Raw genomic sequence first — 144,179 nt, 5'->3', positions numbered from 1 at the left:
TATATGAATTATCTATTTTTTAAATATTATAATAATGACATAGAAAAATATGTTACATTCAATTAAATTTATATAATATTAAAATAAATAGTGATTTTGGCTCTCTACATTTGGAGAGACACACCAACTCTTTATATTAAAAAGTTAAAATAAAAAATTTATTGGAACTCTTTTTTAAATGTTATTTTTTTAAAATAAAAAAAATGACACATTTAAATAGTCCTTTAAGGATGCTCTAAGAAGATGAGACATGATTCTCATTAATTACAGGGATCACAATCATATTGCAGTGCCTAGTAATAGCAAAATAGAGAACATATATTTGGTTGCTCTTTTTTTTTATTAAAAAAAAAAAAGACGGGGAAGTAACAGGAAAAAAAAAAGAAAAAGAAAAAAAACAGCGTAGAAATTAAACCAAGGCAAGTTTAATAAAAAAAATTATAAAAAAAAATGAGGTCCGTCCAACATTACTTGAAAAAATAAGTTGTGAGTTGAGCTCCATAAAAGAAAAGTGAAAAAAATAATATTTAAAAAAAACGTTTATGGAATGTGACCATTGGGCACGTTTTGGGAGATTATTATGTTTCATTAGAGTAGACGGAATAATACTAATTGGATTACATTATAATAGTAACTGTCTGTACAATAAATATGTGGCTTTCGACTATAATATGTTAATAATTGTATGTATAATAAACGTGTATAAATTGTAATGTGCTTAATGCATGATTAGACCATGCTATCATATTATCTATCTCTGTTAATTTTTAAAATAAAAATAAATAAGTTAATGATGTTATTATTTATATAACCACCCTTATCCATGATTATATTAATAAAATATATTATTAAAAGTTAAATTAGAAAATTATTAATATTTAATCAACATGCTTCAATCTTTGCATGGTCATGTAATCCATGATCCATTGAAGTTTAAAATAATACACAAATATTATTTACATTCTATATATATATATATATATATATGAAAATCAAATAACAAGATTATTGTGGAAAAACATGATTATGCACATGTGAATGTCTCCAACATATACTAAGATAATTATGTAACTAATTTTTCATTTAATAGTTGAGGTTTCACTTCATTTAATTTTTCTTTTTAAGTCTATAATGTTATTGTCTTTTCATTCGTAATTTGTTGATATTTTTATATTATAAATTATTACTAATAAATTACATTTATATCTAATAAATTACATTTATATATATATATATATATACAAATTTAAGTTGTAGCATTAATTGATTCCAACTTTGCCAGATATGTTCTTTCTGTTTTCTAATGTGTGATTTTCTATATTTTATTAATTTTTCATGATTGTGATCAGACATCATTTCTTGATTTAATTTTTTCCAATGGGGTTTGAAGGATGTATATATACATATATATTGACGTTTTCTAAGGTTAGGACAGCCTAACCATATTGCATTCGAACAAAAAAATGTAGTTCTTTAGTGTGGATCTTTGTTGACCATTTGATTAAAATGGATGGTCCAGATTTGATGTCAGGACCCGTTCAGAATTCCTTTTCCGGAACCCTAGACAAGCCCTGATCCCAGGAAAATACCACTGAACCTTCCAATGGAAAATCCAGCAGCACCTCCCCTAAAGGTAGGACTTACCAAAAATTACCTGCACTGAAAACACACTTCTAAATCATCCCCTTATTCCTCCCGCAAAACTACAAATTGTTTCCACAAATTTACAGCACTTCACAACAACAACAGCCATCCAGTGCATAAATAAACATAAGTGTCCAAATAGTATACAGAGTTTCATGAAGTGCTAATCAACAGAAAATACAACAAAGATGGCAGAAATAATACAACTGAAATGAATGAGTACAAAAGTACTTCTCGAAACACGATAGCGACGGAGAACTGATTCGCCCCGGAAGAACGTCTACCACCCCTTGCACCTAAAGGAACGGAACTTAAAAATGTGAGATGCTAATCATCTCAATGAGTGACCCTAACTACTGAACACTTTTAATAATAATAATAATATAACCAATAAGGGAATTGAATTAATACCAACAATTAATAAATAAATAATAATAACAGTTGGAATAATAATTTTCCCTCAAAACTCTCACTAATCACTCCATTGGAAATGTTCCCTTTTTAAAACAATTTCACAAAACCCGATATTCGTACTTCCCGAAAACCAAGGGATCAAACTATTTGATAAACAATAAATAAATAAATACTCCAATATATAATTAAAATGTAATAAATATAATAAATAATTTTTTGAACACCTTTGGGGTTTGAAATTTTATTTGAAAACTTACACTTGACGCACCACACCAAATACCGGTGATGCCCTCCGATACCCAGCGTCCTGAGCATCGACTGACGGGGAGATTAAAGAGAGAAACTTGCAAACGGCACTTCGGCGTCCCGACAGTACCGCTGCTGAAACTGTCATCCCGGCCAAGGAGAGGGGCAGCTGTGGCCAATATCAAATTTGCCTGCCCACGGTCCAAATGGCAACTCACCGGAGACATAATACTTACGCGCTAAACCACATATACATATACCAGAACACCAATACTGTATGAATGCGTCTAAAATAATTATTTAATCAACCGTACCGTTCTTTCCAAAATTACCGTGGGAAATATTTTAAATTTTCACACTTACCATCCCACATATTTTCATTTAACAAACCCGTACGAAACATTGATAACAAATAAAACCATAATTTTTCTCGTAATACGAGGTTCAACAAATAAAATACCGTGAGCATAATTATAAAATTAAACCACCAATTTAAACGGATATTTTCATAAAATATTTAAACCAATTATGCCCAAAAATAATACTTAAAACCACGTACGATTATTACCAAAATATACTTTGCTCATGCATAATAAATAAATTAAATCACAATAAAACCATAATTAAATTGTACCACATGAGCATAATTTAAATACCAATTAAATACAATTAATTGCCCAAAATATTTTTAAAGGTGGGTCACTCACCTTAAGCGCATAAATCAGCTAAGATCCTCCGCAGGATCAACTCCACTATTCGTACGCGCACCTAAAACATCCACAGTATACCAACCAAATATATTAATATTTTAATCGGATAACTTCGAAATGGATACCCGGGGAGTGAACACAAACGCCATCTAAAAGTTACGAGTAATATAACGAATCGAAGCTTGAGTTATGAGGATCACGGATTCGGTCTTACTTTCCGATGATTGGACTCGAGGTGGCTAGAATCTCACCGGAAAGCTTTCGGGATTCGACTCCTCAATTCTCCCAAACCGTCGCGAATTGGCGGAAAAGGATGCCGGATTTGGATTCAGAAGGTCGGAAACAGTGGACAAGGACCGGCGGTGCAACTGGGTACTCGCCGGAACAATAACTTCCGGCGAGTCGCCGAGGTCACCGGCAACGGTCGCCGGCGGCGGCGCGTGCGATGGCCGTTGGCTGAGATTTTTGGCGGTTTTGTAGATTGAGGGGAGAGGATTCCAACAGGACCGACGGTGAGGCAAACGGAGGCCGGACGAAAAACGCTCCGATCCCTGCGCGTCGGAGGTCCCGTGGCCATGAAATTTGGTGGGTAGGCCGGACTTGAGGAGGTGGTGAGGGGTGGCTGGCGCGTGTGGCCTGAAAATGGCCAGAAACAAGGCAACCGGCGGTGGAGGGAAAAATCGCCCCCGAGCTTCGCCGCCTCGATCCAGGCGCGTCCGGCGACCAACGGCAGTGAGATTTTGGGGTTTGGCCTGAAATGGGAAGCCGCTTTCGTCTGGCTGGTGCGTGTAGCAAAAATCGGCTGAAAAATTGGACGATTCCGGTGGCCGGTCGGTTTCTCTCTCTCTCTCTCTCTTTCTCTCTCTTCCTCGGCGTTTTTGCCAAATAAAAGCCACCATGGTGATACTGTTCATCCATGTGGACCAATCAAATGATGACACATGGCGTTACTGTGCACTTAAGCCAGATATAATAAAATATTACGGTATCCAGCGAATTTCAAACGTCCATAACTTTTTAACCAAATGTCCGATTTAAGCGTGCCGCTAGTCTATTAACTCGTATCGACGAGTACTTTACAATCCTACAAGAGTCAAAACAAAATTACACAACAAGAAAAAGTCAACTCCCGGCACCTTTTGGACTGTTTGCACCTCGACTTGTTTTGCCCATAACTTTCAAACCGTAGCTCCGTTTTCGACGTGCTACTAGTCTACGAACTCATGGCATCATGCACTTTGCCACGGTACCCTGGTCAACTAGAAATTCCAACTAGAACAAAAAGTCAACTTTTGACCCCCCGGTCAACGGTCAACCTCGATCAACGTGCACGGATTCCGGTGTGATTTGGGACGGGATGTTACAACCTCCCCCCCTTATAAAAATTTTGTCTTCGAAATTCCGCACGTCACTGGAACAGATAAGGGTACTGATCACGCATCTGCGCTTCGGGCTCCCACGTTGCTTCTTCGACTAAATGGTTCCACCATAAAACTTTAACTGGAGGAATGGTCTTGTTACGTAGCACCCGCTCCTCACGATCCAAAATCTGCACTGGCTACTCCACATACGAAAGATCTTCCCTTAATTCTATGTCAGGACTCTCGAGTACGTGTGAGGGGTCTGCAATATACTTCCATAGCATCGAAACATGAAACACGTTGTGTACTCGAGCTAGCTCTTCCGGTAACGCCAACCTATAAGCCACAGGGTCAATCCTCTCCGTAATCTCGTAAAGCCCAATATAACGAGGACCCAACTTACCTCATCGACCAAAGCGTACGGCTCCTTTCCATGGAGATAGCTTTAGGAATACCCAATCTCCTACTTCGAATTCCAAATCCTTCCCACGCACATCGGCGTAACTCTTCTGTCGATCTTGAGCAACCTTTAATCGGTCCTTAATGATTTTCACCTTGTCCAAAGTCATCCTTAAATACTCAAATCCAACCGCATTATTCGTTGCAAGGAGTCTCTCTTCTCCTACCTCACTCCAACACAAAGGTGTTTGATACTGCCTCCCATATAAAGCTTCATACAGGGACATCCCAATACTCGCCTGATAACTGTTGTTGTAGACAAATTCTATCAATGGCAATTGTTCATCCCAGCTACCGTGAAATTGCATAACACACGACCTTAGCATGTCCTCTAATGTCTGAAGTGTGCGCTCAGCTTGTCCATCAGATTGGGGGTGAAAAGCGGTGCTGTAGTTAAGTCTTACTCCTAGTGCATCAGCCAACTTCCGCCATAGTCGTGAAGTAAAACGCGGATCTCGATCGGAGACGATGGCCAACGGTACCCCATGAAGACTTACAATACGTTGCACGAACAACTGGGCTAACTTCTCGAGTGAAAAACGTTCTCGTACCGGTAAGGAGTGTGCCGACTTGGTAAGACGATCGATGATTACCCAAATGCCATCGTACCTTCTAGGTGTGGGAGGAAGCTTGAATACGAAGTCCATGTTGAGTTCTCTCCACTTCCACACGGGAATCGGTAAGGATTGGAGTAGTCCTAAAGGCTTCTGTCTTTCTGCCTTTACTTGTTGACAGATCAAACACTTCGATACAAAATCTGCCACTTCTCTCTTCATGCCAATCCACCAATAATACTTAACAAGCATTCGGTACATTTTGGTATTTCCAGGATGCATCGCTACATCGAGCTATGTGCCTCTTCTAAAATCTCCCTCTTGAGTTCTGGGATATCAAGAACGCAAAGTCGTCTTTTATACAAGAGGGCTCCATCCCTCCTTATGGAAAACTCCGGATCAAGACCTTCTTGTACTTTGCCCTTAATCGTTCTCAATTTAGGATCTTCCAATTGCGTCTCCAATATACGATCCACCAACATCGGTCGCACCTGAAAACTAGCCATAAGAACTCCCGAAGGATGCATATGCATTAACATCCCCATCTTCTTCAACTCCACCATGAGTGGTAGTTGGATGGCTTGGATGTGAGCAAGAGATCCGATAGCCTTCCTACTCGAAGCATCTGCCACTACATTCGCCTTGCCTGGGTGATAATCAATCACACAGTCATAATCCTTCAACAACTCCATCCATTTCCTTTGCCTCATATTTAACTCCTTCTTAGTAAAAATGTACTTGAGGCTTTTGTGGTCGGTATACATTTGGCATGTGGCCCCATACAAGTAGTGTCTCCACTTCTTTAGAGCAAAGACTATCGCCGCCAATTCTAAGTCACGCGTAGGGTAATTCTGTTCGTGCTGCTTCAATTGCCGTGATGCGTACGCTACCACCCTTTGATTCTGCATTAGCACGCAACCCAACCCCTTGATGGGATGCATCACAATAGACTTAATGAATTTTAAGGTTTTGGGAAAGTATTTGTACTAAATTATTGTATTCAAAAATATAATTATACATTTAAGTATTTATGGATTTGGATTTTATTGTGGTAAAAATTCATGTACCTAGATTGGTGGATATATGATGATGGTTTAAAAAGAAAATGTGAATTTTATGGTGCTACAAAGATGAGGATTTATTGGTTTTAGATGCACTATACAGTACTGATGTTCTGTATTGTATATGTTAATTAGCACGTAAGTATGTATGGTCATTTTGTGGAAGCCATGAACCTGAGCGTTGGCAAATATAATACACAGTGAGCATTAATCACCCCCTTCCATGGTTAAGATGACTGTTGTTAGCATCAACGCCGTTGGACGCTAAGTTAATCATTTGCAGATTTCTTTTTTTAACCCCTCGTCGGAGTGGTACTTGACATGCTAGGTATCGTCTGGCATCACTGGAATATCATGTGGTGCATGAAGTGATTTTTTCGATACAATTTTCAAACTAAAATGTTTTAAAGTGTATTGAATCATTTTTTTATCATTTATTTCAATTGATATTTTAAATGTATTTTACCATATTTTTATTGTTTATTTTATTTATTTCAAATTGATGTTTTAAATTATGTTTGATCATATTTTTATCATTTATTTCAAAATGATGTTTTACATTGTATTGCATCATATTTTTAGTATTTATTTTAAATTGATGTTTTAAAATGTATTTTATCATATTTTTATCATTTATTTGAAATTGATGTTTTACATTGCATTTCATCATATTTTTATTATTTATTTTAAATTGGTATTTTAAAATACATTTTATTATTTTTTATTATTTATTTCAATTTGAGGCTTTAACATTAATTTTACTGTATTTTATTATCTATTGCAAATTTTATTATCTATTCCAAATTAAGGTTTTAAATTAATCAAAATATTTCTTTTATTATTTCATTAATTTAATTAATCGAAATTTTATATATTATATATTGAGTTAAATTTTGCTTTTATGCCAAATTTTTCTAGTATAAATTTTATTTATAATTTTACTTTACATTATGATATTCTACTTTAAATTTAGTAATTTGTTATTAAATTATTTACAATTTTAAATATAATTTTATATTATTTGTATTCTATTTGTATTTTATTTACTTAATTATTTTCTTGATTTTTGGTGTATAAAATGATGGATTTTGCAAAAATAGTTTTAAAAAGGGAGAACTTTTCCATCTAAGTGAAATTGTGAGGTTTTAAGAGAAACTTCTTATTTTCATTTAACCATTAATTTTAATTACTTATTTATTTATTTAATTATTTATTATTAATCACTTTTATTATTATTATTCAAGTAATAGTTGGGGTCACTTACTGTGATTATTAGCATTTCATGTTTTTAAATCCATTCCCCTAGGTCCAGCTTAGTAGGCTTTGACCGTCCGGAGCGAGCTCAATGCCTTTTGCTCGTGTAGAATTCTAAGAAGTACTTTTTTCTTTTTCTTGCTTCCTTGTAATGCTTCTTTTTTATTCCTTTGTGTTGTATTAAATTAGGGATATTGGTAGCTATGCACCCCGAACTTTATCGGGGTTGATACATTGCACCCTAAACTATTTTTTCTGGTATTATGCACTCCAAACTTGTATTTCCCTTGCACCATTGGTTCTTCTATCAAAAATGCTTAACAGAATGACCACGTGCTATGCACGTGATCATCAAGCGATGGTAGATCAGGTCATTTTCTCGTGTATGTGATTAGGGATCAGAGACTAGTGTCCTCAGATAGGGATTTTTGGGTGGGAAAATCCTCTTAGGGATTCATCGAATGATCTGATTGAGTTGCATTTGATTAGAGTTAAGAGTTTGGTGAAAGAAATTTAAGCAATGTGAACAGAATTTTGAGAGTAGTTTTACGCGAACAAAAATAGAAGGAGCTGAGCTTATCTCAAAAGCGAAGTTGGCAGATGGAGAATGTGCAGAATGAAATCCCCAAATATTGTAAATGGCTCTAAAATTTTAAATTTCATGCTTCTTTGTTTGGGTTGTAAGTTTTTTGGCATCTTTGTTTGGGATGAGGTCTTATGCTTTGAAATTTTCATTTTTATGGTTTGAAAAGTGAAAATGATAGAAGATTATGTTAGTTCTGGGTCCCATATCCCATCTTTAGTAAAAACCTTGTTCCCCACCACAGACACACGTTATGCATTAAATTGACTTGTTGTTAGGTTTGTGGGTGAGGTGTGGTCCCAAATAGGGATTTTCCTGGGTGCGATGTGGTCACAGGTTTGGGTTATTTTAGGAAGTTTATATTTATATTTGTGTAAATTGAATTAAAAAAAATAGTGTTAACTGCATTGTGGTTGGTGTATGTGTAATACGCCTGAATTAATTATTAATACTTTAACTTTAAGCAATATGCCAAATAATGTGACTAGTAGTAATGTAGTTGTTTACAACTATATTTTCTTATCTAGCATCTATGTTACTGCATGTCTTTTTATTTATTTGTTTGTGTTGTAAAATATGACTGCAGCTGCTGGTTCAGGGTACTTTACCCTAAAAGCTCACCATGGTGGTGACTTGTTTGATAGAATGGGTAAGATAATGTACTTAGGAAGGATTGTTGATTTTTTAGACTATTGTCATGCTGACAATATGTGTTACTTTAGCTTTGATAAGTTTGCAAAGCTAATTGGGATCAAAGGTCAATATTTTTACTTCTATCAGATTCCTAAGAAGAATCTAAATGATGGTTTGGTTAGGATACTAAGAGATCAGGATGTGGTAGACATGTGCAATATCGTGCCTAATAGCAAAGTTATGGAAGTATATTTCATTCAGCAAGTTGCTTTGGGGTTTTTGAGCAATGAACCTCACAATTGGGAGGAGGAACTAGGCACCCAACAACCTGAGCCCCAAAATGCATGTGAGTGGATGTGAAAAGAATGATCAAGGCAATGTTGGTGGCAATAAGGCCCAACCACAAAATGGTCACATTAGTGGAGGTGAAGAGAATGAGCATGTTAGTGAAGGTGATGATTATGATTTTCAGCAATCCGATTATGAGTTGTCAAATGACGAGGTTATGTTTATGGATAATGTAGACAGTAATGTTGAGTTTGCAAGTGTTCGATCTACTAGAAATCCACTACTTCCACTGATGAAGTCCACGTTGAGTCTCATCATGAGTATGATGATGATATATTAATGAGCAGGACATCTAGTGATGAAAAAGACATTAATAAGTATTTTCCTGAGTTTAATTTTCAGACAGATATGAGAGATCCTAAGTTTGAGGTTAGCATGTTGTTTAGTTGTGAAGATGACTTTAGAAAAGCAGTTAGGGAGAGTGTAATCATTGACCAGAAGCCAATAAAGTTTAAAAGGAATTGCAGTGATAAAGTTAGAGCTGTGTGTTCGAACCCCAGATGTGGGTGGTTTGTGTATGCTTCAATGTTGAAAGATAAAATGACCTTTCAGATTAAAACATTGAATAATGTATATATAGACAGATATGCTAAGTTGTTTAGGAATTCAAATATCACATCTACTTGGCTAGCTAAGAGGTTTATAAATAACTTCAGAGTTGACCCCAACTGGAAGTTAAACCCTTTCTTAACAACTGCGAAGGAACAGTGTAATATGGAGGTGAGTGAATGGTAGTATTAAAGGACAAGAAGAAAGGCTCTTGTTGCTATATAAAGGACTGTCGAAGAGCAATACCACAGACTATGGGACTACTGTGAGGAGTTGAGGAAAACTAACCCAAATAGTACTATTATGATAAAAACTAAGTTTGAAGATAATGTAAGCAAGTTTCAGAGGATTTATATATGCCTGGGAGCCTGCAAACAAGGGTATAAAGAAGAATGTAGGCTAGTAGTTGGCCTTGATAGTTTCCATATAAAAGGTCACAATCAAGGTCAATTACTGGCAACTATTGGCATTGATGATAACAATGCAATGTTTCCAATTGCATATGCATTGGTAGAATAAGAGAATAAGGACACCTGGAGTTGGTTTCTTAAAATTTTGATTAAAGATCTTGAGATAAGGAACTCTTATGGGATGACATTCATTTCTTATAAGCAGAAGGGCTTGGTTAATACGTTGGAGGAGTTACTACATGAATTTGAACACAAACACTGTGTTAGACACTTGTACAAGAATTTTTCCCTCACATTCAAAGGTTTAGCTTTGAAGCAAAGATTGCGGTTTGTTGCCAAGGCAAGAATAGTGGTACATTTTCAAATTGAGATGGAAAAGCTAAAGGAATTGTCACTTGATACATTTATGTAGCTGAATGAAAAACCTCCTCGATATTGGTCTAGGTCACATCTTGGCACTTGGCCAAAATGTGATATCCTTTTGAACAACTTGTATGAGGCATTCACTAGATCAATAGTGGGGGCAAGGGCTAAGCCTTTTCTAAGTTTGTTGGAGAAGATTAGGTGTAAGATCATGAGAAGAATGGCATTCAAACGTGAGGCAATTGCCAAGTGGAATGGAGAGGTTGACCAAAGATTTTTAAGAAGCTAGAGTCTTTGAAGGCTGATAGTAGGTAATGTATAGCAGTATGGGCTAATGAGATAAAATTTCAGGTTACAATTGCCTCTGGTGGTCAATATGTTATTAATTTAAGGGCATACACATCCTCCTGTATGTACTGGGATTTAATAGGCATACCTTGTTCCCATACAATTTCAGCCATTTTTAGTAGAAATATAGAACTTGAATCGTTTGTACGTCATTAGTACAAAAAAAATAGATATCTCAAAACTTACAGTCCCATTGTCAATTCAATGAGTGGTCCGGATTTGTGGCCTAATAATGGAATACCCCATTTGCACCCACCAATGTTTAGAAAACAACCAGGTATGCCAAGAACGGTAAGAAGAAGAGATCCAGACGAGCAACAACCTGGTACCATGAAGAATTTGGGGAGAAAAGAGATCGTCATGACATGTAGTAAATGTGGGCAGCAAGGGCATAATATGAGGTTATGCAGGGTATCTAGAAGCACATCCAAGTTGCAGGTAATTATGTTCAATTCCTTTAATTTTAATATTAGCAATGGCATTATCTTGTCAATTTATATGTTTATATTCATTTCAGGCATCAAGTAGCTCAGCGGCCCATCTAAGGTAATAAGGAACACAAGGAGCAGAAGGAGCACAACTTAATGAGTTATACTTTATGCATGCAGGTTAAAAGACCATCTAGGACAACAAATGGCTGTTTATTTGTGTTGTAAATACAACTTGGTTTTATCTATCTTGTAAAATGTAGCTATTATATGACTATTTAGGGTAGTATATGTTATTGAGTTGTGAAGTTGACCTTTTGTGACTACTATATGGCTAGGGTTGTTTATGTCCTGTTTAGGGTAGTTTATATGCATGCCACCATTAATTGGGCACAATGGTATTGTATAGATGTATTTTGGATTTGTAAAAAGGTTATCATGTATTTAAATACTTGGACATATATTTTACAATGTATTTATCACTAGATTCCTTGATAAAGTTTGTTGTATTGTTCAATACAAATTCTTTGGCCATATTACATTTACAAAATGGACAAACAAACTAAAAATATAAATAAGCTAGTAAACATATTCACAGGGTTGAATAAGTACAAGAAGACATTCATAGAAGCTGCTAATTATATATATATATATATACACTACATATAAATTTGATACAAGCATACTAACATTAGGGATATTGGCAGCTATCTCATTCTATCTACAAAGTTAATACAAGCATGCTATCATCTTCATCAACTTTATTACATATATCATTAGGGATATTGGCAGCTATTACATTCTCCATTTGTCATCATTCTATCCACCAACAATACACATACAACAAATCCAACACAAATTATTTTCTTCAGTCTGGCCTTATCTTCTTCCAACTTTGTAATATGTCTTAGTAGTTCAGGTATAACCCTTGTTGAACGCTAACACATTGGTGGATCATACCATTGGAAGAATCCACATCCTTTTCTCACATTTTTCTGCAAACATAAGCAAAAAAAATTAAGAAACAGTTAGTAGCAATGGAATTAAGAAACTAAATTTCGTATTGCATAATGATCTTAAATCAACATTTCATTCAATAATATCAAAGATGCAATATCTTTAGAATATAAAAATATGATCTTTGTTTTTTCTCTTTGTTTTCTTCTACATATATTTAAAAAAATGTTTGTAAATTATTTAAATATTTTTCATAAATGCGTAAAATATACCTTATATTTTGGACACCCATGAAATCTCCTTCCTGGGTTAATGTTAGTCCATGAAGTTCTTTCCATGGCTGGCATTCCACAGTGGCAGAAAATTTCCTCCATCAATTTATTTGTTTGTTAATATTCTTCAATGAAAATTCATTCATTTGCTGTAGCTTGAGTTGCAGTGTCTCCGCGAGGTGCTTTCTTCTACAGCTTGAGCTACTTCGTCAACCTTCTCGAGTCCTACAGTCCCTTTCTCACATTTCTGTAACTTTTTGCAACTTAACTCGTCCATTTCACAATTGGGATTAAAACTCCGTTTTTTATGCCCTAATTTGTAAGCTGAAAACAGTAAAATGACCTGATCTACCCTCGCTTGATGATCATGTGCGTAGCATGTGATCATTCTGTTAAGCATTTTTGACAGAAGAACTAACGGTGCAAGGGAAATACAAGTTTGGGGTGCATAATGCCAGGAAAAATAGTTTAGGGTGCAATGTATCAACCCCAATAAAGTTCAGTATGCATAGCTGCCAATATCCCATTAAATTATGTATTCATTTATAAACCCTATGATGCTTTGTATATTATGTTGGATATTTATTCAATTAATATTATGCATGTTCCCTGTGTTGTATTATTATGAAGTGTTGAAATTTATGGAATTATTTATAGTAAGGTGGGAGGAAGGCGGTGCTTTTAGAAGTGTGCTTTCTGTGCAGGAAATTTTGTGGCATGTCCAACCTTTAGAGGAGATGCTGTCAGATTTTTCATTGGAAAATCCGATTGAATTCCTCTGGAATCAAGGCTTTCTAGGATTCCGATAAAGGATCCTAGATGAGTCCTGACAATGACTTGTGTGGTTTTGATCAAAGAAACTCCGAAGCTTGAGTTTTCTTTCAAAGAGGTTATCTAGGGAAAGAGAGGTTGAAGAGAATTTTTCTATGGTTTTATGCATAGTAAAATAAATCATAACCCACAATTCATCAATTTTTATTCATTACTTTCATACTGAATTGGATCCATCAACCCCTCCCGGTAAGAAATATAATAATAAACAGCGTTGTTGAACTCAACAGCTAGAGCTAGCTAGGACACGACACGCTTTTTCCAATTATTTTCTTTTTTTAACCTTTTTATCAAGTTTCATCCCCAACCGGATAAAAACAATTCAAATAAAACGTATTTAATAATTAAAAAAAAAATTACACTATCAACTGAACCACCTGGCCTAAGCATAGACAACGGTGAATACCACAAATAGGACAGCGTCGTTGCAACTTTTATACATAATTTAATAGAAAAATAAATATAAAAAATTTAAAAACAGAAATTATGATTTGGTTGTAACCGAGAAGAGGCCAAATTTCTTGTATACAATAACTCCACGTAAGACATGCACTTTCGTTGTTTCCCAAGTAAAAGTAGTTGAATAGAATCCCAAATTGCAAATCTCTCTCCAAAATGTAGATTATATATATATATATATATATGGTCTATGTCATGCATAACTAAAGTCTCTTTCTTGCCTTTTGACAATCCTTGAGCCAGCGAGCTATGTTTTCCAAGAAAATTTTTCCAGGAAAATTATTCAAGCTGATCCTCAAGAAAATAACTCAAGGGAGCAATTTATCCAAGAATCAATATCAAGAGCTTGCCTGGGGTGAGGACAGTACAAAGAAGCAGAAAGTTCGGAAAGGTTTCATTGCCATGTACGTGGGCAAAGAGCAGAAAAGATACCAAGTTCCTCTCAAGTATCTATCGCTTCCAACCTTCCAAGAACTTATTGTTAAATCCCTATCACCTCACGAGCTTGAAACTAAGATTCAAGGGCCTATTATGCTATCCTGTACTCCACAGTTTTTCGACGGCCAATTATTAAATATGGCCAAAAAGTATGATCATTATCATGTGAGCTGTTCGTATGTTTAAGTTTGCGATTATTATAATGTTGTAATGGTTTATAATATATATGCATGAGTCGACTCTTAGGATCATTTCCGAGGGTTTTGGAAATAATGCTCAAACAAACTCTTCATATATAGCCTAAAATATCGACTATGGCTTTTAGAAATCCATATTACAAGCTGTAAGATTGAATGCCACCACGATTATATATCAAAAACCATAGTCACTTCTTCTATACCATTGGTGCTTATCGGATTAATTATGAAATTCTAGATTGCCAAAACTTGAAAAACTCCTTGTTGACCTTATAATTAACACTAAACTGGAAACTAAGTCCTCCTCAACCGGCCACTTGCAATTCTTCAACTCTATCTAGAGTATTGTAACTATAACTTTTAGTTGCAGGATCTAGGGCTGTGCATTTTGCAAACGGATTGAAATGGATGGTAAAGAAGCTTCTTAGTAAGCTAGGCATATGAAGAAGCGCAAGCATATTATAGAAGTCATTGGGAGATTAAGAATCGAGTACTGACCAAGTGTTCTTAATCTTACTTGGCATGGAAGTCATTCAATTGGAAAAGTGTTAGTAAGAACTTTATATTTGTATGTATAGCAAATCAGTTTTGATATGGTCCTGAGTTTTTCAGCAACTCATGGAGAAGGATTTGTCATATCAGCTGCCACATATAAAAGTTTTCAACCAACTTTATGAAAATTCAATCAATAGCTAACGATATTAATTATCGGGTCCCCCACAAAGCCTATAGGTTTTCTCTTCTTTATTTTAGATTTTATTTTTAAATGATATGCCGTTATTTGCATGAAATGAATTGCCATATAGGAGCCATATAAGATTTTGGGCTAAGACTCTTTAAAAAGGTCTTTATCATATCAAATCTTTGCAGCAAATATATCATTGTAACACACATATATAACAATTGAGAAGTAAAGAACAGTTTTTTTTTTGGGTATGATAAAGAACAACTTGCTAGCAAAGCAATTTTAATAGTTGAAATTGAAGAACAAAATCATTTTCATTAATTTACAATAGTTAAGATTTAACAAATATATAGATCCGTAGTGATTTTACCAAACCTAGGTGACACAACATTAGGACTTCTTACAATACGTTTTCCCTTTTCCCTCTCCGCATTCATTTTATCTTCATACATTATAGTTACATTATAAGACTTCCTGCATATTTCTTCCCAAATACCAATCTCTCTGAGGAAACAATAACTTCAGAACCCTTTGGTGTTGTCACGTTGACCTTATAACTTGTAGCACCTTGTCGAACATTGTTTACAATCCTCTGAAATTTTTCAACCCTTGATGTTAAATTACCACAACAAAAGCCAATGAACGATGGATAGTTGGCATCAAAAGTTGGATTAGAACAACTATAATTGTATGATTTAGCGATGGCATAAATTTCTGAGAAGGTAAGCATTGAGCAAAGAAATTGCATGTAATCATAAGGAGTAGCATCATAGATTTTTGAAAACAATTGCTTTAATTTCTTCCCAAAGAGGAACTGCAGTAAGGCTTTGATTCTCTGCTGAGTCACTGAACAAGGAATAATTTCTTCCAAAACACTAAAAATCCGGAGATAGACGATCATCCTCTGAAAAAAAAGATTATGAAAATAATCAAATTATATGATCTCGGATAAAAGAAAGCATCATTTACAACATTCCCTTGAATCTTGAGAGAAGATAAAGGTCTTTAAGACTTGCGAATTCGGAGAAGATTGTGAAAAATTTTAGAATTTTTGTCACAATCCTTCAACCACTTGACACGACATTGATCCTTTTAACATTTACTCTTTTTGATTCAAAGCATCATCAAGAGCAACCTGTGCAGCCGCTTCTTCAGAAAGTAAGGTATGAAAAAACCGTCTCTGCCTAGTCTCCTCTGAATTGAATGCAACTTGTCTTGTGCCCATTTGATTTTAAAATCAACAGTACCAAACACATCACGGTTCCAATTTTCAAGAGCATATTTAACTTTTTTTCAATTTGCTAATAACCCGAAACATAGGATTACCAGAAACTTCTTCACACCAAACACCAGCCAATGAACCAAGTGATAGAATCCCAAAAAAAAAAATTAATAATAATAATAATAATATGACGTATGCCTAGGAACCAAGCCTATGCAACATGTGTACTTTAAATTTTTTTTATAACTAAAAAATCGGATAATATATTAGTCAAGAACAAAAAAAATGCCTAAGCCATATGCAAGGGGAATGCAAAAAAACCAACCAAACTCATGAAACCAATCAATCCAATTCAATCCAATTTGTTTGGATTGATTCTTTCAATGTAAATGAATTGGATCAATTTTTAAAATTAAAAACTAATTATCAATTCAATTTGATTCGATTTTTAAAATAAAAACTAAACAAACCAATTTAAACCGAATCGATTAACTATAAATATAATAAAATTATATATTTAAATTTAATGTTATTATCTATACATTCTATCTTTGTTATTGAAGAAGCCTAAAAGTTGATGTATTATTATTATTAAGTTTTAACTTATGTTTTTTGTTTTAATATTTATATATTTTTATGTATTATCATTTTTCTTTCTTTCTTTTTTCTTTTAAACAACCTATCCATAAAATGAAAATATATATCTTATATAATAAGCATTCCAAAATTTAAAAACAAAAAGCCCAAATTTTTTTTAACAAATTTCATAAATTTGTAAAATGTTTAAGCCCAACACCGATCATCCAAACCAATTACTAATTGGATTTAATTGGATTAGCGTGGATTAGATTTTATTTATAGATTGGTTGGTTGGAATTTGAAAAAAAAAATTGACTAATAATTAGATTGATTCAATTTTTCTCAAATTAGAACGGTTTGGACGAATGAACACCCAATTGTATACTTCAGAAAGGATTTAACATTGTTCCATGATAAAAGAAAGCATCATTTACTACATTCCCTTGAATCTTGAGAGAAGTCTTTGGACCCATTTAATTTTAAAATCAACATTACCAAACACATCACGATTCCTATTTTTAAGAGCATGTTTAACTTTTTTTCCATTTGCTAATAACCCGAAACATAGGATTACCATAAACTTCTTCACGCCAAGTAGCAGCAACAAAAGGAATGAAATTTGAATGATCTGAAAGTCTACGAACCTGATCTGGTAGAATTATATAGACAGAGTAATAGATGATGATAACTGGAGTGATGCTTCGCCACGGTAGAACAAGTGATAGAATCCCAAATAATAATAATATTATGATATATCCCTATGAACCAAGCCTATGCAACATGTGTCCTTTAATATTTTTTTATAAAAAAAAATAGATAATATATTATTCAGGAAAAAAAAAAAAAAAAAAAAAAGGCCTAAGCTATATATACTTGGAGAAGGGTATAACATTGTTGCATGATAAATTAATTTAACCTACATGTGAAGATCATAAGAACATTAAAAATAATTTAACTAACGATATTAAAAGTAATTTTTCATAAAATTATTAGTTTATATTTTTGATGAAATTATTTTAAATAATATTTTATAATATCCAAATTCTTACAAAATTGAACTTAGCTGTCCGTTATTTCATAAAATAAACAAATAAACATCCCTTATGAAAAGCAAAATTTTGAAATTCAAAATGAGAACGAACATGAAAGTTAACTTGGGCTTTTTGATAATTTAACTTAACAGGATGTATCAAAGAATCTTTTTGTCTTGCAAAAGGAACCACCGGTTCCCCTTAAATTGAAAGAATTCTAGGCCCAAAATAGCAAAATTTATTCTTATTTTAATTGCACTTTAAAATGCTCTGGCTTGGAATTGTTGCATCATCTATCATTGAATTTAAATTTTCAATTTCAACCTCAACTATAAATTTGTTGCATTATTTGATTGAATTGGATTTTTTTGGCCAAAAATGATTAATAGTTCATCGTATTTAACTTATATTAAAATATAATTTGTTGCAATTTAGGTCCTTTAGTTTTAATTCTTTTAGTTTTCATTTGTTACAATTTAGCTTTCCGTTTTCAAATAATTACCTTTTAATATCCTTATACTTTTAACAATTGTTTTATAAAAATCTAATTGAACCAAAATGAAACAAATTAAAACTTTAAAACCTATATTAGAATGTTTTAAATTTAAGAGCCAAAAGTGCATCTTTTCCAAATTACAAGTACTAAATAACAATTGACCTTTTATTCTTTATAATTTTTTTTTTTTCTGAAGAATTATTCTTTATAGAGTTGGGAATACAATAATTGTTTGTTTTAAACCCAATTATTTTATGGGCTTGGCGAGATGACAAAAGTTGAGGTGAATGCTGGAATTTTGATTTATAGATATTTCGATTAAATTGAAAATATATCTTTAAAAATTAGAGATTGATATGAGGTATAATTAAAGTGGTCCCTAATTCACCTATCCTGTAAATTATCGTCCTTTCAAGTCTCACTTTGACAATCCTTTCAATTTCTCAACGACCATGAACATAAAAGAAAATTCCTTCAATAAAAATCTCAACGACCTAGATTGAACCCCAAAAAAATAAAAAATAAAAAAAGATAGATAAATAAATATACATGACCTAGTGGCAAGATTAAATTAAGTTTTAATCTTAGGCTTCGCATTTTTGGGCTGAAATCATGTCTCCTCCATCCAGGTGCATCTTAATTACTCTTGCTTGCTCAATCAGACAAGAAACAGTAGCAATTTGTATTGAATCCAATAATCCAAACATTACAATGGCAAATCCGCTATTATTTCAGACAATCAATATCAAAATTGGTAAAGGAGCAAACAGGTGGTCCAAGTTAAAATTCTCATACCTCCGTTATAAAAATAATAATAATAACAGTATACAGTATGTTTATTGATTTAATAAAATATCAAATTCTTTTAGTGATGTATTTATTTATTTACTTCTTTTTTTTATATCTTGGGTTGGAGGATTCGGACTTTGGAACATTTGTTAGAGGATCATTTTTTGTTTTTGTGCAATTAACTAGCTAAAATATAAATTGTCAAAACAAAAAAATGACCATAATCAGGGATACTAACCTATTTATTTTCCCTTATTAGATTTATATTTAAAAATAAAATAAAATAAAAATTAATTGTAACCAATTAACAATTTTTGTGTTTACAGTCAATCCCTTTTATGATAATCACAATGTGAAAAATAGGAAAACGCTAAGTTGTCACCACCACCGCCCAGAAATATGCATTAGATGTGATCCCTGGAAACTTCAGCATCGCTTAACCTTCATTCGTGTTGAAAACTTGACCAAAACCATTGACCCCTTGATACTATGATTATTATACCCTTTGATGACAAATAAATCATTATACAGCTTCCGATCTAGTCTACAGCTTTTACATGTTTTTTGGTAAACGCAGAGTGTGAGCTAGCTGTAATACTTCTTGGATACACTGCCAGATGTTTCCAACCACAATTTGCCACACCATACACCTTCAACAAACATAATTGCTATCTATCAATCAAATTGAAAACTCAACATGAGGTAATGATGTGGAGATTTCTAATTCGTCTTATAAGAAAGGAGTAATTTTATAATAATATTACCTCATCCAGTTTCAGTTATTGATTAGATTCAAAAGCCAATAATTGGGTTAATGGCAATGGGGTCTATAACCCTAAAAACCTTTACCAAACAGCTTTAAACTAAAACCCAACTTTTTATTTCCAAGGTCAGGGCCAATGTGGGAGAATAGTGGGGAAACCCTTTAAATGCCTGTTTTTCCATCTATGGCCCATTACCCGCAAAACCTTTTTTAGGAATTGCTCATGAAAGATTGAATGGAAGCTGGCCAACTTTTCTAAGTCTCTTTCAAAAAAGAAAAGGCCATGCACATAACAGTTTTTTTGGGGTCAGGAGGGCTCTTTAATAATTGAAGGAAGGGTTTGGTCTACCACCTATCTAGCTTTTTATTTTTTTATTTTTTTCCTCCTTCATTTTCACTTTTTTTTTTCTTGTTATGGGAGCTACAAACACATGGGGTATTCAAGTAGTAGTACCTCTCATTCCATTTTTCCATATCAATTTTAAACCTAAATCTAATTAAGAATGATGAGATTTTTTTTGGTATATATATATAAATATAATCTGGGAATACCTTCAAACCCAACCAAATTTTAGACATGGTAAACTGTCATTATGATTCGATGATCACTTAAAATCTACTCACCAAAGAAAGATTTATACCAAAGAATAAAGTCATATGACGTATAAGCTATTCGACTGGGAAAAGCATGAATGAGAGAAAGTCTACTGATTGGACAACTGCCCCAATAATGAAGAATGCAAAAAAGATGCATCCAAAGGCTGCCTCCTTTTCATTAATACCCTCAAAAGGGTATACCTATTTTAGACGCCGGTAGGCTCGCCTTTTAATAGAAAATCTAGATTATATATTCCCAGATTTTGAACTCAACTATACATTTATATATATATATATATATACACATGTGTGTGTATATATATATATATATATATCTCAAAATAACACATAACACATCACACATATCAACCATATCATTGACATCCATTTTAATAAGAATTTTTTTTTTTTTCTATAATTTTAGATTTTCATAGTAAGAAGTATCACATATATATATGATAGTTGCACTACTTTTACATGTTAAAACATGGAGCTAAATTTTGTTAAAATTAGTGAATTTTCTTCTTCTTCTTCTTCTTCTTCTTCTTCTTCTTCTTCTTCTTCTTCTTCTTCTTCTTCTTCTCTTGTCTTGTTGTTAAAATCTGCTAGTGCTTTGATTTGTTAATCAATAATCATGGATAAATTAATACAGCCAAAAAGGTTCATGCATGGAGTACCTTCTTCTTTCTTTTTCTTTAATTTGCTGTTAAAATCTGCTAGTGCTTTAACTTGTTAACAAATAATCATGGATAAATAAATACAAACAAAAAAGGTTCATGCGCGGAGTACATACTAAACTGACCGAATTAAACACCTAACAGCAAAAGAGACTAACATCTAATTGTTATAACCTTGAATAGATGATTGAGGTGCAAATGAAACTAAGAAAAAATTCAAAATTAAAAATAAATCATGAAGTTGCACTTGATCAAACCGGCCTACTTTTGGTCCACCTGATTTGTGTATAATATATACCTAATATATGTAATATGTATAGGCCATATGTTACTGACAAATCAACTTATATTTATCAATTGCAACAATTGGCAAGAGCCTGAGCCCAGAAGGAATATTGTAGCGTGACGTAGTACTGTTCATAAGCATGCTATACGAATGATTTTGTCTCATTACTTTCAGTGCTACTCACATCTATATAATTAGATTTTTTAAATTACAAGTGTATTATAAAATATTATTGTTAAGTATTATTACTTCAACTTTCAAACTACAATTATTTGTTGTGTACGTATATAGATCTAATAATTATTAAGACTTATGACATTACACCGACTTCATAATTAACAAGTATTTTTTTATAAATAAATATATTTTATATGTTTAGAACATATTTAAAACATAATAAACTAGGTAATATATAAAAAGTTGATGAAAAATTAATATAAATCAAATATGGACAAGTAAACTAAGTAAAGTAAATCTAATAGTATTATTGCTGTATTCAATAACTTTATGTGTATATTTAACTAATAATGCTATAGGTATTAAAATATTTATTAATTAAATATTATCATATTATTTATTATATTATTATTAAATAAATAAATTTAATATATATTTTAATAATTTTAATATTATTGATATTCAATATGTACCATTTGAATCAGCTTTTCAAAGATGCTGACAAATTAATGGTGTTTAAATAAAAAACATCTCAACAGTTTTTAGCAATGAAAGCAGTATTATAATTATGTTATACAGATGAATTTCATTTTCCGGATTTAGTTTTGGTTCGAGTTCGACTGTGACAAAAAAGGAAAAACACAAAAAGTACCAAGTGCTTACCTTCTATGAGACGACAAAGCTACAGTAGTGCGAGTCTGACAAAGAACTTTGATTCATGAGTTATTTTAAGGAATTTGGGAACTTTATAATTTATGGGATATTCATATGTACTATAAGTTAATTGTTAATCATTGCATTTCTAAGAATAAGTTAATTGTTAATCATTGCATTTCTAAGAATTGACTCCTAATAGGGTAAGAATAAGAAATTCGATTCACGAATTTAGCATCTTAAGATAATTCTATTCACTCACGAATTTAGTATTTTAAGATTTTTGGAGGTAATATATTTTATGAACCCTTTTCATATTGGACTTTCTATTTTCGAAAAATTATAATATATTGATTAAATATATTAACCCTTTTCTACTCTTGGACTTTGAGTTCGATGTTTTTTATTATGTCACTTCTTCAATAATTATTTGTCTTATTATGTTTTAACGGGGTTTTTAAATGATTGATTCTCAGATGTCATTGGATAAGATGATGGTATTTTGTATTTGGGTTTTTTTTATTATTAATTGTATATAATTTGCTTATCTAAAATATTTATTAGTGTTTATTGATATATAGTCGTTTAAGCTTATTAAGTATTTCAATTAAGTATAAATTTGAAGAAAAGAAAAAATAAAAAAATTAGCACAATTTGAAATTAATTGTGTTCAATTTGGTGGGGTAATGTAATACTGTGAAATTGCTCTTATATAAAACCAAAAGCTGGAAACATTTGATCAGGAACCCATCAGTAAATTGAAAACTGAGAATTCTTTTAAGTGATGGAAATAAGTGGCTTATGGTTGCATCTTATCTATCCTTTATTATTTTTCCTTGAGTTTGAAGAAAAAAAAGTGTAATTAATTAATTAATTAATCAAGCAGAATGTTTAAATCATTGGTCTAGTGTTTTTTCCAGTTTGATTAATCCTAAGGGACCCCAGTTCATATGGCAATGGAAGGGTAGGTGAAAATGCTGTAAGCCCTAAACTTAAAAACAGAAAAAAAAAAAATTCAATTAATGAAAAAATAAATAAATTCCCGTAATCCATGAACCTAAGTAGTGCAGTTGAGCCATTAACTTCACACATAAAATAAGTTGCAGGGCAGTGTCAATGCGGGCAATTTAACACCTAATATTGCATGCCCGATGTCACATAAATCATTGTCATCATCGTAGGCTTTTCAGCAAAATTTTTTTTATCAATTATTTTACCCCCAAAAAAATTATTATTGCCCATAAATAAATGGTTAAGTTGCAACATGGCTCCTACTCTTTTTATTTTAAGTGGTAATAATCACCTTTCCATCTCTAGGAGATTTTAATTAATTCTTTTTTATGGTTAAATTAATTTTGATTAAATTTTGTTATTTATTAACCATAAATAAACTCACATATATATTTTCCCATCGAATAGAGAATTAAAGAAAATCGGAAAAGTGGTATATTTTGATTTCAAATGAAAATTGTTATATAGTTTTTTTTTTTTTAATTGAAAAAAAAAGGCCAAAAAAAAAAAAGAAAAAGAGCCAAGAAAAAGACGTCAACAAGGAATATGAAGGCACATGTGATGTCATATATCCTAGGAGACCTGCTTTTGTGGGATTCTTTTTAATCTCATATTTGGCCACAAACATGTCAGCATTTTGATCACAGTAACCAAACAAACAGGCTTGATAAAGTGCCCAATACATGCTGTACTTCACCAAATGTCCACAAAAACCAGCTGGACTAACGAAAAACATGGCTCTTTTTTTTTTTTTTTTTTTTTGGGTTTTCTTTTAACAATCTAAATGGATAAGCCTGAAGTGTTTAGAGAGTTGTTTTTTTTTTTTTTCCCTTTTAATTTTGAAGATCTTGATATAAATATTTAACTTTGTTTATTTTTTTACTATCCAAAATGACTAAAACTTAAGTAATTGGCACTTTAAAAAAGTAGAAAACATATATTAGATTTAGATAGAATTGACATTTTTATTTTTATCTTTATCATAATTTAAATGGATTTTGACTTTTGAACTTTGAGTGGATTTGCAAATTACATCTTATAATTCATGTTTAGCATTTATATCTTTTAAATTTACATGTTTTTGGTAGAAATGCCTGCCTCTGAGTTTGATTCCATCCATACTTGGATGTTAAATGTCACATGAAACGTACATCTTCCATTAATTCATGGATAAAATTGAAAAGTCTATGGGGGCATGGGTGCAAAAAGGCTTAAAAATTCAAGAGCATAGATAGAAAAAATTCTTAAAAATAATTAATCATATCTCTTAATTTTTTAATAATATATCTTTATTAAATAAAATAAACTTATAAAAATAATTTTTAATTAAAAATGAAACTTATTGAAACCCCATTTAATTTTATTTAAAATCATTCTCTATGGCTAAAAATATTTTACATGAAAAAACAATTAACTGAATAGTTATTAATAATTATTGTTTTATTTTTACTAAAAAAGTAATTATTAATTGACAATTATTATCAATTATTAATTGATAATTTCTATCGATTATCAACTGATTATTATTATCAATTATCAATTGATAATTGATAATTATTAATAATTATCACTTAAATCTTTTACATAAAAAACCATTTTATACCCCAAAAAAATATTTTTACATGAGAAAACAATTAAATCAGTAATTATGAATTAAGTTATATGATAATATATTGATAATTATTTTTAAACAATTAATAATTATCAGTTATCAATTATAATTGTCATAAATGATCAATTAATAATTGATAATTGTTACTAATTAATAATTAAAATTCAAGTAAAAATTAAAAAAATATTTTTAATTATTAATAATTATAAATTTAGTTTTTTTAAAGAAAAAATTAATTGATAATTATTAATAATTATCAATTATCAATTAATGATTGACAAAAATTGTCAATTAATAATTGATAATACTTGTTAGTAAAATTAAAAAAATATATTAATAATAATAATTCATTTAATTGTTTTTTCATGTAAAATATTTTTGTGTATGAAATGGTTTTAAATAAAATTAAATGAGTTTCTATAATTTTCACTTACAGTAAAAATTATTTTTAAGAATTTATTTTATTTATTAAGATAAATTATTCAAAAAAAATTAGGAGATATGATTAATTATTTTTAAGAACTTTTTACACCTATGCATTCTAAACTTTCAGACAATTTAATATTTTTGCATCTATGCCCTTAAACATGTAGATATTTTCAATTTTACCTTTGAACTAACAGAAGATGTGTGTTTCGTATAACACTTAATGCTTAAATATGGACAGAATCAAATTTGAGGGCATTATAAAAAATCTAAATTTAGGGTGCATAGGTACTAAATATAAAATATATTGTGTAATTTGCAAATCCAAAGTTCTATAAAATTGACAGTTTTATTTTATCTTTGTAAATATTAACTAAATTAAAACAGTCGACTATTCTACCGGTTGATGAAGAAAAGCCTAATCTTTTAGGGTGTTTTAGAGAGAGAGGGAGGGAGATAAATGAAGGATGTGTGGTTCAGTGAAGAATGTCCATTTGTCAAAAAAGCTATTGTCATGTCCATTTGTCAAAAAAACTACTGTCGGACGATGAGATTGGAATTGTTATGAACAAATGTTTGGACCATAATGCAATTTGAAATTTTTATTAATTTAATAATTGATTATTCAAATATTATTTTAATTATTAATAAAAAAGGGTCAAATATTGGAGAAGGGTGTAATGTCGTACATGGTTTAGAAGTGAAAGGTTTTGAATAGTCACAAGTATAAATAGAATTTGTTAAAGCAATGCAAAGTGAAAAGTCCCACATCGAAATACAACAAATATATTGAGAAGCTCTTTGCCTGTATATTGAAGCTTTATTTGCTCATTGTGGACACTCACCTCTACAATCAACTACAAGATTCTAGACTATTTAGTTTATTCTTATTAGAATTTACTTTCATTAGTCTATTGTTCTTAGTTGAAATTTTATTTTTATAAGTTTTTTAGTCATTCAGGCAATTGAATGAATACAACCGCCTGACCAGTTTGATTCAATAAGCATACATATTTTTTTTTTCCTTTAAACAGTTACAGATTTGAAGTGGCACGCCTTGATGCACGCTTTTCTTTCTTTCTTTGAATTGTTGTAGATTTAAAATGGCATGCCCTGGTGCACATTTTTCTTTCTATAGACTATTGCAGAGTGGCACATCCGCATATTTAGGAGACGATAGATTGTTGGATATTTTTCCAACATATTCTAACTTATCATTTTGGCACACTCAGTGGGACCATAAAATTTCAACTCAGGATAATGGTACAAACTTGATCAATGTCTCAGAAATCCAACACCTGTGACAGCAACAAGGAGGAAGGAGCTAGTAAGACTCAGGACTCGACAGAGATATCCACCCAAGAGTAGATCCATGAGCTATCTCAAGATTTGAAAGACGGTTAAAAGAAGACGGAAGCATTCCTGGAAACCAGCAATGGATAATGGAAGGCATTATGAATTTGTTGTGTCAACAATTGCAAGTTACTCAAGTTTCATTGAGTGGTGCAAGGCCATTTACTGGTCAGGAAGAACAGGTGCAAGCTTTTTCAGCTGTACTTAAAGGCTACACTTCAATGATTGATGCACCAGTCATTCCGATGAGAATGAATGGAAATGAAGGAAGGACGGTCATGCCAAAACAACAAGTCCAACCTTATATTCCCCCACCAACTCAGAACCCAACTCATGGTGGATGACTAACTGAGAACCAAGACCAGAATATCAGAAATGGCTGAGAAGAGCATATTGTATAGGCCCCTCAAGTTGTACCTCACACAAATGGGCTTTTCAAACCATACTTTATGGCATGTAGGCCTCTTAGACCGCAAATACTGTTCATGGAGGAATGGCAAACTTTTAGCCCCATGTTTTCCTACCCGTCTGAAATCAAGGACATGGTGGGGCATATGGTGAACAGTATGGCCAAGGCTTTATGTATGGTTAGAATGAAGACCATCACTATCAGGCCAACTACCATGGCCCAGCATGGAAACACAAACATAATGTTTGGAACTGGATGAACAATGGTCATAGCATGGATAGGGAGGCCATCGAGACCACCATCCAAGAGATGATCAGCCCTACATTCGGAAGAATTGATCAACCATCTTACAGAAGGCCTTACCCTGAGGCTATTGATCGTATAGAATTACCAAGGGTATTCAGGTTTCTTGAATTCGCCTTATTTTCAGGTGAAGAGAATCAGTTCATTGTGAAGTATATAGGTCACTTCACTATCCACTGTGAAAAAGTTGCGACCAATGACTTTTTGAAGCTATGCCTGTTTGCAAATTCTTTGATAGATTTTGCTTTCTCTTGATAAAGCAACTTGCAACCAAATTCGATTCGTACTTGGTAGGAGTTAGAGTAGAGATTCCATGAGCAATTCTATAGGATTGATTCAGAGATCTCGATGGTTGACTTGTTGTTTTGCGTCAGATGGAAGGAGAATCAGTGGAGAACTTCATTGTTCGGTTCAAGAGAGCAAGGATTATATGTCATCTGGACATATCAGAAAGAGAGTTTGTCAAGTTAGCTCAAGGCAAACTAAGTTACAAGCTTCGAAAGAAGTTTGAAGGGACAGAATTCTATGATTTGTTCGAGTTAATCTCTCAGGCATCTAGGTACGAAAATATTCTAAGCAAACAATATCAAAGGAATAACTCATCTCATGGTTCATACTATAAAGACTCCAATATTGAGATTTATTCGATCGAAGCTGAGGACCAAGGCATCAAGGATGCTGCCACCGAAATCGATGCAGCTGAAGTAATGGCCACTAGGCCATATGTATGCAAAGCTTTAGCTACACTAAGAAGGAACCAGAGGATTCCTTAGTTGGTCATGGATATAAAAAAGAATCGGCTTGAGCTGAAGAATGTCTATAGTTTCAACATCTCTAAGGCTGATCGAATTTTTAACCAATTATTGACCAACAAGTTAATTAAATTACCCCGATGGCTATGTTTTGCCAACAATTGAAAAGATGAAAAAGAAACCATATTCCAAGTAGCATGGTATGTGGATGCATCAAACTGTTCATTGTCTGGTGTTCTGAAATTCAATCAAAGCACTAATTTACAACGGCACCTTAAAGTTCCTAGAAAAATGGAAGGATGTAATGGAGATTGACAGAAAACTTTCTCGTCGGCTGAAGTGAACATAGTTTTGGATAACATTTCAGACTTGACCAATCTAGAGTTAAGAACAAGCTAAAACAGCCCTCATCTGTCATAGTCTGGAAAAGGAAGAACAAACCTAGAATGAAGTATTCAGCCAAAAGGGTCGAGCCACCAGTTGAGGTGCTTTATACCCACTGTAAACATGAAGTTCAATGTGAGAAGAAGCAATCCGTAGATCTATGTGAGATGAATATGTTAAAGTCGCCAACAAAGAATTATGGACCTCATAATCGCAAGTCAGTGTTCTAGTGCTTAGGACCAAAAGTACGAGATGGGCATTGGAAGCTGAACTGTCAACACCAGGAGGAGCAATTTAGCTCCAAACTCCAAGTTACCTTTCCTAGGATAGTCAGACAAGACTGGTTTCTCGGAAATTAAGAAGCCAAAGACATTCCAGCCACCAGTTACAGAAATAGGCTGCTGGTATCGTGTAGGATATAAGTATTATCAGTCGCTTACTAGAACTCAAAAGAGACGGATGTAACAACAGCATATTGCAGCAAGGAATCTGGAAAAAGAAGAAAAGGCCCATGAGAAAGCGGCTGAACAAAAGGCCTGTGACAATACTAACCCGACTTGAAAATAAAAAAGATGACAATATACTAAAGGAATTGGAGTCTCACCTATGCGGTGCAAAGGGTAGACTAGAGAATTTCAAGAAGATGGCTGAAGCCACGGCTTAAAAGGTTGTTGTCTGATTAGGAGCTAGAATGAAGAAGCAATCTATGGTATGGGTTAGGAAATAAAGCGCTAAAGTTATCCCATGCAGAAAAAATTTGGATGATGACCTTATGAAGGAAGACATGATTGATTTTTCAACGAACAAGAAGTTGACAGTCAAATTTGGAACCATGGATGAAGTGACTTATAATATGGTCATTGTCTGACTACTAACATTTGAAGCTCACCCTAACCAAGCAAGTGCGATAGAAAGAAATGTTGTGAAAGATGGATATGTCAAGGTAAAGATTGTAGAGGATACTGAGCCTCTAAGGAAGGAATTAGACTGTTCCCGACCTTAAGAGATGATTTCGAGGAAGCCAGCTGAAAGAATGGCACAACATTTGAAACTACTCTATATTAATGCTCATTTTGATAACATGCCTATGAATAGAGTTTTGGTGGATAATAGAGCTGCGGTAAACATTTTGCTACCTTCCATGTTGGTCAAGTTGTCTAAAAGCAACCATGATCTTCTTCCAACCTAGTTGATAGTTTGAAACTTCCAATGAGGGTTCACAAAGGCAAAAAATGTTCTTTCAGTAGAGATTACTGTGGGGGCAAGTCTACCATGACTGCATTTGTGAGATCCCACATCGGTTGGAAATGGGAACGAAGCATCCCTTATAAGAAGGTGTGGATACCTTTCCCTTGAGAGGCCTTTTAAAACCGTGCAGGCTGGACTCAAAGCGGACAATATCTCGTGCGGATGGACTGGGCTGTTATAGATGGTATCAGAGATGGATCCGGATCGGTATGCCAGCGAGGACACTAGGCCCCAAGGGGGGTAGATTGTGAGATCCCACATTGGTTGGAAAGGGGAACGAAGCATGCCTTATAAGAGGTTGCGGATACCTTTCCCTTGAGAAGCCTTTTCAAACTGTGCGAGCTGGACCCAAAGCGGACAATATCTCATGCGGGTGGACTGCGCTATTACAGATAGTATCAAAGCGAGACCCGGATCGGTGTGCCAGTAAGGACGCTGGGTCCCAAGGGGGGTGGATTATGAGATCCCACATCGGTTGGAAATGGGAACGAAGCATGCCTTATAAGAAGGTGTGGATACCTTTCCCTTGATAGGCCTTTTAAAACCGTGCGGGCTGGACCCAAAATGGACAATATCTTATGCGGGTGGACTGGACTGTTACAGCATTTTTCATGGTGGAATCCAAATCTAGCTATAATGTTTTACTTGGTCATGATTGATCCATGTTGTGTGTGCTATCATCCCTACATTTGGCTTTATAGCTGTAGAATGGCTAGGAGGTTAAGGTGGTTCAGGCCAATAGTCAACATTTCTTATTTAGTGTCAAATGCAGTTAAAGCTTGATATTATAAGGATGAAGTCAGTCTTGTCCAATTTTTTGGCAGTGATAAACAAGGTCGCCCTGCATCAATGATGGCTTGAAAAGATATCAAGGGGCTACAAAAATGATAAAAGAGGTTGGGGATGAGCTAGCTCAACCGACAGTATCCCGGATGTCAGAGTTAGGCATAAATGGTTTCCAATGAATATACATCAAAATGAGGAAGAAAACATGGTGTCAGTTCAAACCATCATCAAGAAGTTAATGGCATAGATGGTAGAAAATAAGTTGGAAAATAATTCAGCCGTTGACTTGGCCTAATGTATGATGGAGGATGATTTCAATGTTGATGATAAGTCCATCTTAGATGAAATTCAGTTGGCATCAGTTAACATGGATGATTCCAAGACTGAGGTTCAGGATTTGTTTATAAAAGTAAACTTGGAAACTAATGAGGATCCTCGGCCAACATTCATAAATGGTTTATTGAAGATGATTTACAGGATGAAGTTATTGAATTTTTTAAGGAGTTCAAACACTTTTTTGCATGGGACTAACATGAGATGCCAGACCTGGATAGGAAATTAGTAGAACACTATTTGCCAATCAAGGAAAGTTTTTGGCCACATAAACAGCCTTTAAAGAATATGTCACTAGAGGTCACACTCAAGGTGAAAGAAGAGATCGAGAGGTTGATTAAGGTCAGCCTCATTAGGAAAGCTCGATATGTAGAGTTGTTATCTAATGTAGTCTCGATAATGAAAAAGAATGGAAAGCTCGGGATATGTATTGATTTTCAAATTTTGAATTTAGCTACACTAAAGGATGAGCATCCTATGCCCATGGTTGATTTATTTGTGGACGGAGCAGCCAAGCATGTAATTCTTTCCTTCATGGATGGATATTCTAGATATAATCAGATTTTCATCGCTGAAGAGGATGTGTCAAAGATTACCTTTAGGTGCGCAGGTGCGATAGGAACATTCGAATGGGTCGTCATGCCGTTTAGTCTGAAGAATGCAAGAGCTACATACCAAAGAGCAATAAATGCAATTTTTCATGACATGATTGGGCATCTTCTAGAGGTCTATATTGATGATATTATTGTAAAGTCTGATGCCAAGAAAAATCATGTAACCAACTTCAGAAAGGCTTTGAGCGGATAAGAAAACATAAGTTGAAGATGAATCCCCTGAAATGTGCATTTGGTGTCTCTGCAGGAAACTTTCTAGGTTTTTTAGTCCATCAAAGAGGCATCAAGGTTGACAAAAATAAGGCTCGAGCAAATTTGGAAACCAAACAGCCGTGGAATAAAATAAAGCTACAAAGCCTCATTGGAGAGATCAACTTCCTTAGAAGGTTCATCTTTAATACATCTTGGAAAATCCAACCTTTCTCAGCCTTCCTGAAGTTAAAGAATGAAGAGGAATTTAAATGGAAAAGTCATTATGAAGAGACATTTAATCGAATAAAAGAATATATGGCAAAGCCACTAGTCATTATGCCTCCACAAAAGAATCCACCACTTAAATTTTATATTTCAACCATAGAAAACTTTAGTCGATGTCAACTGACTTAGGACAATGAACTCAGAAAAGAGGAAGCTATATATTAGTTGAGTAGAATTCTTACGCCAAATGAGTTGAAGTACTCTCCTATAGAGAAGTTATGCTTGGCGTTGTATTTTACAGCAACAAAGTTATGATATTACATGTTACTAACTGTATTGTTTATTATTTTTCAAACTGACTTAATCAAGTATATGCTTTCGAAATCCATTATTAGAGGACAAATTGGAAAATGGACAATAGTATTGTTAGAATTTACATTTTAGTACGTGCCCCAAAAAGTAGTAAAAGAACAAGTTTTGGTAGACTTTCTAATCGATCATCCATATTTAGAAATAGCATGTGAGATGGATCCATTAGAGATAGCTTCAATTTTCCTTTCACCTTGGAAATTAAGCTTCCATAGATCAAGGACACAAATTTTGACTGGGATGGGAATTGTAATTGAATTCCGAAAAGGACGAAAAATATTATTTTCATTCCAACTCACCTTTGAATGTTCAAATAATCAGGCTGAATATGAAGCTTTGATCATCGGCTTGGAAATTTTAAAGGAACTGAGAGCGTTTACAGTTGAAATAATTGGCAACTCAATGTTGGCCGTAAAACATTTAATGGGTGAATACAATTGTTATAGTTTGATTTTATCTTAATATTATATGATGGAAAATCAACTTATACAAAGTTTTAATGATGTAATTCTTTAACATGTGGCAAGGGAACTGAATTTTAAGGCTAACGAGATGGCTTAGATAGCTTCAAAAATACACATCCCAGCTAAGTTAATAGAGAGGTTATAAGTATACTGAAGAGGAATCTCTCAATGTTGAAGGAAAGATTCATGATGGGAGATATCTTTTGTGTGGAGATGGATGAAGATGATTAGAGATTTTTATCGATTAAATATTTGGAGAATCCCAGCCGAAAGAATGATAGCAAAACTCGCCTAAGAGCAGTTCAATATGTCTTGTTCAACAAGCAGTTGTATAAGAAAGGCCAAGATGGCTTACTTTTGAAATGCTTGGGTAAAAATAAAGCAATGTTAGTAATGGCTAAGATGCATGAGGGTATAATGTGGTGCGCACCAAGTAGGAACAAAAATGAGATGGTTGATAAAGAAACACAGCTATTATTGGCCGACTATCCTATCTGGCTGGATTAGAATATACCAAAAGGTGTACGGCTTGCCAATGTCATGGTTCAATACAACACACCCAGGCCATACCATTCAATCCAATAGTTAAGCCTTGGTCATTTCGAGGTTAGGCTATGGATTTGATTGACAAAGTGTATCCTCCATCGAGTAAGCAGCATATGTTTATCATCGTAGTCACTAACTATTTTACTAAGTGGGTCGAGGCACGATCGATGAAAACTATAAACCAGACCGATGTGATCAAGTTCATCAAAGAATATATAATCTACAAGTTTGGTATACCGGAAACTATTACTGCCCATTGCAAAATAGTGTTCACTAGTAAAGCAGTTGAGACATTTGTCAAAAAATATGGGATCAAGCTTACTTATTCAACCCCATATTTTGCTCAAGCTAATGGTCAGGCCGATAAGACAAATAAAGTCTTGAAAAACATCCTAGAAAAAATAGTAGATGACAATCCAAGGGATTGGCACAACTTGTTATCTGAAACTTTGTGGGCCTATTGGACATTAAAGAGATCTGGCACTGGCACAACCAGTTTCGCACTAACATATAGACATGATGTTATTCTACCTATGGAGGTAACTTTGAGGTCTTTACGAATTGCCTAGCAACACAATTTTATTCTAGCCCAATATAGTCAAGCCATGAAGCAAAAGATAGAAGAATTAGACAAAGTGAGATTAGCAATGCTGGATCATCTCCAAATACAGAAGAAAGCTATGGCAAGAGTGTATAACAAAAGGGTGTGATTCAAAGACTTCGGCAAAGGAAACTTGGTGTGGAAAGTAATCCTGCCAATTGATTCTAATGATCCAAAATATGGCAAATGGTCTCCTATCTAGGAAGTATCGTTCACTATTACCAAGATATTAGGGAAGGGGATATATCAACTTCAAGACATTGACAGTACAAAGTATTCCAACCTAATCAACGATCATTTTTCAAAGAAATTTTACCCAACTACTTGGGAAGAAGCTCATGAAGCATCAAAGATAGAGGAGGCTAGTTAGGTCAATGGATATTCTCAATGCATGGTAATTTGGACTTATGGAATTTTACAAAGTTACAAGATCAAGACTAAGAAGATAATTAAATATTGCTTTACAATTTTTACATTCCACTTCAAAATTACAAAGCATGGGGGGCAATGTTTGGATCATAATGCAATTTGGAATTTTTATTAATTTAATATTTGATTATTCAAATATTATTTTAATTGTTGGTCAAATATTGGAGAAGAGTGTAATGTCCAATATGGTTTAGAAGCGAAAGGCTTTGAATAGTCACAAGTATAGATGGAATTTGTTAAATCAATGTAAAGTGAAAAGTCCCATATCGAAAATACAACAAGTATATTGAGAAGCTCTTTGCATATATATATATTGAAGCTTCATATGCCCATTAAGGACACACACCTCTCTACATGCAACTACAAGACTTTAGACTATTTAGGTTATTATTATTACAATTTACTTTCATTAATCCATTGTTCTTAGTTATTTTTAGTTGAAATTTTATTTTTAGAAGTCTTTTAATCATTAAGGCAATTGAACACTATGATTATTGTGTTCTCCAATAATCAATATAATTGCCTGAGTAGTTTGATTCAATTGGTGCATATTTTTTTCCTTTGAACCATTACAGATTTGAAGTGGCATGCCCTGGTGTACATCTTTCTTTCTTTCTTTGAATTGTTGCATGTTTGAAATGGCATGTCCTAGTGCACATTTTTCTTTCTTTGAACTGTTGCAAGTTTGAAATGGCACGCCCTAACGTATATTTTTCTCTCTTTAAACTGTTGCAGGTTTAAAATGACACACCCACATATTTAGGAGATAAAAAATTATTGGATATTTTTCCAACATATTCCAACAACATCTTTGAATGTGTAGGTTGTGGAAGTCCATTCATGGTGGCAGAGAGAGAGAGAGAGAGAGAGAGAGAGAAGCTTTTTGAAAATCAAATTTCGACAAGGGTAATATTATCTTAAAATATACAAAAATGACACTAAGATATAAGGGGAAAGTAAAAAATAAAAATAATAAAAAAAATCCAATTTATCTTTTCAATTAAGCCAATAATTTTTTATATTAAGCGCTAAGTAGAAAAAAAAAAGTATTACGACTTAATAAGTCAAATTAAGATATAATTGGAAAAAAAAAATAGAGAAAGAGAGAGAGAAAGGGAGAGAGAGAGAGTTCAATAGAAAAAAAATATAAAATGTATACAAAAAAAAAAGAGGTATTACTTACTAAGGATGTGTTTCCAACATAAAGTTGAACATGCTAGAGGTTTTACATCATAATAAACTAAAATTTTAGTTACATATGTGGCAACCAATAACATTTATTACATTAATAGATTTATAACATAAGATGGAATTTTCAACAAACATAGATCATATATACATGAGTCTCGCTATTTGTTACCATTGATGATGATCATCAGTTTATGTGACAAATATTAATTAGGACTTTTAATTCTATTTTTTATGTTAAAAATCTAAAAATGAACATTTTAATGATAACAATTTAAATTGTCATCTAACATATAGGTTCCACTAGTGATTGTTCACTATTGGTGATAAAATTTAAAAATACATTTATGGTTCATCAAGTCTCTACAATGTTTACTTTCTCCAAATAGAGTTTTGATATATTACTAAATCCATATATAATCATTAACCGATTTTTAAATTTCAATCTTTCAAGCAATTAAATAACTAATAAAGGAAAACCTAATACTAAAATTATCATGTCAACCTGATGTAAGTCTAACCCTATAGATACATACAACTAAGTTCTCATTAGATCGATTCAGTAATCTTATTATCAAGACTTTCTTTTTTAATTCTTGAATCATTTTAAAGTCTAAGATTAAAAAATTCATATATGGTCATTTGGGTCTTTAGAGGCTTCACTTTACTTAAATATGGTTTTAATATATCATTAATTCCATATTTAGTCAATAATTAAATTTTAAATCTTAGTAGTTGATATAATCTAAGTACTAATAATAGAAGATTTGATGCTAAAATCATCAGTTCAACCTAATTTCATTATGACTCTCTCTCTCTCTATATATATATATACAATTTTGTTATGATATGTTGGCATAGGCAATTTATTAGTGGAAATAGTTTGGATTTTCATAGACATTATATGTAATTAGGCTATAAATAAAATTTTGCTATAATAGGTTTGCAAGTTCACATTGTTATGTACATGGGCCCTTGATTATACGTAATTCATGTGAAATCACCAATCCTTCTCTAAAGAGAATTGACTTAATAGTATGCATACAAGTATATATATATATATATATATGAGTTTGATATAATAAAAAACTTATAGAAAGAAACTGTGAGCAATAGCAATCCACAGTCATCAGACCACCCATGTTTGTTGTTTAATAATCCCTTTTCATAAACTCTTCATTATATCAAAACTATACATATATACAATTCTACTATAAAAAGGCATATTCCCCTTCATTGTGTGCATGTCTAGCGTCAAACAAGATGTTACACGATGTTAGATGCTTACATTATAGAAGGAACTCGTTTCTTTATATACAGTTCTGATATAGTAAGGATGCGACAAGAACTTTATGATAAAGATAATTTATATGGCAAGTGACATCATCATTTAAATATGTTTTGGTTTTTTCAATAAAACCTTAAAAAGTAAATAATAACTCTATTAGATTTATATAAAATCCATAAAAAAAAATGTCAAAAAAGATTAATTGGATTTTTTAAATTTTGATTGATAATTTATTTTTCCTATATCACAATCAACACAAATGACATATCTTGCCACATAAGTTGTCATTATCATAATATCCTCACAATATCCTTACTATATCAAAATTCTATGTGTATATAAATATACATAGAGAGAGAGGGAGAGAATTTGTTATACTAAGCTTCTTATGGTGAGCTTTGAATGCTGCTTATGGTAAGCACCACTCATCATTAAAAAAGGGTTTGCTCTTTTATTTCTTTTTTGTATTTTTTTTATTTTTATTTTGCTTCAATATTATGGTTCATCTTTCATTCAACATAAAAATAAACATTTAGTATGAAAAATATGCCGATCAACCCATAAAAGCCAAAATATGACTTTGAATGTTGAAGATTAATTTTCAAATGGAATGAGATATCAACAATAATATTGGAGCGAAAATGGAGAAATCCAAATGCGAAACATTAGAAAAATCATTTTTTTTTTAAGATTAAATCACAAGTGATGCTCACTATAAACATTTAAAGTTTACGATAAGAAACAACTGTAGCAAAAATCTCTCCATATGTGTGTAATATTATGTATACTATAGTTTTTACATATAAATATAAATCTTCCAGGTGTAGGGACAATGCAAATGCATGGCGAGGTTGATTAGGGTTATTTTGCAAGAGTAGGACCCATTTTGTTTGTTCTAAGGTTTTTGATGAATTTGTTTGTTCTAAGGTCGGCATACAGAACAAAGGACCTTTTCATATGTCTAATCCATTAATAGTCTGATTACCATATTTTAAACATTTATGATTTATCATTAATATATTAATTTTCCAGTAAAAGTTTCATGAGTATAAGATTTTTCTACTTTTACAGTTCCAAATTAATTATCTTTTCTTGTTTTTTCCTCGAATTCGACATAATTATACGCACATATATAGTAAGCCTATTCCGATGGTAAAATTCATTATATTGTATGCCATCTGGGTTTTTTATTTTGTTAGCTTTTTTTTAGTTTTTTGTTTGATCCTAGAAATATACGGAGATTCAAATTCTAAACTTGTGCTAAAAAAAAAAATAATAAGTTTGCTACTGAGTTGTCTATTTCATAGTGTATAATTAACTTTTATTTTAAATAATAATTGGATATTTATTAGCACAAAAAATAAAGCATTAACTACTATCCTTTTACTTTCAAAGTGTTACAAATTAAACCCTTAATATATAAAACACACTACATCAAGTCATATTTTTTTTTATTATTTTTGTTTTTTTACTTTTTCCATGAAAAGGATAAAATTACAGCAAGATAGAATGGGACCAAAGCCAGGCCATTTTCTAATTTAGTGCACATCGATCCGATTAACATGATGTCAAAAATGGAATTGAAATAATGTTAGTGGTTTAATGTGTATATTAAATTGTGATATTCTAGAACATTTAAATTATGTTCATTGTCACTCAGCAAATATATATATATATATATATAAAAGTTAAACAGAAAAGGCCCATTTTATTAAAAAAGAAAATAAACAACAGTTCTAGAAGAACAAACGGAATCAAAAAAAACCCATAAAGGAAACCACACAAGACCGCCGGTATATTCATTGTTATTAATATGAAAAAACTGAAGTTTAATAGCCAAAAAGTTAGGTTAGGATTAGATCCAATTAATTGGCTCAATGTGTACCCAATAAAAAATAGAAAGCTTAGTGTGATGGACTTTGAGAACTTGAATTGCAAATTTCAAAACTATGAAGTTCCAAAATGTAATTAACCCAAAAATAAAGATAAAACTAAAATACCAAATTGTAAACCAGCTCAAACTATTTATAATAGATTACTATCATACTCACTTTTATTGAACTCTTTTTTTTTTTTTTTTTTTTGTAATAATGGATATTATGATGGTTATATGTCATTCTTCCATGATTAGTCTCTTAACTAAAGAATGCAAACATAATTACCAAAAAAAAAAAAAAAAGAAGCTAAAGAATGCAAACATAAGAAGATAAACAATACCAAACAAGCTATAATTTAATAATATATATAAAGCTATAATTGAATGTCAATTTTATATTTCTTTAATTTTAAGAAACGAATTTGTTAGTTTATAATGTTCTTAGTCTCTCTCTCTCTCTCTCCACAAATACAGTTTGGAGTTGTTCAAATGGAGTTTCTTGGATTTACTAAAAGAATAAAAATAGACTATCTTGAACTTTTTCTCCAATCTGATTGGAAGTAAAGATGTAGGGCAGGACCAAAATGAGCAACTCCTCATGATTATCGAAAGTCAAACGTCAGGATTAAGGAGTATATGAAAAGGATCATGGACATTTATAAGGTAATGATTATACTATATATCTAAATTATTACTGAGTACTTTTAATACACTATTATCCTTTAATAGAAAGATTGGCCGAAATCATAGGAAAAGTAAAACACTACATGAAAGGATTAAAAAAATATTATTTGTTGTCATTAAATGATGTGGTAGCTAAGAACATGTTTAATTGCCATATAGATTGCTAAATACATTTTTATTGACTCTATTTATTACTAAATCTTTTTTACCACATCAGAAAATAAATGGTTATTAAATATATATATATATATATATTCAATAGATATATTTAAATATCTTATTAAATTGATTTGGTAAGAAAAAATAAATAAATAAATAATGTCAGATGATTATCTACTTCCAAAAGATCTGTTAAATATTTTAAAATTTTTGTAAAAATTATTTTTTTCTTAAAAAGTTATTTTTTTTCCATAAAAGAAAAAAATTTGATAAAATATATGTAATTAATTAATAATCAAAAATAGCTTTATGTACATTATAATTAGAAAACAATTTTAAAATTAACAGTCATTTATGCTACCTAAATTCATACAATATTCATTTATATATCATATAGGCAAAAATCTACATTCAACATTGAAAATCCTCTAAGTTTTGTTTACCACTTTAGAAATATAGATATTCATTCAAAAATAAAAAAAAATCTCACCAGTAGTTCTGTTTAATTACTTTGTGGTAAATGTGGAGTGATGCTTGTGTTGCATAATAATTGACATGGTTTAAATCTACGTGGTATAAATTTATACTCCATTTTAAAATTATTTTTTAATGATAATGTGCAAAAGGCTATTTATGATAATTAGTTAATTACATATTTTATTAAGTTTTTTTTTTTTTTGAAAAAATTGACTTTTTAAGGAAAATTTTATTTTAAAAGAAACTTAAAATGTCTAACAAAGATTCTAAAAGTAAAGGGTCATCTTAGCAATGTCTACTTCTTTTTCTTGCCCATTAAATTAAAAAATGTTTAGACAAATCCAGTGAAGAGATTTTTTTGAATGGCTATCTATTTTTCTTATGTGGTAAAAAAAAATTCTTTAATAAATAGAACCAATAAAGATGCTCTAACGAGATTGTTAGACAGTTTGTTATCCAGTATAACTCAGCAAAGCAATATTTATCAAGATTGTAATATTTTTTTCTAAAAGCAAAAAGAATAAATAAATAGATATTATAAACTATTATTATCTTATTTAAGGAAAAAATATATATACACATTTTTTATTAATTGGGATTTAAATAGAGCCATTGGAGAGGATTTTAAAATTTAACATCTATCGAGTAGGTATTTATGCCATATAAACTGGAAATCCTTTCAACCTTTATGCCGAATAGATTGCAATCCGCAAAACCATTAGAGATGCTCTCTCCAATGAAAATGTAAACTATGAAAATAAACAATGTCACATAAACAATATTGATAGTATTTAAAAAAAAAATGTTCTTCAATAGTAATATTTAGAATGAGTCTCAAACCGATATGGTTTGAAATTTGTCAAAGTGATCTAGAGGCTCTATTAGACATTATAAGAACTTCTCCAATAAAAATATAGATTATGAAAATAAATATGTCATATAAGCAATTTGAACAATGTTTAAAAGAAAGTGTTTTCCAACGATAATGTTTAGAATGAATGTCAAGCTGATATGACATAAATATTATTAATGTGAATATTTACTTTTAAAGGTTCTGTTAGATATTGTAAAGTTTCTTAAGAAATAATTTTTTTTTTAAATCAATTTTTTCAAAAAGAAAAAAATAATAAAATATACAATAAATTAATAGCAATATATGGTTTTTTGCATATTAGCATTGGAAAATAATTTCAGAATTAATTGTTCACTTATGCCATCTAAATTTACATAACGTTAAATTCTATGTCACATAAAGAGTGATTCATAATCATCATTCAAGATGCTCATAAATCAATTTTCCTTGAAAAATCAATTTTTAAAAAAATTGATAAATTATATAATTAATTAATAGTCATAAATAGCTTTTATGCAAATTAGTATTGGAGATCAATTTTAATTGATTGTATATTTAGGGTGCCTAAATTTAATTAAGGTTAATTTCCATATTATATTGCATATTAATGCTATATAGATTTAAATAATATCAATTTCTATATCACATAGAGTGCCATTCATATTAACCATTAAAAATACTTTTATAGCATTTGCAATGAAAATTTGGATTGTAAAAACTAACATATCACATAAGTAATATAAGCATTATTTTTAAAAGTTGCTCCTCAGCATTAATATTTAGAATAAATGAGCTGATGTAATCTAGATATTGTCAAGGTAAATGTTTATTTTTGTAGATTCTGTCATATATTATGAATTTTCCTAAAAAGAAAAATTTTCTTTAAAAAGAGTTAATGTTTTTTTTTTTAAAGTTAAATTATAATAAAATATGTAATTAATTAATTATCATCAATAGCTTTTTTGTATAATACCATTGAAAAATAATTTTTTGAATTAGTTGTACATTTCTGCCACCTAGATATTAAAACCGTCAAATTCTATATCACATAAGCTACAATCTACTTGTGACGACCAATGTGAACGAATGCTGAACATTGGTAGGCTACCTAGTTTTTAATCCCATATCGTTCGAATGTGGATTGGAAAATTGTTCAAATGTAATGGTAGTCACGTTTATAATGCTGAGGCCTTTTTAAAGCAATTGGCTTTAAGGTTTGAAAGAACTTCGAAATTAAGCATGCTCAAGCGAGAGTAGTCCAAGGATGGATAATCTCTTAGAAAGTTTTGAACAAAAATCCTATATGGAAACTCTGAACAAAAATCTCATATCAAATGCATTGGCTAAATTAGAGATAATATCGGTAGAATAAAAATCTCATACCGAATACATTGGCTAAATTAGAGATAATATTGGAAGAAAATGACAAATTTGTATACTCTAATGTGACAGTGAACCTATATGTGCAAGTTTTATTATAAACTTATAAAATTGTTGTTACACCATATATACCATCAAAGATTCTCTAATGGGATAGTGAACCTCTAATAACGGTAGAAAATGACATATCTGTATGCTCTAATGTGACTGTGAACTTATATGTGCAAGTTTTATTATAAACTCATAAAATTACTGTTACACCACATATATTATTGAAGATGCTCTTATAAGACAGTGAACCTATATGAGCAAGTTCTATTATAAACTCATAAAATTGCTATTTTCTCGTGTAGAGTTTATTTTCAAGAAATAAAAAATAAATAAAATAAAAAATTATTTGAATACAAATCAATTAATAATAATTATGTAAGTTACCATGTTACCAAAGTTAAACACAAATGATAATGATATGAATGTTAATTCTTGCAATGTTAATTCTTGCATGAATAACTCAATGATAAAAATCATTGTTCTTTTTTTTTTTTTTTAAATAACAATTCAAGTTCCAGTTCCCATCCTCAATATTAAAAAAGAATAGATAGGAATGCTAAAAGCAAATAAATGTATAAATCAATATAAAATAAAATAATTGCAGAAATGAAGTTTGTTATAAATTTCATAAGATTAGTAATATTATATGGGAAGTGTACAATGTACCAATGTATTTGACAAATATCTTTTGATAAATCATTTTTGCCTTTGATTGGATAAATCAAAAGGTGGACAATCATGTGAAAATTATGAGTATTTGTCTTTATGATTTGTATTCCCTTATATCTATACACTCAATGAACAATATGATATTTGTCAAAAACTTTTTTATCGAATATCATGGTATATAGAATGTGCCTCATATGGATGTGTGCAATGTACCATATAATTTATATGGTATATGTTCTTTTTTATTCATGAAAACCATTAGTAAAGGTATCAATAAGTTTACCAACATATTTCCCAAGTGGTGATTTGTAGATAAATTTATCCATATTTAAGTTTTTTTATTTTTTCAACCAATAAAATAATAATATATTATTTTGCCATATCATTTGGATAATGTTAGTAGATCGCTTCCCAACACCCTTAACATTAATCTTAGTAAAAATTATAGCAAACAAAATAAAATATAAAATCAGTATAAAGCTGAAAATATTAAATAAAAGAAAATTTAAAATGAAGTAATGAAGAATATAAATCATATAATAAAAACAAAAATTAAAATTTCTACAAATAATACAAATTAAAAATTAAAGATAATATATAAAGAACAAATAATATAAAAAAATATAAAGTAAATTTTTTGTTGCCTTAGTAGGAAATAAACTTAGAAACAGAAAGAAAACATAATAAACAAAAATGTAAATATATTTAAACAATAATGAAATGAAAATGAAAAACATAATAAACTGTTATATATAAATAAGAAAAATATATAAAAAATAAAAATAAAAACGTACTAAAAGTTGACTTTAAATCCTACTACTTTTTATGTGGGCCATTTTTTTTTTATTGGGTAATAGATGGGGGGCCGTTCTATAAGATACTAATTAAGATTTTTTTTTTGTTTTTTTTTTTTTTTTTTGGCCTTTTAACGTGGTCTCCCCACTATGGGCGAAATCATTTTAATTGTTAAATGAGTTTAACCTTAACGATAAATAAATATTTTAATCTAACATATAAATAAATAAATATTGATTATTGTTATTTTAACAATAATAAATAACATACTAAAAATAAATATTTTAATATTGTTAAATATTTTGGTACATGAAACACTTCCTTTTTTTTATAAACTTAGTTGCATTTCAATCAGTCATACCTTTTGACAGCATAAAATAATTAAAGATAAAAAATAATAAACAAATAAACAAATAAATAAGAACTCTTAGACAAACATTTCTTTTTTTTTTCTTTTTTTTTTTTTTGGTATAAATACTCTTAGACAAATTTAATTTCAAAGTTAAAATGTTACAAGTATTTGATTTAATCCTCACAAGTCATAACAGAGACAAATTATTAAAAGTAATTATTCATTTCTAACGTCTTTTTATTCTGAAAATAACTATTCATAGTATCCAATAACAATAGTGCTTCTTTATTTATTTATTATTATTATTATTATTATTTGCTAAGACAATAATAGTACTTATTATGTGCACTAGATGTACCTTGTAGTTTACTTATACTTGATTGAATATTTAGGTTGGAAGGAGACTTTCCTCCCAAGCTAGTTTGTATTTTTAGGGGTGTTGTTTCGACATTACTAATAAAATAATAATAATGGTTAATTACAAACACCATGAAGTGCATCCTAATTACAAAAATATAACTATAATCACTTACACCTTTATAGGAAATTTAGATGATATTAATTCAATAGATATAAACGAAAAAGTGAGAGTAAAAGATAATGCATTTTTATTATTAGAAAGGAGATTAATGATACTTTTAAAACCAAATATATCAAATTGTATTTAAATTTAACCTCAATAATGAGGTGATTGTTATTAACCCTAATATCTATATATATATATATATATATTTATGTCTTATTAACCCTAATAATAATAATAATATTTTGAATATCTCCACTTATTAGCAATAAAATCTTTTATTTAAAAAATGCATTTTTTCTGTCAATTATGCATTGAAAAATATTTTTTCAGTAATTTTTTTTAATTTATAAAATAAGAAGGGAGATTTTATCACCAAATCCAGAACTCGGGAACTGTCATAACTAACTGGAACTTTTTGATAATAGCATTGATAAAGAAGTTGATAAACTAATTTAAAGTTTTCTAATAGGAATAAAATTCAAAACCTAGTCATATTTTTCTTTTTAATGAGGACTTTGGGAAGGGCATTTGCACACCAATGTTCATTATGAATCGGCTGTCCAAGAGAACAAAACATGGTAATAATCTAAGTACATGCACACACAGGTTTAATACATATAAAGAGAGAGTAAAGTAACTCTCATGATAACAAATGGAAAGATTTCCTAGAAGAAACCAAAAGAAAAAAAAAAATCAATATTTTATATATATTCGCTGTGTTTATTTGATGGGTCACTAATATCATTTAAAGAGCTCTAACAAGTTTTTAATGTAGTGATTAAATTAGGAGAACAACATTTGGGTGGACTATGTAATGTTCTTCTTTAAATATATGCCATGCCTAAATTTATTTGATAAACTATTTAAAGATTTTCATACTTTTTATTAAAAAAAATATATATTAATTATTTGAATCTAAATTATATTAAAAAAAAAGTATTGATTAAACGTGAGTGGATATATATATATATATATGTATATATTTGGTAAGAATCCTTAATGATTTTTTGTTAATAGCAATTGGCAAATATGACAAGGGACATGCTCAAATGGAATGCCACTTGTGATCCTCTCCCCTAGATATTATCATTAAAATTTAAAAACTAATTGATTTCAATATTCTATTTCTACCTATATAACTCAGTACATTCTATTAATTGGATAATTGTTTTTTGGTAATTTATTCATCAATTTGTCCGAGCAAAATTTGACATATCAATTTTCATAAAAAAGAATTGACTGATTCTAGTATTAATAATTAATTAAAATGTTTAATCAATAGAAAGTCTTTCATAAGAAGAGGTCCAGTCAAAATTGAGATGCAATTAAAGCTCCTTACCCAAAAAACTAATAATAAGAAAAAATAAAAATAAAAAAACCATCTGATTGGCTGGTGTATGATGAGTTAGAGTGGGCCCAATCTCATATAATTGTAAGGCAAGGCCGGTGAATTACGACATTTCAGAAGATATGGTATCCGTATTTACACCTTACGATAGCCCCTAAGGCCCATCTACCCAACATATTGCCGGCTTTTTGGACACGGCCAATTTTATGTTGGAGTGGCATAATCGGCTGCTCTCACTCTCACTTTACGTTTATCCTCTGCGAACCAATAACTGTCCGACAAGTATCAGATTTTGAAACTAGAACTAACCGCCAGCTTTGACTCCCTCCACCGTGTTCCTTCATAACCCTTTCATTTTTTTCTACCTCTACCAACCGAAAGGTTTTATAAGAAAGCAAAGTTAATGATTGATATAGGAATTTTGGAATTTCTCTCTCAATAAAAAAAAAAAAAAAGATTAATATAGGAAGTTTTGGATCAAAGCGTTTTGATGGGGATTAATATGGAAAATCATTTCCATATCATTTGGATATTCATTATTAGCCATTTGGGCATTCAAGTTTATATATTTTTTTAATCGAGTTACAATAATTTTTACTTTAAAATTGAGGGAGAGTATTTCGAATTTATGACCAAACCATGATGTAGTTGTAAAATATAAACCACTAAGCCAACTTTATTTGACATATGTATATATATATATATACTTCATTTTATTTTTACTAGAGTTGTTATATTTTCTAAAGTAGTTGTAAACCCATTATGGTAATCTAATAAAAAAGACAAAATTAGTAGTCTATGTATATAAATTTATTTAAATACAACCAATAAATTATTATTATTATTATTATTATCATGATGATCATCATCATCATAAAATAAGATTAGTTTAATTACTATAGCATTTACACTGACAAGTGATAAAAGTATTTCCAATGTCTCTATATATTGCTAAATTTTATTTGATACATCAGAAATATAAATATTCATTCAAAAAAACTTCTTTTGATTGGTTTTATCTAAATATCTTATCAAACTAATGTGATAACAAAATAAATAGATAAGGAAATTGTTTATTTTAGACCATATGTTAAATAATATGACTTGGCAAAATAATATTTATTAAGAATATAATATTTTTAAAGGAAAAAATAAATAGATAGATATTATCAATTATTATTATTTATTCAAAAAATAAATATACATCATTAATTAATTGAAATCTAAACAAAACTATTAGAGATTGATTTTACAATTGTTTGTCAAATAAGCATTCATACCACATAAATTGAAAATTTTTTCAACCTTTATGCAATATAAATTGCAATACATATACCCATTGGAGATGCTCTAAGCTACTCACACCAGGATGAATCCAATCTTTATAATCTGTGTGTGTGAAATAATAATAATAATAATAATATTATTATTATTGTTATTATGAAAAAGGAGGCTAACATCATGAAAACAACCTGAGCAGACACCCATCTAGGTAAATAAAAATCCAAGTAAAAAAACAATAAACTACAACCATATCAGTTGGTTTTCAAAAAGTTGATTAGAAAAAAAAAAAAAAAAGTTGATATTGGTGATACCATTGAAAGAAAAAAAGATATTATCATCTATATTTCTTCAAATTTTGCATACATATAGAAAATTACTATTGATTTTGAAATTACTATTTATATGTTTATAGTATTAAAATTTACTGACCTTAAATAAAAACTACACAAAAAGTTCTTAAACGTTATTTTATAGGAATTGACGAAATAAAATCAACATAAATCAAATGAAGCCTAAAATTGACAAGGCCATTCGCTTGGAGCGAAAGAGGTAATAGATAGGGATAAGTATAAAACCCAGCGAGCAGGTTTTATTAATACTAAACAAAATAATAATAGAGAAAAAATGTAACAATATGAATATATTTTTTTTATTACAAAATTATTGATAATTGATGCTGTGTGTTTGTGAATATTATACATAAATAACTTTACAATTATGAAGTGCAATGGCTACAAATAGTCAGGATTCATATAGTGGATAAGTCTAAGTAAATTTCCAACTTTCAAAACCATTTGATGAAATAAATTAATTATAATGCCGAGATTTATACAAAGGTTTTGACGAGTTATCTATAAATGACAATTTTTTTTTCAAAATTAATAAATCACAAGTAATATATAAAGAACAAATCAATATATATATATAGAATGCGTAAGCATTACTAAACTATTAACACATATAAAGTACGAGTTATAGCATAACTAAGCTGCTAACACGTATAAAGTACGAGTAGTTATAGCATGTAGGGCATATAATATAATCATAAACGGTATTATATTCACATAATCTTTACTACTTGGCGATAATCTCATCACCCAAGTAGGAGGCTTAGCGAGGTCGAGAAATCTTCAAACCTCATCATCATCGGTATCATATAACTAGTATAAGCATCATCTCCATTATTAGTGAACAACTCAATATCCAAGTAGAAGGAATACTCCAGTTGAATAATCTCCAGGCCATAATCAACATCAGTATATCATCACCATCATAAAACTAATGATAAAGTAAATTTGAAATAAAAAATGGTTTGTTTTACATATTCCAAAGATGAGACATTTTGACAAAATCACATTCAAAATAATTTAATCTTCATCTTAAAATTTCAAAAAAAGTGAATTCATACATGTACGTTACTTTTAAGTAGAAAATCCTCAATGTTCATAAATCAATGATATAAGATATTTAATTCGCTTCCACCAAAATCAAATGTCGAGCTATTCAAGCCTTAAGGTTATGGTAGATAGAAAAATCATGTGATTTAAAATAGTAAATATTCTTACTTGAAATCTCATTTTGTCCAAATATCTTGCATTTAAGTACACAAATGCTTGGGAAATTTGATTCATTAAATTACTAATCTATGTTATAAAATGCATTATCTCAAAACTTATCAAAAGGTTAAGTATGTTATAGTAACAAAAGTAGTATGCCAAAACCATATACTATTACTGAAACATGCTTTGAAATAGAATATGGCAAATGTATGTGTACATATAGGTAGGCGTGCTTTTAGAGGTCTCAACTCCAAAAAGTCATAGAACAAAGCCACTTCTTTGAAATATTAGAATTACTTTTATAGTTTCCTAAATAAGCTACTACATTAACATATAGAAAAAAAAAAAAAAATATATATATATATATATATATATATATAGTAAAACATGCTTTTAATGAAAATATAAAGTCCACTCACAACTGGTGTCTTCTTTCAGTTCCCTTGAGGTGCTTCCTTCCTTAAAGGTAATCAAAACTTGTACTAAACTACTAATTCAAGTAGAAAATAGGATATAGTAAACTAAAAAAGTCATAATCATCAACTCCACATCCTTTTCCATTCTAAAGTAAAGTGCTAATATAACCTCATACAAGAAACCGCAAAATATGGTAACTTGTTCATTGACCTTAGAAACCTCTCACAACCCGATGCCAACAACCAAGTCCACTGAGAGATACACTTAATTAGCAAGTTCACTACCATTTCTCATGCTTAGCAAATTTTCCTTAAATAACCAATTCAATACCAAGGCTAACAAAATCATTTCATAATCAACTCAAGAGTAACTCAACAAGCCTTTTTTTTTTTTATCATTTAATCTGTCTCTATATTTAATTTATTTGCATTATTCGTTTTAAAAATTAACTACCATTTAATAATATTCACATTTATTTGGATTTGGAAAAGTACTTAATAATATTATGTAATTTCTTTTTGAAAAATAACTTTTAAAAAAACATAAAAAAAAGGAAATTAATTTCATTTAGAGTTATTAGAATTAATTCTTTTGACGTAAAATGGCTTGGTTTAATTCTAACAATTAAATGTATACTTATATAATATGACATCATATAATTAAACCAAGTTGAGATCCTCTATTTTGTTTAAATGAAAAGGATCTTGATTCTATTAAACTAGCTATTTTGCATAAAAATCCTTTTCGGGAAAATTTTTATAATTTTCTTCAAATTTATGAAAATAAGTAAAATATGAACACAAAGCTAGCCGATTAATATTCAATTCAACTTGAAAATAAAATAACAAACCCATAAAAATAAAACTACATAAAAGGACCATATGTTGTTACACGTGAAAACATAAACCTATATATATAAATGGGAAACCTCGTGAAAAATGAACTTTAATGTGTACGATGGCTTCAATTTGTATTATAGGAGTATGTTCTAATCTTGAAGCTAGGTCTTCTTAGATGTAGACTTGGTAATTCGTGTTCATAGGTTGTATTCGTGTCAACTTGTTTAATAATCGTATCAAAATTGTCTAATCCGAACACGACCCATTTATTAATCGTGTCAGATACATAAAACACTAACTAGACCTGTTTATAAACAGGTAAACACGACACGATCAGTTTAATACGATTATTTTAATGGGTCGTGTTGACCTATTAACCTGTTAACCTGAAATTGATCCATTAATCCGAAAACTAATCTATTAACCTGAAAATTAATCTATTAACCTAAAAACTAACCTATTTTTTTATGTTTTTATTTTTGTTTTGTTAAAGAATTATTTTTTATCTTTAAAAAATTACTAATAGAAAATTGTTTTTATAAAGTTTTTAATTTATAATATTTTTTATTTATTAAATATTATATTATGGATAAAAGTATAATTTAAAATTAAATTTAAATGGGTTGTAATAGATATATAATCGTGTCGGATTGAAATTGACATGTTTAATAAATAGGCCATAACGGGTCAATTTCGAATTTAATGGGTCAATCCGAAAATGACACGATTAATAATCGTGTTAAACGGGTTGACCCGATTATGATTCGAATCCATTTATAATAAACTCAAACCCATTTATTCCGTATTGTTTTCGAGTCGTGTCGCTGTGTTATGACCCAAATTGCCACCTCTACTTAGATGGATTGAAGTTTCAGCCTCTTCTCAAGAAAATTTAAATTTTAAATCCAAGAGTTAAAAGTATAAAATTGTAAATATTAAATAAAAGAAAATTTAAAATGAAGGAATAAAGAATAAAAGCCATTAAAAAATAAATATAAAAATAAAATTTTAATAAAAAATAAAAATGAAAAACAAAAATAATATATCAAGAACAAATAATATAAAAATAAATAGTAAACAAACTCTTTTCTATTTGTTCTAGCAGAAAATAAAATTAGAAAGAAAACATAATAAACAAATATGTAAATATATTTAAACAATAATGAGATAAAAATTTTAAATTTTAAATAATAAACTTTTATAAATAAGTAGAATAAATACTAATAATGGGCAGTTTTTTATATACCACTTAAAGTGTTGTTGGATAACGTGATTAGGGATTTATTTTTGTTTTTATTTTTCTACCTAAATGTATATAATTTGCTTGCTTCAAATGTAAATATCAAAGAACAATTAAGATGTCGTTTGGTTACATTTATCATTTTAATAGTTAAATTATCTATATCAAATTATATTAATATGTTAATCAATCAAATAATGATACATATACAGTTAATAGATATTTTGGTAGATTAGATAGTGCTTCCAACAATAAATTGACCACTAGCTTCAAAAAATATTTTTTCTTTCAAATTTATAATTGTTTAAAATGTGTAACAATTTATAACTATCACTAATTAACACTTGAGATAAGCAAATTACACATAATTATATACAAAAATAAAAATTAAAAATTAAAAATCAATCATGCTATCGAACAACACCTAAGATTTTTATTTTTATTTTCTTTTATGTCAATTGATTACTCAAATCCTTCCCTTTTGAAGGAAAGGTGGTCATCCCACTATGTCATTCCTTCAAAAACATGTATCAGAAAAACCATTTCAATTGTTAAATGAGTCTTGTTTAAAGATAAGATAAATATTTTAATTTAAATGGGATGGAACTTTCTACAATTTGTTTAATTTGTTTAATTACTTATTTATAGATAAGGGTCTATTTGCCCATTGGATGAAAGAATTTAATGTCTAGGATGATGGTTTGTAAACATTTTGGAACATGGAATGTAACACCCCGTCCCGAATCGCACCGGAATCCGTGCACGTTGACCGAGGTTGACCGTTGACCGTTGACCGAAGGGGTCAAAAGTTGACTTTTTGACTCGGTGGGAATTTCGAGTTGACCAGGGTACCGTGGCGAAGTGCATGACGCCCTGAGTTCGTAGACTAGTAGCACGTCGAAAACGGAGCTACGGTTTGAAAGTTATGGGCAAAACAAGTTGAAGTGTAAACTGTCTAAAAGGTGCCGGGAGTTGACTTTTTCTTGTGATGTAATTGTGAGTTGACTCTTGTATGGTTGTAAAGTACTCGTCGATACGAGTTCACAGACTAGTGGCACGCTCAAAACGGACATCCGGTTAAAAAGTTATGGACGTTTGAAGTTTACCGGATACCGTATTATTTTAATATTTTTTTTGGGTCGGTGAACAGTGAAACGCCACGTGTCAGTTTCTGATTGGTCCACGTGGCATGAACAGTGTCATGCAGGGGTTTTATTTGTTAAAACACTCGGGGAAGAGAGAGAAAGAGAGAGAAGAGAGAGAAAGAGAGAGAGGAGAGAGAAAGAGCCACCGCCGGCCACCGGATTTTGTCACTGTTCTGGCCGAGTTACTGTACACGCACCGGACAGAAAGCTTGCCCACCTCATTTCCGGCAAAACCTCCAAATTTCACGGCGAACGGCCGCCGGACGCGCCCGGATCGGACGTCCGAAGTTTGGCGGCGATTTTTCCCCTCCACCGCCGGCCACCGCGAATCGGCACTATTCCGGCCGATATACAGTACACGCGCCATACACCCAGCATCCTCTCCTCAAGTCCGGCCTACCCACCAAAAATCACGGCCATCGGACCACCGACGCGCCGGGATCGGAGCGTTTTCCGGCGAGGGGTCGAAAATCTTCAAACGGTGATTTCTCCGCCGTCCGACCTCCGTTTTGCTCACCGTCGGTCCCGTTGGATTGCTCTCCTCACGATCTACAAATCTGCAAAATTTCACAGCAAACGGCCACCGTCGGAAATTACTGTTCCGGCGACGGTTGCCGGTGACGTGGCGGCCGCCGGAAATCACTGTTCCGGCGAGTACCCCGAAAATTCCGGCCAGCTCCAGTCCGCAGTGTTCGACCTCCTGAACCCAAATCCGACTTCCGTTTCCACCAATTCGCGACGGTTTGGGAGAATTGCGGAGCCGAAACCCGAAAAGCTTCCCGATAAAATTCCGACCCCGTCGGGTACGATCATCGGAAATTAAGACCGGATCTGTGATTAGCATCACTCGAGCTTCGATTCGGTATATAATTCGTAAATTTTAGTTATCGTTTGGTGTTCGCTCCTCGGGTACCCATTTGGGGATTACCCGAATAAAATATTAATATTTGTGGTTTTGGTACTGTGGGTGTTTTAGGTGCACGTGCAAGTAGCGGAGTCGATCCTGCGGAGGATCTTGATTGAGATACGTGCACAAGGTGAGTGACCCACCTTCAAATTAATTTTGGGAATTTAATTGGTGAATATATAATGTGTGATTTAAATATTTGGAATTTAATTTCTATGTGCCAAATATTTATTTGAATTATTGTGGAATTATTTGTGAATTTATCGGATTTAAGAAAATGTGTATTTCACCAATTTATGCCATGTGGAATTATTTTATGGTTTTGAGGATTTTGAAATTGGTGTGGTTTTAATGGTAAATTGGGCACGATTCGATTTTCAAATATTTCAAGGAAAATATTTGGTTATGTTGGTGATTTCAATTTTTATGAAATATGCCCATAAAATATTATGGGATTTGATTATGATATTTCGAGAAATTATTTATGCTTGGAAAAAATGTGGATATTTGAATTGATGGATTTGGGAGTTGGTGGATTTGAAAATCATGGGATTTATGGTATTAATTATAAGGAAATTGTGGAGAATTTCCCGGTTCAAGCGGATGGATTATGCCCGCTATGTTTATGAAAAATGTGAAATTTGTTTTATAATTTAAATTGTGGATTTTATGATTTTTAGATGCACCGTGCACGTACTGGTGTTCTGATTATGTGATATGGTATATGTGATATGGATATTGTGCACACGGATATGATTAGCGCGCAGGTGGGTGTGAGTAGCGCGCGGTTGATATTATGAGGGTGTCCTGTGGATGCCATCGGAGAGGGCGGCCACCCCCCCTTTGGCCGGGACACCAGGTTAGCAGCGGCGCTGTGGGACGCCACGCGACCGTATGCCGGTTTCTCTCTATAACCTCCTGCCTGGTGGTACCTTGGGACGCTGGGTACTGTTGGCGCCACTGGTATATAGTGGGTGCATCAAATGATTTTCAGAACTGTGTTTTAAAAATAAAATGTTTGGAAACTGTATTGGAATTAAAAATATAATATTACTGTTCTGGTATTTAATTGATGTCTTGGTTTTCGGGAAATATGAATAAAGGGTTTTGTGAAAATATTTTAAAAGGGGAACCTTTCCAACTGAGAGAATTGTAAGGGTTTTGAGAGACATTATTATTTCCAAATAATTATTATTTATATACCTATTACCGTGGTATGATAGTGTAGAGTAGTAGGGTCGCTCACTGAGATGATTAGCATCTCACACTCTTAAATTCCGTTCCTCTAGGTACCAGGTTGTCGGTGTTCACTCGGAGCGGACTTGATCTTCCTCGCTGTATTTGTTCGCGCAGTACCTTGTTCTTATTTTACTGCAGTTGTAATATTTCTTTCACTTTTGCTGTATTCTGTATTTTGTAGTACTTCATAAAGCTCTGTATACTGTATGGGACACTTATGTATTTGTATTGCACTGGATTACTGTATTTTTATTTTGGAGTGCTGAAATTTGTGGAACCAGTTCGTCGTACTGTGGGAGGAATAAGGGAACAATTATAGAAGTGTGTTTTCAGTGCAGGAAATTTTGTGGTAAGTCCATCCCTTAGGGGAGGTTCTGCCGGATCTTCCACAGAAGGGTCCGGTAGGGTTTCCCTGGGATCAGGGCTTGTCTAGGGTTCCGGTGGGGAACTTTGGACGGGTCCTGACATGGAAGGCTTGCTTTTTTCTAATAAACATAATTTCAAAGTTAAAATGTTACAAGTATTATTATATTTTGGATTTTTTTTGGTATTTTATTTATCAACTTTTTTTTTTTCTGACAATTGGGGAGGAAGGATTTCAATATGAAATTGTAAGTTCACATGGAGTTATTACTGATGATAATTGCTAATTGGATTATCCCAGTAAAATATTTTATTCATCAACTTTGTTCAAGCAAAATTTGACAAATATATAAATTTGTTTTGATCATTATTACAAATTTTAGTCTAATTGGCAAAGGGATATGATATCTCAAATTTATAACTTCATGGTATAAATGTGAAAAACATACTAACTGAGACAAATATATAAATTTTCATAAAAAAAAAGGTAATGATTCTAGATTTTAGTATGAATAATTAAATAAAATTTTCAATCAAATAGAAAATCTTCGTTCAAAGTAAATTTGGTTTAGTTACAAAATTCTTAACATCTACACGTAAAATTGTGAGTTTTGGATATCGGAAAAATGAAGAAATTATTATAAAATATTCAAAACAAAATTGAAATTCTTCATAAGAATATGTCCAGTCAAAAGAAATTGAGATACAATTAGAATTCCTCACAAAAACAAAAAACGCATATGATTGTCTGGTGTATGATGAGTTAAGAGTGGGCCCAATCTTATAAGATTGTAAGCCACTGAATTACGACATTGCGGAAGATACAGTGTCAATGCGTTACACCTTACGTTAACCCAACCTACCCAACACACTGCCGGCTTTTTTGACACGGCCAGTGTTATGTTGGCGTGGCGTAATCGTGTGCTCTCACTCCTACTTTACCTTTCATCTTCAGCCATCCAATCACTGTCCGACAAGTAATAAGAATTTAAACAAGAACTAAATGCCAGCTTTGACTCCCTCCACCTTGTTCTTTTATGACTCTCTTTATTTAATGACTACTTTACCCCCATTACTATCCACAATTACATACTTTTTTTTTTTTTTCTTTAGATTTCTTTCTATTAAAAAAAATTAAAAAGGTAAAGATTAATATACATTTGCAATTTCTAATGATGGACCCATCTACATCGCTTACACAATTAACCCAAACAATAGTGGAATTTAAATGTATGCCTCTAATTTTTTTATTTTTATTTATTTTTTTATCAGGATTGAGCAAATGAAGATAATGATTGACAAATTGATAGTCCACATATTTAGATAATTTATTTCAATACTACCAACACTTTTTTTTTTTTTCTCCATTCAAAAACAAAACACTTTCTTTTTGTATTTGTTTTGGGTGAAAAAGTAGGTTAATATCTCAAAAACAACCTAAAAAGGCACAATAGGGGTATAAAATCCAATGGAAAAACAATAAGTTACAACTATATTTATTAAGATTCAAAAAGTTGATAAAAATTTGTTCTTGGAAAAAAAAAAATTCATATCATGATTGATACTTCTTCATATTTTCAATAATTATAGAAAATTGCTATTGATTTTGAAATCCATCAGCATGTTCCCTTATAGGTTTAAAGTATTAATATTAAATAAAAAGTACATAAAAAGTTATTACATTTTTTTTTATTCCATGAGATGACAAAAGTTCTTACATGTTTATGTTATAGGAAATGACAAAATGAAATCAACCTAAGCCAAAATCGAAGCCTAATATTGACGAGGTCATTCTAAGCTGCTTTCATTTCCAAGCATTAATAAATGAATTATTATGAGCTTTATGATTTTTCTCCACTATAAAGAAATTATTAGCACTTGTAAAATGCTTAATGCTAAAGAAAGTTCTAATAATGCTCTCTTGTATTTAAAGTATAAATTTTAGCTTTAAATAAATTTAGAAAATAATGATGATAACTAATACCACTAAGAAAGTAACGATAACAATGCATGGATTATGATTTTTGAACTGATTTACATAAAAAAAAAGAGGTGAAATAACTAAAAATTTAAATAAATAATTTTCAATAAGGTGGTCTTTTCTTTTAAAATAAATAAATTTATAGTTTCTAAATTTTATGGATTCCTCCAATTTGTCCCTTTTTTATTTTCTCTTTAAATTGATGATTATTATAAACAATTAAGATATTATCATATTATTTATCATTAAAAATCTGATCAAATGAACTAATCTATTACAAATTAAAATTTTAAACAAAATGATGTTTAAAATTCAGAATAAAACAAAATGGAAACAAAAAAAAAAAAAATTAAGGAGGATGGGGGTAATATCGTCAATCAAGTTATTTCCAGAAACCGTTAAAAGATCTGCGGTTTAAAATTGGTTGGTGCCAAAACTACGAAATTTAAATGTCATAAAAATGAATAAATAAATAAAAAAATTCAAATTTAATAAAATAAAAATTCAAATTTAAAATCCAAAATGTTTTTTTTTAGGTGTTAAGCAGAGGAAAAAAGAGCCAAAAAAGCTGCTTCGTCTCCACACGCCTCGGATTTTTCTTTCATTTCTTTTTTGCTTCTCTGTTCACTTTTTCTCGGAATCCAAACACCCCATTGTCAGGCTCGCCACTGGACAGCTTGATTGTAACCTCACAAGCTTCACAAAATATTTCTAGGGTTTCACTTCAAGCATAGAATGCGGTCTTTACCTGCTCGCTTTCTCTGAATTTTCTTTCGTCAAAAGTCAGAGCTTTGAAAATTCTTCAACTTTTTTTCTGAGCTCCAAGCTGATATTCAGGAGCTTTGTGAGATCGATCGGAGAGTTCCGGCGAAATTTTGAAGTGGGTTTCAGTTTATTTTTCTAAGGTGAGTGGATCTGTTTTGAGCTTGTGGAAGTCTGGGTTTATGAAAATTTTGAAGTGTCTGTTTGGTTGTAAGAGAAAATGAAGGAAAATATAAAAGAAATGAGGATCTGGGTTTGTTTCTTTTTTTGGTTTTAAACTTCTAGAAATGGTTTTGGGATTCAGCTGAGGTAAGTATTAGCCCTTTTTTTTTTTAATTTTTTTTATTCCTTCATCTTTTCTTTTCCTGTTCTTTTTCTCAGCAACCAAACGACGCTTTAAGTGGAAGATCTATAATTGTCGAAGAGCATTGTTAGAGATAGATTTTTTGAGGATCGGTTCTAGATTCAAAAGAAGTTCTTTAATGTTATGTACCAGCTCAGAGTGTCAAAAAAAGGAACTTTATTTTTAAAATTAACTTCCACAGCTACTTGTTTGAGATATTTTGAAGATTTAGCAAAGCATCTTTTCGGTGTTAAGCTTGTCAATGGTGACTGGTTATGGAGGAGCACTAGAGTCTGCATCTAAAATTATGGTCCCCGCCATTAAGTTCATCGGATAAGTCGTTGAGTGGGTCCTTGATAACGTTTTCTAGGCCTCCTTTTTGTTGGAAAAAAGTAGCTTTTTGATCTCAATTTTTATCGTATATTGAATCTTCCTGGTTTCACAAACAATTCAGGGAAAATGTCCCAGAAAGTTTCGGTCCCGCCTTCCCTCCAGTTGATGAAATCATTGCCTGGTGATTTTAGGATGATGGGTGCACAGGCCTCCTCTGATCCCTTTGGAAAATCCGGTGAAGGAGATTTGGGAAGCAGTGAAATCTTCTCATCGAGTATTCCTGGAAATGGTGTTGTAGGAGCTGAGGCCGTTGAAAGAGTTGAAGATAGTGGTGGCAACATGAACGAGGTTAACGAGGATTCGCCTTATGGTGTAAATATGGTTTCTGTTGAAGATAGGCCATCAGTAAGTAATGAAGACTTGGATTCTGTGGCTCTGCCTTCACCTTCGGTATCTGCATCTAGCAGTGAACATAGGTGGGGAGACACCACTTCTTATGCTGTAAAGAAGGTATTTTAAGACGTCTGGTTCACTTTCACTTTTTTTCCTGTTAGGCAATGGAATTATCTAAATTTACATGCCTGATTATTCTTTACTTGCATCTCCAATCAAACTGAACAATTAGGTTTTCTTATAATAATGATCGAAATTTTCTTGCATTATGGATTGTTTCACTTTATTTTTTTCCCCCAATTTTTTTTTTTTTTCCCTGATGAAAAAAAAAGAGACTTTTGTTATCTTGTATATAATATCGTTATCTATATATGTAAGATACATCTCAGACTCAAAACATATATATGAGGTTTTGAAATCTGATTCTAAATTTATACTGTAATGCCTAGAGGCTTTCTGAGTTGCACTGGTGGCACCTTTTTATTTGTATTTGATACATGCTTATAAAAAATTTCTGAACTTTCAGTTGTGTATGTGGAATAGGAGTTTTACATGGCAACAACAATGTGAATGAGTGAACGCTGCATAAGGAAATGAGTTGCATTCTTATCTCAACAAAATCTACAAGAGGACATTGTTGATTTAGGAATCTTTTCATTGTGTCCTTGAGTGTTCGTTGGTTGAGAAAGTTTGCTAGCAACTTGCAACAATCTTCTATTACATGCCTAATGCATTCTTACTTGAGCCTTGAGTGTAGGAAGAAACATGTCCTATCTTTCCTGTTGATACAAGTGCAATGGTTTTGTATATTCTTCAATAGGTAAAGTATCTATAGAAATAAAATAAAAAAAGATATAAGTGCAATGGTTTCCAACAGTTATATTACCATTTATCTGAAAGCGTTTGAACACAAGGCCAAAAGGACAATGACTTTGGGTCCTTACTTCTTATAAGTTGCTATAAATCCCAAAAACTTGAGTTGTTAAAAAGTGAGCTGGAGGTAGAATGATTCTTGGTTTATATATATGGAGTTAAATTAAGAAGAAATTCCTGTGAGCTCATGGATGATGTTCGTTCAAGGATGAGTGCTTGTAGACGAGAAAGAGCTGCCTTCAGGATATGAAGCAATTGAATATATAGCTTTGTTTATAGCCACTGATGTTTCCATCATAGGTGTTTTAATTGGGGTTTAAAGCTTGACAAAGTGAACTGGGAATTTAATGAATTTCAGAATAATAGGTGCAAAGTAATGAGTTATACTATCTTGTTGATATCCTGAATGGATCTTTGCTGTTTTTTGGCTTAATTTTGTTCTGTACGTAGGTTCACTTTATGACATGTTTGCAGCAGAAAAGAAGTTTCATACAGCAAATTGGTTGTGATTTCATGCTCTTGACTTTGAGATGCATGAGGGTTAAGTTTTTGGCCTGTGCATCATAGAAAATCAATAATAGAAAAGAATGGTTGATATTTTTGGTCATTTACAGATTTAATCACACTTGTGTATCTCTAAGTGCCTCTTTGATAAATTGTGTGATTTTGTTGTTCTGGCTTCCTCTTTGACATGTAAATCTTGTGAGAGATTAAAAATGTTGCTATGGAAGAGAAAAGTCATAATAGTTAAACTATTTACGGGAGCTAACTTATGATAGTCGGAGTGAACTTTCTTAACATATCATTTAGTATTTATTAATTTCTTTTACCTATTTGTTAAAGTTTAATGTTTCAGAAGCTTCAGTTTTGGTTTCTTCTTCCAAACGGGAATTGGGAGTTGGGGAAGATATTATCAACCTCGGGGGCTGAATCTGTTATTGCACTGCCAAATGATAAAGTAAGAGAAATTTGGTAATTGTGAAGTATGGTCTTGTCTATCGCAGTTAGATGTTTGGTTCAATTTCATTTTTATTTTTGTTTTTAGGTTTTAAAGGTAAAAACAGAAACTTTGGTTCCGGCAAATCCTGATATCCTTGATGGAGTTGATGATCTCATGCAACTAAGTTACCTAAATGAGCCATCAGTTTTGTACAATCTTCAATATAGATACAATCAAGATATGATCTATGTAAGCGTTTAAGTTTCTTGATTTTACGTTCGCTTGAATACACTCTTAAAATGTTTGTTTCTTTTAATTCCTTTATTTGACAATTGTAATGCCTTTTAGACAAAAGCAGGGCCAGTATTGGTTGCAGTCAATCCTTTCAAGAAAGTTCCCTTATATGGAGATGAATATATAGAGGCCTATAAGCGCAAGACAATTGAAAGTCCACATGTGTATGCCATTACTGACACAGCCATCCGGGAAATGATAAGGGGTAGTTTGCTTTTCCATTACTTTCATGAGTTTGACGCTTGAACGGTTATTTTATCCTATCCTGTGAATTATCATTAGTTTGTGGAGTTCTTACCCACTCATTATTTTTTTTATTTTTTATTTTTTATTTTTCCTTTTCCCCCCAGATGAAGTAAATCAATCAATCATCATAAGGTTAGTGCACTTTGCCGTGTTATTCTTTAAATCATTCTGATAAAAAAATGTCGATCAATTTGCAGCTTAGTAAATGTGGAAATGGAATAAAGAATGGATGGACCTTCATTTTTTCACCAATCTGAATATTAAGTTTTATATGCTTGTATGTCCATTGACGAAGGTTCTTTTGTGATTGCTGAATTAATCATCCACTCACTAAAGAATTAAAGTGGTGTTGCTGTGTTGAGCATGTCTCCTCTAGTTTTGAATGTGCCTTGATAAATAGGCTACTTCATCTATACTTTTTTTGACATTATTTTCTGTGCGAAGTTCACCGATGGTGTTTCTTAAAATAAGCTGCTCTTTTATGCTGTGTGTATTCTGATACTGAAAATTCCAATTTCATTTGAGTAGCACCTTCTCTGCTCAGCACATACCCTGATGTTAGCTACATTGAACTCTAATGATATTTAAAATCATAGAGCTTCTTTATACTTGTAGCATCTGGTACTATATCATGATAGAAACTGAAGAATTGAACTTACTCTTGATGAGTTTGATGCAGTATTTGAATTCCATTTTTTTGTCTATATATACTAGTTGTTTACAATGATGTTTTATGCATTTCCAGTGGTGAAAGTGGAGCAGGAAAAACTGAAACAGCAAAGATAGCAATGCAATATTTGGCCTACCTTGGAGGTGGAAGTGGAATAGAGTATGAAATATTGAAAACTAATCCGATCTTAGAAGCCTTTGGTAATGCAAAAACATTGAGAAATGACAACTCAAGTCGTTTTGTAAGCTTCCTGTCTTTCACATGAATGTTCTTTGTGTTATCACATTTTTACTGAGGATTAGTGAAAGGCTGACACTTCGACTTTTCATACTGCATAGTTTGATTGTCTGTGTTAACATGTTACAGGGGAAATTGATTGAAATCCACTTCAGCGAAACTGGAAAAATATCTGGGGCCAAAATTCAAACTTGTATGTAACTTTTTTGCTCAGGTCCCTGTGTGAAATTGTATTTGTGTATTAATTATTGATAAACTATTGAAGCTGACCTCTCTTTTGTTTTTTTTTTTTGCATTAACCTCTTTGATGCAGTTTTGCTTGAAAAGGTAATTCAGTTCACTCGTTTATGAATGCTGCCTCTTTGATATTTGCTTCAGTACACTAATTTGAATTTTTTTAACAGTCGAGAGTGGTCCAATGCACAGAGGGAGAAAGGTCATATCATATATTTTATCAGCTGTGTGCTGGGGCTTCACCTGCACTTAGAAGTAATTATTGCCTATATTCTGTTATTTATTTTTAATCATTTTTCTTACTAAAAATTGTTATGAATAAACAAGGGTGACATGGTCAGTCTGGTAAATTGGTGTTCATAATTATTTTACCTTTATTACCCTTGTGTATGTTATATAATGAATCAACCAATATATTTATGGTTGTCCTCAATTTGGTTATGATGAGTAATTTCTGTGGTGTGGTTGAGTTTTTGAATGTTGAATGACTCAAAATAAACTGCTGTAATACTATTTCTTTTTTGGTATTGTTCAAAAGAGGGAGCAGCAGTGATGTTGCTAGTGGTCTTAGTTGCTATAATTAGTGAGTGGTGGTCATAGAGTTTTAGGTAAATTTTTGATGTTTCCCTGTATAATTGCCAGATCATCCAAATTAAATTAGAGAATCTGTAGACCTTTTTCTTTGTTGTAGAAAAATATCATTATTCATTTCATTTTACAGAGACGCTGAATTTGAAGAGTGCAAGCGAGTACAAGTATCTGAGTCAAAGCGATTGTTATTCGATTGCGGGGGTTAATGATGCTGAACAATTTTGTGTAGTAATGGTACATTCTTCCTGTTCCACCAATCCGTTCTAGAAAAAATAATTATTTCCTATTTATCACAAAAATTTGTGAATAGGTGCCTAATAACTTAATATTGGCTTTCATCATTTTCAGGAAGCTCTTGATGTTGTCCATATTGGCAAAGAAGATCAACATAGTGTATTTGCAATGTTAGCTGCAGTGTTGTGGCTGGGAAATGTCTCTTTTATTGTGATAGATAATGAAGACCATGTTGAACCTGTGGAAGATGAAGGTAAGTATTTTCTAGGAGCTGAACTCAAAAGTATCCATAGAATATGCAGATCACAGTTTTGAAATTTTATTTTCGCATTGTTTTTGCACCATTAAAGCATGTGCATGGCTGTGAGATTTATATGGATGTGCTGGTGTGGTAATTCTTCCTAATATGATATGGAGCAGGAGGAGTTATTGCTCTTAACTTTAAACCATAATAAAAATGTTTAATTTCATATGAAGTATAACACACAAGCGTAGTGTTGTTCGGGTTTTATAGAATATTGATTGTTGTATGACTGCACTAATGGAGGTAAAATCATTTCAGGTCTATTCAATGTTGCTAATTTGATTGGATGTGATGTTGAGGAGCTTAAGAAAGCATTATCAACTCGTAAAATGAAAGTTGGAAATGATAATATTGTCCAGAAGCTGAAACATTCACAGGTAACAATTTCTGCAAATCAAGAAACATGATTTTGTAAGCCGGTTGTAGAATAGGAAAATTATAACGTTTTCATCAATCTCAGATTTTAGTTGTTTCATATGGCTTTGTTTTTATTTTTCTTTAGTTTATATGATATTAGTGGACTTAAAAAACATAAAACATTTACCTTACCTAATTTGGTCCATTCCTCTAGCTATGGTTCTTTGTCTACGAGCTTATTGAAGACAGCCAAGACGTGCAAAACATCTTGGTCTCTATTTTTCCGGTACATCTTAGAATAAAGAAAAAAGTTAGGTGCATGCACAGAGTTGTCTTGTGATGTTTATATACTTTAATATCTATATTTATGGTTTAGGGTTTGTTTTGTGAATGCTTCTGTAGGAAATGCTTATCCTGTGAAAATGTTTCCGCAAGAAGCACCTATTAGGTGCTTCACCTTTAAGCACTAAATAACCACTTCTCCAAGTACAACCAGAAGAAATGCACTTTCGTATTTTTTTGGCTAAACGAATGTATGGAGTACCAAGAATGATGCTTAAGCTCAGCAGCTGAAGCATAATCCTTCACATGTTCATAGGCTTTAATGCCCACTGCCTCATTTGTTCATAGTTGTTCATATATAGTTCTGGATCAAATTTAACCAATTTAACCAGTATTTAGGATAAGGTCTTCAAGATGCTAAAAGGAAACATAGGGCTACTTTACTTGGGAAGTGTAATTATTTTAGAAGTTCAATGAATATTAGAGTTTTTTATTTTTATTTTTTAAGGAACATGCCTTAAGTTTACTGATGGCTTCTGTCATTGAAACTGAAGTTGACTCTGTTGCCATCTTTAAAAATTTTTATTTTCAGGCAATTGATACAAGAGATGCTCTGGCAAAGTCAATATATGCCTGTCTGTTTGAATGGCTGGTTGAACAAATTAATAAGTCACTTGCAGTAGGCAAACGGCGGACAGGAAGAGCCATTAGTATTCTTGATATCTATGGCTTTGAATCATTTGATGTATGTTTCTGTTATCCTTTTACTTTAACAACCTCCCTCTCTTTCTCTCTCTCTCTCTCTCTCTCTCTCTCTCTCCTCTTTTTAGGCAGTTGTGTACCTTATCTACTTACGTATTTTATGTAAACTGTTTCTGCAGAGGAATAGTTTTGAACAGTTCTGCATTAATTATGCAAATGAGAGATTGCAGCAACACTTCAATCGCCATCTATTCAAGTTAGAGCAAGAGGTAACCATGCTGTGCTTTCTTCATGTTAATATGTACATAATATATGGTATCTAGTTAAAGCACAGATGGTTTTATTATTTGGTAACTTGTGTTTTACAATAATTAAATAACCTGTTTGATATAAATTATTTAAGGATTAAGTGTGTAACGGCTGAGGGAAGTCACTAGCTGATCAGAACCCATATTGCAAAACTATAATTTGATATACAGTTTGATTTCAATTTCTTTGAGGATTAAGTGTGAATTTGCCATTCCCACTATCCTTCCATAAGAATTATCTCATCATTCTCTCTAACTTTCGCAAGCCAGACTTGGAACTTAAAAAGCAGACAAACAGTAAATGGGAATGCTTGATAATGCATATTACACTAGTGTAAGCTTCCTCTTGAAAGAAAGTCCTTCTCCATCCTTCAAGTCTCTTAGTCACCTTTGTTTCTACCACTGCTTCCCAAAAATTAACCTTTTGTGGGTTGCCCTTCAATCGGTTGCCAAGGTTTTTAATTGGCCATTTACTCACAGTACATCCAATCAGAGGTGTTGTAATTTCTTGGAGGTGTCACCATTAATTCTCAAAATGATACGCACTTTTAACTTTATTAATTTTTCTTGAATTTTTTATTGAAAAATTTCTACTACATTAAATAAGTCCTGCTTTATTGACTTTTATTCTACAAATTGAAAGAGAAGATTCACAGGACATAAGTCCATGCTTATATTTTCATTAACTGTTATTCTGTTCAGGAATATATCCAAGATGGGATTGACTGGGCAAAAGTTGAGTTTGAAGACAACCAAGACTGTCTCACACTTTTTGAAAAGGTATGGAAATTGAAGGTCATTGATGAGCAGCTTAAGTTAGTTAACAATCAACATGCCTCCTTTAAATAGTAATACTTTTTAACTGTCATGTCATGTCATATCATATCATAATGTTATATATGGTATGTAGAGATGTTTTTATCTCAGGGTTTGGTTATACTAGACCTGAGCATGTGAAGAATTACTTGAAGTGGATTTTATACTTTGGAAATTTTGAGGGAAAAGAAAGAAAAATCAAATCTAAGGATCTCCAGCATGATTACATCCTATATATCTAATGTATTTGTTTATTCCAAGTCCTTATAATACCACTTGAAGTTCAATTTAAATTGTATTTCCCTTAACCTTCTCGCATCATTGCAGAAACCGTTGGGATTATTGTCCCTATTAGATGAGGAGTCCACTTTCCCAAATGGCACGGATTTGACTTTTGCCAATAAGCTTAAGCAGCATCTTAATTCTAATTCTAGTTTCAAAGGAGAACGGGACAAAGCTTTTACTGTCTCTCATTATGCCGGGGAGGTATTTACCTTATACTAAGCAATAATTTTTTTTTTCCCAGTCATTTAACCATATGTACTATTTGAACTTCTTTTCATGTTGGCTATCATATAATATTTCTATTCCTGGCATAGGGTTAAAAGTCGGCAGGAAAACTATGATGGAGGTTTATATGTATATCAGCTGTGTGATCAAGGACTGATTAACAGAATAGTTTTTCTTTGTATATGAGACATTTCTGGGAATGCATTTTTCTTCCATTTCAATCCCATTCCTTGATCCTTTTTTTTTGGTCCCCCGCAAATGCATGTACATGTGTAAATACAATATGCATGAAGCATATAGAAAAACTCGGACATCTACCATATATCTCATAAATTTCTATGTCAACATTTTATAACATTTCATTGATATATTTTTGAAGCACCCAGTGTCTGTGCTCATAAAATGAAGAACAAATGTTTGAGGTTCAATTTATTTCTGTCATGGTTATTAAAATCTCAAATGTTAACTGATTCTAAATTTTGCAAATGACTCAAACTGTTTTTTAAATTGTCCAGCATGACTCTAAAAGAATTGAGGAATTGAAGGATTACTTTCCAAATTTGGTCGAATTTTAGAACTTCATGCTTGTTTTTTAATATGTTAATGTAGTGTTTGATTATACCGATAAAATTAATACCTTTCATTTGTATTTTGTGAACTACTACGGTTTTATGTCTGATCTTACCATTCATGTGTAATGTTTTGATTTTGACTGCCTCAGTCTCTGTTTGCTTACCATATGAAAATTGAACTTGGTTCTCTACTCAGGTTACATATGACACAACTGGATTTTTGGAGAAGAACAGGGACTTGTTGCATTTGGATTCAATTCAACTTCTTTCTTCATGCTCATGCCACCTTCCTCAAATATTTGCTTCCAATATGCTTGCACAATCGGAGAAGCCTGTTGTTGGGCCCTTGTATAAATCAGGTGGAGCAGATTCCCAGAAGCTAAGTGTTGCAACGAAATTTAAGGTACTTTAAATGTTGACAAACTTGTATATGAATTAGATGGTTTATTATGTTGATGACATAATTGACGTATATTATTGAGCCAGTACTAGGAATGGCTTTATTCATTGAATCTTTTCTTTTATTTATAGTGATATAGACAAAGAATGAATAGAACTTAGGGAATTGTTGAAGCTTATAATTTTTGAAACTGAATGAGAAACCTCATTCATTTTACCTATCAGATTCATCTTTCACTGATCTGTGTTGGTATTTAGGGCCAATTGTTCCAATTGATGCAACGTCTAGAGAGCACCACACCTCATTTCATACGTTGCGTCAAGCCAAACAATCTTCAATCTCCTAGATTATATGAGCAAGGACTTGTACTTCAGCAGCTTAGATGTTGTGGAGTTCTAGAAGTGGTTCGAATATCAAGATCTGGTTTTCCAACTAGAATGTCACACCAGAAGTTTGCAAGAAGGTAATGAAAGATATTTTCATTTTTTAAGCTGTTGCAAGAATTAAATGAAAGTTGTATATAAATTGTTCTTGGTTATTTTTATTGAGCATGGTATCTAATTTTTTTCCTCCCATCTTCTCTCTTGGTTGGGTTGTGTGTATTTTTTCATGAATCAGGTATGGTTTTCTTCTGTTGGAGAATGTTGCATCTCAGGATCCACTTAGTGTTTCTGTCGCAATTCTTCATCAGTTCAATATATTACCTGAGATGTATCAAGTTGGCTACACAAAACTGTTTTTCCGGACTGGGCAGGTAAATTGGATGTTTACCTTCATATCTTAGAGGAAGATAAAATTTTCTACATGTTTTCGGAGATTTTGTGACTTGGGAAAATTGGGGAAGTGGGAGCAATGAAGTACATAACCAACATTTTCCCTGTTATGTTTCTTGTATACAGATTGGGGTGCTTGAGGACACAAGAAATCGAACCCTTCATGGTATTTTGCGTGTCCAAAGTTGCTTTAGAGGACACCGAGCTCGCTGCTATCTGAAGGAGTGTAAGAAAGGAATAGCCACACTGCAGTCATGTATAGCTTCTCTATTTACTTTGGTTATAAGTTATTTGTTAAGGAGATAAAACTACTTACTGAATGTCTATTTATTTATGAAGTTGTTCGGGGAGACAAAGCCAGAAGGGAATATGAAGTTTTACTACAGAGGCACAGAGCTGCAATCGTCATACAAAAGAAGATTAAAAACACAATTGCTAGGAAGAATTTGAAGAAAATTACTGATGCATCAATTGTGATACAATCAGGTCTTTTTTTGTTTCTGAGCTGCATAATCTGCATGATCTCTGAGGAGTTGTAGTAATTTGGTCGCTTCTATTTTCCTAACTACCCAAACAATTGAAAAGTTTTTACTTGCATTGATAATAAAATGAGTCGAAACCAAACCTCCACGTAGAAGGGGATGAGCTGAGGTATTTTTCAGCCTTGAGTTCAACCTGAGTGTGGTATATTCAATAATTATACAAATGAAAAACTGAAATGGTTATGGGTTTAGTGTATCTAAAAGTTTAAGGTTGTAAATTGAAAATGAGTTTGTCTATAAAGATACTGATGAACTGGGAGGGCTCGTGGAAGCAATTCTTAAAATGAAACATGTCTTTCCTTGCGCTCTCTATTAAAAGCTTCATGTCACATCTGAAGCTGCTGCATGTGTGGTACTTTACTGTATATTTTTAATGATTTTCTATGTGGTATCTTGCAGTCATTCGAGGCTGGTTGGTCAGGAGGTGCTCTGGAGATATTGGACTATTGAAACTTTGTGATAAAAAGGTAGCTATTACTTCCATTTCTTAAACAATGTTTCTGCATGATTTCAGACTAAAATTGGTTATGACCAATAACCATGTAACCTCAATTAGTTTCTATGTTTGAATGGACAAGATGAAACAGTGTGTAAATTTATACTTAGGCATTTTATTTTGTTTTATTGTGATACGTCACCATATTTGCATCTACAATTATCACCCAATTATGTATGTCAAGTAGGTTATATTTAACACTTGCCCTCATGCAGAGGCTACCAACTAGACAATTTGGGTCAGATACCGTGTTAAAGTTTTCATCAACCTAAAAGCTTAAGATATTAAAATGTATGCCCAACTGTGAATATTGTGGACAGTTTTAGTTCTCCCTCATAATCGCTATTCAGTTTCGAGACAAATTGGGCCTTGCAAGTAAAGCATCATTTTCAACAAAAATGAGGATTAGTAGCATCTGAATAAACCATATAAGATGAAATGCTCAGATACCATATAAAGGTGTAATTTTCACCAAAAGCTTAAACTAAGAACACCTAGCTATTACCTTTCTTAGCTTGCATTTGATGCCCTGTTTTGCATAGCTGGACCACTCATATTTACTTAAGAATCTATGGTTATATTTTAGGGATCCTTATCTTTTTCTTCTTCTCTCTCTATGTTTGAAGTTCTGCATTGTTTTGAAGTTTAAAATTTTAGTTGGTTTGGGCCCATATTTTACTTGACATCCACCATCTGCTTTGCTCTTATAATAGGCTAATGAGTCAGATGAAGTGCTTGTGAAGGCATCTTTTCTTGCTGAACTACAGCGGCGTGTCCTCAAGGCTGAAGCTGCTTTGAGGGAGAAGGAAGAAGAGAATGACATCCTCCACCAACGTCTCCAACAATACGAGAGCCGTTGGTCTGAGTATGAGCTCAAAATGAAATCCATGGAAGAAGTTTGGCAAAAACAAATGAGATCCCTACAGTCGAGTCTCTCTATTGCTAAGAAGAGCCTAGCCATTGATGATTCAGAGAGAAATTCTGATGCATCAGTGAATGCTAGCGATGATCGAGACTACAGCTGGGATACAGCAAGCAATCATAAAGGCCAAGAGAGCAATGGACTGAGGCCAATGAGTGCAGGTTTAAGTGTAATAAGTCGGTTGACTGAAGAGTTTGAGCAGAGGAGTCAAGTATTTGGTGATGATGCCAAGTTCTTGGTGGAGGTTAAATCTGGTCAAGTTGAAGCGAGTCTAGATCCAGACAAAGAGCTTAGAAGGTTGAAGCAAATGTTTGAAGGATGGAAGAAGGATTACAGTGCAAGACTGCGGGAGACAAAGTTGATTTTGCACAAGCTTGGAAGTGAAGAAGGTGCTATCGACCGGGTAAAAAAGAAGTGGTGGGGAAGGAGGAACAGCACAAGGATAAATTGAATGACACACTTTATCAAATTATTATAAATGATCTTTCTGAAATTATATGCAAGTTTATATATTTTTCATATTCGGGAAATGAAATTTCTATTTAAGAAAAAAAAAAAAAGAAAAAATGAGGAAGAGGAAAAGCATTGTTCTGTATTTGGGCTAGTTGTTGCGTTGTTTTTGCTAAGCCCTTTTGTTGATGATGAAAGAAACACCGCATGGAGAAATTTGTGACAAGAATTTTTTATGTTGTTACAAAGTGATTTGGTGAACAACATTGCTAGTTGTGCCAATATGTATATCAATTTTTATTTATAAAGTGAGAGTTCTACCTCAATGGATGAGGTCATTTTTTATTTTTATGCATTTTCCCCTTAATGTTGCCTAAAAGTTAAAATTGTTTGCATTTCTTCTAAGCACATCATCCATTCTCATGGTTTTGACGCAAAACATGACGGTTAAAAATCTATTGACCACTGGGATGTAATTTAAATGTAATGCTACGCATATTAGGCTAGCTTAATATCGTATTTTTCATGTCCTAATTAAGAGGAAAATGTGCAACCAAATCATCTAAATTCAAAAGAGGAATAGAATAAGATGATCAACTTGAAGAGTAAACTAGTAATTATTTATAAGGTTGGAAAATTTTTGATATGAAAACAGTGCCACCCAATAAAACAATGCCATACACCAGTAAAGGCTTTTGAGGGCCCGATAGGTAACATTTTTTTTTTTTTCTCTTTTTTCTTTTCGAAAAATAGTTTGAGAGATTAAACATATATGAAATATAATAAATGATTACTATGATAGTCATTAACCCATGGTGACAAAAAGAAAAACTTTATCAAATGAGTCTTATTTTATAAATAATTTAAAATCATTTGCAATCTTATTTTATTTTGTTTTTGTTTTTGTTTTCTTTGTTTTGTATTGTTTTGTTTTGTGTTTTTGTTTTCTGTTTTTTGTTTTTAAGGCTGTAGCCAATTTTACCTATTTTTTATTGCAGGCTGCAGCCTCTGGGGTAAAGATAAGGCCCCAGAGTGAAATAAGACATGTAGCTCATTCTGTACTTAAAACAACTTGCACATTAGTCAGATTCTTTTTATGATTTTATAATGTAATAAGTTGGCCTTGGATAATTCAACTTTCTAGCCACTTGGACAAGCACCAAGTCCTACCTTTCAAGTGCTGTGTAAGGCAGAACTTCAACAGAAAAACTACAATATGTAAAATTCCTGAGAACAACAATGGCAGAAAGAAACCAAAATTTGGAACCACTTTGTTCATTGCTTTTCAGCAGCATGACCTTACTTTGTATAATATACAAAAATCAAAATCATATATATATATATATATATATATTTTTGATGATATAAGGATGTGATATTCAAATTTAAGATAATCATCCACGAAAATAATAGATTTGCCACTTAACTGTTATTATTTTGAAATTGAATACATAATTGGTTTTTCCTTACAAATTATGGGCAAGAATATTTTTTTTGGGGAAAAGATATTTAATTTGATTTGAATAATGTCGACATGGTTGACTTGCAAGACTACTTTGTTTTCTTTGGCTTTTCATGCTTGTATGTAAACCATATCTTTGAAAAAATAAAGCAAATCCATGGCTTCCAATCTTCCTTCAAGGACTAAATTGTCACACTTGACACAACTTACACACCCTATTTTCTCTCCCTCAAGAACTTCAAGTGGGATTTTGTATTCTTCAAAACAAGGTGAAGATGTAATTGTAGATGTAATTGACTCTGGAATTTGGCCTTACAACAAAAGCTTCAATGATCATGGCATCTCCGCAAATATTTCATCAAATAGATGGAGGGGAAAATGTGAGATTGCACAAGATTTCAATGCCTCTAATTGCAACAACTAATTCATTGGTTCAAAATATGCCAGTGAGGGATTGAGAAAGGAACGGCCAGATTACAAAATAAGAATGAACTCTTCTAGAGACACTACAGTGCACAGGAATTTTATGTCATCTGTAGTTGCTGGGAACTATGTAGACTATGCATCTTATTTCGGTTCTTCTACCGGGACAGCAAGAGGTTTTGTGCTGCTCGCTAGGTTAGCTGTTTACAAGGTCTCTTGGTTTGGAAAAGGGTTATGATCCCGATGTTCTTTCAGGAATAAATGAAGCCATTGCTGACGGCGTTGATGTGATTTTCATCTCCTTGGACAACAACCAAGGACCGTTGGATATTGATCCAGTTTTCATTAGGTTCATGAAAAGGTATAATAGTTTCCAATTCAGGAGGAAATAACGGACCAATGCTCGGAACACTCTGTAACAGTGTCTCTTGGGTGATGACAGTTGCATTGAGTTCAGTTGCATGTTGGTTCGCAGGGATTTTGTGTTTTGGAAGAGGAATATCCATTGTTGGATGGTCATTGTACTCAAGAGAAGCTTCACTAGAAAACATGCCATTAATCTATTGCAAGGAATTGTCAAAATGTAATAAAGCAATACTTGAAACTCTAAATGGAATTCTCATATGCATTCCAGAATTTATACATGTTTCTTTTCAATTAGTACTCATTCCCTGGTCAAAAGTTAAAGTTGCAATCTTTATTTCTGATTGTCCTTATATATTTGAGGTAGAAGATACACCATGTGCTTGTGTAGTGATGAAGCAAAAAGACGAAGGAATGCTGATGAAATACGTAACATCAACTGACTCACCCTTGGTTACCATGTCATTCAAACAAACCATCACGGGGAAAAACCAGCTCCTGCCGTGGCTAGTTACACTTCATGAGGTCCTTCAGCAATTGCTTCAGGTATTTTGAAACCGGACGTAATGGCACCAGGATCCGAAGTTGTGGCTGCTTGGCATCAAAACTTACCAATTTTTCAACATGACGTGCCTTACAGTGATTTCAATATAATGTCTGGAGCATCTATTGCTTGTGCTCTAGCAGCCGGTGTTGCTGTATTTTTGAAAGGCTTGCACTCGAATCGGAGTCAGGTGGCCATTAGGTCTTCCATAATAACTCCTGCAGATATTGTAAATGCTACTTTTGAACCAATTCAAGATAATGGAAACGATTATCAACCTGCTTCGTCTTTAGCAATCGGTGCAGGTTTTATCAATGCCAACCAAGCACTTGATCTAGGTTTGATTTATGATGCAACTCCAAAAGACTCTGAACTTCTTGTGCTCTATATATAAAAAACATAGGGTTTCCAGCATTACCAAATTAGAGACAACTACAATTGCTCGAACCCATCTTCCCATCTTAATTACCCGTCTTTTATCGTATTTTATTGTAATGACAAAATTTCAATGGATTGTAACAAATGTTGGAAAAGATACTACAAAGTTATAAAGCCAACACAACAAGATCAAATGACACTGAAATTACTGTCTCACCAGATAAATTGGTATTTGAAAAGAATGAGAGGAAAACTTATACATTGACAATAAGATATAGAGGCAACAACAAAGGACACGTTCCATTTGGTTGGTTTGTTTGGGTCGAAGAAAATGGAAATCAACTTGTAAGGAGTTCTATTGTTGTGTCACCTAGAGTTAATAACATGGAAAATTATTTTTGTTAAACTGTTATTATAAATTTATTATGTTCTAAAGTAAACAAGATATAAATATTTCTCTTCAATTATTCTTTTTCCATTTACAGACGGCTTAATTACCAAAAAAATAATAATATTTATCACCCCTAGTGATCATTTATAATGGAATCCATATACGGGCATATGCTAAATTTAATTGCCTACCTTCTTACAGGTTCACTTTCCCATAGGCTTTTAGTTTTAAAATATCAAAAAGACATTAAATACAACCAACAGACCATTGTCATGTTATTATGTATTCTACTAGTAATAATCGGGCATGGTGACAAGTAGCTAAACTTCAAATAACATCATTGCTAGTTAAAGGATTTTGAAACCTAAACATAGGCATAAGTAAAAAACTAGAAAAATAAAGAAAAAGCCAAAGATTTATATTGATTCACACTTTTCGGAAATGGGTTACCATGGAAAATGGATAACCATTATATCAATAAAAGATGTTAACACATTTGCTAATGGCATGCTATTAGCAGGAACCGAATTTGGCCTATGCTATTACCAGAAACTGATTTGGATAAATAATAAGCTTAAGCTAGGTATACTATTTAATTTGGATCATAAATAATTAGGCAGTCCTATTGACATTGCATATTAGTAAGTTTAATTCACCATCATATGATCAAAACCTCCGCCCGCTTGGAACGATGGAACACGGCTTACCCCGGTGTTGTGCAACAGCTGCTGCAGCCACCTTCTTGTAGTTGGATCTTCCTGCATTCATCAATGATAATAATGAGATGGGATCATTTTTTTGTTTTTAATCTATTGCAGATCATGCGCCAAAATCTGTATACTGAATCTTTTATTGCCAATAAAGTTTTGCCTCTTATCAAAGAAAAAATTCGGAAAAAAAAAAAAAAAAATTCATAGTCCCACTCTTCGTTGATCAACTTCCTTAAGTCCCCAAAAAGAACTCACTCAAACCACCAAATTTCATGTCAAAGATTAACAATTGGGCTCAAAATTACCACATGAAAGACTAGAAAAATAAAACAATAAAAAATAATAAAAAAAGAACCAAAAAAAAAAAAAAACAAAAAAACAAAAAAGGAAAAAAGAAAGAAAAAGAAAACACATACACGCAGGCATTCATTGAAAGTGGCATCTCTTAACATGTCTGGAAGACAGTTTCTTAATGCTTCACAGGCCCTGCGCAACAAAGACCAAAAGAAAAGTTTTATCAGACATAAAATGATTCACCCCAAAAACCCAAGCTTTTATGCATCGTCAAACCTCTTCAACAACTTCTTCTAAAGTTTCCATTTCTTTCCACATGTTAGGCACCTAGAATCATGTCATATTTTGCATCTTGGTACTTTTTAATACCAGGCCCTCTAATGATGTAGTGCCTACTTCCTAAAGGCTTATGCTCTGAGAGAGAACAGAAAAAGGAAGGGTTTCTTAACAGGGTAGGTCCAAGGGCCCTTGTCATTGGTTTGTTCTTTTGCTCAAAATTAGGAATTCCGTCGTATTTACACTCATAAGGCTCACGTTCGATCTCAAGCCATTGAGGAAAAACCAGCATTGAAGAAAAGTGTGCTATATTAGAATTGTTTGCTCCATTTACTAAAAGCTTAATATTTTACAAATCCCTTAATCTTAGTCATATCTCAATTATTACAACTTCACAGATGTTCATTCATTTCACAATTAGGAGCTTTCAAACCTATATCATATCTACACATTTGGCCTTCTAATATTTGACCCAACTAATGGTAGAGAACAGTCGAACTCCTGCATGATGGGGACCAATAAAACACAAATCGACAACATGTGCATATAATATATAATGGAAGAGGGAATAGAAAGAAAAGAGAGCCTCTAAGAAATGAAATGGTCTGCTATGTAACCGACCTTAGATTATCCGTCAGTCGAAGATAACATCTGATGATATGCTTTAACAGACGCGAAGATGGGTTATCAGCTAGTGCTGCAACCATGTTGCCTAAAACCCGACCAACTGCAAGAAACCGCTCTGCTGTAGTACAAATGTAATCCAAACCCACATCATCCAATAAAATCTTTTGAACTATAAATGTAGCTACCTGCCAGAAGAGAAACCACTTGTTAAACAAGCAACAACCTCAAATCCAAGTGAAACAGAATCAATTAAATCAAATTCTTGAAGGAAATTTATAAAAACAAACTGTTTTTGATAATTCGCTTCCCATCTCCATCGTGCGCAAGCACAAGGGTATTATTTCTGTAGAGAGAAGGAAACTAATAACTTCTGTATCATCAACCTGGCAAGGAAAAAAGAAAAAAAAATTCAAAATTAGAAATTATAAATTAGAAACTATATTAATTATAAAAGAATTTAAAATTGGGTAAAAGGTTTACTACCAAGCACAGAAAATGTGCAAAAGGAAAGTAGGAAGGGAAAGGAGGGGCAAGAGAATAATATTGTAGCAGATATCCCCATGTTCAAACTCACTGGAAACTCAATGCTTTATATAAGAAATAGTTTTAGGTTGGTTTGAACAGCTTCTTATTAAAAGTCGCAATCTTATATGGGGACCATTACCCATTCCTCAAAAATGTCGGAAAATGAGATCCCAAAGGTTCCCAGGACAGTAAAAGGTAACAAAATATAAATTCTAAGATAGAATACCACATTCTGCTAAACAAATTCTAAACCTCTACTTGAATAATGTTACGTCAGCCTTACTATGCTAAATATGTTTACAATGAAGAGAAAATGGAAAAGAAACATATGGTATACATGCAAGGTAATGTTAAAAACGGATTAATTACCTTCACCAAGGCACCGATGACACCTAAACTAGTGAGCCTCAGGTACTCAAAGGGTCTTGACTTGCTTGTTGTATTAAGGAAAGGATAGAGATACAAAGGTATATGGGCTGAAAAGGACAAAATTTTAGTATGATAAATATTTCTGTAAAATTAAAACATATGTATTCCAGAAAGCAGCTTGAATTACTTGAAATTAAGTTTGGAAATGAACTCAAGGCTTTGTGCCTGTTTCCATCACAATCACAACTTACAAACAAAACATAGCACCAAAACTGCCATCAAAGTAAATCAGTCTAAAAAGGACACAAATCCATACCAGATACTAAAACTTGTTAAATACTCCTTCCCATGTTGAATATTTAATTGATAAAAAAATTCGATATACACATGTCTCAAGAGGGGTATCCAGGGAAATACACCTTAAATGTAAGAAAATTTTTAGTATGAAAAAGATATTGTGGCAAGTTATAGCATAAGAATGGTCAAGTTTCTTGGCTAGCGCATAGATTAATAATGCTTGCATAGCTAAATAATTCCAAGTCATAATTCTATATGATTTATAAGTTGACAAAAATTTTTCCTGAATCCACATATTGCATTCTATAAGTTCAATTATATCTAAACTTCAATCAGAGAAGTTTTTATGGATGGATGCAAATTGCAACATAAACGAACATCAAGGGAAGTCTTTATAATTTTGATATATATAAAAGTAGATTAGTAAATTTGTAAAACAGAGAAGATAATGTAATTTATCTGTACCACAGAAATACTAGTGCAGAGAAGATCATTTAATTTATCTGTACCACAGAAATACTAGTCCTAAGTTTTATTTGACATTCTAGACCCACCAATTCATACTTTTTTCTCCTGACATCAATCCAAACCCAGATTCATTTCAGCCTATGAGGTTCACAGTTACTATTATTACTGGGAAAGCAGAATTGTTGCTAGTGTCACTTTATTTATTTTTCAATATTTCATCTTCTTGGACCCTGAGAATGCACAAAAGCCAATCAAATACACAAAAATTGTTTGTTTACTCACTGGGCCACTGGCAAAACTGTCTAACCATACATCCCCACAATTAATTGTCTCCTAAGAATAAAATTATCGGCACTTCACAGAAACCACTTCCTCGTTCATGCCACAATCAGAAAAAAAAAATCTTATTATAAATTACAAGCTCAAGCTGTGATAGCTTCCTAGGTTGAGTTATTTGACATTGAGTATATATTGGTTTGTTATCAAGAATACTGTAAATATTGAGGAGGAAAACCAAATAGGAGTGTACAAACATATAAAAACAAGAGGATTAAAACATATTAAATGATAGATTACAGCACATATACTTTTCATGCTTGAAGGCAGTTGAAACAAAAGAAACAATCACACCACCAACAAATGTGCAAAAGCTTCTTGTAAAGATCAACAATATTACCGTTGAGGAACAACATCCTTGTATCTGGGTGGGAAGCTACACACTGCAAGAAAACAAAGAAACAATGATAATAACACAAAGTGCTGCTAACAGCTTTGTTTAGTTACCACTAATAGCAAAAGCTTGAATTGTAGGAAGTGGACAATAATGGTATAGAAATTGGGCTTTAAATGTGCAACACAGTGAATTGGCAAAAAGTTGAGGGACCTCTATGCTAATAAAGTTTTGACAGTATTTCAAGTTATCATCAACCTAAAACCTTAAGTTGGTAGAACCTAAAAGCTTAAGTTGGTAGAAAATGGGCCTGACAATATTTATTATATTAGTTTATTTTACATTCACAGTTTTTTTCTTTTCTTCACTATAGTTTGATGTGTATCGACCGATAATGGAAACAACATAAGTTAATTTTCTTAAACATAGCAAAAGTGCTTTTGAATTGAAATTGATCATGTAATCATAATTTCAAAAAAAGGAACAAAAGCACAAGGTTGATACAAGTATAAGCATGGGACATAAAACTTAAGAGGGTAAAACATGTGACCTGAAGAAGAGCAAGCGCATTGCAAACCCGATTTGATTGTGCAGGAGTCAAATTTGGTGGCGATAAAACAGGATAAATTGATACTATCTCCTACAGGTAGAAACACAAACAACATATTGGATAGGCTATCATAAAAATCAATAAAGGAATTTAAGATTCGAAATTTACAGATTTTAAATCCCATTCTGCAGTACATATAAAGCAACTTATGACACACCAACAATACCTCTAATATTTGTGCAGAGATAAAACAATAAACACATGCAATTGATGCAGCATTCCATGATACAAAGAAGAATTTGAAAATATGAAAATACCAGTGAAAATATCAGCAAAATAAAATATCACTAAGAATTAAAAGAAATTGCAGAAGTTAAGAGGAAAACACAATAATTTCAAAATGAGAGTTCAAGAGGTTCTTATGAGGTCATTTAATTACAAAGTTATATACATAAAAACTAGTGGATAATAGGGTTGTATTTCTTAAGGTTATTATTGTGCACACAGACAGTTTAAGAAGTTGTTTATCATTTATATAATTTAATTATGTACTAAAAGAATCTTTATTTTCATATTATAGTAATATCTTATTACAATTATTTTTAATTATACATGATTTTTACCTGGTTAACCAATTTCCAGTAGAATTCCTAAGAGATAACTATTTCCCTTATCTTCATGTGTAGAGTACGTGATATAACGTGAGTCTACTTCATCAGATTTACACTTCCAAGAAAGTTTCGATTATAGTTATGAATATATCAACCTTACCGAGATAGCATTTCTAAGTTTGTTCATTATTCCTATCTTTTTCTTTTTCTCTTTTATTCTAAGTTGTAATTAATATTCCTTCATTCCCTTTTACTCATAATTTTTTAAGCTTTGTATTACTTGTTTATGAGAAAAACATATAGCATATCATTGTTTATTGAATTTCTTTTAGATGCTTATTTTTTAGGATTGGTATGTCTTACAAGAATGCATCTTCAAGCAAACTTTCAAAAGATATGAGCTTTATGAGAATTTTCAGTATGCCAAAAATTTATGAAATGATTTCAAAATCACCAAAGTTTCAATAGAATTATGGATCTTTTGCTGAAGATCCATGATAAAAATTTTCCTATATACACGACTTTTCAGCTTACTGTGTTGTCTCAAATCCCCCTCTTCCCCACAGAAAGCTAAGTGGAGTGCATCCAATCATATGGACAAATGCTACCGAAACCACAACATTGATTGGTTCTCTAAGCTGTTTCCCAGCTGAAAAATGAAACATCTTATGACCATATCACCACTATAGCCCCTTTTCCTATGCTGATATCAACTCCCACTTTTAAAATCATCAAGATATTAAAAAAGACTTGGGAAAGTACACATATAAAGACAATGTAGAAAACCAAGCTTGCAACAGGGAAATAATTTTTGACTGAAACAAACAATAGTACCAAAAGAACATGAAAAATGGTTGTGAGCAAAACAATATACCAATCATAAAGAATATACCTGTAACAGTGCAGCAATAGTACCAAAAGAATTCCACAACAATGGAGCCAAATCTTGAAATATTTCTCTCTTCTAAAATAAAAACAGAAACAAAAAGAAGTTTATTAGGCATACCTGTACCAGTGCAGCAATAGTACCAAAAGTATTCCACACGAAAGGAGCCAAATCTTGAAATAATTCCTTGTTCTAAAAATGAAACCAAAGAAAGTTTATATTGCAGCAAACCTAATCTGGACAGCAAAATTGCAAAACCACCTCAAGAAAAGAATATGCACATAAGTAGTAGAAACAACATCAACCAATGCATTCATTGCACATGTGAACAAACCTACAAAATTTACTATCAGAATTTCTCTTCTTTCTTTTTTACCCATTTATATTGAAGATGAAGACACCACCTTTCATCATTCATTTGAAGAACCAGTGAACCTATATGCTACAAAATGGGACACATCCATCTTCTATTACACAGACTGCCTATTCTGATGAAGCAAATTTCATTCCCATGTCCATAGAATAACACCAAAATTCTACCAATTAAGTTAACTCTCTGACATCCCCATGCACTGCCAAAATTATAGGAACCTTCCTTCTGTTTAACTGAATTATGCTAAGCCCCACAAAACAAACTCATAAAAGAACTCTCTTGAGACAATAAATCCTGGTACAATCTCCATGGTCATTCTAATGTCCGATACCAATGGCTTCACCCAAATGTTGTAACCTCATTAGAGCCCAACTTAAATGTCAAAGCATCCAACTGCATGTCTGTAGTGGTACTTAAGGCAACAAATTCCCTTGTGTCTAAACCCAGCATCTCTTCCAATTGGAAATTCACTACCCAGATTAATCCTTATAAAATGGGGCAGAACAGTTATTTGCCAATGTATCCACGTGCTGGTAATTATTTGGCTGAGGCACTGAACGTTACAAACAACTAAAGTTGGGATAGGAGCCAAATGGAATAGGGGCACCACCCTCTACTAGATACATGGTTAAGTTAATGGTTGCATCTAACACCAAAGTAAGACTTTTTTTCCTTCTTTTCTCATAGGGTTAGTATCAATTGCCTTCCCTAAAATTTGGCCCAAATACAATTTGATCCCTCTAATTTTAAAAATATCATTACCATTCTCTCTAATTTCAAAAAGCCATCTTCCTTCGCTATTCTTTCATTCATGCCCCTTAAATTAATATCATCCACAGCCCCTATAGGAGCCAAATGGAGTACGGGCACCACCCTCTACTAGATACATGGTTAAGTTAATGGTTGCATCTAACACCAAAGTAAGACTTTTTTTCCTTCTTTTCTCATAGGTTTAGTATCAATGGCCTTCCCTAAAATTTGGCCCAAATACAATTTGATCCCTCTCATTTTAAAAATATCATTACCATTCTCTCTAATTTCAAAAAGCCATCTTCCTTCGCTATTCTTTCATTCATGCCCCTTAAATTAATATCATCCACAGCCCCTATAGGGGTTGTAAGCAAGTATTAGGGACAGTTTTTGTAATTAAGTCATACCTCATAAGGTGTATATGAAATTAACCATTTTTCTTATGTAAAGGAAATCACCAAGTCTTAAGAGGAAGAGATATCTTGCATAAGAAATGAAAAGATTAGAACATATACTAAATTAGACAATATCCATTCATCCTAATAGAGGCATAAAAGGGATATTTCTTTAACTTGCCAAGAAGTTGAAGCCACAAATTAGCAAAAAATCTAATCCTATCTCACACAAACATTAAATCTTGGTACCTGTCTACAAATAATCTTCCAATTCTTTCCAACCAAGTTAACCAAAACAAAGAAACAGTAATCCATAATACTTTTCTACTTCCTCTAGAGCCGTTGAAAGAAGCAATCCTCGCTAACCAAACCAATTCTAGAAAAACCCATGAGAACCCAGCTTTCTTTTACAAACCAAAACCAAGTATTAACTGCCACCTTAAAAAGTAAGATTAAAAGATCAAACGTTTCTCCAATTCTTTTGACCATGACAAAACAAGAAAGGAACAACACAACCTCCATCCTTGAGTAATGACAAGGATACTAAAACCTTAACAATGGAAGATTATGACATCCTAAATCCAACATCGAGCATATGCAAGGATATCATGGGAACATAAGCAAGGTATAGGGGCCCAAAAGTCAATTGGAGCAATTTTAGGTGAAGGTCAAGGCCCTTAAACTTCTATATTGCAAAAAGATTAAGTTATAAAGATTATTATTACTATCAGTTTTAATAATAGTTATTATAGACCACGGTCCTTTTAGTTTAGCTAAGAATCGAAAGAAAGGCCAAATTAATGTTCTCTCATCTATAAACATGAAAAGTGTCAAAAACAAGAAACTAGAAGACCAAGCTAGAGCTGGATGGTTGTAGACAAGATGACCAGCCAACAATTGCAGTACTTGTCTATGAGGTCATGCTGTCCAGTATGAACCTTTCAATAAATTATTTAACCACTTATATAAATATGTTTTTAAAAAATTTGCATTGAAATCAATCAAGTGTCAAACATATTTTCATGTCCATATACGTTAGCAGTGCTAATTATTTTCATGGTAAGGAAAATACAACTATTAAAAAAAAAAAAAAAAAAATCATGGATGAAACAATAAGAAAGTACAACTATCTGGCACACACCCCTCACCTCACTTCACCTCCCCACCCCAAGTGTCAAACATATTTTGATGTCCATATACGTTAGCAGTGCTAATTATTTTCATGGTAAGGAAAATACAACTATTTAAAAAAAAAAAAAAAATCATAGATGAAACAATAAGAAAGTACAACTATCTGGCACACACCCCTCACCTCACTTCACCTCCGCACCCCAAACCCCACCCCCCATCCAAACGGGAAAAAGAAAATAGGAGAAGAAGGAATCTGGTATGAAGCTTGTTATGTGTATAATAGCCTGCTTGAGATGTGATAACAAATTTGAGTTTGAGATTCTAAAAGCCAATTGCATTGCATGCTAAAGACATGCTGTCTGAAGCTTCCATAGTAATTTGTTACATTACCAACTACTGATTAGACGCCATTATATCAGTATCTGTCAAAATTTATTTAACCACCTAGTTAGAAAGGAAAAAGAGTATATCTCATAGAAAACTATTAAAAAAAAAAAAAAATAGTCCATTTTTTCCTACTACTAATATCATTTTTTTCTTTTGTGTTTTATTTAGGAAATTAATTTTATTAAACTGAGAGTAGTTCACAGTTAAGAATCCACAGTCCTACCATATACACAAACAAACAGAACATCAGCAAATACAAGTAATAGAAAGATAAAATGACTTGCACCAATCTACGTTAATTCTAAAAGAAGAAACTCTGCCAAATTCCTAGGCTGTACAACACCAAAACTATGCCAAAATATGAACTTATTCATACAAAACTTACTAGCTCTCGTCCCTACCAACCCCATCAATCAATGCTAAAACTGCACACCTCCAGGCATCCTTTGCTTTCATTTATAAACCCCAACCATAAACTTTCTGCTAACAGAGGAGAGGAGCTAGAATGCCATGGAGCTACCAATTCTTAATTCTTAACCACAATAGTTTAGCTGAAACAATTATTTAGTGAGGCCAATCTTCCTCCTCTATTACACATTAGAGAAACCTCTAAAGGACCATAACTAATACCATATTCTTCTATCATATCAAATGACATATGACTCAAATGTTCTCATGCTTGTTATATTACTTCGATTCCCAGCAAGCATAACTACACTAGTTCAAATGGAAAAAAGACTAAACATATATCCAGCTATCAATTTTGTTTAACAAAGAAAAAATGTATAAAAACAAGCCTAAATTCATATTTCCATTAACGAATAAACAAAACTCTCAAAGATGCATCAAAAGATTAAACATGGAAGTGCCAAAATGGCTTGCTGAGAAACTTTATATAAATAGAATACATATAATTCTATACTCAACTCAAGGTGATGAAACTACTAAGACAAGGAGGCCAGATTATAGGCACAGGAAAACGAAATCAATTTCTAGCACATCAAACAGTTTTCTCTGCAAGAATGAGACCAATCATTACACCTTCAAACCAAAATTCTAAAGGTCAATAAAAACCAAACATTCAGCATTTCCAACCAGCAAAAAGAAGACCCTTGAAAGAATGTAGAAAGGTAGTTTACCTTGGAGAGTTCAAGCAAAGCATTTTCCCTAAGATCAGGGTTACTGAGCTCAAGAACCAAGTGTTCAGCCGATGCCATTTTCCTATCTTTGTTTCCTTGAGCACCTGATACGCTTGGTGTTGATGCACTTGGACCTCCAAATCCCACATTCATTGATAGCGACTGGGGAAGATTCGCCATTGATTTCTCTTAAGGAAAAAAAAAAAAAAACAAAAGAAAAAAAGAAAAAAAGAAAAAAAAGAAACCCTTGATTTCCTTTCCTTTACACTCCTCAAATTCTGCAGGAAAACAAGAAAAAAACCCTTTCTTTCAGTCGAAATCATCAAAATAGGCAAATTTTAAACAAAACCCATTAGCAGATTGATCATGAACATGCAAAAAGAAAAATACCCATCGATCCAAACATGAAAGATCATCACCATTTGTTTCTGAAATTCAAAAAAAAAAAAAAAAAAAAAAACCTGGTTTTTTGGTTACTCACTTGTCAGTTGAGGAAAGTGAAAACGAAATCCTCCGTCGCCGTTACACAAACATTAAAAGAAGACTGCAAAGCCAATCGGATTTTGGGTTGGTACGAGGGTTGAAGAAGTGTGTTTCAGCGGAAAGAAAAAAAAAAATTGACATCTGGATAACTATAGCCACATCAGCTGTTTAACCAAAACTGCTCGCCCTCAATAACGTTAATAAAAAATCAGAGAACGAGTGAAATTAGTATTTCCTTCCTCGCTCCTTTATTTTATTTTATTTTTTATTTTTTGGTTAAATGAATATAAAGTTTATTATTATTATTTTTTCAACTGAAACTTTTTTTTTTTACCAAAAAAATTTAGATTATCATTCATGCAGAAAAAAATAATGCTCCAAGTTTATCATAATTTAAATTTAATTTTTTATATTTTAAAAATTATTTCTAATACACTTTCAAATCGGTGATGAAGAAAATAGTTCTAATATATCTTTATTTATGTCTAAATGAATATGGGTTCAAATTACGAAAATAAATTTTTTTAAATAATTTATAAAATAGATGATTTATTTAAAATTAAAAAAAAAAAAAAACACATTCTAAATCGGTTGTAAACAAAAATTTGATCACACGATTTAAAATCTAAGTTTGGGCAAAAATAAATTTTAAAAAATTACATATAAATGCTTTTATTTTCACAATATAATTTTTGTTGCTGCCGTGTAAAAACATCGCTGGCATTTAGAGTGAGGAGTTGCAGGGAGGAGTCAGTTGTCATCCCAATACTCCATAGTACTCGTATTTTACTTAATAACAATTAATCTAAACTATCATTTACATGTCCATTGTTTTCTTTTTTTTTAATGCAAAATTGGCAAAATCTTAATTTTATATTTTCTTTGGTAATTTCTTTTAATCCATATATATTACATAACATATTTAGGAAAATTAAGGGTCTCAATTGAAAATGTAAATATCTAAATTAAAACTGAAATTCTCAATTGAAAACATTAAAAATTAAGGACCTAAATGGAAATTGGGCATACTAAATGGTCCAAAGGTATGGTTAACCTTAAAAACAAAAAATCATTTCTACAAGAACAGTTTGTGGTTCTGCTCATATGTCCAGATAGGCATCCATGTGTCCAATGAGTCCACATAGGCATATGGACAAATACTAAAAGAACATGCAATTGAAATTTAAATCCCAACTATTAATTAGTTGGTAAGAAATCCAACTATTCATTTAAAAATTTTCACTCTCAATTTTACTTGTATCATACTCGCCAAAAAAAAAATATATATATATATATATATACATACAAAAAGGATGACATTGTAATAAAAGTGAAATATGAATCGGTTTTCCATTAATTTTTAAAGATACAAAGCCATTTCTATAAAACTGGCAAAACGAGCGGTGATACTGTAATTTCCCCTTCTTTATATTTGATAACATTCGCCAAAATGCTTCCTGTGAATGAATTGGAACTCCTTTCCCACCAAAGGAGATGTGGATCAAAATCTGAAAAGCACTTCTATATAATGCAGAAGAAACAACTTCAGCTGACCTTCTGCTCCACCTCAATCCAACTATATCCTGTGCTTTTCGCTATGCCTCTCTCTATCATGCTTCTCTGCACTTCTCTGGCATCTTCCCAACCGCCAACTTCAGAATAAACCTTCGACAGTAGTACAAAAGGTACATCATCCTCTGGATCCAACTGAATTAACTTCTTTGCAGTCCATTCTCCGAGCTCTCTATTCCCGTAAATCCTACAGCCGCTAAGCAAGGATCTCAATATCGCAGGCCAAGGAGTATACGGCATCACTTCAACTATTTGTTGAGCATTGTCAAGGTATCCATTTCGAGAAAGCATATCAACCAAGCAACCATAAACATCTGGAGAAGGTTCCATCTTGTAATCTGAGACCATTGATTGAAACAAATCAAGGCCTTGACTGATTAGTCCCATGTGACTACATGCTGATATGGTGGACACAAATGTGGCTTGGCTGGGATGCAGATTAGACAACTTCATTGTTTCAAAGATTTCCATAGCTTCCATGACAAAACCATGATGAGCAAAAGCCATGATCATAGAATTGTGTATAATGACATCGTTCAATCTATCTGACTGACTATAAGCCATCCTTGCGCTGTCAATGTCCCCACATTTTGCATAAGCATCAATAACTCCGCTTGCAACAAAAACTTGATTGTTGAATCCCATTTTAATGACAAGGGAATGGATAGATTTAGTTAGAAGATAACCGGCAATACTGGCGCAACAATTCAAAATGCTGCCAAAAATGAACTCATCAGGCTTCTCACCAGCTTCTTTTAGAGATTTGAGAAATCCAAAAGCCTCGTAAGTATGTCCCTGCTGTGTTAATGCAGATATCAAAGTACTCCAACATACCAAATCTAATTTCTCGTGGCCATCAAAAAATTCAAAGCAATCATCTAATAGCCCAAATTTAACATAACCATTAATCAATAAACTAAATAAATATCCACTAGAAGAGAAACCAGACTTGATGATAGCACCATGAATTTGTCTAAATATTTGCTGGTTTTCATATTTAGAACAAGCTTCCAATACACTGGAGAAGGTATATTCGTTCAATTCAACTCCTAAACCCCATAAATTAACAAAAACCTTTAGGGCTTCCATGTAAGAATAATTTAAAGTGTATCCAGAAATCAACTCATTCCAAGCAGTTATGTTTTGTAAAAGTACTGCATTGTTGTCAAAGATTAGGGATGCCAATCCCATAGCATTACATCTAGAAAACATATTGATTAATGAGCTTGCAATATTAGTTTCATCATGAAACCCAAATTGTAATGCTAGACAGAAAAACTGAAGTCCAAGTTCAAGATCAACTAGCTCTGCACATAATCTGAACAAGATTGAAAAAGTGATATCGTTGGGTTTCACAGTATCTAACCTGAACTCATGGAACAAGTCTGCAAGTTTCCTTGCATTTGCATGTTGAGATAAGGATGCAAATGTAGTGTTCCAGGATATAACATCTTTATTTTGTATCCTATCAAACACTTTCAAAGCTGAGTCTTTCATGCCATTTTTAAAGTACATATCCATCAAACAATTCATCAATGAAGTACTATGCTCCATGTCACTTTGGATGACCAGTCCATGGAGCTGTTTCCCACAATCCAAATTTCCTGTAACGGAGCACCCTTTAAGAGCATTAATAAAGGTGAATTGGTCCATACTTATACACCTAGTCAGCATTAAGGAAACAATTTTCCATGCATGAATGCCATAGCCGCATTGCACATACCCTCCAATAATAGCATTCCAACAACCAACATCGACAATGGGCATGGACTCAAACACTGCTTTAGCAGACCCAATGTCCTCCAACTTAGCATACATGTTCAAAATAGAACTACCCACATATAAGTTCAGTTCAATCCCAATTTTCAATGCAAAACAATGAATACTTGAACCAAACTCATATGAACCTGCACTAGCACATATCTTTAAAATACTACCAAGAGTGAACTCATTTGGTCGTAACCCACTTCTTATCAAGTCTAAATAAACCTCCAAACCAACTTGAAATTCACCATTTTGGACCGAACCAGAGATCATCAAAGTCCACGAAACAAGGTTTCTCTCCACCATATCATGAAACAACTTAAATGCATCACCCAAATATCTGCATTTTGTATACATCTTTATCAAGTTATTCTGTGAGAAAACATCATTAGTATGTCCCAGCTTGATTACACAGGCATGCAGTTGGGTACCAAGCAAATATGATTTTGTACTTTCAGAGAAGCAAAGGGCAGTGGCAATTCTAGATGGATCTTTCCCTGCCAAGAAATTAGAGCATGTAGAGAAGGAACTGGAACAATAGAGTTGGAGTCGGTTTTTGATAATTGTTTCGAACTGACTAGTCTTATTTATACAAAGAACCCAACTTCTTAGCTTTGAAAGTAACATACACCTCTTAGTGTTGGACTTCTTTTTAGTCTCTATTATTAACACATACCGTGCGATTGTCTTAACTGCAAAACCACCATAAAAGGTCCTGCTGCAACTGCAACTTAGGAGATCCCACCTTTAGCTGGGATGTTCTTACAGCTAGTCCAAGATTGGTCATAAGAGGAGAAGCAACACACTGAAAGAAAACAAAGAAGCAGTTTTTATATTAAATAGAGTTCAATTTGAAAAAAAATAATAATAATAAAAAAAAAAATTGCACAATCTAACTTCCTCATCTTTAAGTTCAAGTCATTTCAACATCAAGGAAGTCAAGAAACTGACTACAGTCAAATCTAAATGACAGAGAAACCTGAAAATAAAAATCAAAGAAAATGCTCCCAAATCTATATCTAAATCAACAAGAAAGTATGTAGAGTCCTTAGCTTTACAAGACCAAAAGTGCAACAAATATGAATATCCCATAAACTCTTTTAATCTCAGCCTTATTCTTAATAATCCTCTAATTTTCCAATTCTAACCACGCATCCAAAGCACCAAAAACAAAAAACTGCAGACCTCCATAAGATTACTGTTTTAGTTTCATTAAAAGACTCTATAAACTTTCCATTAACAAGGGAGCTATTGTGAGACAGTGCTAGAGTCTTTTAGAATCAGAGCAGGTCACCTAAAATAAGTATTTACTTATGCTTCCATGCTCCACCATGCACATGTTAGACACCATAAAAGGTACTAAAAGGATTCTAGTCTTTTGCCTTCAGATTGAGTCATTGGTATTTTATATTATTATAGGTAACCGCCACGCAAAAATTTGAATCTTAAAAGGCACCTTTTCTAGGTATCATGCTAATTTAGTCGTTGTACTCAATGTTGTATTCTTCTTTTCATATGTTATCTTGCTCTTAGTGTCACTTCCACTCCAATCAGAACCACATTAATTGAAATGGCAAAGCTCAATACACAAGCAGCTAGGCTATGAACTTTCTCTAAGAAGATTAAAATAAAATTTAAAAAAAAAAAAAAAAGACTTTTCCATCAACTAAAAATTATGCTAAAATGAGATAATCCTCAAACATATGCATCAAAAATTTAAAATTGACACCACCACAATGAGTTGCTGAGAAACTCCATACAAATAATTAAAATAAAGGATTATCAGTTCTTAATCCAACTACATTCTAGTGAATTTATTAGCTGCTGTGATTTGTTTATTATAGGTACAGGAAACATAATTGCTTTGATTCATTGCAGCCAATTTTTTACTTATTTATTTTCTTTTTCCCCAATATATTGCAGCGAAACATAGAATGATCAAACAAAGGTAATGCTATAACTCAACCTCAATAAAACAATTTTACTTCCAGAACTTCTATTTTCCAATTATCAAAACTTGGTATTAAATTCATAGAGAGCAATCAAATCAACCACTCACCATTGCAACCCAAAAGAGTGACCTTCGAATCAAATATAACAAAGTAATACAAGGTGTGTAGAAAAGTAGTTACCTTGGAAAGTTCAAGAAAAGAAAAATCAGGACTAATAAGTTCAAGCACCAAGTGCTCACTAACGGCCATTGGGGCAGATTTTCGTTCAATGCTTTCTTCACCACCTTCCCACACTTAACTGGAAAATTAAAATATAATATAATAAAATAAAATAAAATCATGCTTTCAATCAAAATTTCTTCCAAGATTATAAAAACCATAATTTCTACACAGTTAATGCAGGAATCAGGAAGAAAATTAACAGCAACAACAAAAGAGAAGCAATTACTACCTACTGCTCCATGACACACACAAAAGGAAAACAAAAATAAAAATAAATCAAAAAAACAAGGCTTGATCATTTAGTTGGGGATATATTCCAACTGGGTTTGAACTCTTCATGGGTTGTGGGAATAACCTTATGTTAGATGTGGGGATGGAGGGCATTCCTTGCGGAATCCTGTGAGAGTTTAAAAGTGTTCTTTATTTCCAAAAATTGCCATTGAAAAAAGCAAGTAAAAGCTTAGAGGAATCAGACCCACCTCATTTTTTTCTAGCTTCCAATCAAAATTAACGGTCAGTGATTTCGCATTGGCTTCGGCAACATAATCACTGGCGGCATGGCAGCCGAAGACGTTAATCGGAGGACTGCAGAGACAATTAATAAATAGTTATTATTATTATTATTATTATTATTATTATTATTTCGTGCAACAACAAAATAAGCTCATAAACAATTTAATAATCATTTGAATAGAAATTAATCATATACAATTAGAAAAAAAGTATGTGTGTATATATATGTATATATATATATATATACATATATATATATATATATATATAGTTTGTTTAGTGTAAATATCATTTTGCTGCTGTTATTTCGAAAATTTATCATTGACTTAAAGTATTTAATAGTAAATATTAATTGCAAATTTTAGTATTGCTTTTCAATAATACATGTTAAAAATATAACATTATATCAAATTATAAATATTATTAAATAATTATATACCCATTTGTGGTTTACTTTTTACAAATTAAAAACAAATAATATTAGTTAATTCAACAAATGACATGAAATCCAAATTAAATTTACAATTGACAAAATTTATAATACTGCATTGAAGGACCCAAATGAAAAGCTAGTGTTATATTTTAGCAATGGCATTGCCCAAATGCCTGTTATTGGAGGTCTAACAGTTGTATTTGTGTTTATATATTCATTTTTAGAGAAAGATTAAGTGGGTCTGTTCATTTTTAATTTATAAAAAAGGTAGTTTTTTTTTTCTTTCTTTTATTCCTAAAAAAATATATATGAAAAATCAAGAGCTTATAATAATATTTAATAATAATATTATTTGATAATAATAATAATAATAAGAACAATATTTAATTATTTTATCAGCTTCAGGGCTTGCAAAAGTCCCACAGAAAATAATTAAACTAAAATGGTATGGTTGGCAGGCTGGGCAATGGAGCCATACAATTGTAGCATGAATGTCCATGACTTTCTATACAAGCTCCCTCAAACAAATGAACCTACATTTGACTGTGTTTTAAGATAATAATTAAAAAAAAAAAAAAAAAAAAAGAGAAAGAAAGAAAGTAAGGAAGAAAAAAAGTCTGCTACGTTGTAACATTTTCTCAGTAGATGTGAAAATTTTCCAACAAAAATATCGGCATTCAAATTTTCAGTTTCTACATCACCAAATGAAGGAGCAAACATATGTCACAGTAAATTTCTCAAAAATAAAAAACTGTTGGATTCGACTACGTAGTAAATTTCTCCCCAAAAAAAAAAAAAAATGTTGGATTAGAGTACGTCCCAAAAATCAAAACTTTGAACAATCTCAGGTGGCTCTTCTTCAGGCAAAGTTTGAAGGTTGTCGCATTCGCATATTTCTAGACTATCAAGAGAAGTGAGGTTTTTCAAACCCTTGGGAAGGGTTTTAAGATTAGGTAACTTCAGCAGTTGAAGAGAGGATAAACTGATAGGCAGCAACCAATCCTCTGGAAAACAAACCAGCCATTCACATCCACCAAACATAAGGTTTGTAAGACAAGTAAGTCTGTGCAAACCCCACTCAAATGAAGGCTTCAGTTTCTCACATCCCAATACCGAAAGTGACATCAGATTTGCAGGCAACCCTCCATTTGGAAATGACTCAAGACTCGAACAACCTTCGACATATAATTCTTGAAGACATGTGAGGCTGTATAAACGATTTGGTAGGGAATTCAAAGCCTTGCAGTTGCACAATCTAATAGACTTCAACATGCAGATTGATAGGCCACGTCCAGGAAATGATTGAAGAAGTGGACAATCACTTATTTCCAAGTGATTGAGACAACCCAGATTGTGAAGGCCTTCAGGGAGCAGCTCAAGGTTGGCGCAGTTGTTGATGATTAGTTTCTTAAGGTTCATGGCTATGCTAGATGTGAGTATAGGATGCCCGAAAGTACCTTCTGAAAATGACTTGATGGAATGACAGCCTGCAATTCTGAAAAGTTCAAGAGACTTGTTGTTGTTAATCATCTCCCTTGGAAGGGACATCAAATTTATGCAGTTTTGTATTTCAAGTCCTTTGACTGTGCTGGGCAGCTCATCTCTTGGTAAAGATTGGAGAGAAGAACAACCTTCAATTATTAAGTATTCAAGCGATGAAGACAACTTATCGTCATCATGCTTCTTCCAGTTCGGTAGGGACTGAAGTGACTCACAATCCTTAATCTCAAGGCCTCTTATCATGGGAGGCAGGCCTGTTGTTGGGAAGGATACAATTGAAGGACATCTCCAAATTCTTAGTTCTTTAAGCGATATAAGTTTTTGAAAACTTTGTGGCAACTCCTCTAATATTGGACATTCTGAAATTTCTAATCCCTCAAGGTTTGAGAGGTCTTGCAGTCCAGTCATATCGGACAAAGTTTCGAGCTCACTGAGATTGGTAATCCGTAACTCTTCAAGAGTAGCCATTTCTTGAAAAAAATTTTCAGGCAGACACTTGAGCTTGGGAATTTCAGACATTCGCAAAGAGGCAAGTGAAGTGAGTTTGAGTATATTTTGTAGTACCTCCAAGTTGCAATTCTTTAATTCTAGATCACGGAGTAAAGGGAGTTCGGGAAACTCTGTTAAGTTTTGACATCCATCTATTTCCAGTATCTCCAAGGATGGGAAGAGAATGGGTAATTCCCTCAAGTTGGGACACTCCCATAATGAAAGCTCAACAAGGCAAGGATATTCTCTGCCATTGCCAATGCTATCATAGCATGTTGAAAGCCTTGGAAGAGCTACTAATTCTTCACATCCCTTGATAATCATGCTTTTCAAGGCCGAGAAGCTATGCAATAGTTTTCCTAGCTTTGGGCAGTTTTGTATTTCAATCTTCTGAAGATAATGAAAACCTTCCCTGCCGTCAACCCCAGAAAATGACCAATTTTCCCAGTTTAACAAATTCTCAAACTTTAAAGTCTCCAATGACGGAAAAGGTGGAACAGAAAAAAGTCCATCCCCATAGAATTCAGAACCTATTGTCGTTATTCTTTCCATCCCTTCAACAATGAGATCTTTCAATGAGGGAAGTTGCCCAAGTGCTGGCAGGCATTCACACTTTAAACAATTACTAAGCTTTAAGAATTTGATATTGCAGAACAAAGACGATTGAATCCAACTTGGAAATCTTGTGCCTCCGTATTCTTTTATTGTAACTTCTTTAATGTTTTGGTGAGGTTGTAGCATCTCAAGCACGAGCATTTCAACTCTTTCATCTCTTGAATCATCCAGACTTCTATTTTGTTTCAACTCTAACTCCATCATGTCTTGTGTATATGCATTAATGGTTTCTCCAAAATTAGGGACTTCCATGCTTGTATAATCTGCCACGTTCAGATCTTGAAGCTGTGGCAAACCATCAAAACCATTACTCCATTGGAAGACCAGCTTATCAAGTTCCTGCTTGCCCTTTAAATTAGCCTCCATTGCATCTATGAAATTTACAATGTTCTGCAGCCCTGCAATTATAAGTGACCCTTGTATCTCTGTCATTTTCCTTAAATCTTGAATTCCTGACCCACTATCTTTACCCACCACAAAATAAGATAATGTTTGGAGATTCTGCAATTCACTTATTTGTGATGGCATTTCTCTTAATCTGCTTCCACTGATGTACAGATGTCGTAAACTTGTTAGGTTTCCCATCTTTGAAGGTAACTTTGTGAGACAGCGACATTCTAATAAGATCAATGTTTGTAAATTGTAAAGATTATGTGTTGATTCTGGTAGCTCTTTAATTGCAGTGTGAGAGAGGTCAAGATATCGTAAATGTTTCAAACTTCCTATTGAATCTGGCATTTCACTAATGCGACAGGCATTAAAAGATAATACTCGTAAATATCTTAACTTTGGCAACAGATCATAGGGGACATTATTTGCCAAAAAGCTAGATCCAATGCTTCCGGCTGGATTTAGTGGGAGGAAGGTGCGTAAGAACTCAACCTCATTAAAGGCCTCAAATCTTGCAAGTACATCACGCTTTCCACGAATGTACGATGAATGTCGAGCCTTTTCTGAAATTTTTTTTTGACTATCATCCTTGTTGTAATCCTCCAATCTGAAGCCAAACTCACCACAAACAAAATCAGCCAACTCCTTCATAAGCCTGTGCATTACATATTGTGACCTATTGTTAACAGATTGTTCAAAGAATGACCTCGCTACCAGCTCGCAGAAATACTCATCTCCCACTTCTTCCAATCTTTTCTTTCCTTTCGGTTGCAGTATAAAACCTTCGGCCATCCATAGCAAAACAAGTGAGCCCTTGTCGAATTCATGCTCTATAGGAAATACAGAACAGAACCGAAAACACTGCTTTAAATGGGCAGGAAGGTGAAGATAGCTTAATCTTAGAGATTGAAGGATGTCACTTTCGTCATCTGGTAAATCCCATATTTTCCTATTCAGTATATCTTTCCATTCATCTTCCTCTTTTCTTGAATGCAATAAAATTCCGAGTCTTTTCACAGCTAAGGGCAAGCCTCCACACTTTTTCACAATTTCCTTACCAATGGCCTCCAAATTAGAACTGACGTTAACATTTATATTCCCAAATGCTTGACTTATCAACAATAACCAGCAATCTTCATATGTCAAACCTCTTAAACAGTGTGATGGAACTGTTCCCACGCTTGATGCAACATTGCTATCCCGTGTTGTTACAATTATTTTACTTCCCTTACCCCCTACTTTCAATGGATTCCATAAGAGATCCCATGCATTATTTCTCTTGGTCCAAACATCATCTAAAATGAGAAGAAATCTCTTCCCATTCAAATTCTCTTTCAAAAAAACTTGAAGGAGATTCAAGTCATCAAGATCAAAATTCTTCATAGTGATTGAACGAACAATTGTTTTTGTTATTTTCACCACATCAAATTGATCGGATACACATGCCCAAACTTTATAGTCAAAATGACTTTCCACTCTTCTATCATTATATACCAGTTGAGCAAGGGTAGTTTTGCCAATGCCACCCATACCCACTATAGGAATCACACCTATATTACCATTATTCTCTTCAACCCCAAGCAAAAGTTGAATAATTTCCTCTTTATCATCATGCCTACCATAAACACAAGATTCATCTACCAAAGAAGTAGTAGCTAACAACCTCTGTTTGCAATGAAAGGACCTCTCCCCAATGTTTTCTTTTAAACCCAGCACATCTTTATATTTAGCAATCATTTCCAACCTCTCAATAATCTTTCTCAACTTGAAATCTAACCCTCTACTGGATGGACTTAGAGAGGAAGAAATTTGTTTCCATTTCCATACCTGATCTGGATTTGCCTGAGATTCAGCTTCCAATTTGGATTTCAAAGCTTGATAAGTCATTTCATCAAGCAAGTCCTCTGCATCAAAGATTGCATCTTTAGCCATGTGCAGCCACTTCTTCACTGTTGGGCTATAAAACTGCTTCTCCTCAGCATCATTAAGCAAAGCAGTGAGAGTGACCAGTGTAATCTTCAACTGTTCAAGGGATTCACCATATTTTTGCCCACAGAATAAGCCTATAAACTCATGGGAAGCCAACCTATCAAACAGAACTTGAAGAAAGGCAGAGAGAAAAGCCTCTCCAACAGGCATGGTTAAATTGTGCTTTCTTGTATCAAGAATGAAAAAGAGGTAAGAAGCAACAGATGCAAATGGGGAATTGTTTTGGGGGTCAAATAATTACAAATAATATGGTTGGTATGATAAAAAAAATACTTTTCAAAGACATATGCTTCTGTTTTCAAAAGAAAATAAATTTTCCTTTGAAATGCAAGTTCAAAGAACTTACTGATACCATTAGGAATTTGACCCCAATTTTGTCTGAAACACCTATTTCTTTTATTATTATTATTATTATTATACTTTTCATGTATCGATGTGGGGACAGATATTAAGTGGTGCAGATTCATATCTATAGACTAGAAGTGGCGGGTCAAGATAAAGTTCTTAATACATAGTTGACATTTTATAAGGTGTGAATTCTTTTTTCATTTCAAGTAAGAAAAGAAATATGAAATTTCTAGATGTAGTTGGATGTACCTTTACCTTGAAATTGGAAGCCTGGACTGGATTGCATTCTTTACCACCAGTAAATTTGTTCGTCCCCGTCAAGATGAAGTTGGTGTTATGGTTTTTGGACCCACAAAAAAAAAAAAAAAATTAAGGAAAAAAAAAAAAAAAAAAAGAAAGAGAAAACACTCTCTCTTCCCTCCGAACGTTGCTTTCACCAAGAATGTGTCATAAGTTTCAAAAGCCTTAGATTTAACCCTCTACTACATGGACTGACAGAGGAAGAAAATGTGGTTTCAATTCGATACCTGATCTGGGTTTGCCTGAGATTCAACTTCCAACTTAGATTTCAAAGCTTGAGATTGAGAAAGCCATTTCATCAAGCAAGTTGTCGGCATCAAGAATTGCACCTTTGGCCCGTAAAACTGCTTTAATTGTTGAAGAGATTCTCCACATTCTTTTTCCAAAGAATAAGTATATATATATATATATAAAAACTCTGAGGAAGGAAAAAATTTCTAATACTTCCGGAGTAGTTGACCACTCAGTACTACTATCCTTCTTTGACTGCCACATGTATTATTTTTTCCATGTCAGAAGCTGCTTTATTCCTCCTGCATAATTCCGTTCGTCTCTGTTTATGTTGCTGGTTTCTGAAACCAAACACACCACCGAAGAGGAGAAAAGGTTAAAATAAAAAAGATTAGACAGAAATTCCAAGTGAAGAGAGCGGGTTGGGATTGTTATCCGGTAGCTTTGGATGTGAATATGGAAGCTGAGAAGCAAATCGAGGCGGCGGTGGACTCGTATGCTAGCAACGAAGCAATTAATTGCAACAATGGTGAAATTTATTGACTGAGCAGTATCAGATTGAGAAGTATGAGTTTGAGGAAGCTCTATTGGATATAAAGTGAAATCACAAGGAACATGGCTTCATGGGTTTAAAACTTTCAAGACTGCGTTGAAAGTGATTTTAGAAAAAAAAAAAATATATATATATATATATAACAAATTATGGGTGTTTGATTTGATTTGATGATGTTGGTAGTGGAAAATTATTGTGGTTTGTTGTTTTTTTCCTCTTCATTTCTTATGTTTTCATAATTGGGTATTTGAGGATTTAACTTTTATATTTAGTTTACCATTTTTGTAATTCCTAAACATAATCAATTCCTAATTCTGTTTGGTTCAGATTCAAAAAAAATAAAAGAAAAATATTTGGTTGGGGAGGAAGCTGTTTGAAATACATTTATCACTTTTTTTATGGTCTTTTGCTGGAAAATATAGGATATATAATTAGGATTAAAAACTTCCCTTGGAAAACCATTCTATGGAAGCAAGGAAAAGGAGCAACAATACTTGCTAGGGCAAAATAATGAACCTCACACATTTTAATCTTTTCCTCTCTTCGGTGGTGGGTGGTTTTGTTTCAGAAACAAAGAACCGAGAGGAACGGCGTTTTGGAGAGACGGAGAGGAGAACGAAGAAGCTTTTTGACCTGGAAACATTGATACATGTGGCAGTCAGAGAACGGCAGTAGTACTGAGTGGCCAGTACTCGGGAGTATTAGAAATTTTCCCTTAGGAAGACAATCAATCAAATAGAACTTGAAGAAGAAATAACGCGCAGAGAAAAAGCCTCTCCAGCAGCCATGGCCAAATTGGGGGTTTTTGTGTTGTGGGAATGAAACTATAAAAAACGGAAACGAATGCAAATGGTTCGAGTGATTTTTATTTTTATTTCTATGGTTTTTTTTTTTTTTTTTGAAATAATATTTTTGTTGTTATTTTTGTTTTTATTATTATTATTATTATTATTATTATTTTTTTTCAGTTTTGCCATTTGTGGGTAATGATCACGAGTAACCATTGGTAACATCACACTTATTGATTAATTGCATTTAATTTATGTATTATTTTTCTATTTTAAAATTTTAATTTTAAAAAATAATTTATTTTAGTTGCTATTTAAATTATTTAAATTCATTTATAATCGTCAATAGTGGTAGAGTTTTTCCTTTTTTTTTTCTTTTTTTTTTTTTTTTTGTATGGTTAAATGCTTGAAAACTATGGTGGGTAACTTCTTTTGAATGAAAACTTGTAGAAAATAATTAAGTGAAAGATAGGCTCTTGATTCCTGCATGCGTCATTTAAAAAACAAACATAAGATTTGGAGATATTATCATATGTCAAATGAGCTTCAATAGGATGAGAAACACTATGATAAGTAAAGAAATCCTTCATCCGTTCACGAGGACAAGTCGCTTGACTTGTTCTACATCGAGGTAATGGTGCGGATATTGTTTTTATACATGTGGCATTTGTAGAAAAATATAATTGGAATAATATATATATGTATATACATGTGGATCTACAAAAGTAAATAACAATTTACAAAAATAATAAAATAAAATCGAAAACCTGTATATCCTTAGTTTTGATCTGCTTGTTGAAAAATGGTCCGATGCCTGTGTGATACCATAGTGTTCTTAAAACAATTTCCGTCCCGTCGGTACAGATGATTTCCCGACGGTTGTCTCCTAGGATACAACGGATTCGAAAACTCTTGAACACAGTACCTCCGAAGCTTTCCTTTCGAACTTTCAGTGTACCTGAATTTTACCACACTCACAATACAAAATATGCAGAAAAAACTATATTTTTCTTTTTCCTTTTTCCAATTAATGCTCATGGTAGGGAATTCTATTTTCAAATTCTTTTTTTCTAAAACATCCATCCAAATTTCAAAACCCACATTAGGAAAGTTACATGGCCACACATAATTCTCATAAAGGCCCATTAAAGACCATTATGGAAAATCATTCAACAAAAAAAAAAAAAAAAAGTTGCAAACATTACAATCCCCCACATGAATGATTTGACTACTTGGACTATGCAAGACTCTGGTGGTAAAGCTTTGCAGTTGGAACCTGCATAGGATATGTAGATGTTACTATTTAAACCTTCCATTGTGAGACTATATCTTCTTTACTAACTAATGGTAAATGCGACATCTTTGAACCATTTTGTTGTTTGTGTAAATGACAACATAGTTCACACATATTCCTTCCTGGTACACTTCAGTTCTCACTGTTGTGTTTATTTTGTCCTTGAACACCTGCCTGATTTTGCAAGAGTTTTTAAAGAATTGCACCCTCAACAATTCTCCTTTGAAGCGGACACTCTTCTCTCTCACATAAGTGATTCCTTTTTTCAAAGTAATCAGCATCATTATGCAAAGATTACTATACAAACACTTACAGGAATCATTAAAAGCATACTTTACGCTTAACTTTTTTCTATCACTGTTTCATCATAGGAATGGGCAGAGGATTAACCCCCCACAGTGAACCATACCAGTCTTTACAATTGCATTGTCCCATTGAACCTAGATCTTGGAATCTCCAGTTAACTAGGTTGGATTTCCATCGTATCGACTTTACTTACGGGCTTAAATCCCATTCCCTCGACGATTTCTCAACTAATTCTCTATTTAACCCTTTGGTTAGCAGATCCACAATGTTATCTTTAGACTTTACATAGTCTATTGAGATAACTCAATTTGAGATTAATTGTCTAATAGAATTGTGTCTATGACGAATATGTCTAGACTTTCCATTACACATCACATTTTGTGCCCTGCCAATCGCAAATTGACTATCGCAATGTATACTTATTGTTGGCACATGTTTAGGCCACTTCGGAATGTCCTCCAAAAATTGACGTAGCCATTCGGCCTCTTCACCACATTTATCTAATACGATGAATTTAGATTCCATCGTGAATTGAGCTATTACTGTTTGTTTTGAGGACTTCCACGTTACAACTGCATCCGCTAATGTAAATACATAGCCACTAGTGGATTTTGAATCCTTGATATCTAATATCCAGTTAGCATCACTGTATCCTTCTAATACAGCTAGATATCTAATATAGTGCAGTCCGTATTCACGAGTATATCGTAAGCATTTTAATACTCTTATGATTCCTTTCCAATGATTCTCATTCAAATTACTCGTGTATCTACTTAGTCTACTTATAGCATAGGTTAAGTTTGGTCTTGTACAATTCATTAAGTACATCAGACTTTCAATCACCCTTGCGTATTCCACTTGAGATACACTCTCTCCTTTATTTTTGGATAAGTGTAAACTCACATCTCTGGGTATTCTGGCTATATTAGTATCATTTTTAATAAACTTAGCCAATATTTTATCCACATAATGCATTTGACTAAGAATGATTCCATTCGAAGTCCTTGTGATTTTTATTCCTAAATTCAAATCAGCAAGTCCCATATCTTTCATATCAAATTTTGGATTTCAACATTGCTTTCGTAGTTCGAACCATCTTATCGTCACTACCTACTACGAGTATATCATCTACATACAGATGAAGAATGACATATCCATTCTTTGTATCTTTTACGTAGATACATTTATCACACTCATTTATTTTAAATCCATCACTTAGCATGGCATTATCAAATTTTTGATGCCATTGCTTCAGAGCTTGTTTAAGTCCATACAAGGACTTCACCAATGTACAAACTTTCTTTTCTTATCCTGGAGCGGAGAAACCCTCTGGTTGCTCCATGTAAATCTCTTCATCTAGATCTCCATTAAGAAAGACTGTTTTCACATCCATTTGATATACTTCTAGATCCCGCAATTCAGCTATCGCTAGTACCATCCTTATAGAATTTATTCTCGTCACTGGAGAATAAGTGTCAAAATAATCAAGGTTTTCTTGTTGCTTGTATCCTTTAATTACAAGCCTTGTCTTATATTTGTCTATAGTTCCATCTGCTTTCATCTTCCTTTTAAAAATCCATTTGTAGCCTAAAGGTTTACAATATGGAGAAAGATCTACCAACCCCTAAGTGTGATTCTGTAAGATAGAATCTATCTCACTTTTCATAGCTTCTTTATATAAATTCCCTTCAGGAGAATTTATAGCCTCTTGGAAGCTTTGAGATTCACTTTCTAGCATATACGTAAGAAAATCCGGACCATAGGATTTTTCCATTCTTACTCTATTACTACGTCTAAGCTCAACCTTAGTCTCAGCATCAGTTTCTTGTTCTTGATCACTATCATAATTATCTTCATCGATAATATCATAAGTTCGTTTCAATGAACTCGGTTCTTCTTCCACTTTATAAGGAAAAATATATTCGAAAAATGATGCATTTCTTGATTCCATTATCGTATTCTTGTGTATATCAGGAATTTCTGATCTATACATGTGAAACCGATATGCACTACTATTTTTTACATATCCTATGAAAATGTAATAAACTGTTTTAGGACCTATCTTCACTTTCTTCGGAGTGGGTACGATAACTTTAGCTAGACACCCCCACACTCGTAAGTAATTATAGGAAGGTTGTCTTCCTTTCCATAATTCATAGGGTGTCTTTACTTGATCTTTTCGGGGCACTTTATTTAAAAGGTCGTTTGCCGACAAAACGGCTTCCCCCCACAAGTTCTGAGGTACTCTAGAACTTACCAGCATTGCATTCATCATTTGTTTTAAAGTTCTATTTTTTTGTTCAGCCACACCATTTGATTGCAGCGAATATGGTGAAGTAACTTCATGTATTATGCCATGTTGAGCACAATACTCTCCAAATGGAGTCACATACTCTCCACCACAATCACTTCTGATTACTTTAATTTTTCGGGTGAGTTGATTTTCAACTTCCGTTTTATAGAGAATAACTTTCTCTATAGTCTCATCCTTGATCTTAAACAAGTACATATAGCAATATTTCGTGCTATCACCAATAAAGGTGATAAAATACTTATTACCACCTCTAGTCGATGCAAACTTTAAATCACATACATCACTATGTATTAAATCCAAAGGTTCATTATTTCTTTCAATTGTTCGATATGATAATTTCATTAATTTTGCCTCTACACAAGTTTTACACTTATGTTTGGTATCAATACCAAACGTGGGAATATGATTCAAGTTAATTAACCTCCGCAGAGAATTATAATTAACATGACCTAGTCTACCATGCCACAAAATGGAAGACTCAAGCAAGTAAACGGAAAAAGTACTGGCTTTATTATTAATATTCTTTGGCATTACAGTCATTACATTCAATTTGAACATACCATTGACTACATAGCCCTTTCCCACAAACATCCCATACTTGGACAAGATAACCTTATTTGACTCAAACACTAAGCGAAAACCATGTTTGCTTAGTAACGATTCAGACACCAAATTCTTACAAATATCTGGAACATACAGTACATTATTCAGAGTCAGATCCTTCCCAGAGGTTATCTTCAGGACAATCTTGTCCTCCCCTTGGATTTCTGAATATGCAAAGTTCCCTATGAACAACTTCTCCCCATTTGCCTTTGGTTCGAAGGAGGTGAATATGTTTCTATCTGCACACACGTGGCGGGTTGCACCTGTATCTATCCACCACTCTCTTGGGTTAGAACCGACTAGGTTCACCTCAGAGACAACAGTGCTTTGGTCAATCTCATCAAGCTCTCTTGTGATGTGCTCCATCATAGTTGTCTCTATGTTCCTCTTTCTCTTCGGCAGTTTACAATCTATCACTTTATGACCCATCTTATCACAACTGAAATATTTCCCTTGGAACTTGACTGTAACACCCCGTCCCAAATCGCATCGGAATCCGTGCACGTTGACCGAGGTTGACCGTTGACCGAAAGGGGTCAAAAGTTGACTTTTTGACGTGGTGGGAATTTCAAGTTGACCAGGGTACCGTGGCGAAGTGCACGATGCCTCGAGTTCGTAGACTAGTAGCACGTCGAAAACGGAGCTACGGTTTGAAAGTTATGGACGAAACAAGTTGCGGTCCAAACTGTCCAGGGGGTGCCGGAGTTGACTTTTTGTTTATGGGGAAATGAGCTTTGACTCATGCATGGTTGTGAAGTGCTCGTCGATACGAGTTCACAGACTAGCGGCACGCTCAAAACGGACATCCGGTTAAAATGTTATGGACGTTTGAAGTTTACCGGATACCGTATTTTTTTTAATATTTTTGGATCGGTGAACAGTGAAATGCCACGTGTCAGCTGCTGATTGGTCCACGTGGCATGAACAGTGTCACACAAGGGTTTTTATTTGTTAAAAGTCTTGCGGAAGAGAGAGAAAGAGAGAGAGGAGAGAGAAAGAGAGAGAGAGAGAGACCGCCGGCCACCGGTGATTTTCAAACTGTCCGGCCGAGTTACTGTACATGCGCCGGCCAGCAAGCTTGCCCTCCTCATTTCCGGCAAAACCTCCAAATTTCACGCCGAACGGCCGCCGGACGCGCCCGGATCGGACCTCCGAAGTTCAGCGGCGAGTTTTACCCCTCCACCGCGAATCGACCCTGTTCCGGCCTATCTACAGTACGCGCGCCAGCTAGCCTTGATCCTCTCCTCAAGTCCGGCCGACCCACCAAAAATCACGGCCATCGGACCACCGACGCGCCGGGATCGGAGCGTTTTCCGACGAGGGGTCGGAAATCTTCAAACGGTGATTTCTCCGCCGTCCGACCTCCGTTTTGCTCACCGCCGGTCCCGTTGGGTTGCTCTCCTCAAGATCTACAAGTCTGCAAAATTTCACCACCAACGGCCACCGCACGCGCCGCCGCCGGCGACGGTTGCCGGTGACCGCGGCGGCTCGCCGGAAATTACTGTTCCGACGAGTACCCGAAATTCCGGCCAGCTCCAGTCTGCAGTGTTCGATCTCCTGAATCCGAATCCGGCTTCCGTTTCTGCCAATTCACGACGGTTTGGGAGAATTGCGGAGCCGAAACTCGAAAAGCTTTCCGGCGAGATTCCGACCCCGTCGGGTTCGATCACCGGAAAGTAAGACCGAATCCGTGATCCTCATCACGCAAGCTTCGATTCGGTATATAACTCGTAACCCTTAGATGTCGCTTGGTGTTCGCTCCCCGGGTATCCATTTGGGAATTACCCGAATAAAATATTAATATTTTTGGTTTGTGCACTGTGGTTGTTTAAGTGCACGCGCGAGTAGTGGAGTGGATCCCGAGGAGGATCTTAGTTGATTTGTGCTCTCCAGGTGAGTGACCCACCTTCAAAAATTATTTTGGGCAATTAATTAAATTTAATTGGTATTTAATTTAGTATTTAAATTATGCTCATGTGGTGTGGTTTAATTATGATTTTAATGCGGTTTAATTTAATTTATTTGTTATGCATGAGCAAGGTATGTTTCGGTATTAATTTTACGTGGTTTCAAATGTGATTTCTCGGGCATAATTGGGTTAAATATTTTATGAAAATATTTGGTTTGAATTTTATAAATTATGCCCGTGGTATTTTTATGGTTGCATTTCGTATTTCGAGGAAATTGTGGTTTGTTGATTATCGCTGTTTCGTACCGGGTTGTTTAAATAAAAATATGTGGGATGGTGTTTTGTGAAAATATGGTATACTTCCCATGGTGGTTTTTGGAAAAAACGGTACGGTTGGTTATTTATGGTTATTTTTAGACGCACTCATACAGTATTGGTGTTCTGGTGTATGGTGTATGGACACGTGGTTTAGCACGCGGTTATTATGTGGTTTAGCGTGCGATTTTTACTTCACCCGTGAGTTGCCATTGGACCGTGGGCAGGCAAGGTTATTGTTGCGCACAGCCGCCCCCCTCCTTGGCCGGGTGATGGTTTTTAGCAGTCGGTACTGTCGGGACGCCGAAGTGACCACTGCAGGTTTCTCTCTTTAACCTCCCGCCAGTCGGTGCTCGGGACGCTGGGTATCGGAGGGCATCACCGGTATATGGTGTGGTGCGTCAGGTGTAATTGTCGGTGTAAATTGCAAATAATGGTTTAAACCCCAAAGGTGTTCAAAAATTATTTACTATAATTTATTATATTTTTATTATATATTTGGGGTATGTATTTATTTAATTATTATGTATCAAATGGTTTAATCCCTTGGTTTTTGGGAGGTATGAACATTGGGTTTTGCGAAAAGGTTTTAAAAAGGGAACATTTCAAACGTAGCGATTGGTGAGAGTTTTGAGGGAAATTATTATTTTCCAATAGTTATTATTATTTATTTATTAATTGTTGGTATTTGTTCTATTCCTTAATTGTTATTACTATTATTTTTATTATCACAAAAGGTGTTCAGTAGTTCGGGTTACTCACGGAGATGATTAGCATCTCACACTCTTAAATTCCGTTCCCTTAGGTGCAAGTGGTGGTAGACGTTCTTCCGGAGCGAACCAAGTTTTCCGCTGCTGTTGTGTTTCGAGAAGTACTCTGTACTCTTTCATTTCAGTGTATTATTTCTTTTCAGCCTTGTTGTATTTCTATTGTTTAGCACTTCTTAAAGCTCTGTATACTATTGGGATACTTCTGTTTTTATTTATGCACTGGGTTGCTGCTGTTGTTTTCTTTTGAAGTGCTGCAATTTGTAGAATCAGTTTGTAGTTACGGGAGGAATAAGGGGATATTTTTAGAAGTGTGTTTTCAGTGCAGGTAGTTTGTGGTAAGTAAATCCCTTAGGGGAGGCTCTGCCGGATTTTCCGTTGGAGAGTTCGGTAGGGTTTCCCTGGGATCAGGGCTGTCTAGGGTTCCGGGGAAGGAATTCTGGACGGGTCTTGACATTGACCTTCTTGGAGATGCCTCCTTTTGGCCCCACCTTGGAATTCTTTCTAGGTTTCTTCTTGTTCTTGGAACTACTGCCATGCTCCACAACATTTGCCTTCATTCTCGCCTTCATGGATATTCTATCAGACCTCCTATTGTCATCTTCAATTCAAAGATTTCCAATGAGAGCCTCCATGTCCATTTCCTTTCTCTTGTGCTTGAGATACTTTTTGAAGTCTCTCCAATTAGGAGGCAGCTTCTCAATCATTTTAGCAACCTGAAAGGCTTCATTAATGACCATCTCTTCAGCAAGAAGTTCTTGGATGAGCACTTACAGCTCATGTACTTGACTCATCAAGGGCTTGGTATCCACCATCATGTAGTCCAAGAAACAGCCTATAACAAACTTTTCGGACCCAGCATTCTCAGTCTTGTACTTTCTTTCCAAAGTTTCCCACAGTTCTTTTGCAGACTTCATGCCACCGTAAACTCTGTATAGAGCATCAGATAGGCCATTCAGAACATAATTTCGACATAAATAATCAAAACTCTTCCACGCATCCACCGCCATCAAAGTTTCTTTGTCACTCTCTTCATCACTTGGTGGTGCGTCCTCAGTTAGAAACCTCGCAAGGCCTAGTGTAGTTAGGTAGAACAGCATTTTCTGCTGCCACCTTTTGAAATTAGCCCCATCGAACTTCTACGGTCTTTTTGCATGACCTGCAGGTGAAGGCACTTGAAAAATAGGAGCCTGAGAAGGCACTTGTGCAGCAGGCACATCTCCACTAGCCATTTCTGTATAATCACAAAAAATAGAAATCAATTAGTTATTATTTTTGTCTCAACAAACTAATTTAAACCAAATTCCAAAAGGAAAAATATGCAAAAATGTAATTTTTACGGTTTTTGTGTACACAACAAAAATTACTGTATACACCCAGAATCACTGTTCACTGCCGCATGTCACCATGTGAGACTGTCACATGTCACACTGGGAGACTGACACATGTCACCCTCTCCAACGACCACATGTCATTTGCTATAGATTGACATGTGGAGCATCCTTAGCACGACACGTGACTCGCTTCAGACATGACACGTGTCACCTGTAACAGGTCGACACATGTCACTAGTAAAATCCCACACGTGGCTCCCTAAGAAGCCGACACATGGCTTCAACACTATGCGACACGTGGCCTTGGTGTGCCATGTGTCATCGCCCGTCATGCCACATGGTGCTCTCCCAATTCTACATATGGTTATCCCAATCGGGCCAAATTACTTTGGGCCTGGGTCTAGTCTGGGCTTGGGCTTGGTCTGAACAGTAACCTGTTCTAACCACGGGCTGGGCTTTGGAACTTGGCTAGGTCCATCAGAATTTAAAATTCAGGCCCACTGACCCAGAAACCTATCCATATCCGTTTTTTCGACCCGTTAACATGAATTTCACTGGTAAACAGATTTTTTGACCCAATTCATCATTTTTCGTCGGTTTTCACTATTCCAATGATAAAAAAATATCGAAAAATCACCAAAATGTTTAAAAATTCATGGGCAATTCAATTTTGGAAAAAATTTCGATTTTAAACAATAATAAAGAATTGCCCAAAAATTTTTAAACTCACAGGAAATTTTTTTTCCTTTTTTTTTAAAAAAATATTAAGGCCGAAACATACAATGTAAAGGAATAAAAAAAAAAATTATATATATATGTATATATAAATTCATGGGCATGAATCTGATTGGTTGAAAACAATATAAATTAAACAAAATAATACACATGCCCACCACACATTCTTTCGCATGGGTTTCAAGCCAAAACAAATATAATATATATAATTTTTTTTTTTTTTTTACTAATCACAGATCCAATAAATCCACACGTATATAAACGTGAAATTGTCTTAAGATTGTAGAAAAATATTATGGGAATAATATATATGTGTATATACATGTAGATCTACAAAAGTAAATGACAATTTACAAAAATAATGAAATAAAATTAAGAACTTGTATGTCCATAGTTTTAATCTGCTTGTTGAAAAATGGTCCGAGGCATGTGTAATATCACAGTGTCTTTAAAACAATTTCCATCCTACCGGTGCAGATGGTTCCCGATAGTTGTCTCCCAAGATACAACGGATTCGAAAACTCTTGGACGTAGCACATCCGAAGCTTTCCTTTCGAACTTTCAGTGCACCTAAACTTTATCACACTCACAATGCAAAATATGCAGAAAAAAACTATATTTTTCTTTTTCCTTTTTCCAATTAATGCTCATGGTAGGGAATTCTGTTTTCAAAACTCATTTTTTCAAAAAAATCCATCCAAATTTCAAAACTCACGTTAGGAAAGTTAAAAGGCCACACATAATGCTGATAAAGGCCCATTAAAGACCATTATGGAAAATCATTCAAAATTAAAAAAAAAACGTTGCAAACGTTACAGCATTTCTGTTTGCACCTTGAACTTATTCTACTTCTGGCTCTCCAACACCATTCTGAACTGTAGCGAACCATCTTCTTTTGTCTTTGTTTCTATATTTGGAGCAATTGGAAGAGATACCAAATATGACAAGTTCTCCCCCTGAGACTGATTCTCTGAATCATTTTTTGCCTTAAAAAATGGTTTTGATTCAACAAAAACAATATCACGTGAGATAATAATTTCTTGGTTACTCACATTGTAAACTATGTATCCTTTTTTGTAGAAGAATAACTAAAAAATACATATTTAATTGCTCAATCATCCAATTTATCATGATGAGTAGCCTATTGATGCACATAACAATTACAACCAAACACACGTAAGTGTAATGTATCAGGTTTATTATTATTCAAAATTTCTAATGGAGACTTGAATTTAAGTATTCGGGCTAGGTAGCCTATTAATAAAAAATTGTTGCAGTAAGAACACGTTGCGACCAATATCTCTTTGGAACATGCATTTGAAACATAATCACATGTGATTTTAAGAATATGTCGATTTTTTCTCTCAGTTATCTCATTTTGTTATAGTATTCCAACACAACTAGTTAGATATATGATACAAAGGCTGCGTAAATTGATTTTATTCAGGTAAAAAATCTTTGGTATATTCTGGGCCATTATCAGATCTAAACAATTTAGTTTTGTCATCAAAATCAAAATGAGTAGTCACCATATTATGAAATTCTTGAAAAATCGAAGCCACCTCTATTTTAGATTTTAATAAAAAAATCCAGGTGGCTCTAGATCAACTAATAATAAATAAAATAAAATATTTGTATCCATTATAAGAGTGAATAAGTGCAGGACCCCATAAATCAGAATGAATTAGTTCAAAGCATTAATTTGAAATAGAAGAAGAATTAGGAAAGGTAAACTAGTATGTTTAGAGAACTGACAAACATCTCAATATCTAACTTAACAACAATGGATGAAAATAGACTTGATAAAATATGAGTTGATGGATAACCAAGCTTTTTATGTAAAACTTGACTCTTCTCAACAGTCTTTGTATGACAAGCTCTTTCAAAAAGATTAGAATTCTACATATGTAATCTATTAGAGTAAGATCCTTCACCAATCTTCCTCTTTGTTTTTCGATATTGAAAAATTTTAGAAGTAGGAGAAAAAATAACATTATAGTTCAAAGAGTTAGTTATCTTTCCAATAGATAAAAGCTAAACATGGAAAGATGGGACAACTAGAGCATCTAAATTGGGACAATGAGGAAGGAAACTAATTTTCCACTTCCTATGACAGGAGTAGTAGACCCATTGGTTACAGAATCTTCATGGTTATTAACTTTTGAAATAAAATCATATACAGAAGAAAAATTATTGGTCATATGATTAGTTGCTCCAAAATTCAATAATCCATGAAGTGATATTAGAAGATGAAGTGAGGTAGGCTTGTAAATTACTTAAAAGATAAGTAGATGATGTAGAAGAAGGATTTAACTCAAAAAATATGGACTTATAAAATTGTTGAAGGAGTTGACTAAACTGATTCATTTGATTTGTAAAGATAGAGGTATCAACCATTGCAACATAACCCTTTTTACTTTTCTCAAAATTTAATTTAAGATGTGGATACAACTCCCAACATCGATCTTTTGTATGCCAAGATTTACCACAATGTTCATAATAGAAGGGTTCCATCTTTCCTTTGTATTTGGAATTATTTTTCCCTTCTGAGCTTGAAAATTTTTTCAGACAATTTTTCTAGTCACCAGTGCATGAGATTCAGATTTTTCTGCATCCTAAATTGACTCGACCACCTTCATGGTTTGTCTATAAATTTCTTCTACTTGAATACTGGCATACACAATAGATAAGGGAGGAAGTGTAGCATCCATAAGAATGTTCCTTCTCAAAGTTTCATATTCTGGTTTCAAACTGCTAAGAAGAGCAAAGATTTTATCTTCCCCATCTTTTTGCAACAATATTTTGGCATCTATCATATGTGGACAATAAAATTTCAATTTGTCCCATAATTTTTTAAGATGACCAAAATGCTTACTGAATGTTTTGTCGCCTAGTTTTGCTCTTGCAATCTCAAGCTTTAATTCATAAAATACAAAAAATATTATTTTTTATTACCATACAAGTCTGTGACAGCTTCCCATAATTCTATTTCAAAATAGATAAATATTTCACTAATTTGTGGATCCATAGAATGTAAGATCCACGGTCTAACAAGTTGATCAGTAGTTATCCAATCCTCAAATTTTGCATCATCAATTTCTGGACAAACAAGGATGTCAGCTATATAACCCGATTTTCGTTTGCCAATAAGCGATAAAGAAACAGCTTTAGACCAAGATACAAAATTAAATCCATTAAAAGAACATATAAAAACTTTAGACTTGCATCTGAATCAACCATAGACCATCAGCAAAACACACAAGAAGAGAAAAAAAAAATTGTAGAAGAAACAAAGAGAAAAATATCGAACTTGGTCTGGTACCATGGAGAAAATAATCAAAAGAAAAATAGAAGAAAGACAAAATATTGACGTGCTTTAAAAACTATAGTAGCTACCAACTAGCACACCAGAGAATATATATATATGTCTCATTATTTAGTATATCAAAGAAGAGAAAATAACACAATATATAGGCACAATTGAAGAGCCCGATAAGGCAACTGTTGCTGTACAAATAATTATACAGCTATATAAAATACTATCTATTAAATATACAGCTCCTATAGTCAACCAATATATAGCTTCTATAGCTAAATTCTTCTCTTCCCTGTAAGTAAGTTTTAGAAATCATTTTCTTTTGAAAAATATAATTTCAAAAAGTTACCTTAACTGTAGTCCGAGTCATCAGACAATGACTTGACACAAATTTTTTCCTAAACACCAATTTCTTCTTCTTCTTCTTCTTCTTTTTTTCATATTATTATTTTATTTTTTGGGCATGAAATTGAATGGATCAAATTCATTTATTTGATTCTTTGACTGGCCAAGATGATGAAGCTGTTAAGACATTAATAATTGGATTTTTCTAAGGTTGAATTCTTTCTTCCTCGGCAAAAAGGTTGAATTCTTTTATTCATAAATAAAAGGTTGGAGTTTTTTTTTATTCTAAATATGAAAAAGTTTGAAACTTGCCAGAAATTTGAATTTACCTTGAAATTTGATTTTGCCTTGAAATTTACAATCTGGCAAATTACAATATGGATTGTGGAACACATAAGCAATATACTAGCTAGGCAACATGCTTCACACATTTCCTAATTTTTAATGAAGTGGTATTTATTACATAACAATAATTTAATGTTTGATTCAATGTTAGGCATAACAATTTTTTATACTTGTTGGAAGAATAATGATCATCCAGTGTTTGTGTTATTTACTTTGGTTAAGAAATTTGGTTTTATGATATCAAATATTATGGAAGCTTTTTTATTAGTAAAATAAGTTAGTAAAGTAAATTATTTATGTTGTGGGTTGCTTATTTCAAAATTTGTTTTATTTTTTCCTTCTTAATTATTTTCCATTTATATAGTGTATAAGTAATTGAGAGTGACAGAACTTTCCATAGTTTACTATCTAAGGTTTGTTACCTTTTGTATGAATGATAATTTTGTCCCAATTGAATTGCCTTGTTGTTGTAGGATTCAGTACCATTTTGTGAACAGTATGATAATTCTTTTATATATACATATATATATATATATATATAGACTAACATCCATCCCCATACGATATACGACATATCTAATTATAATAGATGATTTTAAAAATAATTAATTATATTTAAAAACTTATTTAAAAATTTTATTGTTAATAAGTATATTTGAATTTTTTTTTTCAATCTATAGTATAAAAGTTTGTTAAAAGCTATAAATTTGATCTCTACATATAATATTATACAATTATAGAATTCAAATTCTTTACCGATATAATTTTTTCTATATATGAAAATTTCATATCTAATTTTTTCCATTTATGAAAATTAAAATTCAAATTCAAACTTATTTATATAATTCAAATTTATTTAAATAATAACTTCCATTTATAGAATTTAAATTCAAATTCAAATATATTTTTTTGATTTCTTGCAAATAATTAATTTCTATAAATTAAATACTAATAATATAATTTAATTATTTAATTAATTAATTATTATTATTATTATTATTTATCCCATAAATACATTTTTACCTTATAAGGTAAATTATTTATGGAATTTAAATTAAAAAAATATTTACCTATTTAATTTTTTTTCATTTATAAAATTCAAATTCAATGCATTTATATAATTTATTTCAAATTCAAATTCAAATGTATTTTTTGATTCTTTGTAAATAATTAATTTTCTTATGTTAAATACTTATAATATAATTTAATTATATTTACTATTATTATTATTATTATTATTATTATTATTATTATTATCATCATTGTAACCTAATTCACTATAATGTTTGGATTTAAAAAGAGGTATATATACATACAATATATATACAGTTTTACTATCATATGTGTCGATTTGTACATTATATCAAATTATATATAATTTATGATGTGTTGTATATATTTTATTTTAATATTACATATAATTTAATTATGATATATATTTAATATACATGATAATATTCATTATGGTAAAATTTTATTTATATAATATTATAAATATATATTTATTTCTCATTTAAAATTTATTTCAAAACAAAAATTAATTTTATATATATTTGGATACAAACATAAAAAGTAAAAAATTTATACTTTTTAATCAATTATTTAATAGTCGAATTTGAATTTAACCAATAAAGATAAAAAATTTCATGCTTTTAAATAACTGCTCTATTTTTTATATTGATTAATATTTTGATATAATCATAAATGATTAAAAAAAAATAGATGATTTTTTATTGATGATTTTGGAAGGAATTTTGAATTATAATATGCTAACGTGTGCCACAAAACTCTTCTACTTTTATATGTTATATAGATGTTTATATATCTAATTTTTTTCATCTATAGAATTTTCCTATCTAATTTTTTTTCTATCTATGGAATTTATGTGCAAATTCAAATGTATTTATATAATTTAATTCTAATTCAATTGTATTTAAATAATATTTTTCATCTATAGAATTTAAAATTCAAATGTATTTTTTAATTCCTTACAAATATTTAATTTTCATATATTAAATATTCATAATGTAATTTAATTAATTAATTATTATTATTATTATTTATCCTATAAACACATTTTTACCTTATACAGTATATCATTTATGGAACTCAAATTAAAAAAAAATGTTAACAATTTAATTTTTTACATCTATAAAATTCAAATTCAAATTTAAATTCAAATGTATTTTTTAATTTTTTACAAATAATTAATTTTTCTATGTTAAATCCTTATAATATAATTTAATAATATTTATTATTATTGTTGTTATTATTATTATTATTATAACCTAACTACCAATAATTTGGATTTAAAAAGATATATATATATATATATATACACACCATATCTATACAGTTCTACTATCATATGTATCAGTTTGCACATTATAATACAGATTAGTATTAACTTATATATAACTTATGGTGTGTTGTATATATTTTATTTTAATATTAAATATAATTTGATTATGACCTACATTTAATATGTATGGCAATATTCATTATGGTAAAATTATATATATATATATATATAATATTATAAATATATATTTATTGTTTATTTAAATTTTATTTCAAAACAAAAATTGATTTTATATATATTTGGCTACAACCATAAAAAATAAAAAAATTTATACTTTTTCAATCAATTATCTAATAGTATAATAATAATAATATATATTTTGTAATACAAATAGTAAAGGTAAAAAAAATTCCATATTTTTTAAATTGCTGTTCTATTTGGTATTGATTAATATTTTGATAGAATCATAAATAATAAAAAAAGAGATAATTTTTTTATTGATGATTTTGGAGGGAATTCAAATTGATAATATGTTGATATGTGACACAAGACTCTTCTACTTTTATATATTTTATAGATTTAAATGTTTACCTATCTAATTTTTTTCATCTATGGAAATTTATGTTCAAATTTAAATGCATTTATATAATTTAATTCTAATTCAATTCTATTTAAATAATATTTTTTATCTATAAAATTCAAATTCAAATGTATTTTTTGATTCCTTGCAAATATTTAATTTTCATATATTAAATATTCATACTGTAATTTATTTATTTACTTATTTATTATTATTATTATTATTTATCCTATAAACATATTTTAACCTTATACGGTATATCATTTATGGACTCAAATTAAAAAATTTCAACAATTTAATTTTTTACATCTATAAAATCAAAATTCTAATTTAAATTCAAACGTATTTATATAATATTTTCTATCTATGGAATTCAAATTCAAATTCAAATGTATTTTTTAATTTTTTGTAAATAATTAATTTTCCTATCTTAAATCCTTATAATATAATATAATTATATTATTATTATTATTATTATTATAACCTAACTAACAATAATTTGGATTTAAAAGGATATATATATATATATATATTTATACATCATATATATACAGTTCCACTATCATATGTATCGGTTTATACATTATAATACAGATTAGTATCAACTTAGATATAACTTATGGTGTGTTGTATATATTTTATTTAATATTACATATAATTTGATTATGACCTACATTTAGTATGTATGGCAATATTAATTACGTAAAATTATATACATATATATATATATATATATAATATTATAAAGATACATATTTATTGTTTATTTAAAATTTATTTCAAAACAAAAATTGATTTTATCTATATTTGGATACAACCATAAAAGGTAACATTTTTTATACTTTTTAATCAATTATTTAATATTATAATATATATATATATATATATATATATTCTAAGATAACCAATAAAGGTAAAAAATTCCATGCTTTTTAAATAGTTATTCTATTTGGTACTGATTAATATTTTGATAAAATCATAAATAATAAAAAAAAGAGATGATTTTTTTATTTATGATTTTGGAGGAAATTCGGAATGATAATATATTGACATGTGGCACAAGACTCTTCTACTTTTATATATTTTATAGATAGATAATTATTCATGATATTATGTTTTTTATGTTTAAATAAAAAAGATATCTTTATTAATTTCTATATAACCATATTTATATATGTAAAAATATTTAAAATATGTTTAATTAAGCAAACAATATATATATATATATATAAATACATTTTATGTCATAAAAATATTATAATAACAAAAATATATATTTTTATTCCTTCATTTCCTAAACCGAAATCTATTATATGTAAAAATAAAAAAATAAAAAACATATATAATACTATAAACATATTATAATATTATAATAGAATGAGTGTGCAATTTCATGAGTATAATAATGTATCACTATTTTGTTGTGTTCAATATATGGTTATCAATATTTTTAAAAAATATATTTTTTAAAATTTATTTCAAAACAAAATTTAATTTTATATATATTTGGGTACACCTATAAAAGGTAAGATCATAAATATAAATAAATATAATTAAAATAAAAAAGATGATTTTGGAGGGAAATTAAAGTTATAATATACTGACACATGACACTCACCCTATATATAGATAATTTTTATAGAAATCAATTAGATATAAAATTAGTTAATTCAAAATCATGCAAAAATGGCAGTAATTCCCTTTTTTTTTTTGTTTTTTTTTGTTTTTGTTTTTTTAACTCTCTCATATTACTACTTAATAAAACTTCAGCATCATTTAATCAAAAATTCTCATATCTTTCTTAAGGAAGTTATTAGTGTTTTTTTCCCTTTTTTTTTTTTTTTTGGGTCATTGAAGTTATTAGTAATTTGAATAGTGATAATTTAGCAAGCATATTAAGTAAAATACAACAAAAAAAGTATTCTAAACTACAAAATGAAAATGGAGTAAGAGAAAAGGAGAAATACCACAAAAATGAAAAGGATTGAGAGCACTAACAAGTTCTTTTTTGATAAATACCAACATTAAATAAAAAGACTTGAAAACTATATTACATTCATTTTATAACAATAAATATGAATGATAAATATGTAAAAGCAACATTGAAAGCAAGTAAAAAAAAATTACCTAAAAACCATATTTATCTATTCAGAACCATAAGCAAATTTGTAAAATTAATATCAATTAATTGGATAGCAAGCAAGAAATAGTAACACCACATGCTTAAAAAAAGTCATAAAAATTGGAAAAATTCCATGAGTGCCATCTTAACCTTTTGTTGAGACTCATAATATTGCTATGGAAACAACATTTTAAAAAAGTTAAAATAGATGTTAAGTTGATCCGACCTAAACATTGTTAAGAGCATATTCAATAGTTTTATCTATATATATATATATATATTGTCATATTATAAAAATATATAGCCATTAAAAAAGCATTTCCAATTAATTTGTCTAAACACCTTGTCAGGTAGATGTAGCAAGAAAAAGAAAATCACTTTTGAAGTGATCTTCTACTTCTTGATGATCTATTATTATACATGCTCAAATTTTTTTAAAAAATAAAATTTTTCTTAAAAAATCCTTTTTTTTTTTTAAAAAAAAAGGAAAAATTTCTTTGTGTAAATGTCCAATTAACAGAGGTTTTAATGAAAAATGGCCAAATATTTTTAAAAATTAAAACTTTGACCAAATATTTGGATAGATTGACCAAAATATGATTTTAATACAAACTTTATTATCATTCTTTATTTTTTAATTCCCAATAAATAATTATAAATCATTTTTCTTTTTATTTTTACCTTTATGGCTTTCCTTTTTTCTTTTTCTTTTTTTAAATTAAATTAATTATATACTTATATATGTGTATATATATATATATATAAAGTTATAAAAATTTGATATCACTCTTTAAAAGATAAACCTAGCTAGTTTATCTTTTAAAGATCTTTTGGAGATGCTTTTAGCTTTCCAATTATGGTCATTTACCTAAAAAACTTAAAAGGAAATAAACTAATAAAATATTTAATTAATTAATAGTTTATGCACACAACAATTGAAAAATAATTTTACAATTAATTGTGTATTTATCACTTAAATTTAGATTGTATCAAATTCTATATCATATATTGAACGATTCACATTTATCATTATTGAAGATGCTCTAAGGTGAATGTGTATTTCAGAGAAAAGCCAAATTTTTCTTTAAAAAAATCCTTTTTTTTTTTTTTCAAAATGACAAAAGTTAATAGAATATATAATTAATAGTTATTAATGTTTATCAATAGCCTTTTCCAAAAAGTAGATTTGATAGATTTTTTAGTATAATATTAATATGTAATATAAAACTTATTTATACATAGGGATAACTACATTTTTAGTAATACTATTTTAATGCTGACCAGTGTTGACTGATGTTGACCAATCAAAACTTAACGAGAAAAGGGCGTTGAAGTTGGCCAAGTTCGAGATTTTTTTTTTTTTCCCCAATATTTTTTATTAATGTTGTTAGATTTTTGGCACCAATACCCTAGAAGTTTCATCATTTTCGTACTTGACCCCCTAGAATATCAAATTAGTGTAAATGCCTCATAAAGTTTGTAAATGTTGCAGCGTTAGTCTCAAACTTTGACATTTTAACTGTTAAAATGCATATGCACTTACATATCACTTTAAGAACTCATAATTATTTATTTTTATTTATAATTGGTCTATATTAGGGTCACAATTTTTATTTTTTTTATGATTAGATAGGGTCATTCCATCGTTATAAGGATTTATAATAAAAATGTTTTACCGTAAATGGTAAAATACCCATTAGATCTTAAATTATTCATCGCCATTGTAATCCTATGTAAACTTAAATTTGATAGAAAGCCTTGATTAAGACATTGACCAAGTTACATCGGCACGTTCGTCGTCTGTATCCAGCCCCAGAGTCCTCCAAACACCATCCGAGCCGTTAACCACATTATGACCACATGGTCCTTGATATCCATGCTCTGCATCACACCCACGCATGGAGTCACATTGATCCACCACCTTTGCCATAACACTCCTCCCGTTGCTCGCCGTTATACGTACCATCTTCCCGCATCTCGATCCTCTGTCGTACCATCCGGTCGAAAGCGCCACCACTAGCTCCTTGTTATCGTGGTAATTCGAATCGCACGCCGACGGGCCGCCGCCAATGCCGCCTTCGCTAAAGTCGTTGTTCCGTAGTACAGCTCGGGTGGAGACGGTGATGGGAGGAGAGCAGTTGTACTTCGGGTAAGACTTGCCACTGCAAATGAGAGTGCCAAATGGCTTACAACTGCCACCGCCGGTGCAGGTGTGGGTTCCAATATTGTCTGGGTTATCTTTGCACTTGCCTTTAATGCATATCAGCTGGCCGTCGCAGTCGTCGGCGGTTTGACAAGGACCGCCACAGGTGGAAGCGGCTAATGAAGGAAAGGGAGAGGTGATGATCATGATGATGTTGAACATGAGGGAAATTGAAATGAACAAAGGCAGGTTTTCCATATTTTGTGGCAGAGATCAAAGGAATGGTATATTTGCAAAAGCTAAGATAATGGAGAAGGGCCACGAGAGAAATATGAGAGGCTGCATGAGCATAAGTAATGCACGAAAAAAAAAAGGAAAAAAAAAAAAGTCCTAGGAAAAAGTTAGGTAATTTTGTTTCCCACAAATGATCTTAAACTTCCAAATCAATGGTTAAAAGGAATTCAAGATCATCTGTGGGGTGGGTGGTGAAAATTTGAAGTCTTTTTCAAATTGGCTTGGGGGACGGGGTATAAGAAGACTGTTATTGAAATTGATGGCAACAAAGCTAGGTTTTCCACTGCTACATGGATTGAAAGAGGAAGAAAATGTGGTTCCAATTCCATACCTGATCTGGGTTTGCCTGAGATTCAACTCCCAACTTAGATTTCAGAACTTGAGATTGAGAAAGCCATTTCATCGAGCAAGTTGTCTGCACCAAAAATTGCACCTTTGGGCCGTAAAGTTGCTTTAATTATCGAAGAAGAAAAAATGCTCAGAGAAAAGCCTCTCTAACAGCATGGCCAAATTGGGGGGTTTTTGTGTTCTGGAAATGAAACTGTAAAAAGCGGAAACAAATGCAAATGGTTCAAGTGATTTTTATTTATTTCTTTCTTCTTTCAATTTTGCCATTTGTTGTTGATCATCATGAGGAACCATTGGTAACATCACAATTATTGATTAGTTGAATTTAATTTATGTATTTTTTTATTCTAAAAAATTTAACTTGAAAAAATAAATTCCTTTAGTAGCTATTTAAAACTATTAAATCCATTAATAATGGGAATAGGGGTAGAATTTTTCTTTTTCTTTTATTTATTTTGTTAAATGCTTGAAAACTACGGTGGGTAATTTTTCTTTTTTTGAATGAGTCACCAGACAAGGAGTTGGCACAAATTTTGTCATAAACACCAATTTCTTCTCTTTATTATTATTACTATTTTATTTTTTGGGCATGAAATTGAATGGATCAAACCCATTTATTTGATTCTTTGTAGTGGCTGGCCAAGATGATGAAGCTGTTAATACATATTAATTGGATTTTTGTAAGGTTGAATTCTTTCTTCCTCAGCCAAAAGTTGAATTCTTTTATTCATTAAAAAAGGTTGGATTTTTTTTTTAATTCTAAATATAAAAAATTTTAACTTGCCAGAACTTTGAATTTACTTTGAAAATTAAATTTACCTTGAAATTTTCAATCTAGCAAATTAGAACATGGATTGTGAAAAATAACATTAGTAATATATATTGCATTTTAAAAAAATTAAATTGATTGTTAAGTTGATATAACCTAGATATTGTTAAGAGCATCTTTAACATTTCTACCTATTATTAGATTATTTTTTTTTTGTTACATAAAAGAAATAGAAAATATTTTTAATAGGTTTATCTAAACACCGTATCAAATTGATATGACAAAAAACAAGAAAAAAAACAGACACTTTCAAAAAAGTACTCTACTTTTAGATGATCTATTAGAAATTATAAAATTTTCTAATAAAACAAAAATTTTCTTAAAAAATCAATTATTAATTAAAAAAAGTAAATTTTTTTTTTCTTTTTTCATGTAACTATCCAATTAATAGAGGTTTCATTGAAAAATGGCCATATTTTTAAAAATTAAAACTTTGACCGACTATATGGGTAAGTGGACCTAAATATGACTTTCTTGAACTGTTCAAGAAAAAATAAAAACTAGCAGGGAAAATGTTTTCATTGAGAAAACTATACTTTGAAATTTAATACAACCTTCTTAAATTTTTCTTTATTTTAATTTTCGCATAGCAAAATTACAATTTCATTCACAGTCCACTTTCTATTGTACATCATTAAAATTCAATGTAGTTTAATAATCTTGAAAATAATTCAAAAAACTGTAATTAATAAATTGAAAATAGCAAAAATACGTAATAATAAAAATGAAAGCTATTATTACACTTGATGGGTCTCTTAGATTTTATCGGGTGTAGTTCTTTAATGTCACTGCCCATCAATTTCAAAATAAAACAGCAACCAAATAATACTCATTACAATTTGGCTTTCTGAGTATTATTTTTATTTTTTCATAACAAATATTATTTTTACTTTTATTTTCCTTTTTTCATATCCATATATGGTGTATCTGACTTAGTGACAGTAAAGAGAGATTGGAAACAGGAAACAAATGTGAAAAAATTATAACTCATTTTAATTTTCAAGTTTATATACAATAACCCAAATATTAATTAACAAAAATGTTTGTAAATATTTAAAAAAAAAATTGTAGATACATTTGCTGAAATAAATGAGACAACTAAAGCATTTGTTAGGTTCTCTATGCGGATGACAAAACTGAAGGGATTCAAAACTTGTTTGAGCTTTGAAATTTGGCTTTTTTTAATTATTATTTTGGAGAAAATTTTGAAAATTACTTTGGAAGGAAGAAAGAGAAAGAAATTGTAGGAAGAGTACAGAACGATTTAGGGTTGGTCTTTCTCTACAATAAATGAAATGACTAAAACATCCATTGATAAACACTCATTTTAATTTCAAGTTTATATACAATAACGCAAATATTAACTAACAAAAACTTTGTAAATGCTCCCAGAAAAGAAAAACTTTTGTAAAACCTTTGCTGAAATAATTGAGATAACAAATAATTCACCTGTTACATTCTCTAAGCGGATGAAAAAAAAAAAAAAAAAAAAACAAGGGATTGGAAACTTGTTTGAGTTCTGAAATTTTCTTTTTTTTTTTCTTAATTATTATTTTGGTGAAAAGTTTTGAAAATTACTTGGTATGGAAGGAAGAAAGAGAAAGAAACTGTTGGAAGAATGGAGAACGATTTCAGATTGGTCTCTCTCTCTCTCTCTACAATATTGTAACATTAAGGGTAATCTAGTCCATTTAAATCATTTTTTGAATACTCTTCATATCTATAAAAAAGTATAGATAAATGTAGTCTTAGAACATCTTTAATGATATTTTTTATTTCGAAGAGTATAATCTTTAAAACAAAAAGTATTTTAGAAAATCTTATATGATAAAGAATGAAATTATTTAGCCAACTCCAATACTACTTTTTATTATCATTCTTTATTTTTTAATTTCCAATAAATAATTATGATTTATTTGTCTCTGTCTTTTTACCTTTTTGGCTTTCCTCTTTTCTTTTCCTTTTTCCTTTTTGAAATTAAATTAAATATACATATATATATATATATATATATATAAAGTCAATTATAATTATAATTATGCATTGGAAATTGTAAAGTAATAAATCAATGTGTGGAAAATATTTGGCTCTCCAAATAAGAGTCAAGTTCCATTCTTTATTTTAACTTACTACTTTTAAAGATTTTGTTGGAGATGCTCTTCGCTTTCTAATTATGGTCATTTACCTAAAAAACTTAAAAGAAAATTAAATAATAACATATTTAATTAATTAATAGCTTATGTATACTACAATTGAAAAATAATTTTACAATTAATTATGCATTTATATCACTTGGATTTAGATTGTGTCAAATTCTATGTCATATATCGAACAATTCAGATTTATCATTATTGAAGATGCTTTAAAATAAATGTCCATTTTAGAGGGAAAGCCAAATTTTTTCTTAAAAAAATCGTTTTTTTTTTTTCAAAATGACAAAAGTTAATAAAATGTATCATTAATAGTTATTAGTGTGTATCAATAGCCTTTTCCAAAAAGTAGATTTGATAGATTTTTTAATATAATATTAATATTTAGTATAATTTTTTTTTTTGGCTGAAAATATTTAGTATAAAACTTAATTACACATTGGAATAATTACATGTTTAATAATACTATTTTAGTGTTGACCATGTGTTGACCGATGTTGACCAGTCCAAAATTAACGAGAAAAGTGCGTTGAAGTTGGCTTAGTTCGAGATTATTATTATTATTATTATTTTCATATTTTTGATTAATTTTGTTAGATTTTTGGCACTAATACCCTTGAAGTTTCATCATTTTTGTGCTTTACCCCTTAGAATATCAAATTAGTACAAATGCCTCATAAAGTTTGTAAATGTTACAGCGTTAGTCTCGAACTTTGACATTTTAACTGTTAAATTGCATATGCACTTACGTATAACTTTAAAAACTTATAACTATTTATATTTATTTATAATTGATCTAAATTAGGATCACAATTTTTATTTATATTTGTTTTATAAGGATTTATAATAAAAATGTTTTACCGTAAATGGTAAAATACCCATTAGATCTTAAATTATTCATAGCCATCGTAATCCTATGTAAACTTAAATTTGATAGAAAGCCTTGATTAAGCCATGGACCAAGTCACATCGGCACGATCGTCGTCTGTATTCAGCCCCAGGGCCCTCCAAACACCATCCGAGCCGTTAACCACATTATGACCACATGTTCATAGATATGCATGTGCTGCATCACACCCACGCCTGGAGTCACATTCATCCACCACCTTTGCCAGCACAGTCCTCCCGTTGCTCGCAGTTATACGTATCATCTTTCCGCATCTCGATCCTCTGTCGAACCATCCAGTCGAAAGCGCCACCACTAGCTCCTTGTTATCGTGGTAATTCTTGTCGCACGACGGCGGGCCGCCGCCAATGCCGCCTTCGCTAAAATCATTGTTCCGTAGTACGGCTCGGGTGGAGATGGTGACCGGGGGAGAGCAGTTGTACTTTGGGTAAGACTTGCCATTGCAAATGAGAGTGCCGAAGGGCTTACAACTGCCACCGCCGGTGCAGTTGTGGGTTCCATCATTGTCGGGGTTATCATTGCACTTGCCTTTAATGCATATGAGCTGGCCGTTGCAGTCGTCGGTGGTTTGACAAGGACCGCCGCAGGTGGAAGCGGCGAATGAAGGAAAGGGAGAGGTGATGATCATCATGATGTTGAACATGAAAGAAATTGAAATGAACAAAGCTAGGTTTTCCATATTTTGTGGTAGAGATAATGGAGAAGGGCTACGAGAGAAATGTAAGAGACTACGTGAGCTTATGTAATGCACGGAAAAATAAAAAAAGTCTTAGGGAATATTTAGGTAATTTTGATTCCCACACTGGTCTTAAACTTCCAAATTAATGGTTAAAAGTAATTCATGATCATCTGTCATATGGTGAAAATTTGAAGTCATTTTCAAATTGGCTTGGAGGACGGGGTATAAGAAGATTGTTATTGAAACTGATGGTAACAAAGCTCAAATTTTTCCATATTTTGTGTGGAAAACCTAACCCTCTTCGATAGGGATTGAGAGAGGAAGAAAATATGGTTCCAATTCCGTACCTGATTTGACTTTGCCTGAGATTCAACTTCCAACTTGGATTTCAAAGCTTGAGATTGAGAAAGCCATTTCGTCAAACAAGTTTTTTGCACCAAAAATTGCACCTTTGGGCTGTAAAATTGCTTCAATTGTTGAAGAAGAAAAAATGCGCAGAGAAGAGCGTCTCCAACAGTCATGGCCAAATTGGGAAACTGTGAAAAAGGGAAACAAATGCAAATGGTTCGAGTGGTTTTTATTTATTTGTCATTTAGTTTTGCCATTTGTTGGTGATGATCACGTTTGACTTTAATTTATGTATTATTTTTTTATTTTAAAAAATTAACTTGAAAAAAATAAGTTCTTTTTGTAGCTATTTAAATTATTAAGTAATCTATTTTATATAGTTGATAAAAGTAAAATTTTATCTGAACTTTGTATAGTAATATTTTTGAAAAAGAAATATTTTGTTGTAAATAAAAAAAAATTTCATGTAAGCTTAAAAAAAAAAGTTTAAAAAAGTTGTTTTTGAAAAAATTTAAAATTTGAATTTTTCTAAAATAATTTAAAAAATTTATTTTTTGGTAAATAAGTACTTGTTGACTATTGGCAAATATTTTATTTTTGGACAAAAAAAATTTTGACTATCAAATAGAACTTTTGAACCAAAAAAAAAAAAAAAAACTCTGACAATGTTTATTTGATATAGCTGATAAAAATATTTTTATCTATAAAACTTTTTATATTATATTTTTTTGAAAAATAATTTTCATTATAAAGCTAATAAGTATTTGATTGTATATAAAAAAAAGCTACACATTAAATAATCAATGGATTTCTCATATATGGCCACTAACATTAAGAAATTGTAATAATCAATTTCTCCTAATAATCAAATGTTTAGGGTAAAATTATAATAATCAATTTCTCCTAACATTAAGAAAAACTGTAATTAAGAAATTGAAAATAGCAAAAACATGTAATAATAAAAATTAAAAATATTACTACACTTGTTGGGTCTCTTAGATTTTATCAGGTGTAACTCTTTAATGTCACCCCCATCAATTTCAAAATAAAATAGCAATCAAATAATACTCATTACCACTTGGCTTTTCTAAGTATTATTTTTATTTTTTCATAAAAAAATATTTTTTTTATTTTTATTTTCCTTTTTTGCATATCCATGTATGGGGTACCTGACCTAGTGACAGTAAAGGGAAAGATTGGAAACAGGAAACAAATATGAAAAAATTAATACTCATTTTAATTTTCAAGTCTTTATACAATAACCCAAATACGAATTAGCAAAAATATGTATAAATATCCACCAAATAAAAAAAAAAATTGTGAATACCCTTTGCTGAAATAAATGAGATAACTAAAGCATCCGTTAATAAGTTCTCAATTTAAATTTTCAAGTTTATATACAATAACCCAGATATTAATTTACAAAAAACTTTGTTAATATTCCCCCCAAAAAAAAAAAAATTGTAAATGCCTATGCTGAAATAAATGAGATAAGCATTTTTTAAGTTCTCTAAGCGGATGGCAAAACAAAGGGATTCAAAACTTGATGGAGTTTTGAAATTTGCTTTTTTTTTTTTTTTACTATTATTATTATTTTGGTGAAAAGTTTTGAAAGTTACTTGGTATGGAAGGAAGAAAGAGAAAGAAATTGTAGGAAGAGTAGAGACAATTTAATGTTGGTCTTTCTCTACAATACTTTAACGTTAAGGGTAATTTGCAAAGCTAAATAAGGGAATAATATCGCAAAGCTAAATAACGGATAAGAGCTATATGAGAATAATATAAAACAATATATGTGCCGCAGATTACTGCCAAATCTTAGTCAATGGTGAAAGAAATTAAAGATCATGTCTATTATTGTTGAAAATAATCAATCATCATGTGTTACCTTAACTACGTGTACAAATGTGAATGGCTTGTAGCACATGTATAACGGTGTTGTATACATAGGATAATCTTTTACTTTTACTGTATATTAGTATCGATCTCATAGGATAAACCATATGTGTAATTATAATAGATGAATTTGAAAAAGGATATTATTACTGATAGTCCCTGAACTTTATAATCAGTATTAGTTTAGTTCTTAAATTTATTTTTTTAACAATTTTATCCTGAAATTAACTTCAACAATTTATTTTAGTTCTTAAACTATATAATTAGCATCACTTCAGTCCTTAAACTTATTTTTTTTAACAATTTTATCCTCAAACTAACTTTAACAATGCACCTTAATCCCTAAACCATTTTCCATCTATTTAGAACGACGAAACTCACCTGTTTTAAACGTGAGCCAATTAGGAAGGATACTTAAGGTTTTTTTCGTTATCCTTTTCTCCCCCTCTTTTCTCTGCAAATATGAAAAATAAATTGAAAATAATTATAATATTATTGAAATTAAAACTTTTCCTTTCATTGAAGAGCAGTGGCCTGTATTTGTTTTTCAAACTTTCAATTTACTAGTTATAAAAGAGATTTAAAATAATATGAAAAAGGAAAAAAAATTATTCAAGCATAAATGCCAACCATAATAATGTATCAGGATCAACCAATTAGATTCTAATTAAATTGGCATTTAAATAGTTTTTGCATTTTTTAAATTATATTATTGAATTAGTGATTTTTCATTAGTGATAGTTGGTTTGGTAAATTGAATCATCACCTTGATATGTACACGGAAACAAAACATTTTGTTTCTTGTTTAAAGATTTTTCCATTATCCCTTCCTCCTCTTTTTAAAGCATGTGAGTTTCGCGGTCCCAAATGGATGGAAAATGAGATGGAAAAGGGCCTAGGGATTAAGATGAATTGTTGAAGTTAATTTGAGGATTAAATTGTCAAAAAAATAAGTTTAAGGACTGAAGTGGTACTGATTATATAGTTTAGGGACTAATGGTGATAATATCCCATTTGACAATTAATTATATTTAAATCAAATCAAATCAATTAATTTTATTATTTTTTATGATAATAATTTGTTATCAATTTACATGTTTCATTGAGACCGTTTGGTAGTTTTGCAAAAATTAAACAATTTGAACATCTCTTTTAATGAAAGCAAGAGTACCACTTTAAATTCAAAAAGAGAAATAAAAAAATATGATAATAAAATAATAAAAATTACATAAAATGAATGTGATAAAAATCCGACAATTGTATTAATTTGTAGTAAATAAACAAATTAAATATTCTTAAAATGCCTTGTAGTAAAAAGTACTTTAAATATAAATTTAATCAACTAAGTGAGACAATAAAAAATAACAATAAATTTTTCTGATAATGAAAAATTATTATAACAAAAATTAAAATTAAAGAGGCAGTATTGATTTATTTGGAATTGAAAAATCACTTGTGTAACACTCCGTCCCGAAGTACATCGGAATTTTTTTCAAGTTGACCAAAGTTGACTGGGTTTGTGGTAGTTTTGCAAAAATTAAACAATTTAAACGTCTCTTTTAATTAAAGCAAGAGTACCACTTTAAATTCAAAAAGAGAAATAAAAAAATAAAAATAAAATAATAAAAATTACATAAAATGAATGTGATAAAAATTAGACAATTGTATTAATTTGTAGTAAATAAACAAATTTAATATTCTTAAAATGCCTTGTAATAAAAAGTACTTTAAATATAAATTTAATCAACTAAGTGAGACAACAAAAAATAACAATAAATTTTTTAGGTAATGAAAAATTATTATAACAAAAATTAAAATTAAAGAGGCAATATTGATTGATTTGGAATTGAAAAATCACTTGTGTAACACCCCGTCCTGAAGTACATCGGAATTTTTTTCAGGTTGACTGGGTTTAACCGTCATTGACCGAGAGGGGTCAAATTTTGACTTTTTGATTTGGATAGAATTCTAGGTTGATCGAGGCACCATTGCAAATTACACATCGACCCGAGTTCATAGACTACTAGCACGTTGAAAACGGAGCTACGGTTTGAAAGTTATGAGCAAAACAAGTTGAGGTCCGAACTGTCCGAGGGTGCCAGAGTTGTCTTTTTATTCTCGTAAAATTTGAATTTGACTTCTATATGGTTGTAAAGTACTCGTCGATACGAGTTCATAAATTTGCAGCACACTTGATTTGGACATGTGGTTTGAAAGTTATGGACTCGTGAAGTTTTTCCGAGACAATATTTACTGTTCATCAATCTTTGTGAGTGTGTGCACAGTGTCGCCATGTGTCAAAATGTGGTTAACCATGAATGCACAGTGGCCCCATGGAAGGCATTTTGATTGGATGAGAAGGAGGGAGAGAGAAAGAGGAAGGAGGAGAGAGAAACAAGACCAGCACCGTTCATTGTTTTTTGGCCATCGTTAAGCTACATGAGTGGGACCACAGTGATGCCCATCTGAAAACCAGCCGACCACCCAAGTTTCATAGCTAAATGACCGCCGACGGGCCCTAATCGAGGCATTTTGCTATGGCAATACCACTACATTCTTTGATCGATTTCTCCCAATCTAGACCTCCTTTTTCGACACTGCCGATCTTGTTGAGACACCCATGCTTCAATCTACCTCCCCATCAAATTTCATGGCCATTGGCCATCGAACGCGTCATCGCTAGTGAACTTTTCTAGTGGGCATGGCAGCTCACTGGAAAACACAGTTTTGGCAAGTTACCGGTGATCCCACCTATCGTTTCCCACTAATTTGACCTTCTTGAATCCAAATCCGAGGTCGATTTCCTTCAATTCTTAACGGATTGTGAGATTTGAGGATATTAAACCTGAGACATTTTCAGTGGGATTTCGGCCAACACAGGTTCAATCTCTGGGAGATAAGACTCAGTCGGTGATCCTCATTTCATAAGCTTCATTTCGGTATATTGTTTGTGAATTTTGGTTAATGTTTGTGTTAAATCCCCCGGTACACTTGTACAAATTTTCTGATTAAAATATTAATTTAATCGGTTTTGTGTAACCTTGATGTTTTAAGAGCACGTGTGAATTGTGAAATCGATCCCATGGAGGATCTTGATTGAATTATGTGCTTGATATGAGTGACCCACCTTCAAAATTAGTTTGGATTGATAACTGTATATATTTGTGTTAAATAATTATTGGAAAAATATGTTTTAAGTATTGGATATTTAGTAAAATTGTTACATAAATTTATATTGCCAAAGTTGTGATAATTTGAATATATTTATTGCTGCCAAATTATATTTTGGGGTTGTGAAAAAAAAAATATATATATATATATATATATATAGAGTGGTGCTATAATCAGTTCCATCCTTACCGTTACTCATCCGGACCAAAAATATGCTTATATTGCTGGCCGTTGGATTGAAATTGATGGTCCAGATTAGATTGCCATTTCCCTCCCATTCCCTTCTTTTCCCACCCATCTCCGTTTGTGTTCGAGCAAGCAGCCATCCCATTCCCTTCCTTTCCCTCCCATCTTCCATCTTTCCAGCCAAAAGCAAGGACCGTTTGACAGCTAGAGCCATTGCCTTCAACCCATATTGACATCTTAGACCTTCCAAAACCCATGGCCAGAAAGAGCCACCGTTCTGGCCAATGTCTGTCCAAAACTCACTGCCCAGGCCACCGCTGAGAGAGACCATCTTTCTTCTCAACAAATGGCGGCAATTATGTTATGGATAGGGTTTTTAAATACATTATTCTAGTTTTTTTCATTCAATTTTTTTATTTTTTATTTTCTTTTTGGTTTTGATTGATCTTATTCTTTGTCTACGTATATTGATTTATTTATTTTTGAGATTCTATACCATGAAGATAGGTTTATGAATTTGTATGTAAGATGCACCATTAGAGACAACATCGATAAGGTTCTTGTCCTCTGATTTGGCCGTGCTTCTAATTCTGTTTGTCTCTTTCTCGATGACGTCGTATGCCCCCACCTCCTCCCTTCTTTTTCTTAGGGTTTCCTTTTTGTTATTACATTTACAAAATTGATAGCTTTGCTTGATTCTATGTAATTTGTGAATTCTTGGTACCATACATCTCTCTGAATCAGCACACCAGCTTCCTACATTCAGCACCTCGTTCAAAGAGAGCAACTGAATGTAGGAAGGTGGTATTTTATGCTAGATTCCCCGGTAACTTTTCTTTATTTTTCCTTTTAAATTTATGTCCTATCAAATTAATATGCAGTTACTCACTACATTTTTATGAACTTGATAAATTCTACTTCATGGTATAAGAATACACAACTTATATTTTATTACCTGTATTTGGAACCCATATTGTAAACTAGGATTAGATCAATAATGAGTAATCGAATGGTACAATTTACTCTACAAGTTTTCAATGTTATAATCTTTGTAGGACATTTGGTGCCCTGACGTAAGATTTTATCCGTGCTTATAAGAACCATCAACAGAAAATGTTCATCGGGCCTTCAGGCTGTTGCTGATGTTGCTGCTTTTATTAAGGTTGGATTTTATGACGTTGGTAAGGAACATCCTCGAATATGTTTTACACAACCTCAACATTTGGCTCTAACCATTTTTGTATTCAGTGTAGGAATTGGAGCAGAATTGGAATCCATGACAATAAATAAAATGAACAGGGTTACTAAAGTTAACCCAAAAGTATATTTCAAAGGCTACATTTTTGTTCTTCATTTCTTTTTCTTCTTCGAAAAATGATTGAAGTTGAATAATTTGATTGGTGTATGATATGGTGTTAAGAGGTAGAGATCTTTACACAGGCCTGTGATCGTCTTCTTCCTAATGGTATTGCATTTGAAAATGTCACACAGCGTTATGTGTGACACGTGAAGAGCAGGATATGGCTGCTGTGAAGTAAAACTTAGTAGACCATTATAAGGATAAAATATATAATAAAAATTATTTATTTATATTTTAAAGTAAGTAAAATAGAAGGAATATTGTTGGGAACTCTGATTCTGATTACTCACATTACTTGCGAATTATAATATGCCAATTTATTGTGGATTACATTGTTCTAAAAAATGTAATAGAAGTGAAAGGGAAAAAAATAACAGTACTAAATGTTACAGCGGGTTATATTATGTTTGAATTTTGGAATAGAGTTCATCCAAAATAGATTTGGAACATCAAACATTAACATAAGAATTCTCATTCATGTATAATTCTTACACAAATTGTCAGCTAAAGCTAATATCCAGGTCAATTTCGTCATTTAATAGGTACATCCTCTAATTGATGCCCCATCGGTTTGTTGGGCGCTTAAATTGTTCCATTTTTATACACTGGATTTATAAGCTGGAGAGTCCCCTTCCAACTTCACCTTCACCTTTACCAAGGCCTGAAGCAAAAATCAAAGTTAAACATGAATTATATTAAATTGCATTATCCATGATAAACCTTAATCAATCACACAAAATTGACCTATAAGTGCCTATTATATATACATATATATATACATATAAAAGGAAAAAAAGAGTGCAAAACCAATTAAAAGAATTCACTTGACTTGCATCCTATAACCCAAAATGAAACCATATTCTGAGATGAGTCACTTGCAAAGTTATAACACATTACCAAGTTCTCTTTCTTTTTTTTTTCTTTTTTTTGATTACACATTCCTGAGTTTTAACCCTAAAGTACCATATATTCCAGGTTTATCATATGCGAGAGACCACTTCTTAACAATGGCAAGCAAAAATTCACATAGTAATTGAGAATTAAAGCCCCTCTTAAAGTCTTCATACCTACACCCAAAACCAAGGGATTTATGCAATGCTTGCATATAAATCAAATGACTGCAGAAAATTTAATACTTTGGAAGGCTATGGCTCTTACATAGAACTACTTGCTCAAGCAACAAGTGCCTGATGCTCACGCCCAAAGGGCTATCCACAAAAGAAGAAAAATATATTAACAAAAGACTCTGTTGTAAAAATATCTTAGTGGGAATAATGAAGAATAAAAAGTATGTACTAGTAAGAATTTTATCTATCTTAGAGGGAATTACTTCTCAGACATCCTTATGTAATAACTAATATTTAAGTATTCTTTCTAAGGGCACAGTCCAATGTGAACCACTATTCTCTCAAGATCTCAATTACGGGATGCTACTTGATATATCTAAAAATTTAAAAAGATTCTCCTTTCCCCCAAAGCCCGTCCAAAAAAAGAGATAGATTCTATTTCTTTAAAATGCAAAGTCACAACTTTTATCAACTCAATTCATCTATAATGTGCAAAAACATCAATAAAGGAGTGCAAAATGCATAGGGTCCCATTTGCAGCCACACATGAAATTACATAAAAATCAGCTCAATTCATATCCAATGATGTTCATTTGCATCAAAAAGTAATTTGCGAAGTGGAAACATGGGCCTTAATGGAGGGTTTTTAAGATCTGATGGTTTACAGTGAAACAAATTACAGGGATAAAAGATTAAACCTTAGAATGGCAAAAAAAAAATAAAGAAGAAAAAAAATAAAGAAATAATACCCAGAATCCATCATAGAGAAGGAGACAAATAGAATCAGAAGCACAGTCAAATCGGAGAACGAGAACCTTGTCGATGGTGTCTCTGATGGTGCATCTTAAATATAAATTCAAAAACCTATATTCATGATACAGAATCCTAGAAATAAATAAATCAATATACATACATAGATAAAGAATAAGATCGATCAAAACCCAAAAAAAAAAAAAAACATTGAATGAAAAAATTCTAATAAGGTATTTAAAAACCCTAGCCCTAATGCCATCGCCACTGTTCGCCAAGGAGAAAGATAAAAAAGACAGAGAGTCTCTGTGAGTGGTGGCCTGGGCAGTGGGTTTCGGAAGGTCTGGGATGTCGACATGGACTGAACGGCGATGGCTATTGAATGGCCTCTACTGTTGTTTGGAACGATAAGGTGGCATTTGGTATGCAGGACATGTTCAGATCGGACATGATTGGACAGGACAGGTTTAGATCGGACATGATAGAATAGTATAGTACTGTGTTTGGCATAGTTCTAGACTGAATGGTGGACTAGTTGTCCCATGTTTGGTGCATGATTGGACTATTTTGTAATTATAGTTTTTATTTTGTTTAATATGAAAAGTTTTAAAATTATATTTATATTTACAAAAAAATTAAATATTATATTTAATTAAAGTTTTATTATTAATTATATTTACTATTATTTTTATAGATATTTATATGTTCAATTAATTAATAATAAAAATAATTTAATGATATTTATAAGACATTTGTAATTTTTTTTTAACACCTATAAACTACTTAAAATATTGTTTTCAAAACCAATTAATATAAAATTACCAATCATGGTAAATCATAAATAACAATTAACTACAAATAAAAAAGTTAACATAATATTTAATTAAGAACTTGTTGATAGCATAAAAAATATCCATCTCCAATTCATACATATAGATATATAGATATATAAATAAATTTCACATTTAGTTTAACTTTTAACAAGTACGGCATCCGTATATATATATTGGATTTTACAGAGATAATTTACTTATATAACAAATAAGTAAATAAACTCATTGATAGTAAGCCAACTAAACAACTTAATACAAAACTATTGCGTCACTCTTGTGAAATTGAGCACGTGTATGTGCGGTGGTGGTATTTTGTGTTGGATTTGCTCCATTACGATTCCTCATCATTTGTTCTACAAACTCAACATATGCAATTTCAGCTTTTTCAATTGTATTATACGCTTGATATAAATTATCTGTAAATCCTTGCACTTGTTGATGACATTCAGGCTACCTTTAAACACAACATAAACTCTTCTTTTTGCCATTCAATATTCCTGCATATAATAATAAATGACAATATAATATAATAATATTATTAAACAAAATAACAACTAACCAAATCAATAAAGTGCATGTTAATATTCTAAAACATAACACATAATAATAAAATGATCTATACATGCATAATTAGAAACCAACATCCAATACGTTACAATATATGTCCATAAGTTTCAATTCCAACTGTTCATAGTTGTCATCCTTTCATATATATCCATAAATATATAATCCACAACAATACTAATTTAGTTATCTAAAAATCCACTAGCAAATTCAATCTTCTGCACATCCGTTTTAATAATCTTGAAAACCTCTACGTTTGATGGATCTGATCTCATTACCTTAGAGATTTTGAGATTGTCAGTAATAGGAAATCCTAACCTATCAAGCTTCATAGCTAAGTATGGTGGATAGTTGATATTAGATTTCTCCAACTTGTCTAACTGTGTAGCCAATTTATTAATAAACTTATCTGTTACATTATTTAACCCGCTAACGATGTCAATATCCTTCGATTTAGCTTTCCTCTTACCTTTTAATTGGGATTGTGCGGGCAGTTGACTATGTGTTTGATTCCCAGACATTGGAGAACACACATCATCAAATTGGTCATTGTCAGGCTCCATGTTTATATCATTAACTAAATCGATTGGATTTTGTGCTTCATGTCTTGTTGCTCGATCTTTTCCAAAAATATTAGCAAGCCTCTCAGACATTGGAAAATGTTTACCTCTCCAACTTTTTGCACTTGGATTACTCTAAAATAAAGAAAAATATTGTTTAGTAAAAACATTATAGATTTAGATAAGAAACAAAAAATTCAATAAAGGTATATTTCCTAAAAAATTCAAAACCTGCACATATGCTTTCCAAGCGTCATCACTGTCAATCTCCACACATTTAAGAATGTCATTCCATCCAAATCCACTTTTGTTTAGCATGTCGTCTATTATACCATATTTGTCAGGACCCGTCCAGAATTCCTTCCCCGGAACCCTAGACAGCCCTGATCCCAGGGAAACCCTACCGGACCCTCCAAAGGAAAATCCGACAGAGCCTCCCCTAAGGGATTTACTTACCACAAATTACCTGCACTGAAAACACACTTCTAAAAACATCCCATTATTCCTCCCACAAACTACAAACTGATTCCACAAATTCCAACACTTCTCAAAGCAACAACAGTCCAGTGCATAAATAAAACAGAAGTATTCCAAGAGTATACAGAGCTTTAAGAAGTGCTAAACAACAGAAATACAACAAGGCTGAAAAGAAATAATACACTGAAATGAAAGAGTACAAAGAAACTTCTCGAAACACAACAGCAGCGGAAAACTTGGTTCGCTCCGGAAGAACGTCTACCACCACTTGCACCTAAGGAAACGGAATTTAAGAGTGTGAGATGCTAATCATCTCCGTGAGTAACCCGAACTACTAAACACCTTTTGATAATAATAATAAAATAATAACAATTAAGGAGTGGAACAAATACCAACAATTAATAATAAATAATAATGACCTTTGGAAAATAATGATTTCCCTCAAAACTCTCACCAATCGCTCCGTTTGAAATGTTCCCTTTTTAAAACCTTTTCGCAAAACCCAATGTGCATACCTCCCAAAAACCAAGGGATTAAATAATTTAACAACAACAATTAAATAATTACATACCCCAAATATATAATAAAAATATAATAAATTATAATAAATAAATTTTGAACACCTTTGGGGTTTAAACCATTATTTGCAATTACACCGACAATTACACCTGACGCACCACACCATATACCGGTGATGCCCTCCGATACCCAGCGTCCCGAGCACCGACTGGCGGGAGGTTAAAGAGAGAAACCTGCAGTGGTCACTTCGGCGTCCCGACAGTACCGACTGCTAAAAACCATCACCCGGCCAAGGAGGGGGGCGGCTGTGCGCAACAATAACCTTGCCTGCCCACGGTCCAATGGCAACTCACGGGTGAAGTAATAACCGCATGCTAAACCATATAATAACCGCGTGCTAAACCACGTGTCCATACACCATACACCAGAACACCAATACTGTATGAGTGCGTCTAAAAATAAATATAAACAACCAACCGTACCGTTTTTCCAAAAACCACCGTGGGAAGTATACCAAAATTTCACAAAAACACCATCCCACATATTTTATCCAATCACCCGGTACGAAACAGCGATAACAACAAACCACAATTTTCTCGAAATACAAAATGCAACCATAAAAATACCGTGGGCATAATTTATAAAATTTAACCAAATATTTTCATAAAATATTTAACCTAATTATGCCCGAGAAATCACATTTGAAACCACGTAAAATTAATACCGAAACGTACCTTGCTCATGCATAACAAATAATTTAAATTAAACCGCATTAAAATCATAATTAAACCACACCACATGAGCATAATTAAATACTAAATTAAATACCAATTAAATTTAATTAATTGCCCAAAATAATTTTTGAAGGTGGGTCACTCACCTGGAGAGCGCAAATCAACTAAGATCCTCCTCGGGATCCACTCCACTACTCGCGCGTGCACCTAAACAACCACAGTGCACAAACCAAAAATATTAATATTTTATTCGGGTAATTCCCAAATGGATACCCGGGGAGCGAACACCAAGCGACATCTAAGGGTTACGAGTTATATACCGAATCGAAGCTCGCGTGATGAGGATCACGGATTCGGTCTTACTTTCCGGTGATCGAACCCGACGGGGTCGGAATCTCCCAAACCGTCGCGAATTGGCGGAAACGGAAGTCGGATTTGGGTTCAGGAGGTCGAACACTGCGGACTGGAGCTGGCCGGAATTTTCGGGTACTCGCCGGAACAGTAATTTCCGGCGGGCCGCCATGTCACCGGCAACCGTCACCGGAACAGTATTTTCCGACGGTGGCCGTTTGCTGTGAAATTTTGTAGATTTGTAGATCGTGAGGAGAGCAATCCAACGGGACCGACGGTGAGCAAAACGGAGGTCGGACGGCGGAGAAATCACCGTTTGAAGATTTTCGACCCCTCGCCGGAAAACACTCCGATCCCGGCGCGTCGGTGGTCCGATGGCCGTGATTTTTGGTGGGTAGGCCGGACTTGAGGAGAGGATCAAGGCTGTCAGGCGCGTGTGGCCGGAAAATGGCCGGAACAGTGCCGATTCGCGGTGGCCGGCGGTGGAGGGGAAAAATCGCCGCCAAACTTCGGACGTCCGATCCGGGCGCGTCCGGCGGCCGTTCACCGTGAAACTTGGAGGTTTTGCCGGAAATGAGGTGGGCAAGCTTTCTGTCCGGCGCGTGTACAGTAACTCGGCCGGAACAGTGGAAAACTCCGGTGGCCGGCGGTGGCTCTCTCTCTCTCTTTCTCTCTCCTCTCTCTCTTTCTCTCTCTTCTCTCTCTTTCTCTCTCTTCCCCGAGAGTTTTTCAAAATTAAAACCCTGCGTGACACTGTTCATGCCACGTGGACCACTCAGAAGCTGACACGTGGCATTTCACTGTTCACCGACCAAAAAAACATTAAAATAATACGGTATCCGGTAAACTTCAAACGTCCATAACTTTTTAACCGGATGTCCGTTTTGAGCGTGCCGCTAGTCTGTGAACTCGTATCGACGAGCACTTCACAACCATGCATGAGTCAAAGCTCAATTCCCCATAAACAAAAAGTCAACTTCGGCACCCCTTGGACAGTTTGGACTGCAACTTGTTTTGCTCATAACTTTCAAACCGTAGCTCCGTTTTCGACGTGCTACCAGTCTACGAACTCGTGGCATCGTGCACTTCGCCACGGTACCCTAGTCAACTCAAAATTCTCACCGAGTCAAAAAGTCAACTTTTGACCCTTTTGGTCAACGGTCAACAGTCAACCTCGGTCAACGTGCACGGATTCCGGTGCGATTTGGGACGGGGTGTTACAATATTGCTTTTTCCACTTTTTCATCTTCGATTCAATATGTGGATTTGCTTGCAATCTCGAGTTAGGACACATCTCAGCCAGTTGCTGCTCAATCAAATTAAGTGTACCAGGCTTAAATAATCCCGTGTCACAACGTTGCCCACTAGCTACAACTTCATCTAAAATAACCAGCAAAGTTTCTTCCTCACCTTTACTCCATGTACGCCTAGATTCACCCCCTTGTTATCGTTACTGCTACCTCCAGCTTCCATTGCTATTCAGGCAAACATTTTATGATTCCAACATTACCAAAAAAAGATGCAAACAAAATAACAAGAAATCTCAAATGTGGCACTTAATATAATATAAGTTTGTCTTCATACATATTATCCAAAAGATTTAACAAACAATATTAAATAAGCAGTTAGAACATAATTTTTTACATAACCATAAGCTACTAATCATGACGACCTCTCCACTCATAAAACATTTGCTTAGCTAACTCATCTCTCCAGTTCGTCCATTGATTGGAGAAAGTAATTGATCCTATAATGTCCTCCTTTTCATTAATGTCCACATTTTCCATCCTATCATACTCAACTTCTCTAGGATTGAGTGTCATTTCTCTTCTAATCAGATTATGTATCAGACAACATGCAGTAATGGTCTTGATTTGTGTTGCAATTGGGTAAAACAATGGACTTCTTAAAATTTTCCATCGCATTTTAAGAACCTAAAAGCATCTTTCTATGATATTCCTGGCTGATGCATGCTTCATGTTGAAATACTCTTGATGATTTATGGGTGCACAACCATCTTTCCATTCGAAAATGTGATATCTTGTTCCCCTATATGGTGCAAAAAATCTTTCACCATTAGTGTAACCAGCATTCACTAAGTAATAACAACCTAACATAGAAAAATGTCTCCTATTAGTTTATGCAATGTTAATCCAATCTTGAAATATTTAAGGATTGGTCTTACCGATTGGTACTTTTAATCCATTTGGCCTACTTATTGCATCTCGAAGTATTCTAGAATCTGAAGCAGAGCCATCCCAACCAGGTAATACAAATATGAATTCCATATTCGGGGTTACATACACTTAAGACATTTGCTGCTATCTCATCCTTTCTTGTTGATTTTAGGTATTTTTACTTTAATATAAGTTCCATCTAATGTTCCCAAACAATTCTACGACACAAACAATTTTACTAACATCAGATAATGCTACAAATAATCTAACTATAAAATTATTAACCAAACTAGTTCACAAACGTACCTTAAACATTTTCCATCTATCATCCGACATAGGTTCAGGATGCCTCAACAAAATGGAATGTAAGCGTAACACCCCATTCAATATTGAATTGAAAGATCTAATAATTGTCTCCCCTGATCTATAGAATCGACCGCTAATTGTATGGTTTTTTATATGATGAGCAATTATGTGCAAAAATATGCACATTTGCTCTTCCAATGTAACAGTACCATCTCTTTCACATATCCACCATGGCGTAATAACCAACATAAAATACCAAATGTTCTCCTATCCATTCTCATTTGACTAATACAAGTCACATCATTGTCCAACAAACTATTTATAAAAGATGTACACAATTCTGTACTCCTAGTTATTCTATTCCTAGCACCTCTATCATTTCTCCTTCACCACACTACATACATGTACATAATGAAGACAAACATAAAGCCCTAACAAAAAGATTGTATAATAGCTAATTTTCTTGCATCCATCTCTATAAAAAAAAAAAAGGAAAAAAAAATAAGAAACACATTAAATTGAGCTGCTATTGCTAATACAATTATATATATACAATAAACAAAAATCTTCCATAAATAATATATTTATATATTAGCATTCACTATAAACATTATATATATATGGAAGGTCAAAATAAAAGATGGATTTAAGTTTTTTTTAAACTCTTCAAACTCAATATATATATATATATATCATGAATTTTTTATTATTATTAATGATGGAGCCGAATGAATAATTGCATAATTATATACCAGTTATGGTTCTTTTTAATTTTTATATACAACTATGGAGAAATGGAGTGGCTTATTTTTGTTGGTTTAAGGATGGTAATGGATTTGATTATGAAATGTATACTTTGATTCAGTTTTTCATGAAATTTCTATGTTTTCTTTGCCAAAAAAGCCCAAAAATATGGGGAAAAAAAACCCCAAAAAAACGAGTGCATTTCAATAATTCCAGGTTGTTATATACATAATTAATTACAAAAATATATCTTAAATTTGTTAATTTTATTTCACATTCACCAATCTATTTTGGATATGAATTTGAATATATACAAAAAAATGTACAAAAAATCTATTTAAAATAAACACGCAATAGGTGCAAGTTTTAACTTATAAAAGCTATTAACAGATGCAAGTCTTTACATTATTTGACCATATACAACTATTCACATCCCTCCACTCCCACCTGGTGGCTCAAAAATCATTGATGTACATGGTTTAACAACCAAGCCAATCTCACATGACAAAACAATGTATAGGATGAAGTACATGTTGTAGCAGAAATTCAAGACCAGCATGGCAAATAGAAATTAAGACTAGCATAGCTTTTTGGACTTGGGCAATTTATTTGATCAACAATTATGCTATTGTACAGATTACATGAACACAAACTGGTCATATTTAATGTTCAGCTATGCTAATTTTAGGATATAAGACTAAATACCAAACAAAATAAACAAACAGAGAGAGCACGAGAGATGCATATTTTTACTACTTTACAACAACCAACGCAGCCTTTCTGGATGCTACTGCCAAATAAAAGTTTGATATGGCTTAATTATTAAAACCAAACACAGCTTAGAATCATCTTTTTTTTCCCTACGAAGTAAACCACAATGACATCATAACAACAACCCAAATGAAGACATTTATACATTACAAAGGTCTTAAGTAACATGCGGTACATGAAGGAAAGCATGATGCTTAAGCAAGGAGTAGAAGATTCTTTACCAAACAACAACAAAAAAAAAAAAAATAAAAAAAAAAGAAAAAAAACAGTGAGGAGTAGAAGATCAAATTTACACTCATGAAAGTTTACTACAATAAGCTTATATGCAAGGCATACTTGCTCAACAACTATTTTGAGTTTCAAACAAACATGTACAAATTTGATGTCCCAGGCATAAAAGTTTTCATTTCTATATGACTCATAACATTAATTAATGATTATACATTCTCATCAAATTCAAATCAGATGGCATTTGTAGTTTGCAGTTGATCTAAAAAATTTCGGTCCTTGTCATAACATGAGCTTGCTAGTGATTTCAACTTTAATATACACAGCATCATTCAAATTTGGGGACGTCCATATCCGAATTTCATTATATATATATATATATATATAGGAGCAAGAATAAAAGCAAAAAATTGTGGAACTTAAAATATATATAAATATATGTATTGCCGGTGCATAACAAAGTAGAAGTCAGAAAAAATGAAGCAATTGATTACCCCACACATTCAATTGCTAAACCCAATCAACCAAAAACCATTCTCAACCATTCTCATTTGAAAAATATATATATATATATATATATAAGTATCAGCTTGAAAGCTTGCAATACAAATCTTTTACTATAAAATATTCATAATAAATATAATATTTTTAAGTATAATATAAATTGTAGTTGAGATTGTAATGGTAAAGTCGCACTAAACTGCTATTTGTTTAAAATGTAAAACATAAGGAGCTATCTTATACTTCTATGTATATGACAATAATAAAAAAAAAGGAATAAGAGAAGCGATGCAATATATAGATTACAGAATAGGCCAAGATATAATTCTAAGACATGAAAAGTATATCTATTTTAACTAAGGCTGTGGTTATATATATATATATATATATATGGTCAACAGTAGTGTCAAGATAATTTGATTATTTTTTATACATATACCCACAGAAAGACCAAACAAAATCTTCCCAAATCAAGCAACCGGTGAAGATGTCCTTGGGCCCTAGGTTCAAATGTGGACATTCATTACCCAAAAAAAGAAAAAGAAAAAAAACATATTACAACACATAGAAGAAGAGGCAACATATTACAACACAAGATCCGAGAATATACATAATATAATTAACAACCACGAACATAAATTCATATATTCTATGTAGTTCAAAGTAATAGCATATAAGTTTTTTTTTTTCTTTGAAAAAAAGCTAAACAAGTCTCATATGTCCATTTTCCAGACTCCACAATATACAACAACACGCCTAAAACAACAACTACTAGAATGCCTAACGGCAAAAATTGACAATCTTGCCTTCAAAATTCATAGAAGTTGTGCTGTAGATCATAAATTTAAGCCCTTATCCTCACAAATCCAAGCCCTGATTTTGCAAATCGAAGCCCTAATCGGTGCGGAATGGAAGCCCAAATGTTGTGAACCAACTCCTTAAGCAAATCAAATGAAGAAGAAGAAGCAGAGGAAGAAGAAGAAGAAGAAGAAGAAGAAGGAGAAGAAGAAGAGATTAGATCGACGAAGAAGAAGAAGAAGAAGGAAATTGAACAGATCAAAGACAAAGAACAGGAAAACGAACAGAGTAAAGAAGAAGACTCACTAGGGGTTTCAAACCGAAGAGAAGCGGTGAACGATCCGGCGACAACTCGAAGAGAGGCTGCGAACAATTCGGCATAAACAACTTCGGGTGGTAGGATGAGAGCTTCTTCACGAAAGCTTCAAGAGAGAGCAAGACAAAAGTGACCCAAGTGTTTTAGTGGGTCAGGTTTGTCCCCTTCAAAGCGGATAAATTGATTAACAGGCTAAGTCTGTCCCGTTCTCCATTTTGCTTCCCAAACACCAGATTGGGACTATAACCTGCCTTGACCTGGCCAATCTCGTGTAACAAACATGCCCTAAAAGATAGGTGGGAAAGGAAGGGAATGGGATGGCTGCTTGCTCGAACACGGTGGGAGATGGGCGTCGAACATGGTCGGAGATGGGTGGGAAAGGAAGGGAATAGGAGGGAAATAGAAATCTAATCTGGACCATCAATTTCAATCCAACGACAAGCAATATAAGCATGTTTTTAGTTCTGATAAGTAACGGTCAGGATGATCCTGATTGTAGCACTACTCTATATAGATATATGTTGTTAATTGAATTTCTAAAAAATGTGTTATACATGTTTAATATTTCATAAATTGTTATTTAAATTTATGATGATGATTTATGTTTATTTAGAGCATGTGTTGCATCAAAATATGTAATTTAGGTTTTTAAAGAAATTATTGTTTTAATTTATGTTAAATTATTTAT

General features: G+C 32.2%; 6 protein-coding genes across 9 annotated transcripts; 1 reads left to right on the top strand and 5 right to left on the bottom strand.

Annotated features, from left to right (window-relative positions):
• The first annotated feature begins 57,682 nt into the window (after positions 1-57,682).
• LOC107421963 (myosin-1) lies at positions 57,683-71,081 on the top strand. Its single transcript, XM_016031329.4, has 24 exons — positions 57,683-58,057; positions 58,296-59,100; positions 60,713-60,814; positions 60,902-61,045; positions 61,145-61,295; positions 61,441-61,468; positions 62,082-62,247; positions 62,373-62,436; positions 62,557-62,570; positions 62,648-62,732; positions 63,199-63,302; positions 63,417-63,555; positions 63,865-63,983; positions 64,838-64,990; positions 65,127-65,216; positions 65,958-66,035; positions 66,399-66,557; positions 67,350-67,556; positions 67,811-68,016; positions 68,172-68,307; positions 68,453-68,582; positions 68,666-68,812; positions 69,268-69,335; positions 70,078-71,081. Exons 2-24 carry the CDS (start codon positions 58,717-58,719, stop codon positions 70,735-70,737), a joined length of 3,534 nt encoding a protein of 1,177 aa, XP_015886815.3. The 5' UTR covers positions 57,683-58,057; positions 58,296-58,716; the 3' UTR covers positions 70,738-71,081.
• Positions 71,082-74,694: 3,613 nt separating this feature from the next.
• Positions 74,695-85,424, bottom strand: LOC107421967 (uncharacterized). Of its 3 annotated transcripts, none has more exons than XM_016031340.4 (10): positions 85,237-85,424; positions 84,756-85,033; positions 80,587-80,655; positions 79,084-79,173; positions 78,540-78,582; positions 77,099-77,205; positions 76,492-76,587; positions 76,199-76,389; positions 75,424-75,493; positions 74,695-75,055 (listed from the first exon to the last, which is right to left on the bottom strand). In XM_016031340.4, the coding sequence occupies exons 2-10, from the start codon at positions 84,933-84,935 to the stop codon at positions 74,945-74,947; spliced, it is 957 nt and encodes a 318-aa protein (XP_015886826.1). In that variant the 5' UTR covers positions 84,936-85,033; positions 85,237-85,424; the 3' UTR covers positions 74,695-74,944. The 3 variants fall into 3 exon arrangements, with proteins under 3 accessions (XP_015886826.1, XP_015886825.1, XP_015886824.1); XM_016031339.4 differs by lacking the exon at positions 80,587-80,655 and adding an exon at positions 80,701-80,772 and having other exon boundaries at positions 85,237-85,423; XM_016031338.4 differs by having other exon boundaries at positions 80,587-80,658; positions 85,237-85,423.
• A 1,087-nt stretch (positions 85,425-86,511) lies between these two features.
• LOC107421955 (pentatricopeptide repeat-containing protein At3g09040, mitochondrial) lies at positions 86,512-91,398 on the bottom strand. Of its 2 annotated transcripts, XM_025075751.3 has the most exons (4): positions 91,228-91,398; positions 91,104-91,145; positions 90,707-90,824; positions 86,512-89,379 (listed from the first exon to the last, which is right to left on the bottom strand). In XM_025075751.3, exon 4 carries the CDS (start codon positions 89,199-89,201, stop codon positions 86,784-86,786), a length of 2,418 nt encoding a protein of 805 aa, XP_024931519.3. In that variant the 5' UTR covers positions 89,202-89,379; positions 90,707-90,824; positions 91,104-91,145; positions 91,228-91,398; the 3' UTR covers positions 86,512-86,783. The 2 variants fall into 2 exon arrangements, with proteins under 2 accessions (XP_024931519.3, XP_024931518.3); XM_025075750.3 differs by lacking the exon at positions 91,104-91,145.
• A 914-nt stretch (positions 91,399-92,312) lies between these two features.
• LOC107421969 (putative disease resistance RPP13-like protein 1) lies at positions 92,313-98,975 on the bottom strand. The gene is made up of 2 exons (XM_060815947.1): positions 97,553-98,975; positions 92,313-97,312 (listed from the first exon to the last, which is right to left on the bottom strand). Exon 2 carries the CDS (start codon positions 96,825-96,827, stop codon positions 92,502-92,504), a length of 4,326 nt encoding a protein of 1,441 aa, XP_060671930.1. The 5' UTR covers positions 96,828-97,312; positions 97,553-98,975; the 3' UTR covers positions 92,313-92,501.
• A 20,271-nt stretch (positions 98,976-119,246) lies between these two features.
• On the bottom strand, positions 119,247-119,885 carry LOC107433819 (kiwellin-like). The gene has a single exon (XM_060815847.1). The coding sequence runs from the start codon at positions 119,883-119,885 to the stop codon at positions 119,247-119,249; it is 639 nt and encodes a 212-aa protein (XP_060671830.1).
• Positions 119,886-124,195: 4,310 nt separating this feature from the next.
• On the bottom strand, positions 124,196-125,012 carry LOC107433813 (kiwellin). The gene is given in 1 exon segment (XM_016045174.3): positions 124,196-125,012. A coding segment is annotated over 1 exon segment (639 nt). The 5' UTR covers positions 124,835-125,012.
• Between the last annotated feature and the right edge of the window lie 19,167 nt (positions 125,013-144,179).

Source organism: Ziziphus jujuba, chromosome 3, assembly GCF_031755915.1.
Source record: "Ziziphus jujuba cultivar Dongzao chromosome 3, ASM3175591v1".
Classification (NCBI taxonomy): Eukaryota; Viridiplantae; Streptophyta; class Magnoliopsida; order Rosales; family Rhamnaceae; genus Ziziphus; species Ziziphus jujuba.
The sequence above is the reverse complement of the archived record's forward strand: the minus strand, read 5'-3'. Positions and strand labels throughout refer to the sequence as shown.

Excerpts from the sequence above, each read along its gene's own strand:
- LOC107421963 (XM_016031329.4), top strand. The coding sequence starts at position 58,717 with ATGTCCCAGAAAGTTTCGGTCCCGCCTTCCCTCCAGTTGATGAAATCA. Across the intron at positions 66,558-67,349 it reads TCTCTCATTATGCCGGGGAG|GTTACATATGACACAACTGG; the intron begins GTATTTACCTTA and ends TTCTCTACTCAG. Across the intron at positions 67,557-67,810 it reads GTGTTGCAACGAAATTTAAG|GGCCAATTGTTCCAATTGAT; the intron begins GTACTTTAAATG and ends GTTGGTATTTAG.
- LOC107421967 (XM_016031339.4), bottom strand. The coding sequence starts at position 84,935 with ATGGCGAATCTTCCCCAGTCGCTATCAATGAATGTGGGATTTGGAGGT. Across the intron at positions 75,494-76,198 it reads CGACTGACGGATAATCTAAG|GGCCTGTGAAGCATTAAGAA; the intron begins GTCGGTTACATA and ends TTTGTTGCGCAG. Across the intron at positions 75,056-75,423 it reads CTTTCAATGAATGCCTGCGT|GAAGATCCAACTACAAGAAG; the intron begins GTATGTGTTTTC and ends TGATGAATGCAG.
- LOC107421955 (XM_025075751.3), bottom strand. The coding sequence starts at position 89,201 with ATGTTACTTTCAAAGCTAAGAAGTTGGGTTCTTTGTATAAATAAGACT.
- LOC107421969 (XM_060815947.1), bottom strand. The coding sequence starts at position 96,827 with ATGCCTGTTGGAGAGGCTTTTCTCTCTGCCTTTCTTCAAGTTCTGTTT.
- LOC107433819 (XM_060815847.1), bottom strand. The coding sequence starts at position 119,885 with ATGGAAAACCTGCCTTTGTTCATTTCAATTTCCCTCATGTTCAACATC.